The 125,278-nt window shown below is 40.1% G+C and overlaps 13 protein-coding genes and 1 pseudogene across 18 annotated transcripts; 8 read left to right on the top strand and 6 right to left on the bottom strand.

Annotated features, from left to right (window-relative positions):
• Positions 1-8,065: 8,065 nt before the first annotated feature.
• LOC115682654 (uncharacterized) lies at positions 8,066-14,687 on the top strand. Of its 2 annotated transcripts, none has more exons than XM_030606943.2 (12): positions 8,066-8,321; positions 9,660-9,770; positions 10,484-10,567; positions 11,104-11,157; positions 11,325-11,470; positions 11,623-11,773; positions 11,841-11,978; positions 12,608-12,700; positions 12,782-12,855; positions 12,955-13,096; positions 14,031-14,109; positions 14,489-14,687. In XM_030606943.2, exons 1-12 carry the CDS (start codon positions 8,166-8,168, stop codon positions 14,587-14,589), a joined length of 1,329 nt encoding a protein of 442 aa, XP_030462803.1. In that variant the 5' UTR covers positions 8,066-8,165; the 3' UTR covers positions 14,590-14,687. The 2 variants fall into 2 exon arrangements, with proteins under 2 accessions (XP_030462803.1, XP_030462804.1); XM_030606944.2 differs by having other exon boundaries at positions 8,068-8,321; positions 12,629-12,700.
• A 6,003-nt stretch (positions 14,688-20,690) lies between these two features.
• Positions 20,691-30,418, bottom strand: LOC115682651 (uncharacterized). The gene is made up of 12 exons (XM_030606940.2): positions 30,286-30,418; positions 28,312-29,712; positions 27,187-27,194; positions 26,512-26,687; positions 25,095-25,155; positions 24,888-24,986; positions 24,334-24,428; positions 23,960-24,073; positions 22,983-23,050; positions 22,198-22,308; positions 21,537-21,768; positions 20,691-21,059 (listed from the first exon to the last, which is right to left on the bottom strand). Exons 2-12 carry the CDS (start codon positions 29,655-29,657, stop codon positions 20,949-20,951), a joined length of 2,421 nt encoding a protein of 806 aa, XP_030462800.1. The 5' UTR covers positions 29,658-29,712; positions 30,286-30,418; the 3' UTR covers positions 20,691-20,948.
• A 3,056-nt stretch (positions 30,419-33,474) lies between these two features.
• On the top strand, positions 33,475-36,850 carry LOC115682652 (ribosomal lysine N-methyltransferase 3). The gene is made up of 5 exons (XM_030606942.2): positions 33,475-33,542; positions 33,639-34,011; positions 34,404-34,600; positions 35,294-35,546; positions 36,002-36,850. The coding sequence occupies exons 1-5, from the start codon at positions 33,532-33,534 to the stop codon at positions 36,662-36,664; spliced, it is 1,497 nt and encodes a 498-aa protein (XP_030462802.1). The 5' UTR covers positions 33,475-33,531; the 3' UTR covers positions 36,665-36,850.
• A 1,348-nt stretch (positions 36,851-38,198) lies between these two features.
• On the top strand, positions 38,199-40,622 carry LOC115682641 (extradiol ring-cleavage dioxygenase). The gene is made up of 3 exons (XM_030606920.2): positions 38,199-38,490; positions 39,232-39,602; positions 40,339-40,622. Exons 1-3 carry the CDS (start codon positions 38,251-38,253, stop codon positions 40,529-40,531), a joined length of 804 nt encoding a protein of 267 aa, XP_030462780.2. The 5' UTR covers positions 38,199-38,250; the 3' UTR covers positions 40,532-40,622.
• Positions 40,623-42,654: 2,032 nt separating this feature from the next.
• Positions 42,655-43,725, top strand: LOC115682642 (zinc-finger homeodomain protein 1-like). The gene has a single exon (XM_030606921.2). The coding sequence runs from the start codon at positions 42,809-42,811 to the stop codon at positions 43,454-43,456; it is 648 nt and encodes a 215-aa protein (XP_030462781.1). The 5' UTR covers positions 42,655-42,808; the 3' UTR covers positions 43,457-43,725.
• Positions 43,726-47,715: 3,990 nt separating this feature from the next.
• LOC115682650 (uncharacterized) lies at positions 47,716-51,470 on the bottom strand. Its single transcript, XM_030606939.2, has 6 exons — positions 51,107-51,470; positions 50,520-50,573; positions 49,611-49,684; positions 48,942-49,059; positions 48,778-48,836; positions 47,716-48,048 (listed from the first exon to the last, which is right to left on the bottom strand). The coding sequence occupies exons 1-6, from the start codon at positions 51,254-51,256 to the stop codon at positions 47,970-47,972; spliced, it is 534 nt and encodes a 177-aa protein (XP_030462799.1). The 5' UTR covers positions 51,257-51,470; the 3' UTR covers positions 47,716-47,969.
• A 1,421-nt stretch (positions 51,471-52,891) lies between these two features.
• Positions 52,892-55,155, bottom strand: LOC115682656 (peroxidase 47). Its single transcript, XM_030606948.2, has 4 exons — positions 54,791-55,155; positions 54,429-54,617; positions 54,166-54,328; positions 52,892-53,584 (listed from the first exon to the last, which is right to left on the bottom strand). The coding sequence occupies exons 1-4, from the start codon at positions 55,034-55,036 to the stop codon at positions 53,205-53,207; spliced, it is 978 nt and encodes a 325-aa protein (XP_030462808.1). The 5' UTR covers positions 55,037-55,155; the 3' UTR covers positions 52,892-53,204.
• Positions 55,156-57,523: 2,368 nt separating this feature from the next.
• Positions 57,524-62,420, bottom strand: LOC115682622 (PHD finger protein At1g33420-like). Its single transcript, XM_030606897.2, has 5 exons — positions 61,606-62,420; positions 60,741-60,867; positions 60,418-60,633; positions 59,095-59,712; positions 57,524-58,834 (listed from the first exon to the last, which is right to left on the bottom strand). Exons 1-5 carry the CDS (start codon positions 61,973-61,975, stop codon positions 58,003-58,005), a joined length of 2,163 nt encoding a protein of 720 aa, XP_030462757.1. The 5' UTR covers positions 61,976-62,420; the 3' UTR covers positions 57,524-58,002.
• Positions 62,421-78,920: 16,500 nt separating this feature from the next.
• On the top strand, positions 78,921-80,168 carry LOC115682629 (uncharacterized; annotated as a pseudogene).
• Positions 80,169-80,495: 327 nt separating this feature from the next.
• On the top strand, positions 80,496-94,274 carry LOC115682628 (uncharacterized). Its single transcript, XM_030606909.2, has 4 exons — positions 80,496-80,924; positions 81,009-81,240; positions 81,328-81,397; positions 93,950-94,274. Exons 1-4 carry the CDS (start codon positions 80,496-80,498, stop codon positions 94,272-94,274), a joined length of 1,056 nt encoding a protein of 351 aa, XP_030462769.2.
• Positions 94,275-99,502: 5,228 nt separating this feature from the next.
• On the bottom strand, positions 99,503-105,878 carry LOC115682599 (uncharacterized). The gene is made up of 12 exons (XM_030606862.2): positions 105,523-105,878; positions 105,266-105,412; positions 105,042-105,156; positions 104,858-104,952; positions 104,590-104,681; positions 103,625-103,662; positions 102,644-102,879; positions 102,464-102,557; positions 102,158-102,348; positions 101,707-101,926; positions 100,461-100,628; positions 99,503-100,150 (listed from the first exon to the last, which is right to left on the bottom strand). The coding sequence occupies exons 1-12, from the start codon at positions 105,751-105,753 to the stop codon at positions 99,999-100,001; spliced, it is 1,779 nt and encodes a 592-aa protein (XP_030462722.1). The 5' UTR covers positions 105,754-105,878; the 3' UTR covers positions 99,503-99,998.
• Positions 105,879-113,888: 8,010 nt separating this feature from the next.
• On the top strand, positions 113,889-121,674 carry LOC115682597 (putative pentatricopeptide repeat-containing protein At5g08490). Of its 5 annotated transcripts, none has more exons than XM_056303201.1 (7): positions 113,890-116,933; positions 117,143-117,246; positions 117,341-117,405; positions 118,621-119,059; positions 119,480-120,505; positions 120,626-121,452; positions 121,530-121,674. In XM_056303201.1, the coding sequence occupies exon 1, from the start codon at positions 114,241-114,243 to the stop codon at positions 116,890-116,892; it is 2,652 nt and encodes an 883-aa protein (XP_056159176.1). In that variant the 5' UTR covers positions 113,890-114,240; the 3' UTR covers positions 116,893-116,933; positions 117,143-117,246; positions 117,341-117,405; positions 118,621-119,059; positions 119,480-120,505; positions 120,626-121,452; positions 121,530-121,674. The 5 variants fall into 5 exon arrangements, with proteins under 5 accessions (XP_030462720.1, XP_030462721.1, XP_056159176.1 ...); XM_030606858.2 differs by adding an exon at positions 118,307-118,348 and having other exon boundaries at positions 119,480-121,452; XM_030606860.2 differs by lacking the exon at positions 117,143-117,246 and adding an exon at positions 118,307-118,348 and having other exon boundaries at positions 113,889-116,933; positions 119,480-121,452.
• LOC115682600 (VQ motif-containing protein 31) lies at positions 118,434-118,986 on the bottom strand. The gene has a single exon (XM_030606865.2). The coding sequence runs from the start codon at positions 118,984-118,986 to the stop codon at positions 118,447-118,449; it is 540 nt and encodes a 179-aa protein (XP_030462725.1). The 3' UTR covers positions 118,434-118,446.
• LOC115682601 (uncharacterized) lies at positions 121,148-123,047 on the top strand. The gene is made up of 3 exons (XM_030606866.2): positions 121,148-121,393; positions 121,530-121,673; positions 122,769-123,047. Exons 1-3 carry the CDS (start codon positions 121,148-121,150, stop codon positions 122,910-122,912), a joined length of 534 nt encoding a protein of 177 aa, XP_030462726.1. The 3' UTR covers positions 122,913-123,047.
• Positions 123,048-125,278: the final 2,231 nt, after the last annotated feature.

Here is a 125,278-nt window from a genome sequence, read left to right as displayed (position 1 = left end):
AGGGTATTATTTTTTGTGGCAAAAATTTCGCCGGTCCCACCGTACCACGTGGTCCGTCGTCGAGGACCATGCCGTCCAAGCCAGGATCACTTAATATTTTCTCAGTGGTTGCCGGCTGGTCTTTTTGGGCGGTAAGTGGGACTGGGACCGGGGAGGGGTGGGGTCCCATCGTAATCAAGAGGAGACATTTATTGGTTCGGCTTTCCTTGACTGAACCCTGCAACATGCTTCTGTATAAAAGCCGAGCGGCATAATGACACAATTTCGGAGGTGGTTGGGTTGCTGGTGTTGGTCCGTTTTTTAGGGGGGGGGGGGGGGGGGTGGGCCCCATCGTAATCAAGAGGAGACATTTATTGGTTAGGCTTTCCCTCGACTGAAACCATAAAATATATTAGGGATAATGACACAAATAGTCTATGAACTTTGATTAAATGTATAATTTGATCTTTGAACTTTTAATTTGTTCAATGTGGTCCTTGAACTTTAGCATAATGTTCGATGTGGTCCCTGAACTTTTAATTTATTCAATATGATCCTTAAACTTTCGGTACATGTTCAATTTAGTTCATGAACTATATAAAAAATGCACAATACAGTCCCTGAACTTGAATTAATGGAAGGACTACATTGAATATTTTTATAAAGTTCAGAGACTATATTGAACATATACCAAAAGTCCAAGGACTACATTGAACAAATTAAAAATTCATGGATCAAATTGCACATTGAGTCAAAGTTTAGGGACTGTTTGTATCATTTTCCCAATATACTGCTGTTTAAAAGCCGAGCGAAATAATTGCAAGAATAGTCCCTGAAGTTTGGCTAGATGTACAATATGATCTCCGAAGGCCCTGAACTTTAGCCTGATGTTCAATGTGACCCCCGGAATTTTAATTTATTCAATGTGGTTCCTGGACTTTTGGTACATGTTCAATGTAGTCCCTGAACTTGATTTAATGGAAGGATTGCATTAAACATTTTTATATAGTTCGGGGACTAAAATGAACATACATCAAAATTCAGAGACAACATTGAACAAATTAAAATTTCAGAGACCACATTGCACATTGGATTAAAGTTCAGGGATCACATTAAACAAATTAATAGTTTATGGACGACATTGCACAATGAGCCGAAATTCAGAGACTGTTTATATCATTTCCCCAAGTTGAGCTCATCTCTTTTTCTTACGCCAAAGAAGTTTATCAGACTCGCATAATTAACGATTGAGATGAAACTATTCACGTCGTTTATGAACTATAATATTGAAGTAGTCGTTTGCTCCCGTGTGCCTTAGCTAGCAATGTCGATTAGATGTCGAAATTCCCTTCCTTTTTTTTCGGATCGAAAATAAATTGAACATTGAGATGCTTTTTACGCTCGTGTGTTAGCAATAATGTTATCCTCTATGCGAAAATTCAATATCGAAGAATCTTAAATTTTCATGATTTATTCACAACAAGATGGATGAAGACACGTACATTAATTAATCTATAGCAATTCCGACTACTCTCCCTTAACTCACTCTTTCTTAATGTATTTTATTTGATCAGGATTGGATACAACTTTCGTTGTATGTGGGGGGGAAGAGGACTGAACTTTTTATATAGGCCGTCAATAGGTATCTTTAATAAGTGTCTTCCATTAAAGCACATAAAATATTCTATCTTAATAAAAGTTGCAACTTCTCATATTCTGTTTTCGTAAAAGTTGCAACTTTTCAAAGTCCATACATTTTTAACATTTAAATAATTATTAAACCATTAATAATATCACGTGAGTTGCAATAATTCTTACATCATCCATTGAGAGTAACCAAAGTAGACTCGCATGCAAGTGTCACAGGTCGGCAGTTCCTTGGCAGCGGAATAGACCGTGCGGCGCCTGGCGCATTGTTCACACCAAGCCAGCCCTCATTCACTAGTTCTTCCAGAGAACAATACGGCGAATATGTACTTTCTATTGGATCGTATCCAGTTAAACTCATGCGTCTAGTCCATCGAGTGAGAAACACACATCTATTTAGGTACGACAATTTGTTTCGTCTTGCCATGGCCTCATTAGGAGAGCGGCATCAGCTCCCGACTAGTTTGTATACGGGAGACCAACCCTGCCTTTAAAGCTCCTAAGGGTATATTTTTTCTATCCTAAAACTCCTAGCACCAACCGTCTTGACACCACTTCCACGACCTAGTTGTATTTCATCCCTTATGTATTCTCACTCTTCACTAAATAACTCCAAGCAGCACTCACAATGGTATAGGAGTACGAGAAAAGGATGGTCTGTGACACAAGGCCATCTCTACGTTTCGCCTAAGAATGATTCTTTAGGAAATTTGTTAACTGTTGAATCGCAAATCCATATGTCTCGAGCGTCAGTTAAATTTTTTCATACTCATGTTGCGACGCGCTTCGTATGATAATTGCCCCCAATTTGCGTGACAACAACGGTGGATGGATCTCTCGAGAGACCATAAAAGCCCTTAAACTTGCAAAAAATATCATTTGATAAATGCGATATACCTCAAAATACTCTCAAAACCATGGACACACGATGTCTTAAATTAGGAAGAGATCCAGCTATGCACATTATCGATTTTGAGGCGCCTTGTATTTGTGCGCAACCGACAATGACAAAGCTTCATAAGTCAAACTCGAACAACTTGCTCATGCATGAATTCCCGTATCTATTTAAGGACATGCTCGGGTCCAGAATTCCCATATCTATTTAAAGCAAAAATAATGCCAACTCACACTACGTATTCGTTCTATTGCTACTAATGGTAATGGACGAGACCAAGGTTTGGTTTTCAATCCAAGGAAGTTAACCTTCGAAGAAACCAATTAGATACTCCTATGTAGACGTGGTGTGTTCTCAATCAGATAGAAAATTGATCGGACCGCCCTCCTTCCCCTCTCCATTCAGGGTGAATAATAGGTAACTAGTAGTGTAGTTAGTGAGCGCGCTATACAGCTTTAACAGTTTCCGCTAAGTCAATGGAGAACGGGAATCGGTGTCCAAACATCAGCTCAATTGAATGCATTCCCGAGAAGAGTTTGCTCATTGGGAACTGCGAAACTTTCCGTACAGAGTCGTTTTCAAACAATGATGCGATATTTTACAAGGCTCACGCAATTTTTTCTTTTTTAAAAAAAATTTTGTATTAATTACTCAAATTGATACATAAGAAATATGGGAAAATTCTTATTAAGGACCCCAAGTTGGGTCTTTTTCTCAAAAGAGGACCCCAAGTTAACATAATATCAAATAAGTGCAAGTGCTATCAGTCTCAGTAAGGGCTGGTTGCCGCCGGCAGCACGATTTCGTTCGGCGACGGAAAAGGCGTTCGTCCTTTTCTTTTTTTTTTGTTTTTTCTGTTTTTTTTCCTTTCCTTTTCCTTTTCTGTTTTTTTTCTTCTCTTTCCCAATGGTCGACGACCTCAGGCAGAGCCCGCCCTCGCCGGCGTCGGGCGAGGGCCACCCTCACCTGGGCTGGGCGGGCGAGGGCGACCCTCGCCGGCGTCGGGCGAGGGCCGCCCTTGCCTGGGCTGGGCGGGCAAGGGCGACCCTCTCCAGGATCTCGGTGAGGGCGGCCCTCGGACTGGGCTAGGTGGGCGAGGGCGACCCTCGCCCGCCCCGCCCAGCCCAGTCGAGGGCCACCCTCGCCGGCGTCGAGCGAGGGCGACCCTCGCCCTTGCCGGATTTGGCAAGGGTCGCCCTCGCCCGCCCAGCCCAGCCCAGGCGAGGGCGGCCCTCGCCCGACGCCGGGCGAGGAGGGCTCACCTTGAGGCCGACCGACTACCACGGCCCGGCTATGGCTATGGCGGCGGAGGTCGCCGGCCATTAGGGAAGAGAAGAAAAAAAACAGAAAAGGAAAAGGAAAGGAAAAAAACAGAAAAAAGCAAAAAGAAAAAGAAAAAGACGAAACTGCCCTTTTCTGGTCGCCGGAATAGTAACCGTGCTCACCGGCCGGCGACCCAGGCCCTTACTTGAGACTAATTGGGCACTTCGGGCTCTTATTTGAGACTGATTGGGCACTTCAGGCCCTTATTTAACACTATGTTAACTTGGGGTCCTCTTTTGAAAAAATGACCCTACTTGGGGTCCTTAATCAAAATTTTCCCGACTTTCATGGTAAAGAAAATCGAAGCAGAGCAAATCTTAGAATACAACAAAACAAAAGCAAAATCCAGAAACAAGGAGGATTAACAGAGCATCAGCAGAGTTAAACACATGCAAATTCCATAAAAATAGATTTGTCAACATGCTCATTTCATGAGAAGTACAGTGACATTCATGGCAAAGAAAATCGAAGCAGAACAAATCTCAGAATACGACAAAACAAAGCAAAATCCAAAAAAAACAAGGAGAATTAACAGAGCCCTGGCAGAGTTAGGTACATGAGAAGTATAGTGACTTTCATGGCAAATAAAATCGAAGCAGAGTAAATCTCAAATTACGACAAAACAAGGCCAAATCTAGAAAAATAAGGAGGATTAATAGAGCATCTGCAGAGTTAAGTACATACTCATTTCGTAAAAATGGATCTGTCAAGCAAAATAATTAGTGGTCGATATTGGACCTCGTATCATCATTAGTGTTGAGCACTTGCCGGAAAGTCCTTCTCCAATAACTACAGCATTTTTTTTTGGCAGTGCACACCTAGGTTCGGCTTCCTCTATAGACAACCAAAACGGGTTGAAAAAGCACAAATCTAATCTTCGTGGTTCAGCGAGATGCCAAAGCTCCTACGATTATCAATGAAACTGGAGGCATAGGACCTATACACGGACAGATCACAAGATATCGAATATTCGAAAATATTATTAAACTCTCAAATCTAAATCGATAGAGAAAATCTCATAAATCTAAAATTAAATTAGGAGAGTTCAAACTCTCAGATCTAGAATTAGACCGGAAGAAAAGAGGTCTTGAATTTAGATCGGGAGAGAAGAAAAAATCAAAAAAATAATAAAAAGACTCGAACAAAATCAACGGAAGGGGAGGGAGAAGATAGAGAGAAAAACTTTTCGGCTTCTAAGGCTCACGCTATTTACACCTCTCAAACGCACCTCCTTTCCGGTTGTGCGTAAGCAAGAAGGACAATTGAAGGTAAAAAAAGACAGCCTATTTTTGGGTGCATTAAATGATTTGGAAACGACCCCAAATGGACTTGCTTTTCGACCACCTACCATTGAACCTTTCGTAGCAAGAAGTGGGTTAACAGATGTAGACAATTTTAGTTTTCGAATGCTTTTAATGTTAGTTCTTCGTTTTCATACCCCACCCAAGATTGACTTGGATTTTTCGACCGTGAAGGCATGGGAGAGTTTAGAAGAGGTTGGTGTCAGGCCATCTATAACTTTGCTTTTTAGCAGTTAGACTTAGGTCGGGTCTACCGGAATTTTGGGACCTACCCGATCGGGTTCGGTTGGACCTGAGGTCGGGCCCAAGGTGTCGTGCCTAGACCTTGCCGTGACAGTCGAGCCGAGATGCTCGCCCGAATTATATCTCGTGGTTACAAGTCTGATAAGCAAAAACTTTTGCCCAAGGCCGCCGACTAGCGCGGGGCGTCTCTCCGACCCATCCATATCACCCGGAAACATAACGAAGGGCCGGAACTCCGGTGGGTGAAGATAAGTATGAAACTTTTTTCCAAAAAAATAAATAAAAAGTAAACATCTACGAAAGACAATAGGATATGACATAAGTAAGAAGGAAGCTCTCCTATTCGAGGTTTGCTTGGCTCTCAAGAAAATCCTTGGTAGAGCGCCGTGAAAAGGGCTTGTGGACGATCACAATTGGTTTCGTTTTCAATCTCAATCGAACACGAAAGAGACTCTTAGAGAAAATGACATTAATCGTTCATCGCATAATCGTTTGAATTTGTAGCACGACTGGTCCACTTGCTATTCTTTAGGCAAATAACTTCCTTTTTTCTATCTAAGGAATATAGAACTTTATAATTTTCATTCTACTAGAGTACCGATTTTATTTTTTAGAAACTCTTCTTGTTTTTTTTATTCGTTCTCTTTCTCATACTGTTTTTGCTCGCGATTCTAAGCATGTTTAGTCTGACTCGATATCATGTAACATCTAGGCCGAATAATATGGAAAACATTTTTCAAAAAACAATCGCTTGTGTCGCTTGAAATAATTAGCTGATGAAGGATGTTTTCATTATCGATAACAGTTTATGTCTAAACACATCCGTGGGAGATGAAAATATTTTTCGTCCGTTCATTTTTGTAAGTAAATCAGACGATCAATTTTTAAAAAATATTTTCTAAATCTTTCATTTTCCGCGAAACAAACGTACCCTCAAATTTCAAATTGCTCGAATAATTAGTTAAGTAGATCCTGGGCAAGAGCGGGCCCTGATAATTCGTGCTCTTATGTAGTAATCGTGCCATATCAAAATCACGGGCCATCATTCGACCAAAATATTTCATGGGCCTGACCAAAAAAATCCATGGGCCAAACTTCAAATGCGTCGTGGGCCATTTTTAGCCTCGAAAATCTACTGTTTTTTTGTGGATTATTTGGGGTCATATTTTCAGTTTCATACCACATTTTTTTTTCTCATTTTAATAGTTTAATCGATATTAAGTTCGATCGAAGAATTCAACATCTTTTCTATTTTGGAATGAAGAATATATCATGCTTATTTTGTTAAAGCTATAAAACTATGAAAATTTTGGGGCTGGACCATCTGATGCTTCATCACGTGGAGCTCGAAATTCTTGCTTGGCCCGGACTTTGAAATGTAAAATCCGCTTGAGGACTGGACCGACCATTTCGAGTCGCTTCTCCGGGCTTTCGTGTTGATTTTTAATTTGCACCCTTAGTCCCTAAACCGCTCGTGGATTACCTTAAGATATCATCGATCTGTATATATATATCCAATTTATATATATATATATCCAATAGGGCTTGGCCCTTTGTCCTTCTCGCCCCCGCGAGAGCTGGGCAGGCCCGGCCGGTCGCCCGCTCGTCGATCAGGTCTATCGCCCCGGGAATAAGAGGTTGAGGGTAATGGTCGAACATATGAGTATGAGCCAGATAGAAATGGTCAACGCATAGGTCCTCATCCCGGACTCGTTACCTCTTACAGTATGCTTGTTCACATCAATGGTTATTGCGTCGCCATGGATATAATAGCCAAAACCGTGATAGCTAGCCATCGCAACCGAGTTGTGGTAAGTGTTCTCAAAATACTCCAATCCTCGTTCCTTTTAAGCTTATATTAATTAGTTTAAAGCGATATTTTTATGTAATTTCTCGCGACTCGATGTAATAGCTATCGCACTGCTTGTTTCTTTTTTTCGTTCCGCATCGTCCCTAATCGGTTCTCGTACGATATTTGAGGACCATAGTCTAAGTAAGTAAAAGATTTCTATTTGTGAATTTGAAAAAACCTAGCCAAAAATCCATAGGAAAATTTGTGAATTCACGATCTTATATGTTTGAAAGATTGAAAATTTTCCGAAACTAAAGAATCTTCTCTTCTTTTTTTTTTGGCTCTTTAATCAATGAAATGGATAATTACGCGAATCGTTCATGACCTTCAGCTCGGTGTGTAATGTCATCCCCGAACTTTTATTTTGCTTAATACGGTCCCTGAACTTTTGGTATATACTTAATCTAGTCTCTGAACTATATTAAAATGTACAATGTTATCATTGACCTCGAATTAATGAATTGAATATTTTAATATAGTCCAGGGACCGGATCGAGCACGTACCAACCGTTTCGAACAAATTGAAAGTTCATGGATAGAATTGCACACCGGGCTAAATCTTAAGGGATCACATCGAGCAATAGATTAAAAGTTCAGGGACCACGTTGCAACGCCCCGATCAAAGTTCAGGGACCATTTGCGTCGTTCTTCCGAACCGAGAACGGAAGTCGGAAAAGGGACTCTAGAAAAGGGGCCGTCGGCCCAAGCTGCCTGTCTCCCCCTCTGGCGAATCGAACCCCGCACCACCACCGCCGGCCAATCGCTCTCCGAAAGAGTAAAAGACTCGGGTCGCCTCCGAGTGTGGCCAGTCCACTCTCTTCCCCGGCACGACACCAACAGATCTCTCCATCTCCGTCTCTCTGCAGCTGCGAGCGTCGCCCCCATCGAAGGAGGAAGGAGGAAGGAGAGATTGGAGGCGCCGACGATGATCGGGATCGTGAACGGCGAGGACTCGTACAAGCTCCTGAAGCTGCTCAAGCACGACTCCCGCCCGCTCCGCGACGTCCTCGCCGACTTCGACGCCGCATTCCCCCGCTCCCTCCGCTTCCCTCTCTGCACCTCTCTCTATCTCATCCTCCAGGTAAAACCCCCCCTCTCCTCCTCCTCCTCGTCCTCATCGCTTCCTTTCCCCCCTCCGCCGTCCCGCGCGAGCCGCGAGGGCCGGTCGGCCGGCCGCTCCCTCCTTTTGTGTGGGGGGGTAGGTTTTCTTTGCGCGTCTTTTGGTGTCCGCCGCGTAGGTTTGCGGCGTTTCGGTCCGTGCGCCGGTGGAGTCCGTCCTTGAGCTATTCCGGTGAAGGTATACGGTGGCTAGGGTTTTTTTTTTTTGGGGGGGGGGGGGGGGGTGGGGCCTTTAGTCTTCGGCTGCGGACGATTCTGGAGAGATTTGGTCATTTGTGCGTGTGATACGGAGTGGTGCGGGAGGTTGGAATTGTTGATCGGAAACTACTCCGGTATCCTGTTCCGTACCATGAATAGGCAAGATGGGTTACATTGAAAAAAATGAAGGGATTGCTCGCTTATTCGATCTTCATTCTTTTGGTGGGATTTCTGTATAATTAAGTGAAGTATGCGAAGGCGTTCAATACAATTTTCAGCTGGCAAATGCTGTTATCTTCATCTCGATTTGAATCGGACCTGTATGCAGTATGTCTACCTTCTATGCCGTCATAAGAAAAGTTGGAGATAAACCTGGCAAGACAATTCTTTTTTTCCTTTTCTAATGGTTTATCCTTGTCCAGCCATATGGATGCTGCTGTTCCATGTGAAATGGAAATGGATGCGGCTCAGTGGCCGCAGAGCAGCGCGTGGGATTTAGAGCAGTAACATGGTGGAAAATTGGACCCACTCAGCTTTCTTTAGGAGCAACCCTAGACTTGCCCAAGTCTGGAGGACCGCATTTTCTTATGTGAAACTTGTGCCTGTAATTAATTTAGGAAATCTGCAAAATTCTTTTTTTCTTTGTCTCCTATGAAGAGTACCTTTTCCTGCTTGATTAGTTGAAATTGAAAATCGATCGTTGTATTGAAGCACTTCATAAGTGGAAGTTTTACTGGATTGGTGATAAATTTGCCTTCCATAGGGAAAATGCATTGAATTGCTCAAAGAGGAGAAAAGCAGCTACCGGACCTTCCATACGGGCAGCTGCAATTTAATATCGTTGATAGACTGTGCCAAAATATTTAGGCTTATGTTTTCGGGGTAGCATGGTTTTAGAAGCCAAGACCTCAGTTGACCCTAGACAATTGCCAAATTGTGTGTCTATGCTCTCAAGAACACCACAGTTAGAAGAGAGGCTAAGCGATTATTCTTGTTGTGGCTGTTAACTTTGGTCTTCCAGTAACTGCAAAAGTGGTTCTTTTTGAGTTCTTACTGCTCTTATGTTTCTTTTTGCTTACCTGTTGACATCATGTCCTGGCAGGACAAGATTATGCTCTCTCCTACCGAACGTTTGGTGGCATTCTCTATTCTGCATCAGACATATGCCTCACACTCTCCTTCTGCAAATCCATTTATATGTTTTCTTGTAATTGTAAGTGCTGCATCCTATTTTTTACTCTGATGCTTCTTGAAAATTGCGGGATCTTCTATATTCTTCGGCTTGCTATTTTGCACTCTGATTCTTGTAGGAAATTCTAGGATTATGTCATTTTATTATCGAGTCAACAATCCTACATTATATTTAACTTGGTGACACTGTGATCATGGATTGATAATTCGGTAATGCAAAGATGCTGGGCCAGTATGTTAATCTCTGGTAAACTTTAAGTGGAGACATGTTAAATAAGCAATCTGCAATGCCTTGGACCTCGGGGTGGGATGGGAGAGAAGTGTGTCCTATATGGGAGCTGGTGGCCCATTGTCTTACGCAGTGAAAAGAATTTGATTTTATAGTATGTGGTTTTAGCATCTGCTGTTATAGTAATTAATGCATGTTTGAGCATGTCAATATTTGATAGATAGTTCAATTGTAAGATGATAATGCCAACCTTGTAAATATGTATATTTATGAAACTGTTTAGATTTAGTGGTCGATATAAAATGTCATATTGAACTATCCGTACTCGCATTATCAAGTGCTGGTGGTACAGCCTTAGACAGATTATTTGGGTTTATATCTCTTTCTATAGTGGATTTACCTTTGATGCTTGATGGGTTCCCATGTCTCATTTGGACCTTGTTTAAGATACTACGAAGATTCTGTGTAATGAAGTCCTGCAATCTGTTGTGTATTATCATGCACAGGCCGCGTGTGATGATGGTGCTGAAAAATTCGAGAGGGCATTTATCGTCCAGTTGTTGGAATCAAGTTCCGGCAGTGCCAAAGAGGTGAAAATATCTGTTCGACATTTCAATCTATAAATAAAAACAAAAAAAAAATGCAGTTCATCCTTACTATCTGTTGGGCGTAGGTTGCGTAATTTAGTGCAACGGTCATTAGTCATCCTGTTCTATTTTTCTGTAGCTGATTCTGTGAATCTGTGGCCGGAGAGACATCTGTGATGTGATATAGGTCTTTGGTTGTTTATATCAGTCCAATGGTTAAAGTCCTTAGACAGTTTGTGCAATGATGAAACTCTTAACAGTTTGGGAACTATTTGTTATGTTTGCGCATCTATAATATTCCTGAAATACCTGCTTAAAATTAGTTTACACTGTTTTCAGTTGGACTATCTCATTGAAGTTTCTCTTTTAGGGAAAACCTATATCTGTAGCAATTTCTTACATGTATTTGTTTTATCTGAGGGCGAGGCGATTAAATCACATACTGAGTTAAGCCCACTAATATTTTAGTCCCTTCATCTTTCGTGGTATGTATGAATTTGTGCTGATTGAGACATCTGACGGCAATGTCTCTGTTGCAGATTTTTAAACAGTCAGCTTCAGATTATGTGAAAGGTTTTGATCCCTCAATGCATGTAAGTCGTGTTCTTGCTTTTCATGTATCTTCTTAGTTGAGACATTGATGAGTATATCTGGATAATCACTGGCTAATTTTTTGCCCCTCTATCAATTTTTTAGATTTGCGGTGGAATTTTCTGCACCTGCTAACAGATTGGGTATTGTCTTTCCTATTAATTGTCAGACTTTCCCAGCACTTGATCAGTTGCAGCAGCAGTATTCTGATGGTGCTCATTCCGAATCGTATAACTGCTTATTCAAGGATACGAAAGTGAAAAATGTGATGCCAGACCCAAATGTTCCATCTGGATGCAACAAAAATTCACCAGAGTATGTCCCTTTTGTCTGAAGAATTTGTGCAGCATCTTTTGTTATCTTGAAAGTTTTAGGTCACAGTTCTTGCGCTGAGAATTAATCGTATTTCTTTTTAAGGAGAACTTTGTTTGCTAGCCTTTGTCTAACAGTTTGAGCTCATGACCTAGGTTTGATCTGCTACCCGGAACCAAACCAAAGCTTGGGTCTGGAGATAGAGATGAAACAATTGCTGGGTTGCTATCTAATATTTCACTAGAAGGATTGGGTCCTCGGTGGATCAGACCTCGGCCTCCAAGGCTTCCAATACAGGATGGGGAGGTAAGACATGGAGGATATGCTATTATTAATTGGAGGACTTGTCATTCACCTGTCAATGCATTTTCAGCTAGTATGGCTAATACCTGACAACAATCACGAGCTTCTTTGGGATTATGGGATGTGTGCCGATACTAGCAGAGGGGCAGCAGTTAGGGATTTAATTGCAAAAGCTGCAAAAGGACCACTTGTGCCTGCACAGCAAGAGGTACTTGTTTATCTTTTCAATACTAGATCAAACAAATACTGAGAGAACGCATCTTTCCTGCATGGTGATTGGCTAGTTTGGACTTACTACTAAGCATGCCTATTTTGCCACTGGAAGTAACTCTTTACATTGCATTTTTGTCGTGGGTTGGGTAATGGGATTTTCTGAATTTTTCCCGCTTCTTAGTGAATGAGTTTTGTTCACCAATTTCCACTTTTGAGGGATGAAATTGAAGGGGTTTCAAGATTCTGGAAAATTGGTTGATTCTGAACACTTGTGTTTATATGTCCACCTTCTGAAAAAATATGATTGTTTAAAGTGGGATCTTTCAAAATCGCAAGTAATCTTGGACTTTATTACATTCCACCTTGTGAACGGATGCTCCTCAGCATTTCTTTCCCGTAGATTGTTAACCGAGGATTTTGGCGGGGAAGCTGCTTTTTAATGGCCCATTTGATATTTGGGAAGAAATTGCTGTTAATGGATCAATTTGTCTTCAAGATTCGTATGATTACTTTTTTAGTGATATCTCCGGTTTTGTGGCTGTTTGACGGTTTGCTCAGAAGCAGTTACACTTGTACCTGAATTGCCATTTATATCTGTGCTTCTTGTCTAATTGATGACCTAAGGCTCAACTTCTAAATGGCCAGAAAGTATTGATGGAGTTGGCCAATGACCCAAAGCTTGTATATCACTGTGGACTGACACCAATGAAGCTACCGGTATGTGATTTTCTGTGGTTTCATTTCTTGGCATTAGTATAAGCAAAAAATTGGATTTTTAGTATCTGGTTTTGTTATCAGGATCTGGTGGAAAATAACCCTCTCATTGCTGTCGAGGTTCTCACCAAGTTGATTAATTCTCCTGAAATTGGAGAGTATGTTAAGCATCTATGCTGTATTTGTTCTTTTACTTGAGCCAGTGAATACTTATAGATGTGTTCCAATTGTCATGCTTAATACGCTTTTGATGTCAGGTATTTTACAGTACTTGTCACAATGGAAATGAGTCTCCACTCTATGGAAGTTGTGAACAGACTTACACAAGCTGTGAAATTGCCATCTGAATTTTTAAGATTGTACATAAGTAACTGTATAGCATCCTGCGAGAACATAAAGGTACCTCATGGGCCTCACCTCACCTTCTTTTCTCCCCTCTCTATTGAGCTAGTTCATTGTTAATACTGAACTTACAACTTGTGGAAACACGTCTCTGGATTCCTTGATGAATGTGTGATGATTGATGGAATGGTAGTGAAGATGAGGATGAGAGTGTTTAGAAGAAGAGGCTATGCATTTCGAGCGGAGTTGCGCTAAATAAAGTACTTGAAAGAATTTTTTGGGGCAGTTATTTTGTCCTCTGGTCAGTTATGGTGAGAGCATGATTTTATCAATCATGGGAAGGTGCATGTGATCGGTAGACCTAAATTAGTTGGTTTACTTAATAAACAATCAAGAATTGCTATCCTTGCTGGATAGTTGTGATGTCATCATCAACGTTGAAGGGAATTGTTTGCGATATGATTCTAGATAGAGTGGTTCGGTTTTAAAGATGAAGCAATACCATTTATCCAAATCGATAATTCTTTTTTGATGATATATAGTGTAGTAGTACACTAGTAGAGGTTCTGGTGTCTAGTAGACAGTGTTGACACTAGATAGAGTGGTTCTGTTTACAGATGAAGCAATGCCATTCGTCCCAATCGCTAGTTCTTTTAATGATATACGATGTAGTAGTACACTAGTATGGTACGGGTGCTGATAGTGTTGATTGGGCTGGTGGAAGCACAGTTGAAGTGGAGGTCCAATAGTCTACCACTGATGTTTTAAATCCTGTAGTATATGTTTTGTGGTTGAGTGACGAAAACTGTATACTTGGAACACAAAAGATGTTACTACGTGGCAATATGCAGGAGTAAGAAATTTTAGGGCAGTCAGCAATCCTATTTGCCCATAAAGCTTGTTGTCTTGTTTCTTTCTCTGCAAATGCTGATAGCTAGATAGCAGTTGTTTTTAACTACTGTCTTTATAGCTCATCTCATCTTTTTGGCAGGACAAATACATGCAGAATAGACTCGTCAGACTTGTATGTGTTTTCTTGCAGAGTTTGATTCGGAACAATCACATCGATGGTAAGTGTTCGCATTTATTCATTTTCTTCGTGCATTGGATTGTCCTTTATTTCTTTTCTTGTTGGGCCTTTGAAGGTGGAATCCCGTGCGTTCTGCGTGCGTTTGCAGAATTTGATATCTGCAGGGATAATGACATCTGAATTTTTTTGGTAATGTGGGTCGAGATTGAGCACTCTGTTTTTCTTTTTCTACAATGAACAAAAAATCCTTGTGACAGAACGAGATCTGCATGCTATTTGTTTTTGAGTATGCTGTCCTGCTATAGCGAAATGAATAACTAGAATATTCAGCGTCGTTTAGAATGATATTGGTGGGGATGATCTGTTTCTTACATGGTTTGTTTTTTTGCCTTCTTCTGTATGTTGATGATTTTGGGCAGTCAAGGAGATCCTGATCGAAGTCCAAGCCTTCTGCATAAACTTTTCACGGATAAGGGAAGCAGCTGGGCTGTTTAGGCTTCTCAAAACCATGGAAGGATAGAATCCTTGTTTACCCATCAAATTCCTAGTTTCTTCCAAAAGTTGCATGTTGTAGATAATGATGGTTTCATTGCGAGATTTGTAGGAGATGTTGGATCTCTCTCTCTCTCTCTCTCTCTCTCTCTCTCTCTCTCTCAGTTGTAACACAAAAAGGAACATTTTGAGGTTCTGTGGCAAACCATCTGATTGGTTCAGCCAAACAAGCCATTCTTGCACTTTGATTGATCACAAACGACGGAGTTATCATGCTAGTGAAATCACGGAAGCTAACAATGTTACTTGCCTTGCGGGTGGCGATTTCGGGGTCATAATGGTTCTATTGTGTCGAATTAAAGCTCATGTTGTTATACATAAGGTCGATCCGGCTATGTGCAAAAACACCCACATTTCACTTCATTAAACAGGCAACTCGAGCCGACATAAAGAACCTGCTTAACTTAATACGTCAACCGGGTGAACCAAGATGCTTTCATTTCATATCCTTTGCCGTTAATGGCACCATTCTACGGGGACCTCGAGCACCTTAGCTTCTGTAACCGATCGCCTGCCCGCCCTTCCATAAATATGTTGGGAGAACGCAATCTTCATGATCAATATGTCCATCGTGTCCGCTTCGTTTTTCAAGACAGTCCCCGTAACAGGACCTAGACCTTCACAGTCATTCTGACCATCACCTCAACTACCCTCAATTCCATCAACCCCCGATGTACCGTCTGTATTTTACATTTTTTTTCTCCACTTCTGTGTTTGAATACATTAAGTAGATTTTGATCGCTTAGATAATTGAGTGGTCTGTGGCTTGAATAAGTAACATTTAGTTGAAATGAGTCATAGTGCATACCGCAATTTTCAAAAAAAAAGAAGAGAAAAATCAGACACATCCTTAACATAGTCATGCATCGTCTAATCTCAAATAATAAAGTATAAGAAATGCACATAGTAGATAACTTAGGCAATGCCCATGGACAAACTAGTGAAAATTACTTAAAAAGTCATAAACCTATTGTACTTGCGTCAATTCAGTCATAAACCTTTTAATTTGATCAATTGAGTCTTAAATTTTTTGACTTTGGCTGAAATTTTTTTGAAAATTTGCCAATATTGTCTATCCGATCAACTTTGACTGAAAATCACTGACATGGATGCTAGCCATTCTACATGGTATGGCCCGTGTTGAATGGACAATTTTTTTAATTTTTTTAATTATTTTTTTTATGAATTTATATATATATTTTTCTTTATTTTTTTCATTCTTTCTCCGCTGATTGCTGAGCCTCGGCGATGGCTAGGGACCAGCCAAAGGAGGCAACCGGCGAAGATCTCTCTTGCTAAATTCGGCGGGGTCGAGCTTTGCCAGAGGCCAACAAGGATTAGCTTCACCAGCGAGGGCTAGCCTTGCTAGCTTTGCCTCGTCTAAGGCTGATGAGGTGACCCTCGCCGGTCGTCGCCTATGGCCGGTCGTTGGCCATCGTCGAGGCCAGACGACTGGCGGAGGAAGAAGAAAAAAAGAAAAAGACAATAAAAATTGCAAAAATTGTCCAAGTTAATATCGACCACGCTACGTAGGACAGTCGACGTCCATGATAGCGATTTCCTGTTAAAATTCGCCGGATGGAATACGTTGGCAAATTGTCAAAATTTTTAGGATTCAATTGACAAAATTGAAAGTTTACGACTGAATTGATATAAATATAATAGTTTTAGGACTTCTAACAAACTATTAGCAAAAGAAGTTAGGCATGAAGAGGCTTTGTTAGGGAGTGTTCAACGAGGAAAATAGGGGTGGAAAATACCCATAATTTTAAATTTTCTCCCCATTTTTATCTCATAAAACTTTTAATTTTTTTCTCGATTTTCCATGCAAATTTTTCTCCCATATATTTTCCTTCACTCTCCCGTTACATCAATTTTCAAAAAGGGTAATGACATAAATAGTCCATGAATTTTACCTCAATATGTAATGTGGTCATTGAATTTTCAGTACATGTTTAATTTAGTCTCTGAACTATATGAAAATGTTTAATGATACATGTATCAAAAGTCTAGAAATCACATTGAATAATTTAAAAGTTTAGGGATGACATTGCACATTACGCTAAAATGGAGGGATCACATTTAAAAAATTAAAAAATTAAAAATCATATTTTATATCGGGTTAAAATTCAAGGATCAATTGTGTCTTTTTTCCTCTTCAAAAACACTAAAAAGTGGCATTATCAAGAGAGAGTCCAGAGTGTTCTCGCCTCGTGTAGCTATCCTACTCGCTAAACGGTTCCAGAGTGTCCACGCCACGTGTAGCTATCCTACTCACTAAATCGTTATATATATAGAGACACTGCTCATAATCATGGATTGGACATTGGAAGATGGTTAAGTTGCTCCACGTTGATTGTTTAAAATCAATAGATGGAAAATACGTCAAACAATGAATTAGACTCACTTGCATAAGGATTCGTACCACAAAAAACCCTTCATTAGTTTCCGTTAAATTTGATTAATACCTCAAAAAATCACAAATTAGTACACCTATGACAAACGGAGAATAAAATCCAAAATTGCTATCTCTATCAACTGCCGCAAGTTGTTTAACAAAGCAATTTAACAGTAAAACTTAATAGAAACTAACGGAGGATAAATTTGTCACGTGTATACTAGTTTAGGATTTTTTGTGATCAAGAAATTAGTTTGGGGTAAAATTATCACAGATGTACCAGTTTGGGATTTTTCGTAGTATTAACTCATTGCAGAAAATGCTATTCCAAACGAACACACTCTCACTATCAAAAGAAAAAAAATTCTAGTATGTCACATCAGACATCAGGATCGAAGCTGAAAAAAACGAAGCGGATGCTGTGGAACGGCTTCGAGGGGGAGGCCAAGCATTGTACTCTCGAACAGAACCGCATCTTAAATCACCTTAACATCGAGTTTTGGACATGCTTCTAAGGTTGCCCCACGTGAGATCTCGCGATCCTGGCCGTCGTCGTGAGAGGCGGAGGTGAAATTGCCGTAGGTCTGCGTCGATTTCGAACAAAGGCATTGGTCAAGATTTTAGTTGGACATTTTAATATTCTCTTTTGCACAATTTAATATTCTCAAATGAGCGTAAGACTTTGTGGGAAAGAGATTTTTGGTTGGACATTTTTTTTTGGGTTGGGAAAAGGACAGAGCCCGAAAATTATATGTTACTTTCCTATTAAAATATGATCCAATCTGATCCCATGACAACAAAAAAAGTAAACTTATTTGTAGCCTATCTAACACATAATTATTAACCGCATTGTTGGGTTGGATAATCCAATTTGCTAACCAATCTGCACATGCATTTCCTCCTTAAAATTATGAAGAATCTTGACATGTTGAAAATACTTGAGCAATTTGAGAAATGAGTACATCACCAAAATGAAGCGATGAAGTTGATTTTTGAGGTAGAGAAATGGTTGCCGAGTCCGCCTTCATGATAATTTTGGTTGGACATTTTATTATTCTCTTTAGGACATTCTAATATTCTCTTTCTTTTCATTCCCAAATGAGGGTAAGATTTTTTGGGAATTTTTCTTGATAAGGTTCTTTCTCTATCAGGATATTAATTCGGATGTTTGGATTTTTTTAAACACCCGACCCATCTTCAAATAACAGTATAACTATTCCTCCGTCCCCTCTCCTGCTTTATAAAATCCCTGCGTTTGATAACCCGAATAGGACAATTTATTATCTTATCCGGTGTTTGGAAAAGGTCCTCCGAACCGGATAAATGGGGATACATTCGAATAAAGTGATGGATAAGATGGGGTAGGCAGCGGGATAAATCTGGATTGAATAAGATAAATTTTAAAAATATTTAAGGATATGTGCAATTGAAGTCTTAAAACTTGTCACGAAGGTGCAATTAAGTCTTAAAACTTGTCAAATTCATTCAATCAAATTCTTCTATTAACTCCGTCCAACTTGACTATTGAAAAATGTTGACATGTCTTATTTTTTCTTAAGACACGTGACGATGATATGATGCCCACTAAATGCCATGTTAGAAATAATATTTAAAAAATAAAAAAATATAAACTAAATTAGATTGAAAAATAAAAAGTCTAAAGTTAAAAAAAAAAAAAACAAACAAACAAACTCAAGTCCTCACCAGTGGCCGCCGCCACAGCTGCCTGGAAGGGCCGACGGAGGTCGCTTGGGCCTTCCAAAAGCCCAGCGACCCTTGTTGGCCCCAAGTGAGGCCTTGGCGGCCCCCAGCAAGGGTTTGCTGGCTCATATCTGGAGTAGGACGCGACCCTCGCCCTAGATATGAGCAAGGGTTGCCGTCAAGCCTAGCCAGGGTCGGGGGTAATTTTTTTTTAATATTAAAAATATTTCAATTTTAATATTTTTTTTTTAAAAATATTTTTGCTATTTTTTCCCTTTTTTTTTTGTCTTTCTTCTTCCTTTTGCCAATGGCCAGCCGCAGGCGAGGGTCACCGTCGCCCGCCAAAGGCAAGGCCTAGCCTTAGAGAGGGCGTGCCTCGCCAGATCTAGCCTGGGCAGGGGCAATTCCCAACAAGGGAGCCCTCATCGAGGCTCGCCCTCGCCCAGGTGAGGCTAGCTTGCCCTGCTATGACCGGTGACCGGTCACCGACCAAAGGAAGAAGAAAGGAAAAAAATAAAGAAAAAATATTAAAAATATTAAAATATTATTAAAAATTGTCCATGTCAATGCCGCTTGTGACGGTTGGCGTCCACATCAGCCATTTCCGACCAAAATTGGCCGGACAAACTCAACTGGAAAAATGTGAAAATATTTAGTATTCAATTAGCAAAATTGAAAAGTTTATGATTAAATTGGCAAAAATGCAATAGGTTCGGGATTTTAAGGACAATATTCTCACCTTTGGTGACGGAGGCTTCTTGATGGGCCGCAATGAGATCACCTTGAGCTTGGCGATGAGATCACCATAAGAGATAAAGCGTCACCAGTGGCTATGCGGCGGCCGCCACCCAATTCTTTGTCCCTTACCCTTTGCAACTATCCCCTCTAATTCCTTCTTCCAACATGTTTTATTATTTTTTTCAAGGATTACAATTTTTGTTTTCTAATTTCCATTTTTTTATTTAATTGAATTTTTTTATTTATTTTTCAATCTTATATTAGGTATACCAAACACTTGATAGGATAAGATATGTCTATATTTACTATCCGGAAGATTTTTTTATCCTACTTTATTTTATCATATCCTGATCTTCTCTTGACGACCAATGTGAGCTAATAAATTCCGAAAATGCACAGTTCCCCTCCAACATGGCTTCTCCAGTCCGGGGGAAACTTGCATGTGAGGTTCTAGCCGAAGACTCGGTATATTGTACTAAAATGTGTACATCTCCATAATTCGAGTGAGATTGTCATGGCGTAAGAGCAGATATGGTCCCGTATCCCCTAGTTTTTTTGTAGTGGTTATGATAATAATTTCTCATCTTCTAAGCCAATAAATATTAGCGACCAAAAAAAAAAGCCAATAAATATTGAGTTAAGATCGACACTCAACTCTAATAGCCTTGCAATTACAAGAACAAGTCCCCAAATTTGATATAAATGCGAATTTTGTCACTTGTAGAATAAGAATTCCTATATATTGCCTGAATTTAAATGGAGAAATTTTGCATACAAAATACTGGGTGAAAGTGAAACAGGAGTGCTTGTTGGAAATGTGATTCACACTCATCTCAGCGGCCTTACAGGTGAGAATTTAATGGTGACCCAGCTTCATCATTTGTTTGGGACTTCTCCCAATTTACTATTGAGGAATGCAGGATTCCATGAAAGTGTCAATCACCAATTTGTCTAACTAAGAGGATTTCGATTTCGATTCGCAAGTTTTGTCGTGGGGTCGGCATGGAATGATCCATAATGTCCAAAACTTTCTGATGTTTATCAGTTAAATCCACGAGAAACCAAGGCTATAGCACCAGACAGAGAACTGGCGTAGCAGACGATGTGAAGTGGTTTTTCAATATTACATTCCAAAAGATGTAAATTTAAACATAAGTGAGCCTGAAACCAAAATTGATTAGATTAAAAAGATGCACTCGCGCCAACATTCTGCTGAATGATACAGAACTCCAAGACACGAAAACTGAATTACATATCAATTTATCAAACAAATGGTTTACATAACAAGCCAAACCTACATGACTCCAGGATATTGCATATTTACAGGGCTAATTTGTGGTCAGGGCTAGCTTTTCTAGTGATGTTATCCACAAAATAACTCAAGATAAAGACCAATACACTCGCTAGTTAATTTAAATCAATATGCACCCGGAATCTCCACAGGAAGTGTATGAAATAAGGACAGAGAAATAAAACAGTCACAACCAGGGCTAATTCAATGACAGAAAATGCACCCGAGCAAATGAGTATTCTTTTCCAGCTATCCAAGCCCCAGTTTGTGACCACTGCACATCCTCCCAGTCCAGATTCTCCTCCAATACCTATTCAAGAAAGGTAGACACATCAATGTTAAAGTTTGGGTTTCTATCATTCTTTTCTCCTCGGAAAAGAGAAATTTACTTTATTTCCTGTGAGTATACTCTGCTGCATACTTATATCACCAATTTGACCGGCATCTGAATTAAGAAACATGAACAAGAACCATGCACATGCGTAGACTACAGCTAGCAAGACTCTATGCTCAAAGTGAAACATGTAGTTTTAGCAAAATGTTACACAAACCAGTGAAAAATGACATGAAGCGACTTAGTGAGGAATTCACTTTATGTGACAGCTACATAGTGAGGGAAGAAGAGCATGTGATTTCTCTAAGCTTACTGTAACAAGGTGGGATACGTCCTGGAATGTTGAAATTGGTAAAAAAAATATTAGGAATCTTCCAAGTCCAAGAAATGCAAAGCACACATGCAACATCCAAAGGAAGGAAACTATAATGATCATAATAATAGTAATAATACCTCCAGATAGTCAGGGGGCAGAGGAATTCCGACTGACCGCATAACTTTCTGGGGAAGAGGCTTCTTACATCGAGACCACCGAAACACATCGATCACAGTATTTTCAGTGTCATTTCTCTCTCCATTCATGGAATGTGAGTGGTGATTTTGGGATTTCTCTGTTTCAGCTTCATGCATTTGAGAAGCTGTAGTAGCTTTGACCATCTTTTCTCCAGTGAAACAGAGCTCGTATCTTTAATAAGGCAACAACAGAAAAAAGTCACTCAAAAGTAGCATCTCTAACAAATAATCCAGGTGAAACTATGCTTTGTGTCTGAGCGTTTGAGTCACTCCTATATATTTCTACAATTTGTAGTTAAAAGTGAAGCCAACCATAGATGCAATGAACATTCTGAGAAATAAAGGTCTCCAACAGAATCGGCAACACAGTCTTGGCACTAAGGTTTAAATTTCAGTAGACAAGTCCCTGTATACCACACAACAAGGCTGCTCCATACTCTCACTTATCAGACCAAGGACAGCAGAAAATATATGCAGTACCAATCACGTGAAACAAACTCCATGTAACAAGGTTTTTATAGACAATCCTCACGTGTATAATCAATTTTCAACAAACATCTATGAACGATGCTAAGTAAATACTCTGCAAAAAATCTGATACCTGCAGGAATGTGTCTCCAGATACAGCACTTCTCCTTTTTTCAGACGTGCAGATGTATATAGGGGCTTTTTCAGGCCCTTGTCCGCGACAATGCTCAAGCTATACTTAATCCTAAATAAAAAGCCCTTGTCATCAATCAGAGCACCACTAATCAAATGAACAAAATCTAAGCAAGCAAGATAGAGGCACATGACTTGGACTTGACCAGTTAATAACCTAAGCATGCGCAACTAAGACAAAATACATAACAGGCCCTCGTCCTACAAACTACAACCAATCAAGCATGTTAGCCTTAACTTTTCATTAATGGGTATGTTGGTGACTTTAAGTATGTTGGCGATTCTAAGCATGGCAAGGTTGATTCTTTAGGTGCACTTTTAGCCATTGACTAAATTTGATACATGTAATGTGGTATACTTCCCACAAACCGCTGTATCTTTTGCACAATTTTCCGCATGTAGTTGCATGAACGCAGGGAGATTGGTATGGACTATTCCCATCCTTTTAGGAATGTGATTGGTGGTAACAACACAAAAAACATGTCGTTCAAAAGGTCAAGGGGTTCCATCCAAAATAGCTCCAAAAGTGAGAGTGAAGAGGCTATTCAAGCAAACGCAGAAATTGACAGTATACATATGTACTTGTGCATAAAATTGACAAGGCAGCTTCCTCCGACATGCTAAACCAAAACGGAAGGTATACATTTCAAAGATTATGGTGCTTGAAAGGCTCAACTCTCTAGAAGATAGACTGCTGGAAATAACAGATGGAAAACTAAAACTTACCAAGGTTCATTGCAGAGATTGTATTGTATTGTAACTTCTCGAACAAATCTTTGTTGCCGCAGTGCATTCTAAAGGACAAAACCAATTTTAACAGATTACCTATTTTGCATGCATATAGAGAATAATGTGATATGATACAGAATTGAATTCAATGATAATCATGAAATTGAATTCGCAATTCCCAACAGCTGACAACAATTGCTAAAGCCTTTTACGAACAAGTAGATCCCTACATAGTTTCCGCTGGCATAACCCAAGGCCTCATTTACCTTTCTCAATACAGTCCCATCAAAATGTACATCTTCTGGCAAAAAAATCTCAAGGTCATTTTTTCACTTGTCCAAACCACTTTAACAAGCTTATATTGGCTTGTTATCCTTGATTAACCATCACCAATTCCGGGATATTCCTTTTTACTGTATCGCTTATTATATGCCAAAAGCTGTTAACAATTTCCCAGGTTATGTATATATATTGCGAGAGTTCGATCTCCTTCTACCATAATGGACAGCGAATGCGAGAGAAAAGAAAGATTCCATAATTGCTAATCCACGTGCATCCAAAGTAAAACAAAATGAGTGGAGATCTAACAATTAAACATATAGGCCATTCACCAGGTCAATCCATTCTCCTCCAGCGGCCTCTCTCCTCCCAAAAGATTATCAAATCTCAACAATTAGTCAGACAAAGGAATCAAGCACAATCCAATATGCTTTGAAAATTTATCAGCAGGGAACATAGTCAGAAGATGTGATTTCCACTTGACCTGCTCCAACACTTACTTCTTAACACAAACGATCTTTGTACAAACATCAGAAAGAGAAACAAATTTAATCTAATTTCGATATATTGTCTCATAAGACAAAATTCTAGACCCTAAAATACCACCTTGCAGAGGAAAGGTATGTTTCAATAGGATCAGCACCCAACAACTATTAAATCAAACAACTGAATTGAGAAATTATGCTGGTTCATACCGATGCTGCTGCTCGTGTAGTCATGGTCCGCTCAACAGCAACAGGAGCAAGCGTCGGCTCCACTGTCGATGTATGCGTTATGCAAGGCTCAAGATCAATCGTCCCACCTCCTTTCTGAATACAACATTATTAAAACATAGCAACTATTGAGAAAGAGTAAAACAAGAACTAAGAGGACAGCTGAAGTATCTCATAAAGTTTTCTATCTGACCACTCCAGAATTTTTAATCTACAGACCATGAAAACATCAAAGAATTATAGGCAACAAAGGAGCTTGGCATCTCCAATGGTTGAACAAATAAATTATATGTCGATCTCATCATACTCTCAGTTTGAGAAGAACGAAAACTAAGATGATGAAGAAATAGTTTCACCTTCACAATGCAGCAATGGTCAACGCGATAACTGCAACCAATTGCAGCACCCCAAGCACGGGAGCGCACATTGTTTCTCAAAGTAGAAATGTAACCTAAAAGATCAATCAGAATCAGATAGGCAGAGCTTGATCTGGCACGAGTTTAGTGGTCAAAGCAATAAAATAGCTAGAGCTTTTACCAAAATAACACATATGTAATGATAATTTCAAATTAAATCTCCTAATTTGAGTATAAAAAAGCATGATACTACCTAAGTACATGGAAGTTGGAGAACTAAATCTTTTAATGTAGAAAGAAAAGTACAAGAGGAATAATGTTATGGCAATACAAACAAACAAAGACTGTAGCCATTTCCAGGGCCACAACTATATATTCTGGAATGTACCAGTTACAAGTTCACAACATATGGTTCTCTAACCGCCACTCAATCTATTCAAATCTGTGATCAAGCCAAAAACGAAAAAAATAGATTAAATCTGCGCATGCTAATATCTTCTCAGATTAAAACAGCACCTAATTACAAAAGCACCATATGGCTCAAATGAACTTACAATCTAGAGGAGGCAGCACTCTGATAGTAGCACGCAATTCTTGGATCGCAGAAGGTGGGGGAGAAGCCGTGGGGCGGCAGTAACCTGTGTGCATTAGAACTAGAAACAACATTCCATGTTAATCCTACTTTCCCCATGGAATATAATATTATCCGTATTATAGTTTTCTAGGCACAGAAACTTAAATTGATCTTGATGACCTCATACCAGCAACTAGATCAGAGTCATATGTATATGTGTCAGTCCCCCATAGTTGGCCACCTCTAACCTACATGATATGAAAAGAAGCTGAGAGAGAAACATGACATAACCATAATCACAACCTCAGAAGGCCAATAGATGATTCGAAAGGAGCATTTTATGCTGGAAGTAAATAAACCTGGTTGAAGAACACTCAAGAAGGCAATAGAAATTTACAAATACTGGAGGGCCAATTGAACAAATTATTTAGTAGAAAAAGGCCATTGCAAATGGCAAGCTTCGAAAGTTAGTGTACACAGAGATTCTAGCAAAGCAGAACTTGATATTGAAGAAGCTTATAATCCATGCAATTGATTGTGACACAGCTTTTTGAGGGAACTGGTGGCTGAAGAATAGTCTTGGGGCAACTTGGCAAGTGTCTACTCTATAAAGAGGTTCCCATGGATGAGTCAGGAGATGGCTCAAGATAGGGTGGTCGAATTTCCTCTACTGTTAGTCGAATACAGACACAAGTCCTTGTTACGCATACCCATCCTGCTTATTATGACTTGTCTAGACCTTAGACACTAGATCCAGGACGAGAATGAGTGAACAAACACATAAAAGTTGGACATTAGCAAATGAAATCAATTAAAATAGACACTTGTGACATCTTATTAACACTGGACTTTCAAAATAACATTGATTGCAGTAGAAAAATAATTGCTTGGTGAGGCTCCTCTATATCAACTTCACAACGCACTAGCTATAAATATGAAAACTGCTGTCAACTTGTCTTTCTTTGCCTTTGAAGAAAGGTAAATGTCTTTTTTGAATGTTTGAAATTGGGCATCAGAGGCATTTTCTACTTTCTCTAACTTAAGTGGCTACCCAACTCCCCAGCAAAAAAAAAAAAAAAAAACAAGAAGAAGAAACAAAAAGTAGCTAGCCAACTCTGCAACTGTTTGGAAAATTAAATCTCCTTTCATACAATTTATACTGCAAATTCGTTTCAAGTACCAAACGAAATGATTTTCCTCTGGTTGAACATACACGATTTTTGAAACACATTAGTTATTTAAATTATGCATCGAAGTTAAATGGGGCCAACATTATGTCGTCTGTTTAAAACAGAAAGGTATGTGGTCTACTGGCAACCAATTTCTCATCATATACGGGAAAAAAAGAAAATTCCACAAACTGGTTTAGCATCAGTAAAGCTTAGATTGAATAAAAGGTAGTGGGAGAACAATGCATAATAGAAAGAGAGACGCTAGCCTTAACATAAATACTGACACAATGATTGCAACACATGATTTATCACACGTGTAAGGGTCTTGGGTTGCAAGATGAATTGACGAGGAAAGAGACGTACATGACACAGTTCACCAATTGGAAACATTACACGACCCAAAGAGATCAACACACAGCATATTGATCTTACTTGGCGATTTGTAGCAGTTACATGTTCTGCTGGAATTCTAATTTCAAGAGTGGGACCATTAGGTGAGGTAACAGCATCTTTATCTTCTTGAGATGATTCATATTCCTTCCATAGCTTTATCAGTTCTTGCATGGATTCACCAACTTTATATATGACAGAGGAAACTTCAGACTTTCCTGAAACAACAACAGCCAAAATTTAAATCACAACAGTAACAAAAGAAATACATCCCACTAGGCCCACCGCAAATTCAATGACAAGTCACAGTCTGCAAGTACACAACGAAAGGCAATTTAACAGAGACCAGACACACAAAGAAATTTTAACCGCAACAAAATAAGTTACCCAATCATTGCCCTACTTCCTTCGAGCTACTAAACACATTCATGCACCAAAAATGGCATATCAAATTTACAGACACATAAATCCTAAGGATATATGATTTGCCACAGAATAGATAAGCAAATAAATTGCCTTTCATGCACGCAAATTAATCAAGCCTAGCAGACACCAGATTCAGAATTCAGAGTACCAAAACATAAACAATGTAACAGCGAACTCTACTGATTATCCACTGCAAGAGAAGTATTTGAGCTGATCATATTTTCTAGTTCCACTTTGGAACCGCTCACCATAAACTCTTCAAGCTCAATATAATTTATTGCGATGTCTTACCTTGAGACCTGCGCAAAAGAGAAGGGAAGAGTGTTAGAATGCAATATTTATCAACAAAACACGCATCAGTTTCATGATCTTCAATATTCTTATCATGCTAAAGTAAAAAGTTGCAATTACAATATCCAAAAGGCCTCTTATAGTCTTATTAGGTATGGGTGTGAAAGCAAGACAGACAATGTCAGTAATATCCATCACAAAGAACTAAATCTAGACTGGCAGCTGATGCAAATGATGCGTGTCAGCAAGTTTTCAAAGATATGAATATTAAAAGAGAGGGAAAAGACAAACAGGAACTTCTGATAAAAAAGAAGGAATATTTGCTTAAGGAAAAAAATGAAGCCTTTGTTTCAATTTATTCAAGGACATGGTAACTAAAGTGAAGGTCAATTTAGTTGATCACCAGATCAAGCGCTTCATTCCAGATCCTATTATTATGCAATGCCTACAGGTTGACCATCCGCTCTAAGGCTCCTCCACACACGTGTGGGCGAAGAGAGAGAGAGAGAGAGGTGAGATTGTCTAGGCAGAGCACTTTTCCTCTGAGATTCATTTGAAAAAGGTTTGCTGCCCCTGGAGCTTCACTTAGAAAGGCACTTCTAGGAAAGGATGAGCGTACATCGTTAACATTTCTTTCTATGAAGAGAGAAGGAAAAAGGCAGAGCTTCCGAATTGTAAGTGGGAAAAGAGCTAATAAGCTAATCAGCATCCATGAATGCTGGACCATACAGAAGTAACCCAAACAGAAAAGCTTGTTCGTCTGTCTACTCCGATTTCCCACTCAACATCATTCTAGGAAATTCTTGAACTAAACAATAGCGAATAGCCTGATAAAAGAATGAGCAGTTCGAATTTAAAGATTAAATCTCATTTATTGATGAGACACTTATATAACTTGGCCAAGATAATTTTGACCCTTTTAGTGGTTTACCACATGATAAGCAACTTGAATCTCATAGTAACAATTCAATTTGGCAGGAAATGGTTTTGGATTAACTGAAGTCATGCAGAAGGATAATCAAGGATAACTTTTGCAATTATATTTGTACAACTAGTTGCAGAATAAATTTTTATGCTGAATAACAATGCTTTAAAATCAGGAGGAGTAATAGTAATAAGACCTACCCTTCATTATCCTGAGTACGGGACCTAAACCGAGGGTCACCTCTTGACAATTGAGGGCTACCCCTAGGTCGAAGCATTCTCTTTCGCTGCTGAACTCCATCATAATTAAACACTTCCCTTTCCCTTTCCATCCCTTCAGCATCTGCACATCCATCTTCTGATTCTTTCTCATATCCTCTACCACGCTTTTCAGTTCTATCGACTTCCATATTTGTGTCTCGCTCTTTCTTTCTTTCTCTAGCATCCTTGTCAACATTTTTCCAGACATCAAAATCTTTATGTTTTTTCAAGTCAGATACCGAAGTTTCCTGCTCTGTTGTTTTCACAGGCAGATCTGCAGTGTCCTTCTCAGAGGACACTCCCTCTTTCTCCAGCCCATTCCAAGTTTCTCTCTTTGGATGGTCCTTTTCTCTTTCCTTCAATCTTTCCTTGTCCTTTGCCGGATCCTTCCTGTCCTTCTCCAACTTCTCTGCTTCTCTTTCTTCTCTCGCAGGGTCTTTGAAATCGGCAGCGCTATTGTTTAGAGGCATACTGCTCCTACGATCAATTCTATCTTTGTCTCTTTCACCCCATTCTCGGTGCTTCACATCCTTCCTTTTCCTATCCTTATCTTTCAGCTTATCATCAATTTTTGTGTCAATTTTGTTCTCGCCAACAGCCTCGTGAGTTTCTATGTGACCCCGCTCTTCAGTTGTGGAATCTTCCTTGGCCGACTCAAATTGTCCTGGTGGATTATTGCGCTGAATATGCCATGGGTCCATGCTTCCGCTTGGTGTTTCAGAATACCTTTTGCCTCTGTGGTACTCTTTTGATTCTTTCCAATTCAAGTGACTGCTCCCAGCACCATAGCTTTCCTTTTCCACCTTTCCATCGACCTTAGGATCACTGTAACTATCCCTTTCATACTTCAATTTCTTACTGTCATCGCCTCTGATTTCAACTTTCCCCTCCCTTTCACTTCTCATATGCTGAGAATCCCTCTTCGTCTCATACGACTCCCTTATCTCGGGCTTGGGATCCCGGTTATCAACCCTGAAATCTCTGCCATCCTTTGCATCCCTAGCTTCCAACCTGCTTTCGGAAGAAGCGGCATGATCTAAATGTGGGTCATCCAGCGAGGAGGACGGCATCCGAAAGACCGAATGCATGGGCGATCTTCTATCTGAATCTCGAGACTCAGTCCTGGGGATCTTCGCCATTCGACTTTCTTGACCCGTGTCGTGGGACAGATGATATTCACTAGACACTGCAGACATCAGCCTAGGATATGGGGTAAGATCTTCATGGGTGTACTTTGAAGAGGAATGACCACTCTCCTCGTGAGATCTTTTAGGAGCTCCACTCATAATTAGCGGCAAACAATAAGCAAAGGCTACCGTGATTCAGTGCTTTGACTCCAACCTGCAAAATGACAGTAAGAGCAAAATCAAAACAATATGCACCGTAGTGTTTCTAAGAGCAAAAGAACAGAAATGAGAAAGACACGTTAACACAAGAGTGCAAAGGGGCACACTGCAGATAATTCGAAATCATCCAGCAAGGTCACACGAAAGAGCCGTGCTCGACTTAAATTAAACCACAAACAGCGAAATTCACACATTCCCCGCAAATACCCTCAATTGGAGCCAAGAAATGCCGGAAGCAACGAAATTTACAGCGCAAGCAAGGGGTTCAGAAGGCGCAATGCCAATGCTCGAAACAGATTATCGAGCATCCACTCTCTCCATCGACTCCCTCATCCAAGCAGCTAAGAGCACAAAAATCGAGGACGAACGAACGAATTCGGATAAAGGGTAACCTAAAAACACGCGAAATTTCGAAATTGACGATGCTTCTCGGATCGCTGGAACCGTCGGTACAAGACACGCCGAGGTCTCTCACAGCGACGACGCCGCAGCCGCGAACACCAAAAATGGAAAGCAGCGACGAGCGAATTGACAGAGAGAGAGAGAAAGAGAGGGGGGAATGGCTTACCTTCGCCTTCACATTCGCGCACGCTATTGCGCAGAGAAATGGAGTTGAGGAAGAAGAAGAAGAGGAAGAGGAAGAGGAAGAGGAAGGCCAGAAGAAGAAGACAAAGCTCAACACCACACGAGAAAGACCCACGCAGCAGAGACGCTATAAGGCACTGCGCTCACGCTTATATCTCTCCCCCCGTTTCCGAACAAAGCTCTCGTCACGTGGCGGCCATTGGTTTTTCAGTGGAATTAAATTAATTTGACAATTCCATAGGAGTAATAGGGAATTAAAAAAAACCTAACGTGTAATTAAAAAGGGTGAAATTAATTTATTGGTTTCGGAAAAGGAGAAAAAAAAATGAAGGTCAAACAGTGGCAAAAGACACGATTTAATTCCTAGAATTATTATAACTTAATTTACAAATAGAAAAGGATTAAGATAATAAGGGGAGGGAAAAATTCCGGATGGGTACATTCCCATTTCACTTGTAGTCCAAGCTGAGTATCGGTTTCCCGATTTGAAAATAGCAAATTCCATTCCCATTCTTTCCGTTATGAATCTTATTTGGAACTTGGCTTTTTGCCCCTATTAAACGAATGACCAGAGGGTAATAAATATGCTCTTCGGGTTGTCAGATATGGTCTGTTGATCACGTCGTGACTTCGTCTTACGTGTGTGCAGCGGTGTATACGTCTGGTGTAGTTGTTTGATGGGCTTTGAACTCCACTAATTAATCGAAACTATAAGTTTAATCGTATCAAAACCCGAGAAAACAAAATAGAAATTTAATTTTGAGTCTATGGACTAACAAACGAAAACGATTATGAAAATTCGTGAAGCTCGAGATAATCCTTACTACAACTTTTCATCCGACCTTAAATTCTTTCTTGAGGGCATGGTCTCTACACCCTTTTTCCACCATAATCACGGGCAAACAAGAGCCGATGATGGAATACAAAGGCGTTTTGATGATAACTTCGAGTGAAAAGACAATGGATAGAAAATTGTGCACCGTGATTTACTTGGGTGCACAAGTGACATGGCCTCTTGGAACACTTAAGAAGGTCTTGAGAAGAAAGGAGCATATGTTTTGTATGCGCCAAACAATGTCTTTGAGGCATCTTTAAGGGGTAAAAGGCATAAAATTATGGGTTAATACCACGACAAATTTCAAATAAATATATCTGTGACAAATTTATTTTAAATTAATTTTTTAATCACAAAAAACCCTAAATTGGTACACTTGTGATAAATTTATCAAAAACTAATTTTTTTACTACCAAAAACCCAAAACTAGTATACTTATAACAAATTTACTTTCCGTTAAATTGGATTAATACAAAAAAGAAAATCACAAATCCGTACACCTGCAACAAACGGACGGTAAAATCTTAAACTGGTACATCCGTCAACTGCCGCATGTCATTTAACTCAGTAATTTAACAGTAAAATTTAACGAAAACTAATGGAGAGTAAATTTGTCACAGGTGTATCAATTTGAGATTTTTTGTGGTCAAAAAATTATTTTGGGGTAAGTTTGTTATAGGTATACCAGTTTGGAGTTTTTCGTAATATTAATCCTAAAATTATTCTAACAAGAGAAAGTTCACAATCCATGCTCAAGCTTTTAAGGACGCGCTATTTTCACCTTTCCACCCTATTTTCATTAAAAAGTCAAAATTGCCCATTAATCATTCAATTACAATTTTAAAGTGTAGGGCTCAAATTTATTTTTCCATTTTTTTTCTTTGTCCATTTCTATGTAGGATCTAGTTATTACAATTAAGTATCTCACATGTTTAGTTTTTGTTTATCACATGTATTGCATTTATATTAAATGTACTTTTTCATAGTTAGGTTTTACTTCCAAATTAGCTTTGTCAAAAAGAGAAATATCTAGAAAACCCAGATTCCGTTTGTTTTGCGAAAAATGAATGATTCGGAAAATATTTTCCTAAAAATGATCACTTTTATCGCTTGGAATAATTAGCCAATAAAATATGTTTCATTAAAGATAACAATTTATATCTAAACACTTTCATGGATGATAAAAATATTTTTCGTTCAAACCATTTTTGTGAATAATGAAAAGATTTTTCATTCATTTATTTTTTGTAAGCGATGGAAGCAATAAGTTGTAAAAAAATATTTTTCAAATCATTTATTTTTCGTGAAACAAACGAAGCCTTAGTCATTTTCTAGGTTGTCAAGCAAATTTATGGATAATTTGTTAAGTAGAATCTCGAAAAAATTTGGACATATACAATTTTTTTTAAACAATCATTCACTTTTGTTGTGCATATCTCCATCAAACACTTCTTATCGATTTTATTTTATATACATATAAATAAGATGATTAGATCAAAAAACTTTTGAAGATTTTCCAAAATAAAAACGCAATTACGTTCTCCAAAGTGCAAATATTTAAAGATGAAATTTAATTAAATCAAAATATCGCATAGGATAAGAAGTTTTTTCAAACTCCCAATGAAATCTCATTATTTTGGATTGACAAAAATTAATAACCTCCCTTAAGTATTTATGAAAACATATTAAGATGACTCGTTGTGGATAATGTTTTGAGTGTATTCTAGATATTCCTATTTGGCCAATAGTAACGATTTAATATAGTAAGTAAAGAGATTGGATATATATTTTAGGAAATTCCAAATAAGAGCCCGAAGTGCCTTTATTTTTCTCAAATAAGAGCCTGAAGTAAACCTTGTGTCAAAAAAAGCTCGCTGTTGGTTTACTTAAAAGTTCGAGACAGAATTAAGACTATTAAATTTTATTAATATGTTTATCAATTTATGATTTTTCGTGGTATTAATCCAATTTAACGGAAGGTAAATTTATCACGGATGTACCGGTTTGAGATTTTTAGTGGTCAAAAAACTAGTTCAGGTAAATTTATCACAAATGTATCAGTTTAGGGTTTTTTCGTGCTCTTAACCCAAAGTTCTTTTACGGAAGATTGGCACACGGTATAAATAAAAGTTTTCGCATAGGCGACTCGAGTAATGATAGACTTACTAAGACTGATTGACAAAATCGAATTACAAAATCGATAAAAAGCTTGGGTCATTTTTCACAAAACCAAACCAATAGCATTTTGGATCATGTTGAAAAAACATTATTGAAGAAGAACAAAGGCATATAAATGACAAATCCCACCATGGCTGGAAAATTCAGGGTAAACCCAAACCCTCCCGTCGGCCTCCCCTCCCCTCCCCAAAAGCTTCCGCTTCCGCTTCCTCTCCCATGGCTTCCAGGTACTCTCTCTCTCTCTCTCCCTGTCTCTCTCTCGCTCTCTGCGCGCACGTAGACGCGCGCAGGCTTAATGGGTATCTCCGTTCCTCCGTGGGCAGGCGGCTGAGGGCGTTCAAGAGGTGGATGAAGTCTCAGTCCATCGACTCCGGCGACGCCCTCCGCTTCACCGACGATCCCTCCCTGGGGATCGCCGTCAGGGCGCTGCGCGACCTCAGGGAAGGTGACGTCGTCGCCGCCATCCCCAAGGCGGCTTGCCTCACCGTCAGGACCGGCGGGGCGAGCTCGCTGGTCGAGGCGGCCGGCCTGGAGGGGAGCTTGGGGCTGTCCGTGGCCCTCATGTACGAGAGGAGCCTGGGCGCGAGCTCGCCCTGGGCTGGTTACCTCCAGCTCTTGCCCGAGGAGGAGTGCTTGCCTATGGTCTGGACTCTCGACGAAGTCGATGGGCTGCTCCGTGGGACTGAGCTCCACAAGGTACGGACTTTGTGGTTTTTCATGTCTCCATTGCTAACATGTCAATTGCTTTGCTTTTCTGTATTGGAATCTGGTGAATCTGTGTGGAATTTCTAGTCAAGGACTGGCGTGATTCCTTTAGTGTGGAATGGTCGGCTCGGGTAGTTTAATCGCCTTATGAGATGATAGAAACTGAAAATGCTTGTACTTGCTGATTCGATTCTAAATGGGAATTCGGATGGGAATTCTGGGGCGATGCCATGGTTCTTTTCTGGTTTTCTTGTTGGAAAGTTTTAGTTCCTTTTTCATGTTCAGTGTAGTTCATCCTCGCTTGACATTGTGGCAGTAATGAGCAATCGAGAGCGACATGTGCCTTGGCTACAGCTAACTATTTCCTTGGTGATTGTAGGCAGACTGTGAGAGAAGACAAAGCTCTTATTTATGATGACTGGAAAGAGTCCATTTTGCCCCTTCTAGATTCCGGGCCATTAAAGCTCAAACCGGAGTTTTTTGGCCCTGAACAATACTTTGCGGCAAGAAGTCTCGTCGCTTCTCGGTCGTTTGAGATAGACGAATACCATGGATCTGGCATGGTTCCTTTGGCTGATCTGTGAGTACTTGTTTCTTGCTACTTTTATTGCGTCTGACTTGGGATGTTGCTGGGGCCTTCTGCTATTGATTCAATCCTCTTAATTGTTTCCATGGAATCTGTCAGTTACTGCTAGTCAGCTCAATCATTTTCTTCACAAAGCAATGTTCTATGATCTGTATGTAGATAATCATCCATGCATTTTAATTGTGTATTTGGGTACTGATAGGGTTGTTTATGTTTATGCTTTCAAGGCCCGTGACTATGAAGAAGAAATTAGGTTGTTACTCTTCACAATGCCAAGATTCGAAAGTATGCTACAACTTGTAAAAGCCCACTAGGGCCACTACATAGATGAAGGAAGATGACTGACGAGTGGTTTGGAGAAATACAGATACACAACCTTTTTTCAATGGCACTGTAAACATATTGTGAGATCAATGGCTACTTTCCTGAATGATCATTCTTTTAGATTAAGTCTGGTTTAGTGGTTAATTATAATTAGAACTCTACAAAAACACAATATATAGCTGCGAAACCAGAACTTCAAGTACTTAGATAGATCTGCAAGTGTTCACGACTATGTTGTTCCTTATTTTGCCTTCATGTAGTAACAAACCAACCTTGCTTATTTCCCTCTACACATGTTTCTTTGTATGAACTGGAATTGGATTACCTGTATCATCAGTCGCCTCCTTGATGCTCTGAATCCAGGTTTAACCACAAGACAGGAGCCGAGGATGTACACTTCACTAATGTATCTTCTCATGGTGAATCGGATGATGACTCCGATTATGGCGATGACTATCCTGATGCTGACATTACTGAGGATGGGAATGGACAGTTAATTCAAGATTTGGATACGAATTCTCATGGAAACATGGACATGGAGTGCCCTCCAGTGTCAAAAGAGGACCCCGCTGTTTTGGAAATGATTCTATTAAAAGATGTCAAAGCTGGAGATGAGGTTAGTTTCATGCTCCATCTTTTCAACATCTGGAATTTGGCATCAATTTTGTGTCATCGTTGGTTTAGTAGGATGGCATTATGTCCTTGAGCATTTTAGTGTGAAATATTACCTGGTTCATAGATATTAGTTGACAGCTTGGGATAACAACTCGAGCAATGTTTTTCCTTTTTAACCCATGCCTTTATAGATAGGGATGTGAAATGTGACACATACATACGCATGTCCTGTTACTTTTAATTGCCAAAGGTGATAGGAAACAAACATTATTGTTTCAGTCTTTCTTTAGCACATGCTTCCTGGCCTATGAAAGCCTTTTATCCAAGTCGAAAATTTAGTAATCTAGGAAGAGTTGATTCTAGGTTGAATGTTTCCTACTTTGTTGATCGTGAGGAACTTGGAGTGTGCGGACATTTATGTTCCAAATTTAGCTAAATGTATTTTAACTTTTTTAGGTATATAATACATATGGGACTTTGGGTAATGCGGCTTTGCTTCACAGATATGGATTTACGGAGGAAAATAATCCATATGACATAGTCAACATTGACATAGAACTGGTGTTGGAATGGAGTAATTCTCTGTTTTCTAATCGCCACAGTAGAGCGAGGGTTGCCATGTGGAGAAAATTAAATTACTCTGGATGCGTCAGCCAAGACTCGGAATATTTTGAGATCTCGTACAAAGGGGAGCCCCAGCTGGAGCTGATGATATTGTTGTACATGATGTTGTTACCGGATGATGCGTATAATATTTTGGATCTCGCAGTATCTACCGAACAGGACTACAACTTGGATATGCTTTTATCAGAAAAAGACGAATTGCGAGAGGCACCAACATCAGAACTTAGCAAGGATCTGCTGGTCACTGAAGGTGTTTGTAAAGCCCTTCTGGAACTTGCCAACATCCGGGAAGGGCTTTACGGTCCAAATTCAATCAGAGATGACATTGAAGCGTTAAATATGTGCCGTTGCAGTGAAGATCGGAAGCTGTATTACACATTGATATTGCGTGTTTGTGAGAGGAAAATCCTGGAGAAACTCAGAAGATATGCTTCCTTCAAAGTCGAAGCGTTTGGGCGTAAAAAAGGATTCACAAGGAGGGATATAAGGAAATAAATGCAGGGCGGGGCTGGTGAGGTTTTTTGGTAGGTTGATTTTCTGTAAGGTAGAGAGTGCAATTGTTTCTGGAATGGTGAGTTTAGAGGAGTAGGTGAAGCAACTACCTTGGCGAGTGTCTTAACAATTAGATGAGTTTTTGGCAATGCAAATGCAGGGGGGGATTCCCTCAACTTCATTTAACAACTTGTTCCATCTCTCTCTCTCTCTCTCTCTCTCTCTCTCTCTCTCTCTCTCTTTCTCGCTTTTGACCCGAGAATTCTATCTAGATAATTCCATTGACAACTTGTTCTTCTGTACACTTCTTTAAGATCAAATATGGTCAACATTCAACCCAAGTTATTACCTTTTGCGGTCCTGCAAAACTCTTCTAAGTGGGTACTTGGAGTTTGTTCAACTTAAGCCTCTTTTTAATCTTTCACTTTTAGTATTTGGAATCTAACTCTATTTAACTGGGAACGCCATTAGATATTCGATTCAGGAACATGCAATTACTGACAATCATAGGGTCATTTAGGATGTTCTTTTTAATAATTTCTTAGTAGTGTAAACATGTTTCGATGCGAAAGCCAAAAATGTGCTTTAATTGGGTGCCTCAAGGCCAAAGGAGGTGTCCCCCTTTCCCTAAAAAGTAGCTTAATCCATCCATACGCCATGCCTCGTAAGAAGACAATTTGTAATCCAGTCTTGATTCAAAGTCTCGAAGCACAGGGAGTGGTTGGTTTGTCCTAGTCCTCGACCAACAAATGACATAATTGCTGACTAAATGACGCCGGCCATATCTCATTTACTTATTCCTAAGGCTGAATAGGACTAGCCCTTTCTCTTCTGGTCAATGATTAGGAGGATGGTTGCTGACTCTTCTTCTTGCTCTCACCTGCTAACTTTCTTTTTTTATTATATGTTGGTCTCCTCCACTGGGTGTTTGACGTATGGGGTTGAGAGCCTTAGAGAAATTCTTCTGTGGACAAGAATATAAGACCCGATATAATCATAATCATTGATCGTGTATGACTCGCGCATGAAACGCAAACGATGATTGATTGGTCAAGACAAATCCTGAGCTCGAGGGTTTATAGATATATAATTGAGCTGAGTCATGCTTGACTCAGCTTTGCTCATAAACCTGGTGCTCGAAATCCGACTTGAGCTCGATCGAGTATCGACATTCATGCTCGAGCTCGTGCTCGAATGTAAATAAGTCTCGAATTCTATATAATTTCAATAATTTCTCACGTTCGTTTATACATATGTTAAATATCCACTAAAAGTTAATACAAACGTAATTGGACTCAATTAGGCTTACGAGCTTACTAGATCAGGCGATCCTGAGCTCGGTTCGATACGTTCTGTGCGCAGTTCAAACTCGAGACCGACTCGAAATAAGCGAGCCAATCGTGAGTAGACATAGAACCCCAGTTAGCTTATGACCAAAGCACGTTCCGACCAACGTGACGAGACGTCACATCACGTTCCGTTGGTTCCTGTGGTTTTTCTTGTCGTATAAATATGGAGGACGTGACGGTTTCGCCTTCCCACTCATTCGAAGAAGAAGAAGAAGAAGAAGAAGAAGAAGGAATCGGTCAATGGATCAAGCAATGAAGAGCGCGTTCTTCATATCGCACGGATCGCCGATGATGTCGATCGACGAGTCGATTCCGGCGAGGCACTTCCTGTCGTCGTGGAAAGACACGGTGTTGCCTCAGCGGCCCAAGGCCATCCTCATAATCTCCGGCCACTGGGACACCAAGGAGCCCTCCGTCAACGTCGTCGATCGCAACGACACCATCTACGACTTCTACAACTTCCCCAAGCCCATGTACCAGGTTCCCTCATCATAAGCTCTCCTCTCTTTTCTTGACTTCTATCTGGTCCTTTGGCTCTGTTTTCTCGCCGGTGATTTCTCATCGCACGTATTGCTACTGGGTGGATTTGTTTCTTGATCTTCTTGGCTTTGGTTTTGGTCCCTGATGTCGTCGCGTTGATTCTCCGGAATGTTTGAAACTGGGAATCGGGCTTCCATGTCCATCGTTGACTGTTTGTTTGAACTACTTGCCCCCCGTATTTTTGATGATTTGGTTCTACACCTACCACCACCCACCATTTAAAGAACTTTGCCGCGGCTGACTATCGCCTTTGACACGTTCTTGCTTTGCTTTCCTTATATGCCTGCGGTTGCATGTTGTGGTGTTAGGTTGCACATTGCACCCTCCCTGGTTTATGAAACAAACAACAACAGTTCTGAGAGTTTATTGTCCAAGAAAGGCCAGACCCTTTTTTGTTTTGTTTTGCTTTTGCATTCAGAATGCATGTATAGGGAAAAGATAGCTATAGATGTAACCAATCACCTCATGGGAAAACTAGCCTCGGTATGCTCATTCACTTAGAAAATTCACTTTTAGAATCCCAGTGCCATTGAAGAGAGGATTATCCTAAGCAGCATCCGATAAAACATGCATTGGGGACCTGATTTAGATTGAGCATTGACAGAGTGCCGCCATATCTCATTCGTGAAGTAAAAGCAAGGAAGTTGGTTGGTCTATCTAACCAATTGTACTGATTGTCAGCTCAAATATCCTGCACCTGGTGCTCCTGAATTGGCAAAGAGGGTGAAGGAACTGCTCCTGGCATCTGGGTTCAAGCGCGTCAATGAAGACACCAAACGTGGGCTTGACCATGGTGCTTGGGTTCCACTGATGTTCATGTATCCGGAGGCTGATGTTCCAGTGTGTCAACTCTCCATTCAGTCTAATAGAGATGGTACATATCACTATAACTTGGGAAAGGCATTGGCACCTCTCAAGGAGGAAGGCGTTCTAATTCTTGGTTCTGGAAGTACTACTCACAACTTGAGAGACATTCATTTTGGCAATGCTCCTGTTCCTTCTTGGGCTTCAGAATTTGACACCTGGCTCAAGGATGCTCTTCTTGAAGGAAGGTAATTGTTAGAGCAAACTTTTTGTTTACTTGGATGGTTTACTATACTGTGTTGGAGCTGATTTAACTCTAGAACAATAATCGTCATCATCAGGGATGGTTTGTTATCATGATAGCTGTAAATTTTTTGCACTTTTAAGAATGACTACTTCATTAACATTTCGTATAAATACATTTTGGGAACAAACTGTTGTTGCCATTATTCGCTTTGCACTGATTAATTTTGGTTCAGATTGCACTGTGACACTTTGCCAAAACTTTTTCCGCAAGAGATGTTGAGTGCTGCAAATTTTGTTCAGAGAAGAAGCTTTTGCAGTTGATGCAATTTTTACTTTGAAAGATTTCAAGCAAATTAAGGCTTTCAAAATTTTCATCAATGAGCGAAACTATAAGTTTGCCTTTTTGTGATTGCCATGCTGCTTATGCAAGTCTGTAGTTGCATAGCAGTTTTCTTCTGCATGGCCATTCCTTGGTTATTTCTCAGTGCAATAAGTTTTTTGCTCAACTGGGATTGGTTTTTCAATTGGGTGAGTCCATTTGTTGATGCTGAGTTCTGTCACGTTTTACTTGTTTATATTTCTCATACATCTTGACTGATTCTTACTATGTCGAATGGCATTCTGGAATATGTTACTAAATCATCTCTCCATGTATGTCACAGGCTTGAAATTCAGGAATTGTTTTCTTTTGGCTTACGAAGTAACTCATTGCCAGAATATGTTTCTTTATTATGGCAGATATGAAGATGTCAACCATTATGACGAGAGGGCACCCCACGCCAAAAAGGCTCACCCATGGCCAGATCACTTTTACCCATTGCATGTCGCGATGGGCGCTGCCGGTGTCAACGCCAAGGCAAAACTCATCCACCATAGCTGGAGTAACGGAACCCTTTCTTATTCCTCTTATGAATTCACCAAGGACAGCTGATCAATTTATTGTAAAATATGCAATCTTGTGTATTGCTGTTGTGCTCTCAAGTCCTGCCTTATAAACATTCCTGAACTTATATGTTTGCTAATCTCTGTCTCCTTTTAATTTGTTTCAGTCAATAAGAATACGAGAGTGTTTGTGGAGTTTCAGCTGCATCCTGCTTCTCATGTTTCTTGATGCACCGTGACTTTGGGGGAATAGATTTATTGTGGTCGATCACCCCTTGCTTTCTACAGTCTGGCTGTACCTCACACTCACTGTGTTAGAAGCTTGAGGAATTCGAAATATTGCACATTTGTTTCACCCGAGTCCAAAGCACCAACTCAAAGTTAAAAAGAGAAGTCACTTTCGGCATTTCCAATTGACTTTGAGACAGCATTTGATAGAAAACAGCATGATGGGTTACAAGCTGTTAATATGATGGAAATATGCGGTTCCCTAATGATCAGCGTGTGTAAGAAATTCTCACTTGTTACTCGCACTGAAAAAGATCATATACTTCGTTCTATCAAAACTGAGAAACCGATCCTACATATGCATGTGCACGTTTGTGTGTGTGGTGTGAGCATGAGCAGCAAGTCTAACACAAGGACGGTGTTGGTTCAGTCGAATTTCCTGATCTGAGGCAACAAATTTTAGCAAAATCTTGAATACCTACCTTCTTACCTGATTCAACGGTGCATTTGATCTTAAATTGAGAGTTTCTTATGCAGTATTAATCGCCATAGCTTTAACTCTGAAATAAGGAGACAACAACTTTGCCGCCTCTCTCTCTTTCAAGTTGCTTATTGGTGGAATAATGTCACTATAGTCTGATTTAACGAACGATTGGAGTCATTTCCCTTCGGTAGATGGAATGCGCAATCTTAACCTATTTAGTTCGAATGGTCCCCAAAAGAAAAAAACCTACCTAAACCAACCACGATCATAGAGAAATCTCAAAAACACAGTCCAAGTCTAGAAACAACAACCATATTGGGACTATGGGTAGTAGGATGCTGATTAGATACTTAAAAGTAAAGTTAAAGCTTCGAAAGTTGGGTTGGCCATTGAGTACGGATGGGCACATGACATTACTTTATTGACCCAAAGACACAATTGTATTTAACTCCAACTAAATCATAGAAATTCACGGCAAGGCGAAGGGATTACATGATAAATTAATGGGAAGAGGAGCTATCGATCCCAACAGCTACCTTAATCTATCTAATAATTCCCTTCCTTCAAAGCAACCTCAAAAGAACCTTAATTTTATGAAACCTGATTAAGCTTCTTGTCCCATTCTAGGCTCTTGCGCGCTTACTTTAGTCTCCTGTCCATTGAATTTGATTACTTCAATTAACAGACTGTTGAACCTATCTACAATCATGAGTTTTAGAGTGGATTCACTGGAATTATCGAGTCACCATCTCTTTGATTTGAGTACGATTTCCACGTAGCATATGAAAGTAAATGAACCATCGTCCTCATCATCACACGGTGTTTCGCTTGCCTAAACAATCCATATACCAATGTTGGTCGTAGAGTATTTTGCAGGAGGAGAAAAGGAGAAAGTCCAGTAAAACTGTGATTTTGCAGTAGAAATGCTCAATATATAATACAAAGGAAACTAGGAGTTATCTAAGGAATTAGTATTCGCTTAACATAAGAGCCTGGATGCATTGCAGGGCAGGCTCTCTGACAGTACAAGTAGAACAAAGTTTTCACCAACCAGCTACTTGAATTCTTGGACACAAATGTTCATTTTTATCAGTGCCTGCTGAATTGAAATGTTTACGCAGTCCCTTTTCTGTATACTGGTATAAAAACAAAAAACTCCCACCTCCCTCTTCCATTGATATCCATAGCATGCATATTATTCATACATTATCTGATATATTCACTAATGATAGCTTTCCTTACAAATTCACCATCAATGGTCTTCTTACACCTTCTTAGTATACATAGCATGGTTTTTTTTAATAACAAAATCGATTACCTTGTTGGTGCTGCTGTGAAAGTATGCGGAGAATGTCAAAAGATGTGGGAATATGACATCCCTTGAACACCTACTCATCTGCCGGCAGACACTATATATAGTGTAGCTTTCCATGTTATGGAAAAAGCACCTCTTTCTTTGCTTCCATTTCACTTCCACCGCCTTGAAAAGTGCTGTCTTTTTATTCTTCATTAATAAAGAAAGGAGTTCTATCTAATGCGGTTAGCTCTAATTTATTTCGAACGATTTGGAAATCCATTGCCCAGTGAGGGGGAGAAAGAGAGAAATTGACGGGTATGAGCCAAGCAGGCGACAAGCTGCTGCCATCGTCAAGAAGCAGCAGTGATGATATTGATGGTCAAGTTCTGCCTCGTTCGCCACCGCCTTATATTCAACAACGAGAAGATCACAACAGAGGACCTTCTCTGAATGGTGGTGAAGGGTCAGGTGTCGCAAAATATGGAGAATGCCAGAAGAATCATGCAGCTGCAATTGGTGGGAATGCAAGGGACGGGTGCGGCGAGTTCATGCCTAGTGGAGAAGAAGGAACGCTCAATGCCCTCAAATGCTCGGCCTGCAATTGCCATCGTAATTTCCACAGGAGGGAAATCCTAGCAGTACACCCTTCAATTGTAGATGCTTCAAGAGGCTTGACATTGCATTTGCTACAGTCAGATCCTCTTAATAGTCCTACAGATAATGGTGGAGATGAAACTCACAAGGTGGAGATTGTTGAGAAGAAGAAGAGGAGGTACAGGACCAAGTTCACTGCACAGCAGAAGGAGAAGCTGTTGGCCTTCGCAATGAAAGCCGGATGGAGAATGCAGAAGCTGGATGAACATGCAGTGGAGCAATTCTGCGAAGAGCTTGGGATCGAGAAGAGAGTTCTTAAGGTTTGGATGCACAACAACAAGCATAATTATCTCCCCAGCAAACGTTTATAATGCCACCTTTTCTCCTGGGTTCACGTAATCCACCTCATTCATGTACTCAACCTTTCATTCATGTACTTTCTCTATTCCGTGGCCATCACTTTCTCTAATTAGACAATGATCATGCTGCAGTCGATCATTCAAGTTAGCGCTGTTTCAATCTGTATCTCTAATCCTGTTTAGTCTGCTTGTTAAAGAGTCATATAATTCCCACATTCCCGCATTACTGACGTAACAATCATAGTGTTGACATAATTGGTCCTACTGTCTTCTTTTATCAAGTTTTTGGCAATATGCGTGTCTTCTTCAATGAATGCTTGAGGATGCGAAAGCAGATAGCTTCTCAATTAACAGTGAGCTCCTGACAAAAAGAACCCAAATTTTCCCCAACCTTGGAGAATTTTTAATGAGGAGAGTTCCCCTCTGTTCCGATAAACCGTAGAAATGCATGTGCAAAGGACCTTTACAGTGGAAGGCTGGAAAGCTTGACAGCTAGCAATCCGAAGATCGGACAGAAAGAGTAAACACCATATCTTTTGGAAAAATTCAAAGAGAAAATGGACAAAAGAAAGTGAATTGAGGATCAGAAGAAGACATACGAACTTTCCAATAAAAGCATTCTGAGTATAAATATAGCTCATTAGAGAGTCTAGACCACAGTGGCTACTGAAACTTGGGGCCTAATATTGCCCTCTGGTCTGATAGTAAGCATCTCATGCTCAGACAGCCCGGTCAAGAATGCTAAACGAGAAAATATTTCCCTGTCAAAATCACGTTCAGTCTCTCACATATTGATGAAGTGCTTATATGTAGAATTTGGCTAGGACTATAATTACCACCATGGGGAAACTCTTCTTTTTTTTTTTTTTGGTAAAGTGGGGAAACTCTTCTTTATTTCTTCTTTCTCCCAAGAAGTTTGATCAAGTATCAGGAGAGACTATGGTGCCTCACCAAAAGTTGGTTTTTCTGCTCAGAATCATTTCCTGTTCTCCATCTCGACGTGGTTAAATTTCAACAGTCACTCTTCTAAGTACATGGAAATTTTGCTTTACCCGTCCTTCTGATCGGTTTCATATCGAAAGGCTGATTCTAGAGTTTTGGCTTAAACCGGATATTGTCCTCAATTTGCATGACAATTTGACTTTTACGATTACAGAAAATCTATGCGTTTTATTCCGTAGTTACAGCCGAAGTTATGCTTAGTTTCAGGTAAAACCGAATGTCTCTCATTTTTTGTCAGGAAAATGCCATTCGCTGCGAGATTAGGTCTGGATCGAACATTTTCAAAAGGTTTAGACCTCATTTGACCAAATTTGATCGTTTTGGACTTGATTAACCAAGGGATAAACATACAGGACTTGTTCTATGCATTTGTAGCTTGGATGGAAACGACTACGAATGGTATGTGCTTGCATCCACTGCTGCGTAGAATGCCAAAGTTGAAAGGAGGAATTGATGGGACTCCAGCTAGGGTGAAATGATGAGTGGATATATATGGAGGAAATTTGAAATCACAATATAAGATAATCATGATGAGGAGATTTGCCTCTGCACTCAATTGAGTTGCCATTATTTTCTTAACTAATCAACAAGCAAGCATCAGGATTAAGCCTAGGATACCCGAATACGATAAAGAAAATGCAAAGAAAGGCTAATCTAGATTAAGAGGTTTAATTATGAGGATCAATAGGCAGTAATCGATGACCCACTATCTTTGTATTTGTCAAAAGTGATGGCAATAAACTCTCATAATCTCTTTTGTTTAATATAAGCGGCTGCTTGCGAAAGAGAGTGTGTCACTAGATGGTCTAAGCAGCTAATTCTTGTTTATTTGGGCCCTCCAGGATATAACTAAAGTTAAAAACTCGCTTATCAGCAAATTTTCTTCAGCACAAGTTGTTTTCCTTTTCGTCCATGCAATATAATCCCTAGCTTTAAGATCCCTCAATGTTGCATTGTTTCATAAGCATCTAATGTTCAAACAACCCAAGGCCGTCTCTTGAATTACTTCGTTCTTCGATTAACAATAGTTATAAAGCATTTTGACTAGTCATAGCTTCTCTTCATGTGGTACTTGACAATACATTCCTGTGAAAGTTAACCATTTACCTCTTTCTCTAAGATTAGCATAATAATCAATATTCAGACCCGCGCTACCGCAGGACTTCACCGTGTCTTACTAAAACATCCTTTAAACTTGAATATTCCATTGAAGCCACTCTGCAACATCTTGCAATTTCTAACCATTTCCGCTCCACAAATAAGGGCGTGCATGATAACGCAATTTCATTTTTCTACTTCCGAAACAAATTTTTAGTCCAGAAATAATTTTGGAATAGAAATGAGAAATAAATTTTTTTTACTTTTACAAAAAAAGAAATAAAAACTCTTTTCATCGCTCATCCTTGTGATCGTTGCCCGTCGATGAATGGAAAAAAGCGTAAGAAGGAGAAATTTTGTGTCATTATCAAACGAATTTCTGTTCCCGAAAGAAAAATTTAGTGTCGTTATCAAATACATATTTTTGTTTAGAAACTCGTTAAGGGAACAGAAATAGAAAAATCGGCAAAAATACACCACAAGTGTCATAATTTGTGTACGGCGATCACTTTGGTGCCATAACTTTTTTTCGGATCACTTTGGTGTCAAGTCGGAGGAAAAGAGATCACTTTAATGTCAATTTGGCCGGAAATCCGACGTGGCATTTTTTATTAATTTTTGACGCCGACGTGGCTCGCCGGAGGCTGAGTCAGCGTGTATAGTCAGCATTTTTTATTTTAAATAATTTTTTTCAGCATGTACAGTCAGCATTTTTAATTTTAAATATTTTTTTCCTTTTTTTTTTCTTTTTTTCTTTTCTTTTTTTTCTTTTCTCCCCTCGCCGGCCGGTCGGCCACCGGCGAAGCCCGGGAAGGGCTGGGCGAGGGCGGCCTTGCCCATGGCCGGCGAGGGGCGGCCGACCTCGCCGGCGACAGGCGAGGCCAGCCCAGGCGAGGGCTGCCCTCGCCCGACGCCGGCGAGGGAAGCCCTCGCTTGGGCGGGCGAGGGTCGCCCTCGCCTGAGTTGGGCGTGGGCGACCCTCGCCCGCCCGTGCGAGAGCTTCCTTCGCCCGGGCCGAGCTTCCTTCGCCCGGGCCGGCGAGGGGGCGACCTCGCCCGGGCCGGCGAGGGCCGGCCTCGCCTGTTGCCGGCGAGGGTCGGCCGCCCCTCGCAGCCATGGGCAAGGCCGCCCTCGCCCGGCCCTTCCGGGCTTCGCCGGTGGCCGGCCGGCCACCGGCAACCGGCCGGCGAGGGGAGAAAAGAAAAAAAAGAAAAGAAAAGAAAAAGGAAAAAAGAGGAAAAAAAATATTTAAAATTAAAAATGCTGACTGTACACGTTAAAAAATTATTTAAAATTAAAAATGCTAACTGTACACGCTGATTCAGCCTCCGGCGAGCCACGTCGGCCTAAAAAATTAATAAAAAATGCCACGTCGGATTTCCGACCAAATTGGCACTAAAGTGATCTCTTTTTTTCTGACTTGGCACCAAAGTGATCCGAAAAAAAGTTATGGCACCAAAGTGATCGCCGTACACAAGTTATGGCACTTGTGGTGTACTTTTGCCTAAAAAAATCTATTTCCGGCCAGAAATCTATTCTAGAAACAGAATAATTATCATTTGCGCCCTAAATGTGTCATATATATGTCAAACCTTTTCGGTTACTGAGTTTCACAAAATGAATGGTGCGTTCAGTAAAAGTTATGTTTTATGCTCAAAGGAGTCTCAATTCTTCAAATCTTGGTTCAAAATAGAGAAAGTATCACCTTTAAAAATCCCATCAACTTACACTAGAATCCATTAGGCATCAATAGGTTCATGTCCCAAATAAGTCATCAACATCCATCATCGTTCTTTATCACTACGACAATATCATCAATTTTCTTAGGAGTCTGATCATGTACCAAACCAACTTCTTAGATTACCACACATGTTCCGTGCTCTTATGATGGATATTCGTCGCTAATGGACAAGCACGTATATTTGAACTTGGTCAAGTGTTGAGCAGAGAGATTAGTTTGCTGAACTCCAAGAGTTATTCCCACTAATAGGCAGCTTAGGAGAGACAAACAGAAAAATCTTTCTGGGCCAATTAAATGGAATCATTGGCAGCTACAAAATTTTTGGACAAAGGACATATCAGAGTAACTTGAGATCTCAAGTCTCAAGTCCATAAGTGAAAATTCCAAAGTCAGCATTTCTAGCAGTGACAAATCATAAAGAACGATATGATTAATGAATTGACTCTCTACATGATTATGAATAATCCAAAGCCCCAACTATTCCCTTTAATTACAGATAAGGCTCTTAAGGGGTAAAAGTAAAGACACATCAAAGAAATACATTCATTCCACTTTCCACGTTTCACCTTCAGCACGAACCACTAAATTGACTAACCTCCAATCACAGCCAATGCAGAATGGTTCCCTGGATGCTTTTCAGAGCGACTGTGCTTAGTATGCACAACTTTTCCGATTTACATCTATCTAAAACTCCGTGTCAAAACAAGATAACATGACTTTTGACACCATAGATCTTGCAAAAGGGACATAGCTCAAGCTATACCTGTAGAAATGGGAAATACGTTAGTGGACAAAGTAACCAATGATGATGTGCATTTTATCTGAAAAACAGCATCAAAGAAGAAGAGAGAAGAAACAAAGCAACAAAAAAAGAATTCAAAGATCCCCAGCCTTTCAGGTCCTATAGCAATGTAAATAGAAGATTCCACAGTCCAATTTTTATTTTTTGTTAAGTTATAAACTAGCAATAGTTCCTAAAGAATCAGTGAGACTAGCTTGTAGGATCAAGGGACAGAAGTGAAGTGCATAGAGAGGCTCAAGGCACGCCAAAAAGGGGAGGTCTAGATGGCCTCACTTTCTGCGGAACCAGGCACATATATCCATAAAGTTGATTAAGCCATTTAGATAAGTTATCTCTAGTACTCAATGCACCAAATCTTTTGGTTGATTTAGTTGTGAACACTGGTCAATGGCATATCTATATTTACCTTCTTAATCATAAAATATCCACAAGAAATTTCAATTATAAATAAGTCATACCTCAGCTACATAGCCTTCCTCGGCATTTCATCAGATCAAAAAGCGGTACCCAAGAAGCATGACAAAAAAAGAAAAGAAGCATACGACTTTCTCCAATTTTGCTTTTACTTGGGAATCCATCGATTTCGATAGTTGCATTTCATGGGTCCAAAACCCAATATGAAGGATCAAATTAAAGAAAAGCATGATTTGATCAGGTGAAATTGGTATAGATGTACTACTCCATACACACCAGATAAGGGCACCAAATTCCAAAATGATAGCCAAGAGCGTTAACAGCTTGTTACGAACCTGCACAAGAATATCAAGGGACAAAATCAGCGAGATTTCAGTTTTTTCTCATATAAAGAAAAGGTCTAATACACTATTAGTGAATAAGCAACGGTTTTAACTTACATAGAGGGCGCAAAACAAGGCCACTATGATACTTGCTAGATATATGGCTGTTGCATAGATACGAACGGGATCAAGCATCATATTCACCTGCCTTTTTGGGCCTATCAGGAATGCCGTGCTGTTAATCAGAAAGAAACTTGAACTCAGGGACTTAGCATGAAGACCAATCAATAATGATACTCCAACGTAGAATTTCAAACCAACTCAGGGCTTGTTTGATTATAATTAAGTATAAAGTACTATCTTTCTTTCCTGCCACAAAGTAAAATATCCTCCAAATTTCAAATAATTATGAAAAATATATATGTGAGTTTCCATGTCAACATTTGTAAACTGTGAAAATTTCAAGCGTATAGAGTTAAGAAAAAAGTCAAAGGGCGTCCGCCACAAGATTTAGATTAAGCAGGACATAAAAAGTAAAAGTCTGTCAAGATACGCCCTTAAGCTTATCAAATAGCATGACCAGTAAACATGTCGGAGATAATGGAGGAGAACTAGTTAATAACCAAGTTACAACTGAAAACTCAATTTCTGATATTTCAGTAAGAAATTGAGGAACAAATTGCAGAAATGCACAAAGCACATGCACAGCAAATGACTACAAACCAAAAGCAGAATTAAGTTATCTAGGTAAGAAAACAAAAGGCAGTATTTAGTCCAAGCACAAACCTCCCAAGAGCAAGCAGATTGCCAAAAGTGAATGTGATACCAAATTTCATTGGATGGAAGAAAACAAGCATAGACTGCCAAGGCAAAAAATGATATCAGAACTAATAAGACCATGGAAATACATACCACAGGAATGATACAAGAACTACTCTTTTTCTCATGAAAATCACATTAATATACAATCGGGAAAATATATATGCTTGGTGCCCAGTGCTTGGTCCCAGCCATGGATAGAAAAATCTCTCTTTGTTCTTTTTCCTTAAGAATCCCCAACAATGTACAAATATCTTGAATAGTATCCGCTCCAAGATACAATCACTTCTTTTTCTCTGCTTTTTCCTTTTCCCTGAATTCGCTTTTTCTTCCATATGGCATTGAATGTTTGGACCTTTTAAAGCACCCAATTAGTCCCACCAGGTCCTAGCAGTCCCCAAAATCCACCCAAACTTATAATTTACCAACGTAGGAGGCCCGAGAGGTGAGCCTGACGGATCGCCATTGAAACTTGCATGTGACCAGGCTTCCAGATGCTCAGCCTCAACCAACTCTATTAAACCCTCAGGGAATTTCACATCAGCAAAAAGTATTTCAGTAAGAGGCACCAAACGGAACAACCCATCAGGCATTTAGGTTCTTCAGTTCTATATAATGATCGTCTAGGTAATTAAAGAATCCCCTAGCCTCAAATTCGTGAGCTCTCATGCAAAAGTATGTTCATTTGCCTACCTTCTAATATAGCATGGACGTTCTACATATCAAGTTCTGTACCACATCGAGAAAGCAATAAAAAATTGTCAGTTAGATTCTTTGTAATTGGAATTCATGTGTTTTCCGTAGGTCATCGTAAGCAAGCACACCAAAAGCATAGATCACACTAAATCTGAAACTCAGTTACTTGTTTGGACTTACCAACAGCGTGCAAGTTAACCCAGCAGCCAAACATATGGCAAAGCCATAGAACCTCTGTCCAATTGGAGAAGATAAACGAGGTTAAGTCAAGAGACTAATGGGGAATGTTTTTCATAGGCTAGAGTCTTGCAATCAAGAAAAAGAATAATATAAAGTAGTCAAATGTCAATTGTGCATCCTTCTCTACTTCACGAGGCAAATTATCAGAATTATCTGCAGTAGATTACTAACAAAGAGATCAAATTGTTAATGTAGGCGGATTACCATACTTAGAACAAATGTCTTCAGATATACAATTGAAGAATTGATCAAATCCAGCTATCAATCTCACTAACACAACACCACCACCAACAACAAGAAGTTAAGTGGAGTCGAAATGCTTGCGCTGAGCAGATCCTGCTTAACACCATCTCACAGATGAAGCTAATCCAACACGGCGTTGGAGAAACCCTAACAACGACAACCTCCGAGCAGCTCAAAATCCACGGGACTCGACAACGAGGAGGACTACGATCATCACCGTCGGCAGCGCAAGCGCGACAAAAGGAAAGAGACGGAGGGAGGAGGAGGAGGAGGAGGAGGGGGACCTGCTTGGTGGTGAGAGTGCACTGGCGATTGAACTCGTCCATGAAGGAATCGCCGGCGGCGGAGGCGGACGGGGCGGCCGCTTCTTCTTCGTCCACCTCCATGCCGACCAGCATCTTGACCTTCTCGTACGCCTGGTTCATCCTCTCCATCGCTCCCGGTTCCTCCGCCGGATCCGCGAGCCCAGATCCCACTCCGATCTCTGAGCCGAGTTCGATCGGAGCAGCTCGGATCTCGGCGACTTTCTATCGGGTTGAAATCGGGAGGCGGAATGCGACGTCACTCCCAACGTCAGATGTTGGATTCCGACATGGCAACGGAAGACAGAGGCGAGAACCCGCTGGCGCCGGGGTCTATTATGTTTTTTGTTTTGTTTTGTTTTTTGCAAAATTGAAAATGAAGATGGTTAATATCACGAAAAATTTCAAACTGATATATATGTGATAAATTTATCTAAAAATTAATTTTTTGATCACCAAAAATCTCAAAATTAATACAACAAATTTATCATCCATTAGTTTCCGTTAAATTTTACTGTCAAATTGCTAAGTTGGATGACATGTGGCAGTTGACGGGCACCGGTTTGGAGTTTTACCCTCCGTTTGTCACAGATGTACCAATTTAATGGAAACTATCGGATGTTGAGGTTTTTGCTGGTCAACAATTAGTTTAGGGTAAATTTGTCATAGGTATACATGTTTGGGGTTTTTCGTGGTAAAAAAATTAGTTTTTGGTAAATTTGTCATAGATATACTAGTTTGGGGTTTTTCGTGGTATTAATTCAATTGAAAATAAATATGATTTGTTTTGGAAAAAATGAATAATTTTAAAAATATTTTCTTAAAAATGATTGGTTGTATCCCTTTAAATAATTAATTAATGAAAAAATACATTCATTGATCGAAAAAAATTTATGTCTAAATATTTTCGAGGATGATGAAAATAGATTTCATTCATTTATTTTTATGAGCAGTATAAATAATTATTTTTTAGAAAATGTTTTTCGAATCATCCATTTTTTGCGAAAACGCATTAACTCGATTTGGTTGGATTTTTTTTTTTGGTCGGGACTCGATTTGGTTGGATTGATTAGGACGAAAAGGAATGGATTTAAATAAATTTTTTTCACAAAAGAAGAGAAGGTATTTAAAGGAATTGAGTCATAAATACGATTTTTATGTACTTACAAATTTATATGTGAAATATAATAGTGCAACCGGGAAAAAAAGAAAAAAAATTCTTAAGTAATAAACAAAGCTTTTCAAATCCCTTTGAAATCCTCCATATTTTGGAGAGATTAAAAGACAATTAAAAATATACATAGAAATTGACTGGACTGATCCTTCTTAATATCTGCTAATCCCTTCTAATCTTTTTACCCCAGCAAAACACGATCATTTATGTTCCCTTCTAATCTCTAAGGCTGCACATATTCAACACGATTAGTTTATACGAAACAAGACAAAACATGAAAAATAGAGATAATTTGAATATGATACCAGCATGATGCGTGAAATGCATTACGTATTAATAGCAGTTCAATGATTTAGTTTATTAGTTATAAACTATGATGTCTCAATGCAAAGACAAAATTGTTTGCACACAATTTATAGGATTCAAACAGGCGACCTCCAGTTCCCGAGCTAGAAATTCCCCGACGCTCCAATCAATTACGCCGGCTCTGGAGCTTAGATTTAGAGATTTCTCTTACCCGATCCACCTTCTCACACAAAATCCATTTCAAAAAAGCTTATTTTTTCAACTTTAGACAAATTAACTTATCCGTATTAAAAAAATTAATCTGTCAATCAGTACGATATCATTGAAATATGACACATGGATGCAATTTACAAGCACCCATAATCATAATCTCATCTCACACTAGACATCATTTTATTTCATTAATTACACAAAAATCAAACTAACAAGCACCCGTGTTCGTAACATTTGGGACAACACAACAATACATGATCTTACAAAAAGTTACAGCCATGGATCGGGCAGCATGAACTACACTAGATGCTACATAGGATGAGCAAGTCGTGTCCGTCTTCCATGTCTCCGGGCAAAATCAAAGCCTCACAAGGAACGGGGAATGGATCAGTTGATTTTGCGACAGTTGAGACGGACCTCGCCGTTGGAACCATCCTTGACGTCGAGCAGGCTCATCTTGCGCATGGCCTGCTGGAAGTCGAAGAAGAACATGGCCTGGTTCATGGCGTACCTGCTCACCGTCCCTCTGGTCTGGGTGCTGGCGAACAGGGTCTGGTCCGACGTCAGCACGCCTGCCCTGTTGGCAAGGGCGAAGTAGTAGGCGTTGTCAAAGGTGTTCCGGGTGGCGTCGAAGGGCTGCTCCGTGGTGTCCCCTGCACTGCACGTCTTGGACAGCGTCCGGGCAAAGCCGGGGTCGAGGGTCGGGTCTGAGTTGCTCAGCCTTTGCTTGAACGATGAGCACCTCGCCACTCCCAACGTGTGTGCACCTATCAGACCCATTGATTGCGATTAACCTAAGTCATGATCCGCTCCATGATTTGATTTTACATGTTTCGATCACTTTATGGCAGCAGCGTGTGACAAATTGTTTGATTGTAAAGGGGAGGTGATCCTAGATCAAAGATTTGTACGACCCACCACTCAAAAAACAAGACGAATTAGTTTGTCGACAACTTTCTTCTCTACCAAACCAATTATAATAAGATCGACACTTGATTCATACATTCAATAAGCTTCTGTGGGTCATGCATCTATAATCTAGAGAGTCGGTCGCTCCGTGGCTCTCTATATCAAACCTTACATTGGCTTGAATAGCATTTGATGCTCAGGAGATGATGTACAACTTAGACCATGATGTCTTCGTCGATTCTAAAATATGTTGATCCAATAATGATTGCAAGAGCTCTCTTTTTTAAAAGAAAATGAGAAAGATTTTGCATGCAATGATTAATTTGGATGGACGGCAAGGTTCCTTGCTATGTAAGACCATTTAAAGATATCTTTTGAATATAGACGTTTGTTAGGCATCGGATGACTCGGCCGAGAAAAAAGGGAAGCAATCGAATACCGGACAAAGCGACCATCTCCTGGGCGGAGAAGCCGTGCTGTCCGAACATGCGGATGAGTTCAGAGGCGTTGAAGGTGGGGGCGGGGAGGTTTCTGGTGTCCTCTATCCTTGATCTCGTTCCGTCCTTCCGCCCTTTTGGTATGTCGTATCTTGGACCTCCCGCCTGTAATTCATGTTCTCACAGTAATGAAGGTTGAAAGAGGAGAGTGAGGGGGGAGTGACTGAGCCTTGCACTCGTGAATGATGTAGGCAGAAGAGATTACCCAAAACACTGCATCTCTGGCGGCAATGGCCAAGATATCGGCGCAGGAGACAACACCCGGGCATTGCTGTTCGATCTGCTCTTTCGCATCGTCGATCACTTTGTACCCTCTCAAGCTCAAATTCGCAGGCGAGTCTTTCTCCGCGGTGTTGTCCTTGGTCGAATCTAGCAACACTGACCCATCACATCCCTGCACACGCACATATATTCCATGTTCAGGTTCAGCAAGCAGCACAGAAAGGCAGTGTATAGATATGGATCCATGTGATGAACTTGTTTTGTATATAGTTGAGCTTTGAGCTCGCATCGCTTGTCAATATGTATATGCATACATGCAGTAACTGAAGGGTTATAGTGGAGGACCTGAATGAAGCAGTCATGGAAATGCATGCGGAGGAGGCCAGCTGCTAGAGTAGGGTCGGACTGAAGGGCGGAGGTGACGGTGTTCATGACGATCTGCTCGGCGAAGGGGCAGGTCATGAAATAGTAGTCCATCCCCAGCGCATCGGCTCCTATCCCAAACCTGAACAACCCGCTCAACCCCATCATCTCCATCAACAACATCGTCCACATCACATCCGCCACCGCTCTCCTCTTTGCCCTTGCCATCACTACTGCCACCGGCACCTGAGATTCGGATATATCGGAATTCTAAGGAAATGGCTATCTTGAAGAGCGATGTCCAGCTACTTCAAAAGTAAGTCCCTAGTGTTCTTTCTTATATAGATAAACAATATGAACAGAAAAACGCATGATTGCAATGGTTTACCTTCCATATATGTTGCTTAGATTAGACTAAATAATTTAAAGCTGTAAACAACCAAAACACACTCCCTCACACACATGGGAAAAGTTGAAGATAGTGGGGTCTATCTCCTCCTCCACGATGTGATAATATGTGCATGACCACCTTTGACAAATTAATCACTTTCTTTTTGTTTTGATTGATCCCCCCTGAACGGTTTTCTTGGACACAAGTCACCACTGAATCATGCAATAGCCTTGATGCTCATTGGCTTCATGCACCCATTATTCAGCAATATGCACAGTTGACTTTAAAAAGCAGGTTTGGTTTTAGACTGATAAGATTTCTAAGATATCCTATGTGTCAGCATATTAATTACCATTACTTTCTCTGCTACACAGTGAATTAACTTAGTGATAACATTTTCAGATCAATCATTTAGCTTGATGCAACACATCACAACACGAGTCATAACATTACGATGATTCAGCCCAAAGTCCAGCTCCATACTTACAATATATATGGCCATATCCTCTCTCTACTCCTCCCAAAGGTGATATCTTGTTTGAATCGAGTGTCAAAACGTTTGTTCTTAATTGTTAGACAATGATGAGACTATATCTCATGCTCTCGACTTGCGCGGCATGTAAAGGATGGTAGGACATGAAGAAAGCTTACAACAGGCTCGACCCTATATATTATTACAACAGTCATATATATATATATATGTATATATATGTATGTGAGTTGTGTTTCGGCTTTCAAGTCATGTTTGGTCTTGCCAAGGCAATCATTCATTCAAACATCGCTTTTTTCGGGTCTCGTGAACATCCAAAAGCGTAGTTTACTAATCAAACCTTACGCATAATTTAGCAATAATAACTTTAACAGTTGTAGCGATTACGAGTCTAGTAAAAGAACTCTGCAAAAGTCGGGGTTTCTTGAAGCTTGCTGATCACTGTTTTAAACCCTACAAAAGGTGGTAATGTATACAGCAGAAACTTACAGGGCGATGATCAGAATGCTGTTAGACGAAGGGTCATTGATGTTCCTCAACAGTGAGTAGCATAACATGTAGATAAGATTTCACAGAAGAATAATGTTGGGTAAGCAAATGATAACCACATGTATCCATTCATGCATGGCGGCTGCTCAATTGGACCATGTGGGTATGGAGGGAATGTAAGTCAAAAGTGCGTAAAACACTAATATATATTTGCAGCTGTTCTCCAATATGTCGAGACATCAGATCAGATGAGTGAGAGAAAAGCAAATATACCTACTCCTGTTATGATGTGGGAGTGGGAGAAGCTGATAGTGCCTTGGAAAAAGTTGGAAAAAATTGCGCGTGTGATGGTACAATCGTCTGTCCCCGTGAGTGCCCCTCACACGCATTCTCGATTGATTGACATTAGAATATTATTGTTTTTTTTTTGGTAATCCGGGAACCCTCCGCACGGCCGACAGCCGAGGAGGTAAATCCGGGGTGACGCTAGCACAGGATCCACCACCACGACGTCACGCTTAAGAATCCCTAACGCCAGCGCTGGGATTCGAACTCCTAGCTTTCGTGGGGGGAGGGGAGTCCGAAGCCAGCACAGCCGGTGGTAACATTAGAATATTATTGTTTCTCTCTTCTTCATCCATAATGTTTTGAGGAACTGCTGCTGTTCATGATTTTTTTTTTTTGGTCATAGCTGCTGTTCACGATTGAGATGTGGCTTTTGCACCATCCAGTGACACCAAATAGGGTGTGAGGTTCACCCCTTTCACTTCACATAAAAGCTTTGCATGTGTGTGCGCAACGTGGCGGTGCCGAAAGCTATAACTCACCTCTTGCTCACAAAAACTACCCTTTATGATTCTACTTAGCACACACCTATGGTTCCATACTATGTGGCGTGGCTGGTGCCTGGTGAAACATTTTCCAAAATCTCTCTCCTCCTTTATAAAGCCAAACTTGTTTTAGATTACATTTATTGACCTATACATTAGCCTCTACCACAATCATTTCGACATATCACCGCCACCACCACAAGCGTAAATCGATGAGGAGCACGTTCTTCGTCAACCCAAAAAAAGGGAGGAAAAAGACCTATCTTAATTTTTCACGAAACAAATGAAATCGAAAACGATAATTACCTTCTCCCCTCCCCTCTCTCCGCGCCGCCACAAGTTATACCGTAAAAATAATTGTCAAATCAATAAAAAGAAAAAGTAGAAAGAGCACTTAAGTCATCCACCAAAGAGGTCCAGTGTTATGTGCGCATGCAGCTCCTTGAGCCTTTAAATTAGGTCCACAGCCCCAGACAAAAGATTTCATATAAAAGGGACAAGCAAACATAATGAGCTCCTTCAAAACTAACCCATCTTTCGATCTTTTCTGGACATTCGGTTTTGTGCCTTTTTTCTTGATTGTTCCAGCAAGAAGACAGCTTCTAGCATAGACACAATGCAACTAATGCACATGTTTCAGTACATGTCTGAGAGAGAGAAAAGCCCCTATGCTCTTTCAGAGAAATGACACGGAATCTCGTCAAAGTGAAAACATGCATTCAAGCAGAGATGTGCATCAAGGTGCCTCAACCACGCTATCCAGCAAAGCAATTCAAACATCACACGAGAGAGAGCTTCTATAACCGAGCTAACCTTTTCCTTTCCACTTTTCCATTCGGAGAGACAGACACAAAACATTTACAAGTTCGAAGAAAACATGGCGCAAAATTAAGCCTTAAAGCATCTTCTGTCCAACTGTGTCATTTATGTACAACTTCCCAAGCGGTCCTCCTAAGGGTCAACTTCACTAGCATAATTTAAGTGTAGAGGGCATTTACAACATAAAAAGACCGTCGGTTAGCATCTGATTAACGCGGATATCGACGAAGGACGGTTTCGCCTCATCCTCGCCATCCTCACTAGCCTTGAGCATCTTGCCTGAGCTCCTGCACCTACTGCAAATGAACCTCGCAGGAACCGACTCCGAGTCGTTTATGCCTGAGCACCTTGTATGCTGCCACACGCCGCACACATCGCATGCTAACATTCTCTCCCCATCATCGTCCTTGGCTCCACACTTGCAATCCACCGTCCAGTTTTCGAGGCCTCTCTCCAGTCTGTACTTGCTAACCCCATTTTTCACGAAGCATCTTCCCCGAACACGAACTAAGTTAGTCAAACCCGTTAGATACTTGACCTGGGTGGAATCATCAACACCTCTATAGTCAAGTAGGTCATCCGCTTGAAATCTTCTACACATCAGATATACATCTTGAAAAGCTCTCGCCACTTCGTGCTTAAGGTCAGAAACTGTAGCATTTGGCGACAAAATTATTAATTCTGGAGGAGGACATGTTGTACTTGACATTGCGTGATCTGCCAGTTCCACCTGACACACGAGAGAGATTGAAAATGGGTTGGCAGTTGATGGCACTTCTTCTGCCCTGTAGTCTTTCATGAACTGCTTGCAATCAAGGAGTCTCTGGGCTGCCTCCACATAATCCGTTGTGTGAGTTCCTTCGTTCAACATTTTATGAGGATGAAGGATAGAGTCATACAGATATCTCAAATCTCGTATGAGATTATCCTCTGATGGACGACTGATGAAGGAAGACTTTTTGCCGGACGCATTGTTCCCAGTGGATGCAGTGCCTCCAGGCTCAAGCCTGAGATATAGGTTAAGTGCTTTGAGAAACAGAGACTTGACATACACAAATAATACAACACTAACGGTGAGGGAAGAGGCGTGAAGCAAGCTCTAAGGAGAAGAATGTTGGAAAGAATATGACATCTGTGGACTTTGGAAATCTAAAAAGGACTGGTTTAACTAAATGGACAATGGTTGTCAATACCGAGTCAAATGGTCATCGTTTGTCTGAAAGTATCTATCATATAAAGAAGAACCTAGAAGCAACTGAGAACTGACCTGTATTCAAAATCATCAGAATCAGGATTCCACCGAGAGCTAATGACCATTGCACTAGAGACGGATTTATCCCTGAGCTCCCGAAGACAGTGATCAAGAAGTTCTGCAGATGCTACTCTGTAAGCAGCACCCCTAAGTGCACGCCTACTCACCCAATTAGAACTGGAGACAGCCCGTAACACCCTCACTATTGCTTCTTCCACTCGTTCAACCTCACTTCTTGTCCAAGATCCCAAGGCCCCACAATCACGGGACCTAACCTTGTTAAAGATGGCATCACCATCTCTCGACGAGGATTTCCGAGCTCCATGGACCAAACTCAATAAAAAACAAAAGAGATCCCTTATATTTACAAGCTCGTGCTTGGACAAGGATTGGTAGAATGAGATAATGTCAGGCAAGTGAGAAGAAGGGTTCCATCCTTGAGAGAGGAAGGTTGACAGAGGCAGGCTGGAGAGGCTTTCCACGGACCTATTATAGACATCCCGTGTGATACCGAAGCTACCAGTGCCAAATTCATAACCCCACTCACCATACCATGGGTGTCCCTTGGTGACAGCATGCAGCAGTCGATATTCCAACCCAAACTTTTTCGATACGTCCATAACACTAACCTTTCTGCTCATGCATGAAAAAGAGAAATGTCCAAGTTTAGCAGACAGCTCGTCCAGAAAATATAAAGTGCCACTTATAAAATCAGTAAACTGACATTGGAACCAAGAAACAAATACACGAAACACCAGAGAGATTTGATGGATGGAAGTGACAACTAATCTCATGCCGTTATGGTGACTTAACCGGTGCACGTGTGTGGTGGCTAGCACGTGTCGCCCCCAGGGTTTACCTCCCGGCTGTCGGCCGTGCGGGGGTTCCCTAGGTTACCAAAAATAAAAAATAAAAAAATCTCATGCCGTTATTCTTGCAATAAGATGATATCTCACCCTAGCTTCTACTTCTGCACGTTTCATTTCAGATGTCTAGAATTGGTAGTTGCCTGTGTATCTCCTTTTCTTCATCTTTTTCCTCATCTGCTATTGCTTACTAGCTTCTCTTCTCGTTTAATAAAATGTTCAGCTCTTTTTATCGGAGGATCAGGAGGAGGAGCAGAGGAAAGGCAAGATCTAATCTACATTGAATCCTTTCCTCTGGAGAGGACTGGGAATCAGCGAGTATATCGAAACTATAAGTTAGGACAAGCATAAGGTAGCATTATATGCTAATCCTACCCTAATCCAACACAAGATAAAGGAAAGAGCATTTTCTTCTAACTTGATGCAAGTCCATTTTTCGGGGTATAATAAAATGAATTGAGAGAATGCTAACCTCACTCCAAGCGTTTTACAAAGGCGATCCCAGAAATCCATGATGTGACAGCCGGAAAGGAACCTGGAACCCCCTTCCCGGCCGTTGACTCTGAGCAGATGGCCGAACCCATTGGAGTGGACCACAGCGTGCAAAAGGTGGGTAGTGTTCTCCAACTGGTGAAACACCCAGTCCTCCACATCGTCCTCGGTCATCACATGGTTGCAAGACTTGCACCTGTAAAAGAGCAAGAAAACCCAACAAAAGCGGTCACGATGGCGAAACACGCGACCGACGATCAAATGGGCAGGAAGGGGGGGAAAAGAGGGGAAGGAGGGAATCACCTCGACTCGGAGAAGTGCAAGAGATCACCACAGCAGATGCAGGGCTTGTGGTGTCCGCCGATGGAACTCCCGTCGGCCTTGATTATGAAATGGTACCGCTTCCCGCACACCGGATGCCCGCTCCACCCTTCAAAATTCAAGAATTCAAGATCAAGATCGTGACGATAGAAATCATCATTCTGCTGCCTCAGAAACCCAACGAATCAAGTCAAAGGAATTGTATGAACAATGAATCCTAGACCAAGAAACACCAGGACCGGTAACAGTAAATCAACATCTTCACTCGATCATCCGGCAATGAAAATCAAGAAAAAAAGAAAGAAAGAAAAAGAAACGATTTTCATCCATCCAGGAATCCAATTCAAGAACGCATGACGGGATCGTTGTCGCGGACCAATCGTGACGTGGCAAGGCAATTCGCTGAGCTGTCCGTGTTGGTAATGATCTTCGGATAAAGTCAAGCCAATAATGATATGTCGATGGACCACAGCTGTCCGGTGGGGGTGGTGGGCCAGTGCCAGCTCACCATCGCTTCATCAGCATGGTGCCACGTGCACACTTGACCAACTGCCCCTCTCTTCTTTTTTCCCAATTTATTTATTTATTTAACAAAATAAAAAAGAAGCAATTTTTCCATCACTAATCCAACTAGTTCGCGGGGTCCAGTTGATCCTGACCGTTCCTTAGTCCAACCAAAGCCACAACACTCCACCAACATCAATATCTCGTATCGCGAGATGTTCGGTTCGAATCGGCACGATACATTGGAACCACCGGCCCGCCCGCCTCGCATCTTTTCGCGAGGAGGGTCGTCGACCAAACCAAAACCATCACGGAATTGAACAAAACAACGAGCGGAACTCACCGACGACTCGGCACTGGTCGCAGTACACGGATCTGGATCTGGACACCTCCTCCTCCACCACGTCCAGGCACACCGTCGCCGGCGACGGGTCGGGGCCCCCACCCGTCACCACGTCCCCCACCCGGAACAGCACCGGCCACGTCGTCAGGTGGGGGAACAGCGAGGACGGCGGCGGCGGCGGCACCGCGTGCCTGGACAGGAACTCCTTCACCCTCGCCCTGAACGGGCCCGCTCCCCCGGCTCCTCGACCGCCGCCGGCGGCGGCGGCGGTGGAGGAGGAGGAGGAGGAGGAGGGGAAGGTGAGGAAGTCGGAGAGGTCGGCCGTGACCCGCCTCTTCATGCGCTTCATCGGCCTCCCGGAGACTACCATGGCGGTCCCGACGGCTGCTATGGTGGCGCGTGGGGAGGGTAGGTCAGATCTCGCCCGCGGGGGGTCGCGGATCTGGAGGGGCGGAGATCGGAAGGTGGGGAGGTGGGAAGGAGGTGCGGAGGTTGAAGGATCTGCGATCTGCGATAGAGAGAGAGAGAAAGAGAGAGTGAGGGGGAAGGACGGAAAGGGGGTGTGGTGTGTTTCAGGTTGCGAGATTCGATTGGGGGTGTGGGCGAGCGAGAGTACAAATCAATCTGTTGCTTCTTCTTCTTCTTCTTCTTCTGCTTCTTCGTTGCAGCTTATTCGACGATTTCCATGGCGAGGCATAAACTTAAAAAATTAAATTAAAATTAAGTTTTCTTTTCTGGGTTTTCCTTTTATAATTGAAAAGAAAGGAAATCGCGAGAAATCTGTTCTTCTTTGAGTCGGTTTGAGAGAGAGAGAGAGAGAGAGAGAGAGAAGGGTGGATGAGGAATGAGGGGAAGGACTTCGGATTGATATTAACTGCTTTTGGAGGGACCGGAAAACAATGCGACAACTTTTTCTTTTTGTTTTTGTTTTATTTCAATCGCTTGTTTGTTATTTTATTATATTTAGGAGGGCCGGCTTCGGGTGGGCGGAATTACGAGAGTGCCCTTCGCGGGAAGTTTCTGGGAAACCGAGCCGGGCTTTTGCCATCCCGGGGGCTGGAGAAAATATTCAGCGGTATGTGCTCGCCACGTCATAGGCTGATGTGGCGCGCATTTATCTAGTTGGATCTATTCATCATTTAACACGTGTCAATTGACTTAAAATTAAATAAAAGCAAAATTTCTGACCACCTGCCGGATCATTAACGGGGAGCAACTTTTTAGGAAAATTTTAAACACCCGCCCAAAACCTGTCTTCAACCTTCATTCACAACTTCAGAAGAAACCTTCATTTTTACTTTCTGTCGGATCTTATGTTTCAGACCAGAAAAAACCTTCTTTCCTTTTTTTTTTTTTTTCAGCTCTTACGTTGCAGACCGCCGCTCAACCCCGCGCTTAGATGACCTCCATTTTCGCTTTGAAGGTCGCTGCTTCTATGACCTCCATTTTCGCTTCGAAGACCGCCGCTCGACCACCACGCTTCGAAGACCTCCATTTTCACTTAGAAGACCGCTGCCTCGAAGATCTCCATTTTTGCTTCGAAGCCCGATGCTCAACCACCACGCTTCGAAGACCTCCATTTTCGCTTTGAAGACCGCCGCACTTCAAAGACCTCCATAACTTTGAGATTGCAGAATGTCGAGCGGGGTGAGCTCGATCCCACTCGACATTGAGCTCCGATGCGCCTTTCACTCTGTGGCTTGGAATTAGTTTGACTGGATTATAGTGATGCGCATGTAATACAGTCTCACATTTGTTTGGTACCTAGAATTTTTTTTGTTCAATGCTAGAAAATTTTGTTTGAATATTCATTGGTGATTGAGATTAGAACCCATCAATCGAGTTGGTTTTCCAAATAACACGCGCTGAATATAATAACAACTATGAAAAAGTCGGTGTCCAAACACCAACGACTTTGTTGTTCCATTAAATTTCCCTAGATCGTAATTTCTCTCTTTCCTTTATGTACTTTGCGTAATGAGATTTTTAGAGTTTTCCTTTTGTAATTTATCTAATTGCATTTCACGGAAGAGAGCCAGTTGGATCTCCCAAATATGGTAATGGATAAGTAAACATGTTGATTCTCTCTTCTTTTCCTTTTGCCTAATCTTGCACAGAGCATACTGAGAAATTCCAACAGCTACTATGGATTAGTGGCGTTTGAGAAGAGCAGGTATATTGTAAGAGGGTTGGTAATAAATGAACAGCAACAGGTTGATTGGTCGTTGAAAACAAAGTTGCATAGTGAGCACCAAGCTACTAGAGTCCTAGACTAGAGGTCACGAATCTCGAAACCAAACACTCCATGGTGAACTTTCCCAGCAATTTTAGTAAGATGTCACCTGTTTGGTATAAGTTCTGAGACACTATAGACAAAAAAACACATTCTTCCCGAAATCAACATACAAGTAACCTGCTCATGAGATATTTCTTCAGCCTTCCAAAGCTCCAAATTAAGATGAAGCATTTTCTATTAGGGGTACATGATAGTCGGCCAAGAACAGCCATTCAATTGTCTTGAGAACCATTGTCTTCTTGGCCGTAACAAATTTGCTCTCGACCATGAGTTTAAATAAATAAACAAATAAACAAATAAGTAGAACAAACTCAGCTTGGACTGGGAACAAAACTCGGTTCTTCCAAGTGAAAATGGAGGAGAGAAATGGAGAGATAAGGAGCTAAGTTAGGGTTCGAAGAGCTGTGGTGGAAGCCATTTTTCTCTTTAGGCTACCCTGTATCCAAAAGTCCTAAGCGGCGTTGGCGACCTTCAAAGCGAAAATGGAGGTCTTCGAAGCATGGTGGTCGAGCATCGGGCTTCGAAGCAAAAATGGAGATCTTCGAGGCAGCGGTCTTCTAAGTGAAAATGGAGGTCTTCGAAGCGTGGTGGTCGAGCGGCAGTCTTCGAAGCGAAAATGGAGGTCATAGAAGCAGCGACCTTCAAAGCGAAAATGGAGGTCATCTAAGCGCGGGGTTGAGCGGCGGTCTGCAACGTAAGAGCTGAAAAAAAAAAAAAAAAGGAAAGAAGGTTTTTTCTGGTCTGAAATGTAAGATCCGACAGAAAGTAAAAATGAAGGTTTCTTCTGAAGTTGTGAATGAAGGTTGAAGACAGGTTTTGGGCGGGTGTTTAAAATTTTCCTAAAAAGTTGCTCCCCATTAATGATCCGGCAGGTGGTCAGAAATTTTGCTTTTATTTAATTTTAACTCAATTGACACGTGTTAAATGGTGAATGGATCCAACTAGATAAATGCGCGCCACATCAGCCTATGACGCGGCGAGCACGTACCACTGAATATTTTCTCCGGGGGCTGGGGCTGCTGATGAGTCATCGCTTGCCGTTGCGACGTCGTTTCGCGGTTGTGGGGGGGGGGGGGGCGGGGGGGTGGGTGGGTGTGGGAGCGGGGGAGACGTTGCGCGCGTCGCCAACGCGAGCGATGGCACAGCACTCGCCGTCAGCGGTCAGCACCTTGGAAAGACCGTCCAACTAAATGCGTCGTAATTACCCTTTTGACCTCTCTAAACAACAAGAGGAAACAATTATGAGAGTGGATATTTCCTCAGTTTTGCAGCGACTTATTTGAGTGAACATTTATGATTCATCTTCCTCTACTGGTTTTTATGATGAGACTTATCCACTTAGGAACACAAAAAAAACTACCCTTTTTCTTTTCTTTTTAGGCTACTCTCGATCTATTTTTTTTTCTTCTTTTATATATATTTCACTTGTAACTTAGATGGGGTTGGGGTTGGGCAAAATATTTTGTCCACTCTTGTCTATGATATTTAGGGTTAATACTATAAAAAATCTTAAATTGGTGCATTTAAATTTACTCCAAACTAATTTTTTGAACACTAAAAACCACAAACCGGTACACTAGTAACAAATTTACCCCAAATTAATTTTTTGGACGCCAAAAATCTCAAACCGGTATACTAGTAATAAATTTATCCTAAACTAATATTTTGACCGCCAAAAATCTCAAACCGGTACACTTATGATAAATTACCTTCCATTAAATTGGATTAATACCACGAAAAATTACAAATTGATAAATTCGTGACAAGTAGAGCAAACACCCGTCAACTGGCACGTGTCATTTAATTCAGCAATTTGACGATAAAATTTAACTGAATCTAAAATAAGATAGATTTGTTACAAGTGTACCAGTTTGGGATTTTTGGTGGTCAAAAAATTAGTTTGGGATAAATTTATCACAAGAGTACCGATTTAGAGTTTTTCGTAATATCAATCCTGATAATTACAAAGCAAACTTTTCGAAACGGTATCCACTCCATATTTACAAAAATGTCCTTGATTTTCTCTTCCTCTAATATTTCAGTTGAAATCCATTATTGTGAATCAAACTCCTATCATCTTTGTAGATTGATTGATGGATAAATGGAGCAAATTAGTGGACGAAGTGAAATCGAGAATTTCGATTGGTAACCATCTTATTTCGTGATGACATTTTTTTTTTAATAACTTTTCAATTCTAATTTAATCCTTATAAGAATTTTCACAATCAACGCGTTACTTAATATGATTGCGAAAATTTTCACTTATAAATGTAACAGTTATTCCACTTTTTGGCTTAAAGATTTACCGTCAATACAAAATCAAGAATAATTGATTATTGGTCTCACCGGAATAATTATTTCATGTAAGTAAGAATACCTTAAGTTTGTTACTCCATAATTGAACCTTATATATACGCACATTGCAATACCAATTATCAATTATATTCAAATACGATTGACAAAAGTACAAATCACAGTTATTATCTAAGCTGTCATATTTTTTTTGTTGCTAAAATCTAAGCTGTCATAGTTATTTATGTAAAACTACAGATATATTTATCTCTAAATGACTTTTATCTATTATTATTATTATTATAGTAGTAGTAAATCGGAGACTTTACTTTTATGCTTATATTTATATCTACCGAAATAATTAGAATCCATAACATGAAATGGTAATAATTAAGCTAAATATTGTCATGACAATAGTAGGGGAGATGCAGATTTATCTTTGTATAGATGAAAACTAACATAAGGCATTGTGATGCTATTACCGAAGAATTGGACAAGGTGATCTTTACTATTATTTCTTACATGCATTTATAGCATAAGATAGATAATAACTTATGGAAAGACATTAGTCAGAACCAATGCAATAATATAACCTTCCTGAGCTACTACTGCGTCTATATGAGGGAATATAAAATTCTCTACACAAGGAAAGATATAAAATGAATTTGTCAATTTCAGAAACTCTTGCTGCACTTACCAAGAATGCAATAATTGCTTGACTGGTACTGATCTTAATCTGATTGAGAGTAAATTCTAGAATTGCTTGGTTGTCAACGTATAATTTCTCCGATCGATACACCTCCGCAAGAGAGGCATTCCATCGTGAATGCCGATCTTAGACTATAAATGAATAAATCGTTGTCGTGCAAGAGGGTTTGTTAGCGTATCTGTGAGTGGATCGTGAGTGGACACATGGCATACTTGCAACAGACCTTTGTCAACCATGTCGCGAACAAAGTGATAATCCAGGACAATGTGTTTTTAATTTTGGAGTGAAAAATAGGATTAGCACATGCATAAGTAGCACTAATGTTATCACAATAAATGCTAAGTGTGGATGAAGAAGACACTCCAAGTTCATGCAAGAAAGATTGAATCCATGCGAGCTCAGAAGGTGTCGCGGCAGTAGGGTGACACTTGACTTTAATGAATGAATGAGCCATGGATCATTGTTTTCGAAAGCGCCATGGTATAGGATTTTGTCCGACATATACAATGTTGGCAGTTGTTATAGACTTATGATCATCCGGATTGCATGCCCAATCAGCATCATAAAAATGCATGAAGCGGTAAAGAGGCACTACATTGTAAGTGCGTGCCAAGATCGACTCCAATGATGCGTATCGATTATGTGGGAGAAGGCATGGAAATGGCCCTTGCCCAGGTAAGCTAGGAGCGCGCTTTGGATGTAGTCAATTTGGCCATCAAGTGAAAGATTGCCCGCGTCGGCTAGTTGGACCGCCGATGCAACCACAACAACCCCAAATGGGACAATAAGTGGGGAATGCTCCTCAGAACAATCTGAATCGACCACAAGCACAAGGAAGGGTATATGCTGTAGCAAGGAAGGAAGCAGAGGATGCGCCGGCGTGATCACAGGTACGGTCTCTTTATGTGATCATGCTGCTTATGCATTGTTTGATCCGGGGGCTTCGCATTTGTTTGTGTCGATCTCTTTATGTGATCATGCTGCTTATGCATTTGTTTGAGTCTGAGCAGTTTGTCAAGTTAACCGTGATTAAATCGAAACCTTTGGAAGTGATTCTTTGTGTTGCCACCCCCCTAAAGAATGAAGTGTTAGTTTCGATAGGATGCCCAGGTTGTAGGATAGTTGTTGGTGGTAGGGAAGAAATGATTGATTTAGTGGTCTTGGCGATGTATGACTTTAATGTCATCATCGGGATGGATTGGCTCGTGAAGCAAAGAGTGTGATGGATATGATCTAATTTAATCCGATTGGTCATTCTAAATATGAATTTATGGAAAACAGAGGAGAAACCTCGATCCTTTCGATTTCGTCGCTTGAGGTAACTAAGCTGTTGGATGAAGGATGCCAAGGTTACCTAGTGATTGTGGTCAACTTGTTGATGGAAAAACTGAGGCTAGAGGACATAGCCGTGGTATGCGATTTTCCCAATAACTTTCCTAAGGAATTGTCAGGATTGCCACTTGAAAGAGAAGTAGAGTTTGTGATTGAGTTGGTCCCTAGGACGGAGCCAATTTCTAGGGCACCCTACAGAATGGCGTTATCAGAATTAAAGGTACAGATGCAAGAGTTGTTAGATAAATGGTTTATTCACCCTAGTGCATCGCCTTGGGGAGCGCCGGTGTTATTCGTAAGGAAGAAAGATGGTTCGTTGCGTTTGTGCATCAACTATCGGCAGTTGAATCAAGTGACCATCAAGAACAAGTATCCGTTGCCAAGGATGGATGACTTGTTTGATCAACTACAAGGGGCTTCGATATTATCCAAGATAGATCTAAGGACGGGCTATCATCATTTAAGGATTAAGAAGGAGGATATACCGAAAACGGCATTCCGTACGCGATATGGTCATTACAAGTTTACCTTGATGCCGTTTGGACTAATTAATAACCCAGTTGCTTTCATGGATTTGATGAATCGAGTATTCAAAGAGCTTCTAGATCAGTTCGTCATTGTATTTATTGGCGACATACTGGTGTACTCGAAGAATCCTGAAGAGCATCATCAACATCTAAGGATAGTGTTGCTAACCTTAAGAGAACGCGCACTTTACGTCAAGTTTAGTAAATGCGAGTTCTAGCTCAATCAAGTAGCGTTTCTTGATCATGTGATCTCTAAGGATGGAATCTCAGTTGATCCGGCCAAGATTGAGGCAATCACGAACTGGCCGAGATCGACAATAGTGACTGAGATCAGAAGTTTCCTAGGCCTAGCAGGCTATTATAGACGATTCGTGGAAAGGTTTTCCGCGATAGCTACTCCTTTGACGCGCCTACTAAATAAGGAAATAAAGTTTGAATGGACGGATAAGTGCGAGAGGAATTTCCAAGAACTCAAGCACAAGTTGACTACCACTATAGTGTTGACGATATCATCTGGTCCTGGAGGGTACAAGATTTACAGTGATGCGTCGCTTAAGGGATTAGGATGCGTTTTAATGCAATATGGAAGAGTGGTTGCATACACATCCCGACAGTTAAGACCTCATGAGTTAAACTACTATGCTCTTGATTTGGAATTAGTGGCGATCATCTTTGCCCTAAAAATTTGGAGGCACTACTTGTGTGAAGAAAAGTTTCAGATTTACATAAATCATAAGTCTGAAGTATTTATTTTCCCAAAAGGAGTTGAACATGAGACAGCGCCAATGGATGGAACTTCTCAAGGACTACGACTACGACATCCTATATCACCCTAGAAAGACTAACAAGGTAGCGGATGCGCTTAGTCGAAAGTCAACCATCGCGAAAATGATGATTAATGAATGGACTCTACTTGAGGGAGTAAGAGATTCGGATTTCAAGTTTGAGGTAGGTTACCTCTCAAGTTTGTTGGCTACCTTAAGGATCGAGCCAGAGGTTTAGGCTAGGATTAAGGCATTGCAAACTACAGACCCTACAATTCAGAAGATTCTGCAAAGAGATGCAGATAACAGAAAGCCTGATTTCCAAGTGATTGAGGATGGAACGTTGAGGTTTCGCAAGAGACTGTGCCTACCTGACAATGTAGGACTCAAGGACGAGATTCTGTCAGAAGCACATCGCAACAAGTATAGCATCTATTCAGGTAGCACTAAGATGTATTAAAACTTGCGTCAACATTACTGGTGGAATGGCATAAAAGTGGATGTAGCTAAACACGTAGCCAAGTACTTGACATGCCAACAAGTAAAAGCGCAACATTGCAAGCCAAGTGGATTGCTACGACCACTCGAGATCTCAGAATGGAAATGGGAACACATCACAATGGATTTCGTGATAGGTCTACCAAGGAGTTAGAGAGATAATGACTCTATTTGGGTCATAGTTGATAGACTGACTAAGTCGGCTCATTTCATCGCCGTACGAAAGGATTTCGCCATGGATAGATATGCGGAATTGTACGTGCGCCATATAGTTCGTCTTCATGGAGTACCGGTGACGATCACATCGGATCGTGATCCCAAGTTCACCGCTACATTTTGGAAAAGCCTTCAAGGTGCTATGGGAACAACGCTGCAGTACAGCACAGCTTATCACCCGCAGACAGATGATCAATATGAGAGAACGATTCAAACTCTCGAGGACATGCTGCGAGCTTGCGTTTTGGATTTCAAAGGCAGTTGGGGAGGAATAATTGCATCTCGTTGAGTTTGTTTATAATAATAACTATCAACAGAGTATTAGGATGGCACCATTTGAAGCGTTATACGGTAGAGCTTGCGGAACTCCGATATATTGGGACGAGGTTTGTGAAAGGAGAATTACGGGTCCAGAGTTAGTACAACAATCCATTGAGGCAGTTAATGTCATTAGAGAAAGACTTAAGACCGCCCAGAGCCGTCAGAAGAGCTATGCAGACAAACGACGTAAACCTTTGGAATTTCAAGTAAGTGATCACGTCTTCCTCAAAGTGTCACCTATGCGAGGAACGTTTCAACAAGAAAGGAAAGCTAAGCTCAAGATATGTTAGACCGTTTGAGATTTTGGAGCGAATTGGAATCTTAGCTTATCGTTTAACCTTGCCGCCGAAACTGGCTCAAGTGAACAATGTCTTTCATGTGTCCATGCTAAGGAAGTATGAACCTGATCCGACCTACATGCTGAATTATGAAGAAATAGACATGGACGACAATGTGTCGTACGTGGAAAGACCGGTGCGGATAGAGGATAGGAAAGAGCAAGTGTTGCGAAACAAGACAATCCCTTTGGTTAAGGTGATCTGACAACATCATGGAACAAAAAGAGTTGTGACATTCTGAAATTCGACCCTTTTTCAGGATATATGAAATGATTATTTCATCGATGCACTGTTAGTTAAATCTCGCTCTGAATTAACCACTCATGAAATAACTAACCATTAGGGAAAGGCTATTGAGGAATTAAGTACGCATGACCTGAGAACTCGACCATGGATTGACAATTCGATCATAAGGATTGACGAGGGATAATATTGAGCCATTATAGACCGATCAAGGGATGGTTATGGAATGATTCGCCAATAGTATACAATTAAATCGCGGGGGGTTCCGCTTGACCATTGTATGGATTGCGAACGACCCGAAATCAATTCCAAACGATCGTGTACTTCAGAACTAGCGATTGACCCTCGCAAATACATGACAACCGAGGTCACCCATGGCTTGAGTAAGCTTAAACGTGACTTGATATTGAATCAACCACGGGTCGAATACGCGTAACTCCTAAAAGTCGTCCGTTAGTTTGAGATACATTAAAGTTGCAATTGATTGATTTTGGCCATGAATCAGAATTCAAAATTGGGTATCAAACTTTCAAGGGTTCCACGACTAAATTATTAGACGTCGCCTCATTAAGCCTGTAACATCCTCAATTTAAGTCCTTGGGAAATGGCTATGGTTTAAGTTTTGTGGTTTTCCAAACGAACCCAATTTTACTCTTGTTCTAGAAAACCCAGATTTGGATCCTCTGTACCTCTTTCGTTTTGTTATTTTTGTGGAGACTTTTATGATTCGAATTTCCAAACATTTCCTTCTGAAAAGTTTATCCAAACATCTTGAAGTTTTACATACTTTAATTTCAAAATTTTAGGGCTTACCATGAGTAGTACGATAGCCTAATTTCGGACCGTGTAAAACTGCCCAAAATGGGTATTTCTATGATGTTCACACTTTCTCGATTTTCTACAAACTTTTCTGGGCCGATTCTGAACAAACTTCCTTCACCAAAATTTGTTTAGAACTTCTTTCTCTATAACATATATAAATTTAGGAATTTTTAGAGATGATTTGGATTCTGAAAAGAGCTTAATTTTAGAAGCAAGAATTCTGTTCCAGCGAATTATTTTTAGTATGTGTTTGAGCTATTAAAATTTATGTTTACAGAACGATTCAGATTTCTTGTTCTGCATTGGAAAATGTTTTTTAAGGTCTTGTTTATGACATATTAAAATTTGGGAATTTTCGGAGTTCATTTACTATGTTTTTAAGCCCGATTTCTAGAACAGTGCAAAAACTGCTGGTTTTGCCAGATTTCGAAGATTCATCATTTTCTATATGAGAACGTTGGAATTTTGACTTGATGTCTTTTAGTGATTTAATGTGTACATTCTGAGCTTTCAAATGATATATTTTACACTTTTATTGGAGGTCATATGATGGGCAAAAACAAGACTATCATCCACGCCCAACTTATGGGCTCACGGACAAAAGGAGGACAAAAGAGGGTTCTAGAAAGCAAGAATTTGGTGAGCAAGTTGGTCAAAACTTGGGGAGCAAAAACTTGATGAACAAGTTGAAGATGGGCCTATAAATAGAGGCACCCTTCTCTTTTCCTCACAACACACACACACCTCCTCTTCCTCTCTCATTTCTCATTCTCACGCCTCTCTCTCATCTCTCACCCTCACGCCAAACACTTCTCTCTCTCTCGCCATTTGCCGCTGCTAACTGCCGTAGACGTTTTCTTATGATTATAGGTGATTATAGGTGAGTGAATTCCCTAACACTTGGATAGGGAGTGTGTTATATGGTTGGAACGCGGCATGTAAATGGATTCCCTAATCTCGTGATAGGAAGTTATGATGCGTTGTTAGCCTGAGTTCTCACCCGAGCATTTGTTAGACTTGCATGTTGTTGTTTGTCTCAATGTTGCACGTATCGCTTGTTACCATGCTTGATGTTCTCATCCATGCTTGTTGATTTATAAGAAGATAGAATGTGGTGTTACGAGTTTGGCTTGAGTAGTGACCGTGTCTATAATGCTCGATGTTCGCATGAGTGCTTATTGTTTGTACGAGTCGCGAAACGATGTGTCGTATGGTCTTGTACTCATGTTGTGGCGTCATAGGACGAGTTTGGCTTGGTGCGGGTTTATATTGAGGTGTGTAGATCTAGACCAAGTTCGGCTCCGAGCCGACGCTCGGCATGGTGGACCGAACCACGTGCCCTCAACCGCGACCCGCATGTTAGGTGAATATTCTAGATATCATGATTACACAAGCACGGCACGCCTTTGGGCTTGATTGCATGGACTAATGAAATCAAGATATTAAATCGGCTTGTGTGACCCATGATGTGTGATCATTAGATGAAAGAAGAAGACCATCGTCACATAGCGTTGACGGCAATGCCTCGGTAAACTAGTGCCGGGATGCCCTAGTTGAGTTAGAATGCCTGGGTTGAGCCCGGATGCCTCGGTAAACTAATGCTGAGATGCCCTAGTTGAGCTAAGATGCCTTGGTTGAGCCTAGATGCCTCGAGTGAGCTAGCCTCGGGATGCTTCAGTTTAGCCAGGATGCCCTGGTTGAGCTAGGATGCCTAGCATGAAGCTGGATGCCCTAGTTGAGCCAGGATGACAATACATGAATCTTATATGTGTGCCGGTATGCGATAAATGAATTATATATATGTGGCGGTATGTGTGTTTATTGATAAGCCGAATTTATGTGACCGGATATTCCATGTGAATATAGCAAGGGCAAGGTAAAAGTTTTTGCTATTGATTTGCCATCGATATAAGGCAGGGAAAGTATTTGTATACGTTAGTACGATGGCGAGGCATCATCCTGCACGAGTATTAGTGAATTTACTCATTGAGTCTCCCTGACTCATCCCCCGTTGTTTTTCCTTTTCAGGTTCGTAAGATGGAGGATGACATAGAGGAGCTAGGACTAACCTCGGCCTTCGCTTGTGATATGATTTGTACGTAGGAGTGGCCCGTGGAAAAAGGGCTTGTAAAATATGTTTAAGTAAAATGGCAATTATGTGTCTTGCATGTTATGCTTTCCCTTGTTTCCAAAGGTAAGATAAGGATGTTACATATTAATACAAGGTTTGCTCATGATGCTTGTCATAACCCCGTTGTTTGTTCTGATTATGATTGTCCCGAATTAATTGCTTCCGCATGTGCTTAGTCAAAGATAATAATGCACGGGACGTCGCATTAATAACTCCCAGGTGGGGGTGTTACAAAGCCTATCTATTTGTCAGTTCGCTCGGAATTCTTGGATTAAGTGAAATTCGGGATGGTTTTAGAAAAGACATTTTTACCCCTAAGTCTTTTTTGAATTTCTTTGTTTAATGGAAGGGCATTTCGGTCTTTTCGCCCCTCCATTATTGGCCGGTTATCAAAGGGTGCAAAATGACCCATTTGCCTCTCTCATCTTTTCTCATTTACAATTTTGCCCCCTAGATATTTTTGTGGCTTGTTTTGGAAGATTGATTCTTGACCCTTGGATCTTGGCTTGTTGAGCAAGATGCAATCCTAGCCTTCCATTATGGATAAGTGTTGTTAGACCAATTTCTTTCTCTCACTTTTGGCTTGAACACTCTTGGTCTCTCTCTCTTCCTCTCCTCTTGTTTCGGTCAGCCACCACCCTCACCGATCACCACCATCACGCTACCGACCAGTCACCACTAGCCATCGTCCACCACCGTGACCGCCACCACCATTCGCCGTCACCGCCATCATCACCGCCGCTTTTCTTTCCCTCTTTCAGTCCCTTGGTTCGGTCACCAGCCATCACTGCCACCCTCACGCCACCATCACCGTGGTTGTCCTCAACCGTGAGTCCCCTTCACCGCACTTGTTGCTGCCGTAGCTATGAGCCACTCCGCCTTTGCACGCGTGATCGCCGCTTGTGCCGCCGCTCGCCGCTTGCTGTGATCGCCCCTTTTTGTTGCTTAGTTTGCTTGGCTTAAGTGTAAGTAAATCTCTAAACCTTGATTAGGGCATTAGGTTGTTAATAGATTAGGATTAGGGGCTGATTAGAGTAATTAATAGGTGGATTAGACTATGGCTTATCTTGATTGGTGATAGCTTATCATGTAGGTTGGTGATAGCTTATCATGCACTTTTGTCTTATATGGCGATAAGTTATCATGTGATATGGTTGAATTTGTACATGTTTTTATGAAATTAGAAGCTTGTTATGCCATGTTAATGATTGTCCAAATTTACAAACCTTGGTGACTAATTTCAAAGAAAGGTCTTATGGGAATGAATTTGGTAGTTCACGAGAAGCTGCGATTGGTCGCCATGTTTTATGTGCCGTATGGGGCAGGGATGCTTTAAAACGAGAATGTACAAAGTTTGACAGTTCAATTATATGTGTTCGATCACGTGTGATTATTTTTATGGCATTTCTACATATGAAAGTCGTGATATTTTGATGGACGAGCACGGATCATGTTTGCATTGGCTAATTGAGAAAGATAAGAATTGAGACTTGAGTGAATGCTGTGTGTGCATGGTCACCTACAATTCCATTTATGCCCGGTTTCACCGGAAGACCGCCAACCCTTGGGGTTGTGCCGTGGCCTTAAAGGTCGTGCCCAATTTTGATAATTGGATGCCGTCGTAGGGGCAGGGTGAGATGAAATCGTTCGCGAATCGGATTCAGGACAAACCCATTTATGGGATTCCGTCATTGAGGTTGGTGAGACAATGCCGTCACCGGGGTGGTGCGGGACGATGCCTGGCATGCTGGAAGACCGTCATCCGTGGGATGTGCCGTGACCTGAGGGGTCGTTAATAACCTGGATTATCACGAGTGCGATTTGCATCGATGAGTACTATGTGCCTAAGGTTGATGATTGAGCATATTTGGATTATTAAGTTGTTGGTGTGCATGTTTGTGCCATAATATGTGTTGTTATAATTCTGTTATGTGCTCGTGGGAGCGATTGCATATTTAGGGCATTCTAGAGGCAATGTATTCTCCTAAGCAAGGTTTAGGGAGTTTACTTGCTGAGTTATTTCATTGTTATTTGTTAAATATTTTCAGACCCCCGAGTATGAACCATCCGCCCACACGCTTTGGAGTGCCCATGGATATGGGCACAGTCATATCTGAGTATCCGGTTGGACCGAATAGGGCGTACCAGAAGCACGCAACCACCATCTGGGTGGATGAGGGCTTGGCATTGTGGAAGCCTCATGAGTTTGTAGCTTGGTTTCTGAGGGATGGAGATGGGTTGTTCGGACCCATTAAGGGTTTTGATGGACCACCTAATGGTGGAATAGGAGACGAGGTGTGGGGTCCCATGGATCTCGACCCTCCGGATGGGGTCGTTATAGATTCGGAGTCTGACTCGGATTACTTAGGTACCGCATGATAACCATTCTGGTTCTGTCCAGAACTGGTTTTTTGTTCCCAAAATCAGTTTTGGACCAGAAACCCGTTTGGTAACGCAATTTCATTTTTCTATTTCTGGGACAAGTTTTTGTTCCAGAACCGATTCTGAACCAGAAATCAGAACAAAAAAAAAAGTAGGTTTTTCATTTCTTGAACAAAAGTCAGAATCATTTCTGAGGAACTCGTTCTCTTCAAAAAACACATCTGTCTCTCGTCTCCTCTCGTCTCCACTCATCTCTCTAATCTGGAAGCCCGTCTCTCTCTGTACTCTCTCTCTGTCGCCGTCGAGAGGAAGCCAGGGCCGCTCGCTCGCTCGCTCCGGCCGGAGGAAGCCAGGGCCACTCGTTCGCTCTCTCCTGCTCCACGTAAGCTCTGATCCTGCGCTGGATCTCCTCTCATCTCTCTCTTTTCTGGATTTGGAAGTCGCCGTGATCGGGGGGTCAGCTTCGACCTCGCCATGGCCGCCGGTCGACGATCTGGGCGACGGCGAGGTCGACCGCCGGCATTTCACCATTTCCATGGAGGTTTTTTCCCCCTTTTTTTTTTGTTCGTTGAATTTCGAAATCCTTAATTTTTACGGAATGGGTGCGTGCAAACGAGGTTGACGTCTCGAAAAGTCGCCGGCTTTGTACGTTGTGGGTTTTTGCTCGCGCGCAGGGCCTTCATATCTCCTGCAGGAAGAAAGATCGTGAAAGAGATAGTCGCCACCCCTACAAGGTTGTCGAGATCACCCCTCCTCCCAGGAGTCTCGGCGTCCGTTGCTTTCCCTCGGTAAGTTTGGGGAAAATTCGGTTGTTTTTAGTGTTTGATTCGGGGGCTGATGCTGTCGTGATTGCTTTGCATGTGTCCCCTGTTTTTTCAGTTGATTGAATTGCTGTCGTGGGATTTTAGAGTGTAACATGATCTGTTGGGCGTTCGCAAGTCAAGGCGATCGAAGCGAACTTTGTATGAAAAATTCGATATTTTAGAGTTATCTCTTCCTTCGGCCATGGCGAGGCCGCTCGGCCTCCCCCAGATCATGTTCAGCGGCAGAGGCAGTTTGGTGATAATCACAAACACTCATGGGAGCTTATTGTTTTGCTACTTGCATGCATGAAACAGGCAACTAAACTACAACATGAGGGCTATTTGACATGATATTGGATAAATAGACACATAGGGCCTAATTGCGATTATTTAGTTGCAATTCTCTGAACTGTCTTGCCCCATGGATGGATCGGATGACGTTGCAAATCCTAAATGCTGGTTTTCCTTTGAAATTTGGTGTGATTTTCAACGATCGGTTTTCTTGTTTATCCCCTTTGTTGCAGTTGCTGCACTAGTAGCAACTTGCTGTCTACGCTTCATCGTTTACAAGGACATCCAAGTCTTTTACCGGTGGATTCCGTTTTACTTATCTTATAGAAAATATAAACAAGAAGAAAAAGTTGGCTTTATGTGCAGAAGTTATTACTAGCTGCCATTGCAGAACTCTATTTGCCGCTGTAACTTTCATATGGTGCTGTTCTTATGGCATGTGAACCTTACTGAATTTCAAGAATGCTGAAATATGATTGATGACTAGTATTATGCCATTTTCTCTCTTATACTTTTCTGCGATAGTGCAACTGTAGCTTCATACTATAATTAAGCACAACAGGGGAGAGGAAAAAAGCAAACTTCATTTCTTGATCAGATACAAAAACTGATAGCTTTGACCCTTTAATTTGGCTATTGCCTATATTTTCACCCAGAGAGATTTTACATGTATCTTCAGTATTTTAGAGAGCCATCTAGTTATTTAAGGGTGTGGTTAGATAGGCTTATATTTTTTACCATTTGCTTAATCTAAATCTTACGGCGGACGCAATTTGACTTTATCTTGGCTCCTTGAAACTTTTGCAATATACAAATGCTGACACATACATTTATTTATAATTATTTATAATTTCTTTAAAATTTGTATAGTATTTACGTTTTTGCTTGAAAATAAAAAGTTGCTACTTACTTTTAAAAAAACATAAACAAATAGGCCTTAAGTCTAAAGATAATTCTTTCCAGTGATTATTGTTATTAATGAGCTATATACTTATCCCTTTTCATATACTATCCGGTTTCTTTGTGCAAATATTTTTATTTCTTCCCCCCTTTTGGACATTACTGGCAATCATTATGATGCTAATCATGTTGCTCTTGTGGAAAACCATTGACAGTGGTCACTATTTGGTTTTCTGGTTTCCTATCATTCTGTTCCGGTCCTGTACTTTCAGTTTTGAGTTCGTCGAGATTAGTTGCCTGTTTGAAACTCTAACTAAATATTTTTTTCACGTACAAGCTGCTGCACCTGTAAGTAAAGGAGAACTCATGAGGGCCACCTGGACTTTTCTTCACACTCTAGCTGCTCAGGTCTTCTTAGTAAATAAAGCGTGGCTTTTTACTTTCCTTTTCGTTTTCCATTTACGAAGTTTTGCCTGAATATATCAGTATACTCCTACATCATTTGCATTTCTGCTGAGTTCTTCTGAATTTCTCAAACAATAAAGTTAGCGCTAATTATCTATCAGAACACTCAACATTAAAGCACATGTACATCGAACGGTTCAAATTGTAGATGATATGGCTCTTTACATCAAATCTTCTGCATTTGAATTGGTACACCATATGATGTGCTTCATTTGATGTTCAACCAGTTAAGGGTAAATGGCATCTCAAAAAGAGGCATTTGTGGCAAAGTGGACTGAGCCTTTAACCAATTTGCTTGTAAGCTTAATGGTAGAAGAGGTAAAAAGAGGAAATCGCACCACTACTACCTACAACAAAGTAGGGTGGAATAACATAGTTACGAGTTCAATAAACAAACAACACTCCAGTTTACTATAGTTCAGTTGAAGAACAGGACAAACAAATTGAGGAGACAGTATGGGAGTTATAAGAAGCTTCTTTCACAATCTGGATTTGGATGGGATCATGTTAACAAAACGGTTATTGTGGAGGATCCAAGTGTATAGGATGATCACATCAAGGTATCAGTTTACTTGGGTAATTTAGTTCTTATTGTGGATGTATGTTTCGATTATGTTGCTGACGTATATCACTATTTTTGAAATTGCAGGATAACATCGAATGGGCTAAATTCCGAAAGGATGGGTTTCCTCAATATCCCGATCTGTGTATCGTGTTTGGCGATACATATGCTACTGGGGATTACGCAGTAGGAAATGCAGAATACTTGGTGGTGTCGGAGGGGGAAGACAATGGTAGTGGTGGTGACAATGGTGGTGCTGCTTTGGTAGGTGATCCAAACGAACTTAGTGATGGAGTCTTCATACCTGACGTGAGTGCCACGCAAGTTCGTGAGAATCACAAGTTGGATAGGACTCCAAATTCCAAGATGAGGAGAAAGAGTAGCACATATGATATTGCTGGCACCTGCAAAGCCATTCAAGATATGATCAAGTCCAAGGCGGGTCAATCAACAAGTGGCTCTGTCACCTCAATGCCCCCCCACCTGAGAACCCTTACTCCATGGGAGCCGTGGTTGCCATCTTAAATGACATGCCTGACTTAAAGTAGAATCTTTACAACAAAGCTATGAACCAAGCATGCCTTAATGCCAACTGGAGAGAGGGTTTCGTCCTATCTTTACCTGAAAGGAGATGCGGTCTTCTTGAATCTCTTTGAATAGATGTTGAGAACTACGATGACTTTTTCATGTTTGCTTTATTTTCACTTAATGACTTGTGTCCTTGAGATACTTTGGTTTGTTTTTATTTATGGAACTATGATGACTTTGGTTTGTTTTTAATTATGCAACTATGATGACGTGGCTATTGTTAATTATGGAACTATGATGACGTTGTGGCTATTGTTGATTCCTGACTTATTTGTTGTGTTTGTGTTCTTCGTACGAGAGCATAAGTAATATGGGGGGGTGAAAGTAGCAGCAATAATGGTCCAATAGCATCAGTTGAACCAATTGAACAGGTCTTCAATGATTTTGAACTTAATATACTGAAAGCATAGATGGGTACTGTTTCGTTGAACATGTCTATGCACACGAGAGAACCTATTAGGGACAGTAAATTGTCAGGGCCTGAATGGATAAGAGAGATTCTTTATGGACATTCAGATAGGGTATATGAAGCTTTTCGAATGGAGATGCATGTTTTTCTCAACCTTTGTGATTTAATGAAGGCAAGGGGTTGGTTGGTAGATAGTCGATATATTAGGGTAGACGAACAAGTTGGGATATTTTTATCTATGATTTCTCACAAGAACTCGAATAGAGATTTATGTGAGAGATTCCAACATTCGGGACAAACTATCAGCAAGTACTTTGCTAAAGTGTTGCAAGCAGTTCTGAATCTGGCAAGAGAAATTATCGTACCACCTTCATTTGATGTTGTCCCAGAAGAAATTCTTATCAATCCTAAATATAACCCTTACTTCAAGGTAGGATTTTCATACATTCCTTTACACCGTCATTTACATTTTGTTGATAATCTTGTATAATGCTAGTCTTTGCTGAAATGACAGGACTACATAGGCGCTATTGATGGCACTCACATTCATGCTTCTGTACCAGTGTCGAAACAGATCCCATTTAGAGGCAGGAAAGGAATTACCACTCAGAATGTGATGTGTGTTTGTTCATTTGATATGAAATTTACATTTGTGTATGCTGGTTGGGAAGGCTCTGTCAACGATTGTCGGGTGATCTCGGCAGCACTCGAGACACATCGCTTACAATTTCCTCGACCTCCACCAGGTATTTGCTTGTTTTTCATGGGATAATTTTCTTTATAACTGTATTGCATTTGCGAATCATGATCAATATATGAATACCTTGTGATAGGCAAATACTACGTGGTAGATTCTGGTTATGCTGCAGCTCCGGGATTTTTGACTCCTTTCAAAGGGGAACGGTATCATATTAATGATTTTAGGGGTAGAGTGAGGCAGGCAACAACAGCAAGAGAATTATTCAACCATAGGCATTCTTCACTAAGGAATGTTATTGAGAGATCATTTGCGGTGTTAAAGAATCGCTTTTTCATTTTGAGACATATGCCTTCATTTTCAATTCAAAAGCAGTCATGTATTATAATTGCATGTTGTGCTATTCATAATTACATCCGTGATCAAGACAAGATGGATAAGAACTTTTCCCAATATGGTGATTCAGAGTACCCGTTTGGAAGTGCACAAGATGAGGTTATCGACGATACATCGACTGAGGAGGATATCGAGATCAACATGCTTAAGAAAAGAATTGCCAATCAATTGGCAATTGATAATAATATGGCGGAGATTCCATGAAAATGTGTTTCCGACTTTTCTAATGTATTTCCATTATTTTGTATTTGAGGATTTTTTTATGTTGGCTCTTGTATTGTGACGTGGTATTTTGGGATCTCCTATATTGGCTCTTGTAATGTGACGTGCTTGGTTTACTTTTCTCCATAAGCATTTGGGATATTAAGAGGAACAATGCATACTCACAAATATTGAGAGCAAATATCGAGAGCGATGGTGGTTGAATGCTGAAGACCCGTTCCAGTGCTTGGCCATTTGCATTAATTTGATTGGAATTTGTGTGTGGGCATACGTAACGTTACGAATCCAACATAAAATTTAATTTCAAAACTTCACAGAATGGCTTAGAATACCTGTGGCCACTCGCTTTGAGCGAAATTTAATTTTTTTTAGGTGTCGAAAAAAAATAAAAAATGAAAAATTTCAAAACTTCACAGAATGGCTTAGAATACTTGTGGCCACCCATTTCGAGAGAAATTTAATTTTTTTGAGATTCCCCAAAAAAATCAAAAAAATCAAAAATTTCAAAACTTCATAGAATGGCTTAGAATACATGCGGCCACCCACTTTGAGCAAAATTTAAATTTTTTTAGCTGCCGAAAAAAAAATAAAAAAATAAAAAATTTCAAAACTTCGCAGAATGGCTTAGAATACCTGTGACCACCCACTTTGAATGAAATTTAATGTTTTTTTAGGTGACGAAATAAAAATTAAAAAATCAAAAAATCAAAAATACCATTTGGGCACCTCAAAAATTTTAAATTTCACTCAAAGTGAGTGGCTAGAAGTATTCTAAGCCATTATGTGAAGTTTTGAAATTTTGATTTTTTATATTTTTTTTTTGCACCTAAAAAAATTTAAATTTCGTTCAAAGTGGGTGGCCACAGGTATTCTAAGCCATTCTGTGAAGTTTTGAAATTTTTTATTTTTTTATTTTTTGATTTTTTTTGGCACCTACAAAAATTTAAATTTCGCTTAAAGCGGGTGGCCACAGGTATTCTATAAGACATTTTGTGAAGTTTTGAAATTTTTCACTTTTTGATTTTTTTTTCGGCACCTAAAAAAAATTTAAATTTCGCTCAAAGTGGGTGGCCACAGGTATTCTATAAGCCATTCTATGAAGTTTTGAAATTTCTAATTTTTTCATTTTTTTTGGAAATCTCAAAAAAATTAAATTTCTCTCGAAATGGTTGGCCACGGGTATTCTAACCCATTCTGTGAAGTTTTGAAATTTTTAATTTTTTTTGGGCTTCTCAAAAAAATTAAAATTTACTCAAAAAGTGGGTGGCCACAGGTATTTCTAAGCCATTTTGTGAAATTTTGAAATTTTTTATTTTGTTTTTATTTTTTTATTTTTTTGGGCACCTCAGAAAATTTAAATTTTACTCAAAGTGGATGGCTACAGGTATTCTAAGCAATTCTGTGAAGTTTTGAAATTTTTTATTTCTTGATTTTTGTTTGAAAAAATTCAACAAATTTCCTATTTTCCTGAAATCTGAATTTTTTTATTTTCTCGACATTTTGATGATTTTTTCTGGAATTTTTCAATTTTTTTGGATTTTCTGAATTTTTTTTTAGATTTTTATGAATTTTTTGAATTTTTGAATTATTTTTATTCCATTTCTAAAAAAATTGATTTCTGTTCCTGAAAATAGAATTTTCTGTTGTTTATCAAACGGGTTTTTGTTTTAGGAAATAGAAATTTTGTACTGTTATCAAACGGGTTTCTGTTCTAGAAATAGAAATTTTTGGTCGTTATCAAGCGGGTTTTTTTCCTCAGAAACTCATCCTGGAACCAGAAATAGAAAAATCTATTTCTGTTTCAAGAACTCATTCCGGAACAGAATGGTTATCATTCGCTACCTTAGTATCTGAGCCAAATGGCATAGAGTCGGATCCAAAGACACCGCCTGGGTATCACCGGGTTTGATGATGGGTTTGAATATCCCATCTTTTTTGTCGCCCCTTTTTGATAGCGAAGCTAGGTTAACCCAACCATTCGCATCCCTTTTTGTATATTTGGTCTTTAGGAAGTAGCATCGTGATAGGCTTGTACGTATGTATCTTCCTAGGGTTAACATTATGTTTAAAAAATGGCTTCGTTGGTTTTCTTCATAAAATGTTTTCCTTGCTATCCCGTTTTATCGATTGTTGATTGGATGATTTAGTTCGCTTCCGCATGAGTTCATTTGAGCGATGTTAACAGTTGGGTCGACAATGTGTCCTGGGGCATTACAATTACACAATCATTGGTGGGATGTTAACGCGCTCAAGGGTCGGGGCGTGACAGGAGTTCTCCAAGAAATGTTCCCATCCTTTATGGAAAAATCTAGAATTTTATGTCCGACTCCCTTTAAAAAAAAATGAGGATATAAATCCTACTAAGGCAAGTCATTCAGGAATGAATCTAGAGCATTTAGCTCTTGCTCAAAAGGAGTGCTTAGAATTATTGCAACAAGAACTCATTGAAACTTCGAGTTCCCAATGGGTCTGCGAAGCATTATATGTTAACAAACAAGCTGAGCAAAATAGAGGTAAAATGCGACTAGTCATCAATTACTAGCCTATTAACCTCTTCCTCCAAGATGATAAATTCCCCTTGCCTTCTCGAAATTCCCTTTTTGCGACAATCACCAAAGCCCAAATTTACTCCAAATTTGATCTCAAAATTGGGTTTTTGGCAACTTGGCATCCATCTTGATAATAGACCCAAAACAGGATTCTACATCCCAAACCAGCATTTCCAGTGGAAAGTCCCTCCGTTTGGCCTCAAATTTGCTCATTCCTTATTCAGAAGGCCATGTGTCGCATCTTGCAGCCAATTCTGTCTAGTGCTGCTGTTTACATTGATGACATATTACTTTACAGTCCAAATGAAGAATCCCACTACCAACTTCTTGAGCAGTTCACCGAAATTGTAAAGAAGTATGGCATTATGCTTTCTCAAAGAAGATGATCATTGCCCAGACGAAAGTCAAATTCCTAGGTATGCACCTTAATAAAGGCACATATTATCCAGGGCTACATATTGCCAAGGAATTGCTAAAGTTTCCTGAGAAGAATTTTATAACTAAGCAAATTCAACAATTTCTCGAGATAATTAACTATCTTAGAGATTTTGTTCCGAATACTGCAAAGTTGTTACTTCCTTTGCAGTTGATGTTAAAAAAACATCATGAACCATGGGGAAAGGCACAAACCAAAGCAGTTGCAGAACTGAAAGAAATAATGCAAGATCTTTCTCCATTACAAATCTCATCTATAAGAAAGAGAATCCTGCATACTGATGTTGGCGATTAATATTGGGCAGCCATACTATTCGAAGAACTTGATGGTAAGCGACATCTTTATGCTTACAAAAGTAGCAAGTTTTCCCAGGCAGAAATGCATTAATTTTACTTTCAAGGAAATCTTGGCACTTAAGAATGGAATTAAGAACTTTGAGTTCCATCTTATTGGCCATCATTTTCTAGTGGAATTGGACATGGCATCCTTTTCTAAGATGACCAAATTTAAACAGAAGCAGATTCCTCATCCTCAGCTGCTCCGATAGGCTAAATGGTTTTCAAAGTATTCATTTGAAACCAAACACATTGCAGAAAAAAAGAATGTGCTTGCACACTTTCTCTCCAGACCAAAAGCACCAACAAAAATCAACATGTATATTCTCAGGCATTCTTTCCCATTCCAACCAGACAAATACAAAATCGAAAGATTTCGAGAATGGCCAAACTGAGAATATCCCCAAGAAATTGTTGAGCAAATCCAAAATGATAAGCTCATCGAAAATTTTGAGAATCTTATGTGACAATGCTCTTGACACCTGATTTTTAACTCATTTTTTTCATATTTTCAAAAATCTCAAAATTAGGACTAGAAATCTTGGCCAAGCCTATAAACCTATTTCTAAACCAAAAAAAATATTTTTTTTATCATTTTCCTGCATTTTTCCTTAATTTCTTTTAGTCAAAATAAATGAGAAAATCAAGAAAAATAGCAAATGGAATCAGAAAATTCCATAAAAATAGTCATTAGTCTTATTTTAAATCCAATTTCATTAATAATTCATCAATTTTGAAAAATCTCAATCGGGTATATTTTTCCCAAAATTGGGCAAAATTAAACCCGAATTGAACCAAAAATGCAATTAAATTTTTTCTAGTCATTTTTAAGTCATAGTGTCTTCACAAAAAATGATTCTGGGACCTTGAATTACATAATGGTCGGTCCAATTGCACAATTTCTCATAGAAATCAGAAAACCCCAAAATTTAATTGAAAATTAAGAATTTTGAGCCCAAATTGGGAATCGTGCCCAATATGAAATTGTCGAACCATGAGACCATCATTTCGAGGGTTTAATCAGATGTGGGTAATTCAATTTTGGCATCAATTTTCCTAATCAAGTCATTAGGACACCAAATTGAACAAAACCCTATTAACCCGAATACAAAAATGTAAAAATCTTGGACACAATCATAACAAAAATTGGGGGAAATCACATATTTGGGTTCGGAATGTGATGAGGAATTCAATCTTGGGGTTTAATTTTGAAAATTGGGTCAAAATTGAACTTAATCGGCGAATTTAGACTAACCCGGGTCGACCGGGTCAACCCGACCCGACCCGGGTCGATCACCTTCTTCGCCCGACTCACCAGACCGCATTAAACCCAGGAAAAAATGTTTCAAGCCCGCCACTTCGCCAATCTTCTCCGGTCAAATAGACACGTGTTTGACCTGAACGACAGCCGGAGAATCTCCAGCTGTCGTCGGAGATCGGTTATAACCGATCGGAAGTTGGTTCTAATGATGTGGAGGCGGGAAAAATGAATGAACAAAAAGCGAAAAAAAACTAAACGAAGGAGAGGGGGTGTTCAGTGAAATGCCAGAGAGAGAGAAAGAGAGAAAAGGGGCGAAACCAAAGAGGAAAAGTTAGAGAAAGAGGGTCTGAGGTTCCCACCTGAGCGTCTGGCGCCGCCCTAGACGGCGGAGCACCGGCGAATCGAGGTTTGGCTGTAACTTCCCCTCCATTGTTCCAGTCGGATCGGCTGGTCCTGAAGGTCTGAAACCGAGTCTTTTTCAGTCAATCCAGAGCTCTTCCGGCGAGGTCAAGACCACCATGTGGAAGTTCAAGTGTCAAGGAACAACCCTATAGGCGCGGATTAGTTCGACAATTTCTTCTGATCATCGAACGAAGAAGGTAAACATCGCTCGTGATCATTTTTTTTCATAATTCTAGAAAAGCATTTTCACTTTAAAATGCATGTTCATGCAATTTTCTTTGAGATTTTGATTTTCCGGAGGTTTAGAATACGTTTCTGAGCATATTTATGTTGTTTGATTGCATTTTGTGTCATTGAATCAACAAAACCGAATCAGTCACCATTGATTGAATCTCGCCAGAGCATTTTCCACCCGCCGGAGCATTACCAACGGTCGATGGCTGATCAAGTTAGTGTCTCTGATTCCTTGTGAATGTTTTGAATGATGAATGAACGCTAGAAATGGCTAGGGCGTTCTGTGTGATGATCTGAAGGTTAGGTTAGTTAGTTTAGAACAGTTGCGAATTAGTTTTTTTTTTACCGATTTTTCGCCGGCCGGCGGACTTCCGCCGGTGTTCTGAGTAGGCTAGATTAAAAATAGAACATATGAACATTATAATAGTGCAATCGGAATGGTGAGATAGTCGCCGGAAGGTCGTCGACGACGAGCCCAAACCGGTGGCCTCGAAAACGTTTAACACGGAATTACGCACACCACATGTTCGATCAAATGCCCCAATGAAAAACATCCAAAACGGTGCCGTTTCGGGGTTGGGCTGGCCAGAGAAGTTTAGATTCTTCGGAAATAATGACTATGTCATTGTTACTGAAGAAAGAGATGTACCACTTTCTAATTCTTTTGCTTCAATACAACTTTTAAATAAGGATTCCATAAAGAAACATTCCCAGAAATGGAATTACATGCATATAGGTTTGGTACAAGTCGGCGCAAAACCCCTTACCAAAGAAGGATTAGATACTTCCTTGCTTCTTGTTTTGAGAGATGCAAGACTTTTAAAATATGATGAATCCATTCTTGGAGCCGTAGAAACAAGTCTATGCAGTGGACCTATTCATTTTGATAGTCATCCCGGTCTTACCATTTCCCTTAAAGATAAAAACATTTTAAAATCTCTCACCCTTCAAATAAAGACCCACAATTATTCCATAGCTGAAGGTTCTATTCCAATAGCCCTCATTTACAGAGTCTATTACAAAGTGATGAATTCTGCTTTCGGTAGCAAAGCTTTTAAATTAAATTCCAATAGAGAAACCCTTCTATTACAAAGAGATATTTCAAAGGCAAATGTTACCATTCCTAGGACCATTCCTTGGAATCAAATAACCCTTCTTGATCAATGGGAATTAGAAAACAGGATTCCCCAGCCAATCGTTCATAATTCTGATCCTACCAATATTATTCAACATCCTGAAGGAAGAGTAACTATTCAATTCTCCAGAAGATCTGTTGATATTCCTAGGAGATTTTGTGATATTAGGTCAATTCCTTCTTGGCATTCCACTTCTTCTCGAAGGTCAGTAGATACTATTCCTAATATTCCTTTGAGTATCCCTTTGAATAATCCTGAAGAAGCATCTGCAAGTGCTCCTCCTCTTCCAAACATCAGTGGTATTGATAATAGATCTGGAATTTCCAGACCAGTTTACCAAAATATTCCTGATTTCCCTGATCCAACTCCTTCTGAAATGGAAGATCCTGAGATCAATGTTCTAGAATTAGCATTTGAACCTAACAGGATCATTTTGAATAAAGAATTCAATTCTCTTGAAAATAAACATATCAGAGAATGGTTCTTTGCTAATTTTCAAAAACAAGCATTTGAAATCAAAAGAGAATATTATGATTACATGTACCAACATGAAATCGAAGTATTCTTTTTTGATTGGTTTGAAAACATATTCCTAAAAGAAAAACAGGTTTTTGTTTTGGATCAATTTTATAAGTGGAAATTAGACGATGGTCACATCATCGAGTCTAGTCATCCTCCTCTTAGAAAAATCAAAATTGAACATCGAGAAACTGAAATAATAGCTTCTCCTTTCAAAACTGCCTCTAAAATAGATGGCATAGGAATCAAAAAAATTGTTGAACAAAATAATTTTTCAAATCAACATTTACATACTATTGGAAAACAGTTAGACCGGATAGAAATTTCTGTCCAAAATAGTTTTCCATCTTTTTCAATATCCACTTCAAAAAGAGACCTAAAACCCCCTCTTTTTAAAAATTTTGAGATTCCAAAAAATCCCAGTCTTGAATTTGCTAAAGCCTTGGAAGATAGGAAAAAACTCCTTAAAGGAAAAGCAGTTTTAATTCCTAAAAATCCTATAATTTTGGATACTCCTTTAATACAGAACTTGAGTGTCAAAGATACTCCTGATCATATTGAACCTTCCAATCAGATCAATCTTTTGGATAAATCTGATACTGAATCCATTCCTGAGGTAAATCGTATCACCTGAAGGATCCCCAAAAATTATATTATTCTCGTGCCACTCCTCCCGATATTCTTACAGAAGAAACGTTTTCAAAAGTACAAAATAAATATTCTTTTGATGTTATTTATGAATGGAACATAGATGGTGTTTCTGAGCAAAACCTCATAAACATTTTAACCCAAATGGTTATGCTTGCTAACACTTATAAAACCATTCCTGACACTTCCAATCACTCTGTTGCATATCTTTTAATAGCCGGATTTATAGGCCAACTCAAAGGATGGTGGGATAACTACCTGAATGAAGAAAAAAGATCTAAAATTTTAAATGCCTATAAACTCGACCCTTTTGGTCAAAATATTCTTGACGAAGATAATCAACCCATCCAAGATGCTGTTAATACTTTGATATTCTCTATATCCCAACATTTTCTAGGAGATTCTTCTCATATCCTTGATAAAAACCAAGATCTTTTATCCAATATGAAATGTAGGTCTTTAGGAGAATTCCGAGAATATAAAGAAATATTTTTGCAAAGAGTTTTCTAAAGGGCAGACTGCAACCAGTCTTTTTGGAAAGAAAAATTTCTTGCTGATTTACCAAAACTCATAGGGGAACAAGTTCGTGGTAAGATAAGAGAAGAATATGGAAATCAAATTCCATATGACCATCTTTCTTATGGAGAACTAACCTCTTATGTTTATAAAATAGGAACACAATTGTGCGCTAATATTCGTCTCCAAAAACAAATCAAGAAAGAACAAAAACTTTCTAAAAAAGGATTAGGAGATTTTTGTGCCCAATATGATCCATCTTTTGAATCTTTTGAAAAACCCAAATGTTCAGGAAAATGTCTTTCTAAACAAAAGGATCAAAAGAAATTTTATAAGAAACCTTACAAGAAGAAATTTGATAAAAAGCATTCTAAAAGGAAAGAAAATGATAGTTTTGATAAAACCAAAAAACCTAAAAGAAATTTTAAAAATATCACTTGCTATAATTGTGGTAAGAAAGGCCACATTTCTCGATTTTGTAAAATTAGTAAAAAGATTAATGAGTTAGATCTAGATGAAGAAACTATCAATCAGCTCAACCAATTAATGGCTGAAGCTGACAGTAGTTCTTCTGATGAGTCTAGCTTTGAAAAGGGATTGCAGATTTGTGATTTAGAAACCTCTTCATCATCAACTTCAGATAGTGAAGGTGAAGACGTTACCAGTTTTGAAATAAATGTTTTGACAAAAGAAGAAGAAATTCTTTTGCAAACGATTGATCAGATCACTGATCCTGAAACAAAAATAAAATATTTGAATAGTTTCCAAAACCCCAAGCCAATTTCTAAATCTACTCTCCAAACTGACAATCCTTATAATATTTCTACTATTCTTGGCAAGGCTAAGAATACTAGTTTCAAACCCATTTCTATAAGTGATCTTACTCACGAAATCAATAAACAAAAAGAAGAAATACAAAATCTCAAAGCTACCCAGATAATTATGCAAAAAGACATTTTAGTTATTAAAATGAAAAATTTAAAAGGCAAACAAAAGGAAGAAGATTTTGAAGAAAATAATGTTCCTCAACTCACTTCTTCTTCTTATACAAACTTCCTTTTGATGCTTTCTGAAATAACTACCAAAAAATGGATTATCAATATTTCCATAAGAATCCAAAATGAAATTGTTTTAGAAACAACGGCCCTTTTTGATACTGGTGCAGACCTTAATTGTATAAAGGAAGGTCATATACCAACCAAATATTTTGAGAAAACTTCCCAATCTCTCAAATTAGCATCCGGAGATAAGCTAATTATAAATTACAAGATTCCTGAAGCTGAAATTGTGAGAACTCCATTTCTTCTTGTTAGAAATATCAAACAAAATGTTATTTTAGGATCACCTTTTATCAATTTACTCCAGCCGTTTAAAGTTTCTGAAAAGGGAATCGAAACAGAAACCTTAGGCAAAAGAATATATTTTAATTTCATTTCAAAACCCCAAACCAGAAATTTGAATACTCTTCAAGAACATTCCATCTCTGAGATTAATTGTATAATCCAAGACAAAGAGACTCGTCTTCAGTTTCTTAAAGAAGATCTTGAATACAAAAGGATTGACAAAAATCTTTCTGAAACAAGTCTTCAGAAAAAGATTTCTAATCTTGAAAATCAAATCAAAGATTCCATATGTTCTAATATTCCCAATACTTTCTGGTCGCGTAAGTGTCACATAGTTGACCTGCCATATGAACCAGGTTTTTTAGAAAAAGACATTCCTACTAAAGCTAGACCTTCTCAAATGAATCACGAAGTTCTAAATTTTTGTCAAAAAGAAATATAGGAACTTTTTGAGAAAAAGCTTATTAGGAAAAGCCAATCACCTTGGAATTGCTCTGCTTTCTATGTCAACAAAAATGCTGAACTAGAAAGAGGAGTTCCAAGATTGGTAATAAATTATAAACCTTTGAATACAGCTTTAAAATGGATAAGATATCCAATTCCTAACAAAAAGGATTTGTTAAATAGACTTTATGATGCAAAAATCTTTTCAAATTTTGATATGAAGTCGGGCTTCTGGCAAATTCAAATTAGCGAAAAGGATAGGTACAAAACAGCTTTTACCGTTCCTTTTGGCCAATATGAATGGAATGTCATGCCTTTTAGTTTGAAAAATGCCCCTTCTGAATTCCAAAGGATTATGAATGATATTTTTAACCATTGTACTGATTACATTATAGTCTACATAGATGATGTTCTAATATTTTCTACATCCATAGAAAAACATTTTAGACACATTAGTCATTTTATTAATATTGTGAAAAAGAATGGTTTAGTAGTTTCACCTACTAAAATATCCCTTTTTAAAACAAAAATCCGTTTTCTAGGACACTACATTCATCATGGAACTATCATACCTATTGAAAGATCAATAACATTTTCTGAAAAATTTCCTGATGAAATCAGAGACAAAAATCAATTGCAAAGATTTCTAGGAAGTTTAAATTATATTATTGAATTCTTCCCTCGCATCAATATAATTTGCAAACCACTCCATCAGAGGCTCAAGAAAGATCCTCCACCATGGACTCAGATTCATACTGATATTGTAAAACAGATCAAGCGGACTGTCAAGGAAATTCCTTGTTTACATCTTGCTGATCCTTTTGCCTTCAAAATTGTTGAAACTGATGCTTCTGATATTGGATATGGAGGAATTCTTAAACAATCCAAAGACAATAAAGAACAAATTGTTCAATTTGTCTCCAAGCACTAGAATGATTGTCAAAAGAATTACTCCACCATTAAGAAAGAAATTCTTGCTATTGTACTTTCTATTTCTAAATTTCAAGGAGATCTTTTGAATCAAAAATTCTTATTACGAATTGATTGCAAATCTGCAAAAGATGTTTTGCAGAAAGACGTTCAAAATATTGCTTCCAAACAGATTTTCGCCAGATGGCAAGCCATTTTATCTGTCTTTGATTTTGATATAGAATTTATAAATGGTTCTTCAAATTCTCTCTCAGATTTTCTCACACGAGAATTTTTACAGGGAAAATGCCTCCCAAGCCACCCAACAAACCAACAAGAAGAGATAAAGGCAAAGAAATTGCCGAAGCATCCTCAGAGAAAAAATCCTCATCTCCTGGCTTAACCAACATAAGAACCTGGCTGCAGGCAACTACCTTTAAATACCACTATAATTTCTACCCAGGCTAAACCAGATCTTGAATTATCATTAAGACCCCCTTTTTATATTACTAAAATTTCTCATGAAGAAGCTTTACAGCTCCTCCAAAAGGCCTTCAATAGTCAGACACAACCATCAATAGCACTAGTAAGTCCTGACCCTTCTCCCATTGCTAATCAAAAGCAAATGGGAAAAAGAATTTCTAGTGAGGTGGTTATTCAACCTACTCAGACAACCCCTCCTGAACCTAAATCAAAATTTTTTCCTAAAACAAATTATGATAACAATTGTAATATTGAAAACGGTTTTTATGATGAAAACCTTTATGTCTTTGCCAAAAACATGTTTTCAGAAAAAAAAATTATATACTCCTTATGACATTTACAAAACTGTTGAATTTTATGAGAGAATTTTGACAGAAACAGAATCTGTCTCTTTTAAACATTTCTCAGACAAAGGACATATAAATTACTCTAAAGCCATATTACACAAGGTCATCCACCCTCGAGACTGGAAATCCAGTCCACTGGCTATGAGAAAATTTAATGTCAAAATGGCTGACTCCCTTCCATACAGATCATCCTTTTCATATTTTGACTACCGACAAGCATGGTGGAGTACCTTCTGGAGACAAAATCCCAATAACTCCCATACTTGGCTTTTCTACTTTGAAAATCTTGATATCAAAGGAATCCCTTATTGGTTCTTTAAATGGTGGGAACAACTCGGACCCACTGATGAAATCCTTCATACTAGAGTTCAACCCAGTTACGAACTCTTCCTCAGCAAATTCAATCCACACCCCTTTGAAGAAATCTTTCCTAGACTCATGCTCTTTTTCTACTTCTTCGGAGTATCTTGGGTTCTTGGATGGACTCTTGATTATAGGAAAGCACCCGTAACAGGCATCCCTATTTTAATACGACGATTCAAAGTCAAATGGTGGGATGGTTTCAAATTCTTTGATAGAGTTTCTATGAATGCCGTCAACAAATGGCTCATTGCTAGACAATCTCCTCCCGGTTGTCCTCCTCCTCCTGGGGAAATCACCCCTTTCCTGCATGACAAAGGTTTCGTTCTTTCTAAATTAGCCTCAGCTCAATCACACCAGCAACTAGACGGAATATTGAAGCAGGCTCTTTCTGAAATTGAAGACTTTGGATCTTCTCACTCTCATCACAGTGGGAATTCCAATGAAGATGGCTGCTATAGAATCCTCCCAAGAATCCAATGTGGAGACGTAGCAGAACAGGAAGAAGAAGACGAAGAGGCAGAAGATTTGTCCAAACCATGATATCCGGTGCCGAAAGACTCCTACCATTTTCATCATTTCTAAGCCGAAAGGAGCCTGCCAGTCTTTTCCTTTTTCAAAACTTTCATAATTATGTCAGAATACTGTTCACTGTAAACACTGTGCACTTCTACTATTTGATACAGTACTACCCGTGAACTATTTCTATAGGAACTCAGATTGCTTATAAAATCGGACCTCACTCATTTGAAGAGCACACCTTTCGGAATCCCTTTAGAACCTCTTCGGGCCTTTTCTCAAAAAACCATCTCCAGTATTTCTAATTCTCTCCAAACCTTCTTCGAAGGAATAAGAGATCATTCATCTCAAAACCTTTATATAACTTTCCATACCTAGTAAGTTTCTGATCCCTGTAAAGATCTTGTCCCATATTTTCAAGATCTTTCAAAACCTTTTCTAGTTCTTATAGCGTAGAAAATCTTATCGTTCTAGACTACCAATAGTCTAAGTAACGGAAGAATTTCTACCAAAGAAATTTTCTTACTTCTGCACTTATACTTCAATATCTACATTCTGTAACCTTACAATACCGTTGTTGTAATCTTTCCATTATATAACAATTATCTTCTTCCAATTCCTTTCATACATTTACATACCCCACAAACGGCAGGTCGAACCGCCTGTGGATGGTTTGTATTTTACTTTAAAAGCAATTGTCTGCATTTGTTATATATCCTTACTTCTTCTTACCGTTTTGCCCTTTTCATTCCTGCTTAACAATACCACCTACATGGTTGGTTTAGACGTTCTAGCAATTCTTCTTCTCGTTATATATATTGCTTACGGCTTCTTTATTATTTTTAATGCTTGTGCTTTTATTTAATTTTATTTATTTAATAATTTTCTGTGCAGAAATCTGCATTTTTATATTAGAATACATTTTCGCTGTTGCTAGATCTAGAGACATATCCGAAATCCCTTATCTATTTTCTCAATATATTGAATATTTTGAATATCTAGAACATCATTTAAAAATTACATATGTCATTATTGCTCTTATCTTTTTATTACAATTTCCCATCTTCCTTTCTAATAAACGTAAAAGAACCAATTAGATATAATATATATATATATATATATATATATATATGTGTGTGTGTGTGTGTGTGTAAACGAGAGACTATCATTTTTCCCTTCTCTCTCTATAGCCGGCCACCACCCCTCACATCATTACCATACTTTTCTTCCATTTTTACCCCTCAAGTGTGCATGAATGGTGTCAAAGTGCCTGCAAAGATATGGTAGAAACCCAATTTGAAAAGCAAACCCTCATTTCTCTCCCCCTCTCGCTCTCAGCCGAACTCTCTCTCTCCCTCTTCCTCAAATTTTCTTCTCATTTTTTTCCTCTCAAACTCAAGCAAGATTTCGACCCAAAAAAAAAAAACTCAAGCAAGATTGAAGCTTTTTGCTTCGTTTTCAAGGCTAGGCAAGTGAAATTTCTAAAAGCTACTCTATGTGATCTTCTCATTACTTGGTTTAGACATGGTTTTAGACTTGTGGCTTGTGAATTTCGGCTCTTGTAGGCGAGATAGACTAAGTGTGTTCTTGGTTTTGTGGCTTGTGATTTGAGTAAGCGCGGCCCATGCATGTGTAGTTTTCAGCTTGCTCGTGTAGAGAAGATGGTGTCGCACATTGGTAATGTCTTTCTAGTTCAAATTTGTAATTGCATGTTGAATTAGAGAAAATACGAGCTGAAAATTTCTTAGACATGTTGAAATCTTCAATATGCGTGCTGAAGGTTGCGGTATTGGCAAAGCTATATGCTGGAAATTTCATTGTATGTTGCAATTGTTAGATAATAAGCTGGAATTGAGTTACATGAGCTGAAATTGATAGTATGTCCGCTAGAAGTTGAGGTTTCGGTGAGATAGTGTGCTGGAAATTGCTGTTTTGAGCTGTATGTTGCTGTTTCATGCTGTAATTGGTCAAATGCTTGCTGGAATTGCGGTTTTTAGTAAGAAAGCATGCTGGAATTTTCGGTTCTATGCTGTATTTAGTGGTTAGTGAGTTAATATTGATTGAAACATGTTGCAATGAAGTGTATGCTTGCTTGAAGTTTTGGTTTAGGGGTAAATTGCATGCTGGAAATGACTGCAAAGTGATGAAAATATCGAAATGGCTTACTGTATTTTCTGTCGTGCATGGAAATTGAATGATGGCATGTCGAGACACTATGTAATATGTTGGAAAAGGTAGTGATTGATCAAATACTTGTTACAAGTGATTGTAGTCCACTGCAATGTTGAGATTGTTGATGTCATGTAGCATATTGCATAAGAACATGCCTGCAAGTGTGTGAAATTAAGAGATGTGAAAAGATGTCTATCGATCAGTGGATCGATAATGCCCCGGGTGTTTGGGATGCCCCTGCTGTGTGGTCATGGATGCCTTGGTCAAAGAACCGAGATGCCTTAGGAGTTGAAATGCCCAAGTAAATAAATCTTGGAAGTCCGGTAAGTGGACCGAAAGTGACCCGTGCGGGCTGGGCAGAGAACCGGCGGATACCGCGATGTCGAGGTGGAAAAGATTGAGAATAACTAATGAAACAAGGCTGCGTGAGAACGTGTGATTGCATGGCATACCTTGTTTGCAAGTTGCATCTATATCTTTTAAATGCTTGACTCATATATGTTATAGTCTTTACTTGTTTGTCTGGATGCATTGTCTAACCTTGTAGGGATAACTATTAGTGTTCTTGAGTTATTGTTAATCATATGTGTCTAGTATATAAATGCGATTGCATTGTTAGAACCGTTATTAGAAGTTGTTTGTCTTGAACATACCTTTTTTTATCAAGAAGTGAGTGGATCGTGTAGTGTAGAGTTTAGATGTTTCTTTTGCTGGGCATTACTCACTCTTGTTTTTCGGATTCTTAGCATGGATATCCCGCTGCTAGCTCGCCATGGAGCACCCGTTCATTTCGAGAGTTCGCTACAAGATGTGACATTTCCGGGATCGACCATGCTTTATACTCTTTATATGTCTACTTTGTGGATTAATGTGGGGCGTATGCCGTTGGTGCCATATCACTTTGTAACTTGGTATATTAACCGTAATGGAGAGTTGTTGGGACCTTTGCGTTTTGTGGATGACACCAGTAGTGATGATAGCGATCCGGAGGAGTGTAGCGACTCAGAGGAGTAGATGGCATGGCCGTGTTGATGAATATATATGTATATAGTGTCTATATATAATTAGACATGTTTTTGGTTATGGTATGCCAGCACATAAAAGGGTTAGACAACTTTTTGGACCCCCTCCCAAGCGTAAGTGGTGTTGCCCTTTGATGTATGTAATGTAGTCTTCTGGCGTACGGGATGTTGGTGATCTAAGATGCATATATGTGTAAATAACTCATATATATGGTTTCTAGCCAAAAAATCTTATATATATGGTTATGAAAAGAAGGTGGTATGCTTATGTGTATGAATTTCGCGTATTCGCCTTTGATATATTCGTTTTGTGTCTTGAAATAACTTCTGCATGCGCCAATTAAGATCGTAAAGAAGATTAAAGAAACACGAGTTAGGAAGTAGCGCGCCTAGGATATGTGAGCACAAGGACGTGACTTTCATGATTTCCCATTTCTTTGCCTCTTGAGAGAGAATAGAGTTCGACAAAAAAAAAAGAGAGAAGAAATAAAAGAAAGAAGATTAAGGAAAGTGAATGTGAGACCTACAAGAAAAGAAATCGGAAGTTAATATAAAAAAATGGACAAAGGGATGCTAAAAAGTAGTACCTACAAAGGGCAATATTATCATAACGCTGTGTTAAAGAGTGTTTTAGCCGTGAAGAGAGTGGAAAAAGTGTGATCCCTTTACTTTATTTTAATTTTCCTTTGTGTTTATATTCGAATGTGGCGGGGCATTATAATCCTTTCACGGGATAGAAACGACAGGCATCTAGACCATCTAATGATTATCGACAACGATGAATTCATAATATAAGCCATTAAACATTTAACAAATCAAATAAATATAAAATTATCGAATCAATCCTAATCTATAGTATAGATATCAATTTAATTTTAAAATTTTTAATTATGTCAGCTTAGTCTAATAATTTGGCGTGAAATTTCAATATAGTCTTTCTGGCCAGTTCTAGCAAGCAATCAAACAAGTACAATTATACTCAAAGCAATTTATTTTGCATTTTTTTTCGTTTTTCTACTTTTCTTTTCCTTTCCTTTGTTTTTCCCCTTTTTTTTAATGTTCATCATCTTCTTCACCAGACAATTCTGAAGGCCTTCGAGATCTTGGCCAAAATTAACGACCTTGCGGCATCGAGCTCAAGAGCCACCGCGGCATCGAGCTCCCGCCCTAGATCTAGCAACTCGAGCTGCGCCGCAGCATGTAGAGATGATTGCTCTAACCCCATGGATTCACTCGTAACATTGGCCAAGACGCTGGCATTAATTGAAGAGGTGAAAGTTTGGTACCTGGCCTTCTCGACTCACAATCGCACCCCCTTGGAGAGCTTCGGTTTGCTTCTTTTTCTAAATTTGTAGTTGCTTTCACATTTTTCTCATTGCCATAAGTTGAGAACATGCAGTGCCGGATATGATGAGAATGTCACGGATTTTGAGGAGCTCCGAGCTCAAAGTTGGTGGATCACAACGAGCCCAGTCAAGCCAATTTTGCCGCTGCCGGAGCCAAATTGGGTGGAGGCGCAAGAAAACGAGGCGAACAGCCACTCCTGCTCCACGGCCGTCGGGCTTGTAGCCATCATGATCTTGACGAACTCAATGGCCATGGCCACACTGCCATATCTAGAGATTCAGCGGCTCACCATCAAGAATAGATCTGGATTGGTTGCCATTGACAACCCTACGGTCACCGTGATCACCGGCAACCTCAGAAGAAGATTGAGCCGCCTTGGACGATGAAGAGGAGCTCTCTAGGGAAGAAGATGAACAGTAGTGTGGAAAAAGACAATCGGAATACTTCATACCAAACATATTAAGTCCCCTCGTACCAAAGATAATTGTATTCCAGTTGCCACGAGTCAATGGCCTCCAGGGGCAAGGGAAAGGCATAGTGTGGAACAATACCGTGGGAAAAACATGTCAAGTCGAGCCTCCCAATAAAAGGGTTGGTCCAAAATCATAGAGCAGAAATACTGGCAAAAGCTAGCAACTGCTAAACAAAGGTCAGTCTCAATCAAGGACGACTCCCACTCCTCGATATGAGAGGAACGTGGTACATTTGCACTTAGACATTAAGGCAATCTTTCTTCTCTGAAACAACTAACTAGCAAAAATGTATGGTTACAATAATAAGATCACATTAACGTGTGAGTTCAAACTGTAAACTGCCAAAAAAAACAAAACTCAAACCAAACAATAATCAAGAAAAGGACCAAGCAGTCTATCTAAACATTTTCTTAAGGAATGTAGAGCCGCCATTGAAGAATAAAAGCCAATTCATATCACGGTCATGGACATGGTGTGCAAGAAGAAACTGCAAAGCTCCTTAAAAAGCTCAGCTCCATGCATATGCCGCTAGGCCCCGCTATTCTGGAGGATGCTACCCTGCCTACAACCCTTCCTTAAATATGTATATATAGCCTACAAATGCTAAACAAGCCAAAATTTGTCGAAGTTAATAAATGTAAACAAAAGAAAAATGGGAAGCAAGCGAGACACACTCCCGATCTTAGCTGCACATCCTGTGCCACGTGCATTGTCTCAAATGGATCAATGGCGGCTCAGTTTGTTTTCTTATCGCCTTCCGTTGAGGAAGCCACCTCTGTACCCTGGGATGCTTGAACATCTTCAGCCGCGAATCCATATTCATTGACGCGCGTCTTGTCTACAGGGTATTTCCATCTTTGGTACAGATATATCAGGAAAATGATGTCTGCACAATACCACCACGTAACAAATATGAGAATTGCTTATAATAACCAGACAAAAGGACTAAAACAGCATATTCAAACCACCGTAGAGAATAATCCAGCACAATATAGTAGATCAGACGACAAATTTAATTGTGACTATTTTAACAAGACAGAGGAAAAGGGCCATAACTTAAGTGCGCTCGTGTGTCAATGACAATAAACCTCTACATATAAAATTTACTCAGTTTGGTAGTCATTGGGAGATTAGCCACCAAGTCTAGATGCAAAGATCAAGCAAGAAGATAAGCTAGCTACAAATGATTAGATTACCATCGCGAAAGACAGAAAGCCGATGAAGTGTTGGCATTTTTATGACGAAGGCAAAGAGATCGTCAATGATGGTGTTCAGAAATTTGTAGGTCATCTGTCTCCAGGGTAGATGTGCCACTGACTTCAGTTTATAGTTAATAAATAACTGAGGGCACATTGTGATGAACCCTGCAACCACAGAGTGACAGGAAATTTAGAAACAAGAGCAACATGATGACAATCTATATTCTCGGTGACAATGGCAGTTAATCCAAACTTAAGGGCAGTTCTACTCTCCGTCATTTGATAAGAGAGACCACTATCATGAATAACGAAAGTAGAACAAGAGAGACAGACAGCCTTCACAAGGACTTAGAAAATAAAACTGAAAGAACAAAAACAAAAGCAAAACAAAGTAATAGATACCTTTGAAGAATTTCAGGGCAAGAAGGTTTAGCATCAATACTTCAAAATTCCGAAAGGATCACTGACAAACATGTATTATACTTGGCCAAATAACTATGTCTGAACTTAATCAACCATAGTAAACGACCAAGAAAACGAGCATATGAATCCATTACCCAAAGTCTAGATTCAACTGTAAAGTTGGAAGAATTTGCATGAAGTATGCTCAATAATCAAATCAATTCAATTATTAGTGCATAACAACAGTGATTCTTTTCCAAGTAAAAGTTTAACTCCCAAGAGAATTATAACAAGAAAAATGTTAGGCAAGGAAATCGTGATAGAGCAGTACGAAGCATATATCTAGGGGACAGCAAAGAGAGACTTCAAGAAATGCTAAATACACATTCTGCTACTCATGTTTCCTTTTGATTGGTATGGAAAAAAGTTTCGCAAGTGTTTGGTGTGGCTTCAGGCTCCGTCTTAAAAGTATCAGACTTTTACTTAATGTTGAACACCTCATAATTTTAAAAAGCATATAAAAAGTACTATTTCAAGTCACCATAACTTTTTTTTCTTTATATTTCAGAAAGTTCAATGTATTTTTTTTTATTTTCTTAGTATATTGAGTGGATTAGTACATAGTCAAAGTAGTGGTTGTGACCATGTGATAAAATTCAGCAGCTCGAGAATGTCATAGTATCGTGGCAAATTGAACTAAAATACAGCAGAAGCAGCATAAAGACAGAGGCCAGAAAACAAAGGTAGCAGAAGACACTCGATAGAAATGCCCAACCACTTTTTTTACTTGCTCCTATTTTCCATATCCTTATATGAGTGGAGTGTAGGGGAGATGACTTACCAAACATGTAAACACAGCTTGTGAGTGAAGAGAGAATCCATGAATACCAGCTCTTGTGGCGCTCATACATAAGGGAGTAAACTGAAGAGCATGCTACAAGGAGGAAAAGAACATAGGAGAGATACTTCATAGCAAGATCATCATATTCTTTCGTTTTGTTCCCTGCATATGATTCCCGATCACGAAACTTCAACATGGGTATCTTGCCACTCCTATCAATCTAGAGAGGAAAGAGAAGAGTTAAGGCACTGGGAAAATTGGAAAATTGAGAAGTATTAATGCAACCGCAGAGCATAATATCATTTTGTTACTAATGGACAAATTTCTCCTCATGTTAGATTCACAAAGTAAACTTAAGAAATTCACAAGAGTGGGCACATGCTTACTCTTGTGCAGCCCTACACACAGAGATGCCTACGAGAAAAGCTCATGCATGCTTTCTTAACATTACCTCTATGTGCATTGCCTTCCCAATCTTCCAGAACTCTATGCAGCAACCAATTCCAGAACTTGCGAGTATCATCCATGATGTGTCATTGTCAAGAAGATACAGGAATACAACGAGCTGACATATGAAGTTCACCACAACAGACTTTGCAGAAAGACCCTCCATAGACTTGTTTTTGTTCCAAAATTGGATATCTACAGAGAAATCAAATGGATATTTATTAGCCATCATCCTGTCCAAGAAGTGAGACTCCTCGGATATCAATGCCTACTTAATTTGTAGGGAAGAGTGCTATTGGAGATAATATACCATTCTTGAATGCCAGGAAGTCAAACACTGAATGAAGCAATGAAACAACCATTGTGATCCCCAGGAGATAAGGATTTCCTTCCAAGAATACCCTCTGGAATTTAAATAAGAGATCAAAATTGTAAAACCAAGAAAACATGGCAAGAAATAGAGAGTGAAGAGCACACATGAAAGGAGTACCTTAAGTTCATCAGACTCCCCCTCAAGCATGCTTCCATAGCTGCGATGGACTTGAAATGATTGATCAATTTGTAAAAATAATTGCCACTTGGTCATGCTGATTGGACCCACATCCAGATTTAGTGGCACTTCATCCACCGTCTCATTAATGGGTATCAACTTATCTCTAAGCAACCAAAATTCGTTGAAGTAGATAGTTGGATAATAACTTCCTGTACTAGGTTCAACATTCAAGTCTGGATATAAAAAGTTAAGAAGATTAACGTTTAGCATTATTGATTCCTTCAAGATAGTAGGAAAGTTAGTTTATCCCAAAAGCAAGATACTATATGATTAGGAGATAAAAATGAAAGTCTCCGTATATATCTCTACGAAAAATTGATTGTTCCATTATGACATGTGAAAAAATCACAAACAGAAAAAGTAAATCATATAGTGCAATCTTTGAAGAAATTTCTTCCATTTTGGAGCTTGAGAAGCATGTGGATCAAAGAATTCATCTACCAACCCGGCTAAAGTAACTTTGAGAAAAATCAATAAATACCAAATGACAACATAGAGATATTTAGAGAAGTCCATCAGAACTCAGAATGGACTTCAGAAGGCATTACTACAAAACGTTTATGAATTCATGATGGATACAGTCAAATAACAACGAAAACAGTCTAAACCTTCTTTATTTTATAATAGGCAATAGCGTCAACATAATCTCATCCTTTAAGGCCCATTCTGCACCATGACAATAATAAACATCTCCATTATCAGAATATCAACCAAATTCTTAAAAGTTGATAGAGAAGCACTTCATAACATTCCACATAGGTATGGTGCATGCACAAGTGCTGTTTCTCCATATATGGTGTACAAACACAGCTTTAGATGTCCAATGAACACATGATGAAAACCCAACGAAAATCATGGCAGCTGACTGCATTTTTATCAAGAATTGAAAGGTAAAAGCACGGAAATTATCAAGGATACAAGGAGCAATATTTGGCGGTACAGCGTTGCGAGGATACCTGCCAATAGATCACCAACAATAAGTTTTAAGGGCTAAATAAGATGCTAAGGAAAGCAACACAGGTAAAACAAGAAGTAGATGAAGACACAGAGATTGATGACATTATGACTTCTTCCTAATACTGAAGAAGTATTTGATAACGAGAGCAATTGATTGATAGGAAAGATTAGAGAATAAAATTGTCAGGGACAAAACTTTAAATGGTTCGGACCATTCACTTCTACTATATCGTTTGTTCTTCTTCTTTAGAAAAGAACTAGTATATTTTTACAATCTAAAGCTAACTAGGGATTGCAATGCCCAACAAACACCACACAATGAAGCAAAGTTGTCAGTAAGGATTTGGAAAAGGGGAACAATCTGAGAACACTCTTGTATTCATATAGCTTCCAGAACGAAATCAAATTACCACTCACATGGCAGATGACAATAGACGAGAGTAGCTCATTGGTTTTACAAGTTAAAAAGATATAGAACCACCTCAAACTCATGAGGCAGCAAACAAATATATGCAAGTAAAATGACAAGCTCCAATTAACTAATTGCTGAAGTTGTAAAGGTGGAAGAGGGCCTACAAAAGCGTCTTTATCAATTAGCTATTTGGCGAAACATGCGTTCAATACCTATATAGAGTGGACAAGACATACTAAAACATAGTTACCTTATCATATCATCGCAAAGTACCAACTATGATGACGCAAAATTGCGCCCATACATGTGCAGAGCCACAGACACACAGACAAATACCTCAAAATGATAGGTTTCACACTTTAATCAAGAAAAGTGGAATCAAATTCGATGGACCCTTCGCAGCAAACATCACCACAGAACTAGTGGCATAAAGCTTGTTAACATGCCAACTAGAACAAAAATGCAGTTATTTATTCCATTACTTGATTGATAAACATAACAAAGACATCATTACCGTGTGAAGTCCTCAACGAGATTAATTGTGACATTGGGCTTCCAATATGGAATCCATTCAATAGGGCCCTCATCCTTATCTTCTTCAGTATCCTGGACCCAAAACATAAGTTGATAAACAAAGAAGCTCTCAAAAGGGTGAAATCATTAAGCCATGGAAGTGGCGTAGGCTATAGCCACACAGCGAACAGTAAATTTCTGGTAGGATACATAGTACATACTACTAAACCAATAATTGCACATATACAAAAAAGAGAGGGCAGGGAAACCTCAGAGACGCTTCCAGCTCCATCAGATTCTTCTTGACCTCCCAACAAGCGCTTTCTTTTATCTGCCCTTGACTTGGGTAAGTGTGTCACAACAGCTGAAAGATCAAAGAGAGGAAATTTCTTGAAATAACTAGCCATGTAGCTCAAGCAACAAGAAGAGAAACGCAAAGCGAAAGCAACGTACGGTGTGTCTTCCCAAAAGCGGAAAGCGGCTGGTACTCGGGATCGCTCGGATCAGGAGGGAACCCAGATCGCGCAAAGAAGACATGAGCGTAGAGGCTCCCATTGTTCTTCAAAGCCTGCAATGAATGTTCCCCCCACAACGTCACTACGCGCGCACTCATATAAATAACCAAAAAATCAGGCCCTGAAGATGGCAAAAGCAGATGGCAAATGAATTCGCGTTACCTCGGAAGGATGGTAGGTCAGGGAAAGGAAGCGAGTGCTGTGCGGTCCCCAATCAGCGTAGGGAATGTTGGCCTCGTGCCAAACGAGCGCGCCTTCACTACCAAAGTCGTTGAATTTCTCCTGCTCGGAGAGGTACACCCACATATCCTGCGAGAGAAAAAATTGCGCAGAAAATTGAGCGAGCGAGCGAGCGGGGTAGGTTGGGAGGGGGGCAGCCGCGCAATCGAATCGGAGCACGGCGGCGGAGGCGGACTTACCAGGGATTCGCCCTTCTGGAAGAGGTTGGACATGAGCATGGCGGGATCGGAGGGCTTCTTGGGGGAGAAGAACTTGGAGGCGAAGTACCAGAAGACGGCTATCCGGATGATTCCGGTGAGACTGAACCCGCCCTGCTCCCGCCGCTGCGGCTGCTGCTCGCCGCCTCCTCCTCCTGCTCCTCCTGCCGCCGCCGCCCCGCCGCCGCCTCCCGCGGCCGCCGGCGGTGCCATCTTCTCCTTCGGTGGTGGCGGACGAGCGATCGACGGCGAGGTAGAGAGAGAGCAAGAGAGAGATCTGAAGCGGGGACGGAGAGGAGAGAAGGGTGGGGGGGGGATGATGCGATCGAGATTCGAGACCTAAATAGCGCACGATTCGATTTTTATATGTTGGGATTGCATTGGAGGTCGAAATTTTCGAATTATATTTATTTAATTTTAATTCGGGATTTTTTTAAAAAGGAAAAAAAGGTATGCAATGATGCGACAGCGCAAGTGGGACACGTGAGGACGCGCGAATATATTTCAGGAACAAATATCTGATCAAAATGGTATTTTAATACAGAATAGCAAAAGTAAAAGGTAAAAAAAAAGTCAAAAAAATGGTTAATAATATGAAAAATCCCAAACTAGAATATTTATATCAAAATTACCCTAAATTAATTTTTTGACCATAAAAAATAGTAAATTGGTACACTTGTAATAAATTTTACCCCAAACTAGTGCATTTGTGACAAATTTACCCCAATTAGTTTCCATTAAATTATATTAATATCACGAAAGATCATAAACTGGTAAATCTGTAACAAATAAAGCCTCAAATTGGTACACCCGTCAACTGTTACGTGTCCTCCAACTCTGCAATTTGACGGTAAAATCTAACGGAAACTAACGGAGGGTAAATTTATCATAAGTGTACAGGTTTGAGATTTTTTGTAGTTAAAAAATTAGTTCAGGATAAATTTGTTACAAGTATAACAGCTTAGGTGTTTTTCGTGGTGTTAACAAAAAAAACCCCAAATTATGCCCAGGCTAATTTAAAAAAAAAGGCACCAACTTAAAATTAGAATTTTCTACATTTGTTGATATTTCTTAAAATATCAAGATAATGAATATATAACTTCAACTTTGGATGATATTAGTGAAATCACAACTTTACCACTGAATCTGTCATGCTCAAAAAATAAGAAAAGATTAATTTCATGGTGTGACTTCGTTGAGGCTTATATAGTTCACGAGGAATCAAAATTCAAGGACATAAATTAGAAATACTGATTTATTAATTTCAACATGCTTAAATTGATATATAATATATATTATATATAGGTTGATTATAGAGAGTGAGGGTGAAAAACATATGGACATAGTATTTGTTGGCGGAGACGGGTATACTCCGACATACTTATCGGATAATTATCAAAGTTCAAATTTACCGAGTTGCGATTTTCCTGGCATTCTACAGATATTGCTAATAATTATAGTTCCTTGTTTATTTACCGAAATTTTATATATCCTCAAAGAATTGCCAAATACCTCCATTTTTTTTCCACCCAAAAGTAAGCTATTTGGTTAAACACACCTACTTAATCTTTCACCTCAAGTTCTAAGCCCCAACTCCATCGTGGATGATATAATGTCTTGAATGAAAAACATGAGTTACATGTTTTCCTATTTCTTCTCCATTTGGAGGAGAGTTTCCCATCTCTTCATAGCCATGTTCAGATTTGCTCTGGGCCACGACAAGCCAAAAAAGCTTGAATTTAACCGGCTCGCGGGGCTTTGGTGTCAGCAGGTATGCATGGTGCTTTATGGATCTCCAGATTTTTTGCACTCGTAGCTTGAGCTATAAAAGAATAAATTTTTTTGTGTAATTTTGTATAATGCAAACAAGATAGACACTGTGAAGATACGTGTTTTATGACCCAAAAAAAAGATACGTGTTTCATATTTTCAGTGTTTCTCGTTCTGAAAAAAAACAAAAAAAGACTCTGGAGGTTACGTTTACGTTTGTCAGCCGAATTGGTTGGTGCATGTGATTTATGCATAATTATTTAAGTAACCTAAGGCTCCGTTCGTTTCGCGGAAAATGTTATGTTTGTGGAAAATATTTTTCCGAAAGTCATTTTCCTGGAAATGACACAATTTCCCGGTGTTTGGCTGAAATCTGAAAAAGTTTCGGAAAATAAATTTTAATTTTCCCCAAAGTCATTGAAAATAGTTTTCTTTTTTCTTTTTTTTTTCCTTCTTCTTCTTCTTCCTTAGCCGGTCGCCGGTGACCAGCTCGAGCCTTGTCACAGGCTGGTGAGGCTCGAGCTCGCCGGCCTGTGGCGAGGCTCTAGCTCGCCTAATCTAGCGCGAGTGAGCTTGCCCAAGGCTGGTCGGGCAAGCTCGGGCCTCGCCAGATCCGGCGAGCTAGGCGAGGCTCGCCCGAGGTTGCCAAACGTCGACGAGGCTCTAGCGACCTCGGGCGAGCCTCGCCCAACTCGCCGAATCTAGCAAGGCTTAAGCTCAAGTGAGGTCGACAGATCTAGCGAGCTAGGCAAGGCTCGGCAAGGCTCGGCGAGGCTCGAGCCTCGCCCAGCTCGCCCACGCCAGATCAGGCGAGCCGGAGCCTCGCTACAGGCCGGCAAGGCTAGACCTCGCCGGAATTTGACAAGAGCTCGAGCCTCACCGGCCTGTAGTGAGGCTCGAGCTGGCCAATCACCGATCGTCGCTGTGGCCGACGACCGGCTGAGGAAGAAGAAGGAAAAAAAAAAGAAAATATTGAAAATAAATGGTGAAAGAAGAAGAAAAAGAAGGAAAATGATTTCCTCTTTCTCAAAAGAGGAAATTATTTTCCTCAAAAGTGAAGGCATTTTGTCCACATGAAGGAAAATGTTTTCCGTGGGGAGTTATTTTCCGTGAAACGAACACCGAAAAATCCGGAAAATGATTTCCCAGAAGTTATTTTCCGTGAAACGAACAGAGCCTAAGGTAAGATCTTAAACTGCTTCGTCCGAGGCTCATGCAGACATAAGTATCCTTAAAATAAGGAATGCAATCTTGTCAGACCGCCAGGTGTATAGACTTAAACAGGCAGGACGGCCCTAGTAAGAAGCGAAAGCTTCCCCTGCTTTAGTGAGGGTCGAAAAAGAGGGGAAGCAAACTTTCCTACGGGGGCCTCCACGGCCTGTCCGTTCGCATGCAAGGACGACGCATTCCACAGATGTGTTCCTTATTTTAACATGCCGGTGCCTACACACCTCGCACCTCTAATTAAGGAATAGTTTTATCTTCCCTCATCCTAGGGAATACCCCCGTGTTTTAATATCTCAGAGTTTAGACGAAACCTTTTAAGATCTTGCTTATGACAAGTAACCTTGAGTCATCAAAGAGTAAGTTTTTTTTTGTGTAATCTTGTATAATGCAAACAAAATACATTGAAAAAAAACAACAAAATAGACACTGTGAAGATAAATGTTTCATATTTTTAGCGGTTCTCATTCTGAAAAAACAATATATAACATGTAATATACACATGAGGGACAGAAGGTGAGAAAAAATTAAAAAACAATTTGTGGGACAGAGGGAAACTTGAAAATTTTGGTGTGTTTTAGGTGCATTTTCTTCACCTAGCTTGCTCCCAACCATTGAGACTGAGGTCATACCTAAGAAATGGATGATTGTCCAGGAGGAATTCTACAGAATATAATATCTGTGCTTCCCTCTCTACGGGAGATCTTCCTTTTTAAACGCCCCACTGAAGCTTCTTGGAAGCTTCCTAAGCTGGAGTGAGGGAGTATCCGGAAGAGATGTTTATAATTTCTCTTTTGGCACGAGAAGACATAACTTTAGTTTATATGGTTTAGAAGATAAGATAAGTAGAGAATATCGGCTGCAACGTTATCTGATTGATTGATTGATTGGTGCATCTGCCTTAATTAATGATGATTATTTTTAAAAGGGTTGCTCATGAAATTAATCCGTCATTGCAACAAATTTTATAGGTTCCGTGCGACGATTAGAGAGATGTGTGGTCATGCAAAGAGAGGTTAAGGCGTGATGTCAGATTAGCTCTTACAAGAGAAAATAACACAAATGGTCCATGAACTTTGAACTAATATGTAATGTGGTTCATGGATTTTTGGTACATATTCAATTTAGTCTCTGAATTATATGAAAATGTTCAATGTTATCCTTGTACTTGAATTAATAGAAGGACAACATTGAACATTTTCATATAGTTCGGGGACTAAGTTGAACGTGTACCAAAAATTCAAGGACCGCATTGCACATTTTGATTAAAATTCAGGGACCATATTGAACAAATTAAAAGTTCGTGGACCATATTGTATATTTGATCGAGATTTAGGGACCATTTGTGTCATTATCCATTCTTTCAAAGTAGAAACCATAATTTCAAACTTTAAGGCTTTGTATCTTGAAAAAGAAGATGGTTTAGTTCAATCCAATGCTAACTTCGGCCTTGGGCGTGACTTGTGGTTTTTCCTTTGTTTCTCCACAGTACAAACCACCACCACCACCACCACTCATGTCTGTTGAGGAGATTCGACATGTCTTTGCCAACAGGAAGGAACCTGAGCAACTTGAAAATGTTAGGTTGAGATGTAGCAACCAAAGATGGGGTGACTCGGTAAAATCGTAGCCAAATAGAGATTTTTGCGACCCTTTTCGTGGAAGTGCTTAGGTTAAAATTTCTACAGGTGTGGACTTTGTAATTTCTGCAAATAATTGTGCGGGCGTAACAACGAAGGGGATCTGTGCAAGCAATAACAAAGAGAAAGATGGCAGTAGAGAAATATCAAGACGGGATTTATAGCGGTTCGCGCTTTGCCTGTGCCCCTTCCAGTCTCTTAGCTTTATCAAAACCGAGCAAGCCGTATCTACTAATATCAACATGCATGCGTTGCAAACTGCTTGCGAGGAGAACTTGTTTCTCCTGCAGTTTCTTTTTGTCGATGCCCTTACATCAGAACTAGAGTTCTTTCGTCCTCTGCCAGTCCTACGATGGATTTACGAATCCCTTTGTCAAACACCTTTCGCAATCTTTTGCATATGCAGGAATGTGTGTTCACAAGTGTGTTCAAATGAATCAAGTGTTCAGAGAAGATTTGCAAATGAACTCCGAGCTCCAAAAGCGAGACTCAGCAAAAGAATATGTGTTCACAAGTCCGCGCTTATGCAACAATGCACTGCTATCATCGCCGCTTCGCTTCTCGTATTTATAGATCTTCAAATCTGAACGTCGAAGCATAAATTAATAGTCGTCGCATCAATCTTGGGACATCTTCCAATAAGGCTGCATTTGACGAGTCTTTGCAAAAGCAGCTTTGGAGTCTCTTATCTTGACTTACTTTCAAAACCCTCCGCGCAAAATCTTGTTACGCAAATGCCAGAAATTCAAGGGAAAAACCTTCTTTAAATTAGCATAATAGACAAAGAGATAGGATGGTGGCAGCCGTGCCCCACCACGCTCCTGCAAATCTCATTTGGGTCGTGCGACTGGGGGCCCTACCTGCTAGGGCGGTTCACCTTGGGGTCGCATCTACCTTGACTTGCTCGACTCGAGCACCATCTTGTCTGGGTCATGTTGTCCTGACAATGCCTTGCCTGGGGTCGCACGATCCCTGCGAAGCTTTGACAATGTTGTTGTCGGCTAAGTTCGTATACCATAAATTGAAATCAAACGTCAAGAAAACTAACCTGAAAGCAGTACAAACAAATAAGCAGAATGTTGATCCGAGCCCAACGAAGTAACGTTGTGTCCTTAAGAGGAATTTGGCCCCTCAACCGGTACCCGAGGATTTGGACAATCGTCTCCCAGGATAGAACGGATCTCGTTCCTCCGAAGCGGTACGTATTCGGAGGACCCCTTCGAACGCAATTTCGCAGAATAATCGCACGAAATGATGAAGTGAAAAATGTCTAGAGTGTGTCGGGTGCGGCGGGAAAAATGTCTCGCGGGAATACGAATGCTACGAAGTGTCACTACATTCCGAACTAAACTGTTCGGTCATATATTGAAGTGACGAAAATGAAGAGTTGCGAGTAATGAAGACTCGCTTTCGTGAATAGTAGCGAAGGTTCACTTGAATCGGTTCGGTTCGTGAACAGTCGCGAAGGGCTTCGGTTTTCGTTCGGGCGAACCGAACCTCACGAACAGACATGTTTGTTTGTCCAAAAAATAAATAATTAATTAATTTCTAACACCGGCCGGACAGCGGCGGCGCGCGGGGGGAAACTGACCTAGCTTGGCGTAGGTCCTCTCCCTTCCACAAAAGTGGGATACCCCTTGGGGCCCAAACCCATTTGTGAGGCTCAACTATTTGAACCAATCTCCCATCTCTCTTCTATTCAATGTGAGACACTTTCATCCACACACTTTTCATACAATTCTATGGGATTTGGATACCAAAATCCCAACAAATGTCGGTACAAGTGCAATCCGATGGCCTGGTGCAATGCTTCACACCTCTGCTCGGGTGGCTTGCCTTGGGCCGTGCCACCCCAACGGGGTCGCATCTACCTTGGCTTGCTCGACTCGAGCACCATCTTGTCTGGGTCATGTTGCCCCGACAATGCCTTGCCTGGGGTCACACAATCCCCGCGAAGCCTTGACAACGTTGCTACAAGTGCAGTCCGATGGCCTCATGCAATGCTTCACACATCTGCTTCCTCTTCTCTCTCTTATTTTTTGTAAAAAAGAATGTGCTTATTTTTAAAAAGGCTTCTCAAAATGTTCCAAATACCTATTACGAAACACTATTCATCTTAGAAGAAATTGAAAATACATTGGTTTAAGTAACTTTACCTAAATGCGGGAAATTTACTGCAAAATCTATAAACTTATTGCACTTTTCACAATTCATTCATAAACCTTTTTAATTGTGCTATTTGAGTTCTAAACTATTCATTTTTTGCCAATTGAGTTCATCTGATCAATTATTAAAAAAAATTCGAAAAAGAGAAGCAAAGAAAAAAAGGAAAAAAGAAAAGAAAATTATAAAAAAAAAGATGGAAAAGAAGCAAAGGAAAAAAGAAAAGAAAATTATGGAAAAAATATTTAAAAAATATTAAAAAAATAAAAAAAATTGTCCACGTTACATAGGACGCCCAGCACATGTCAAAAATTTCCAACCAAAATTGGCAAAATGAACCCAATTGGCAAAATGTGAAAATGTTTAGCATTCAATTCAATTGAATGGTTTAGGACTGGGCAAAAGTACAATAATAGGTTTAAGATTTTTGTGATAATTTTCTCCCTAAAGGCAAAAGCGATCTAGCCCTAAATTGATTAGCCTGTAAATAATCTTCTAAATATGAAAATGTACCTTGCCATCTTTGATCAACAATCAAGCATATAAATCACAAATTATCTTGCCAAACTTGGGTGTGCTACAATATACGAAGGGATAATATCACGAAAAATCCCAAACTGGTACATCTGTGATAAATTTACCCAAAACTAATTTTTTGACCACTAAAAACCCCAAACCGGTACACCTATGACAATTTTATTCTCAGTTTGTTTCCGTTAAATTTTATTGTCAAATTGCTTTGTTAAATGACATGGGGTAATTGACTAATGTATCGGTTTTATGTTTACCCTCCGTTTGTCATAGGTGTACCGGTTTTTTGTTTTTTGTGGTATTAATCCAATTTAACGGAAACTAACGGAAGGTAAATTTATCATAAGTGTACCAGTTTGGGATTTTTGGTGGTAAAAAATTAGTTTAGAATAAAATTGTCATATGTATATTAATTTGAGATTTTTTCGTAGTATTAACCCATATATGAAATAGAAAAATGATATCGGTGAGCTGGCTCTTCATTATCTGAAACTTTTAATATTATTGAAGTCATGTTGTATCCAAGTGTATTTCTTCCATTCTTCAATAATCATAAGATGAATATAACAATTATAGTGGAAATATCTCCATTTAACATCTTCATAGATTCGAATCGCCTCAAATAGATCAGACTCTTGAAGATCTTCAATCTGCGATACTTCTTCTGCATTCACTCTAAGAACTCATCGAATACTCTTCTAAGATTTTGCCATCATCGAGATAATTGAAGGGATTTCAATATTGGTTTTCAAATTATCCAATAGAGTGAAAGACAACATTGCACAATATGTAAAGATTGAGGATTACATCGCATAAATAATCGATTAGAAAGTTAAGGATGCGTTTGATAACCTCGATAAATGCTGAAAAATAGTATTTTCAGCACTTATATCAATAAATGCGCTTGAAAAATAGTATTCGATCAGTCGATAAATTCAACACATCATTTGATAAATTAATTTTGTAAATCGATTTAATAAGAGTAATTATAACTTACACTTGGTGGTAGAAAAAGTAATTTCCGACAAGCAGCCTTTTCATCCTCAACAAAATCGAACGCAATCGAATGATCTCTGAGCTCCCTGCGAGCTCGCTCTCGGCAGTTCCAGCGTCAAAAGAGTTGTGCAGGGGAGACCGAGAGGGGGTGGCTTCGTTGTTCTTCCACCTTCTCTCAGCGCCAAACGGCATTCCTTGTGGCAGTCATGGCAACCCACTATTGCAGTGAATCCAAATTTGCCTTCTCATCATCAGTTCAATGCTGGGCCCACCGCCCATAACCTGTTTGTCGAAATGCCGCTGAAGCAGTCTCCATGTGGGTAGGTGCCATGTGTATTGCCTTCGAAAACGCTTGAGTACCCACTTCTTCCCCGGCATGCACGAACCGGATTTCAAAGCATGGGGCGACGTGATCAGGGACTATTGCACCAACGCCCGGCACAAGGAAGCCGTTTCCTTTTTCCTTCAAAAGGTCCGGTCTTCCTCGGTTTTCAAACCCAGTTACCAAGTCCTTTCATCTGTTCTCAAGTCCTGTGCCGCCCTCTCGGCCCTCCACTTGGGAAAGACTCTTCATGGGCATTCGTTAAAGCTTGGCCATCTTTCTTGCTTGTGTATATCGAAAGCGCTGCTCAACTTGTATGCGAAGTCCGGAGCTTTGGATGACTGCCAAAAGTTGTTTGGTCAGATCCATAGCCCCGATATTGTCCTCTGGAACATTGTATTGTCTGGGTTTGCTGGGTCCAAAGGGCTTGAGGCTGAGACAATGAGGATGTTCAATAATTTGCATCTTGTCCAGGACCCCAAGATGAGCTCTGTCACCGTTTGCATCGTCCTTCCTTTGTGCGCTCGATTAAGCAATCTGGATGCGGGGAAGAGGGCGCATTCGTTTGTCATTAAATCCGGCTTGGATACACACACCCTCGTGGGAAATGCACTAATCTCAATGTACGCAAAATGTGGGCGAGTTACGACTGATGCTTATGCTGCATTCACCTGCATCCCTGACAAGGATGTGGTTTCATGGAATGCAATCATTGCTGGGTTTGCAGAGAATAAGCTGATAAATGATGCCTTCAGAATGTTTTGCCGGATGCTGAAAGGATCAACAGCACCCAATTATGCGACGATCGCAAATGTTTTGCCTGTTTGTGGTTCTCTGGAAAAGAGCACTGCTTACTGCATTGGAAGACAGATACATTCTTTTGTGTTTCAACGAACGGAGCTTGCGGCAGAGATCTCTGTCTGCAATGCACTTATGACATTCTACTTAAGGATTGGACTGGTAGAAGAGGCTGAGACCTTATTTAGACAGATGAAAGTGAGAGATTTAGTTTCGTGGAATTCAGTCGTAGCAGGATATGCATCAAATGATGAATGGTCAAGAGCACTGCAGCTTTTTCACGAACTAGTCTTGACTGAGAGATTTACCTTGGATAGTGTCACTCTTGCTAGTGTTCTCCCTGTTTGTGCACAATTAAGACAGATTCAGTGGGGTAAACAGATCCACGGATATGTACTTCGACACCCTGGCTTATTTGGGGATACAACAGTGAGGAATAACTTGGTTCATTTTTATGCAAAATGCGATGATGTAGAGGCAGCTTTTTTGTCATTTTTGATGATTTCAAGTAGAGATGTGGTATCTTGGAACACGATGCTCGATGCCTTCAGTGAGAGAGGATTTCATAGCCAGTTTCTGGACCTTTTGAGCTGGATGCTCAAAGAAGGAACTAAACCTGACTCTGTCACCATGCTTATCTTAGTAAATTTCTCCATTTCACTCTCGAGAGTACAATTGGTCAAAGAATTACACGGATACATTGTCAGGTCTGGTGTTTTGATAGGGCAGAAAGTGTCCACTATTGGAAATGCAATGCTTGATGCATATGGTAAATGCGGTGATGTTGATGGCGCCTCGAAGATTTTTAATAGTTTATTGAACAAACAATATTTAGTCTCATACAACTCAATGGTGTCTGGACATGTGAACCATGGATCACATGATGATGCGTATAAGATATCAAACAGGATATTTGAAACAGATCTCATCGCTTGGAATTCAATGATTCGAGTTTATGCTGAAAATGAATGCTTTGATGAAGCTCTAACTCTCTTTTATCAGTTACAAGCTCGAGGAACGAAGCCCGATGAGCTGACAGTCATGAGCCTCCTCCCTGTATGTGCTCAGATTGCCTCCATTCATTTGTTGAGGCAGTGTCATGGATATACAGTCAGAACTTGCTTTGAGGATGTTAGACTAAACGCTGCTCTTTTAGATGTGTATGCAAAATGTGGAAGCATAGTGTATGCTTATAATATTTTCCAGTTGAGCCCACATAAGGATCTGGTGATGTTCACCGCAATGGTTGGTGGCTTCGCTATGCATGGTATGGGGGAAGAAGCACTTAAAATTTTCTATCACATGATTTCATTAGGTATAAAACCGGATCATGTTGTCATCACTTGTGTGTTGTCTGCCTGTAGTCATGCTGGCCTCATAAATGAAGGATTAGAGATATTTGACTCCATACAAAACGTTCACAGAATGACGCCAACTACGGAACAGTATGCTTGCCTAGTTGATCTCCTCGCTCGAGGAGGTCGAGTGAATGATGCGTACTCTTTCGTGACTCAGATGCCCATTAAAGCTAGTGCAAATATTTGGGCGACCTTATTGGGTGCATGTAGGACTCACCATGAGGTGGAATTAGGTCGAGCAGTGGCGCACCATCTTTTTAAAACCGAAGCCAATGACGTGGGGAACTACATCGTGATGTCAAATCTTTATGCTGCAGATGCCAGGTGGGATGGTGTTTTGGAGATGAGAAAGCTAATGAAAACAAGAGATCTAAGAAAGCCTGCTGGATGCAGCTGGATTGAAGTGGATAGGAGAAAAAATGTGTTTATAGCTGGAGACTACTCTCATCCGGAAAGAAGCATTATATTCAGCATTTTAAGTACCATGGATCAACAAATCAAGGAGAGGCTTGCTGGCTCCTCTGTTGACATGCTACTCAATCCCACTTAATGCCTAACATTGCCGAGCAGACTTAATTTGCACGCCTTGATGTAAGATATCCTTGTCTTGCTTGGGTGTTGCAGATGTATGATTTGATTGAGTTTTTCCTTCTCTAGTAGCCTTTAATTTGCAACTCATTAACCATGCACACTTTGTTGTGACTATCTGCATATATAATGTTTAATCTTCAAACTGAAACACATTTCCGAGTTTGCAACTTGAGAGTATTTGATTGTACTGCTCTATGTTCCTTTTGTAGGTAAATTTGAATCTTCAAGGACACTTCATGCCATTTATTTCTCTTGGCTAATTTGGTCACTCCGTTGTTCCTCTGCTCCCACTGGATAAAAGGAATTGTCTTGGGTAGACCCATCAGAGTTCCTTAACTCCTGTTCTATTTTTCTTACTAGTACATTTTTGTACCGTTAAGGCTAATTTATAATTTCAATTCTTGCAGTGACAATTGATTCTCAACAATGCGTTTATTGGATGTTGAGAATACAAGTGCTCCCAGGTTGACAGGTAAATTTTCTACTTATTTTTTCTTTTATCCTCAGGTCCATGTGTCCAATATAGTTGTCTTCAGTTGAATAACTTAAATTCAAGTTGGACAACTGCCATGTCATTGGCAGACTGGCACTTAGGTGACCACAGTTATGGCCATGTCGACACACAAGTATTGACCTTCTCTCTCTCTCTCTCTCTCTCTCTCTCTCTCTCTCTCTCTCTCGTGTGCGTGCATGTGCAACATAAAATGAGATGAAATATATGATGTTGCCCACATACTTCCTACTTTAATTTGTGAAAATGTAACTAATGTGGCTTGAAGTCTTAAATTAGCTGTATAAATATGTCACATATATGTTTTGGGGGATTAAATGTAAGAAGCAGAAAATATGGTTTTTTGTGTTATTGCGCAGCTTTCATCATGTTTTGTTGGCTGTGAGCTTTTCTGCTTTTTGGAACCGCATCGTAAAGACTTTTGCATGAGTGGAAGCAATCCTATAAAAAGTGCGTCTCAATTTTTCATCATTTTAATTTATTTGCCATATACACTTTTGAAGACCTTACATAGATTTAAGGTGCATGGATGGACTTTTACTTTTTACTTTTGGCTTAATCTAAAACTTGTGACAGACGCACTTTCGCTTTTCTTTAACTTGCATCATCTGAAGCTTTCACGATATACAAATGATGACATGGAAATTCACACATAATTTTTCCAGACCTTTCTGAGATTTTGATAATATTTTCAATTTTGGCGGGAAAGCAAAAAGGTGGGCTTTTGCTTCTTAAAAACTACAAACAAACAGGCCCTCAGTCTTAAAATAGGGAAGCAGAAAATGCTTATCTGAAGAAGCTTGGACAGTCTTGAAGTCCCTTGTGTTTGTGGACTGAAACTCATATTCAATACAAATTGCAGGTATACAACATTTTGGGCATGTCATGGCCTGAAAATGAGATGGTAAAGATTTTTTTTTCTTTTGGGGGGGTGTTTAGGGGGTTTGCACACATGCACTACTGACTGGAGTTACAAATCAAGAGCACGGTTTACTGCTGAAGTTATGATCCTTCACTTGTCTGAGGAGAAGTTAAAGGGAATAAATTTAATAACTCTGGTTCAGTAAACCCTGGCTTAGAACGGGGAGACGGATGCAGATAGAATCTCCTTTCTCTTATGGCTCTTTCTTCTTCTTGATTATTTAACTGCGGAGATGTGTGTTCCATGTTTTGTAGCTCAATAATGGAAAGCTTCGAGAAATTTGAAGTAGGGGTTCCCAGCGGACTTAAGATGGCATCAGAATTGCTGATTGATTTGGAGAGTGAGGAATGTTGGTCAGTTGATGAACCAGGTTTGAAGTGGATGGTGGGTTTAACTATCTGAAGCTTCTGCCTTGGGCACTGCCTTCTCTCGTGCAGTGAAACTGTTGGCCTCTTCATCTTCATGCTCCCAATTCTGTCGAGAGAGCCTTCCTGTGATGCATCAGTTTCTGATGGACCTGTTAAGCGCTGTACAATCTCTCGGAAAGTGTTTGTGTCGGTTTGTACAAATGTGGTTGTAGGCCTAGAAACAGCTGCACCTTGTGTCGCTGGCTTCTCCATGGATGTTCAATTCTGGAATGAAGACAGAAGACTTTTCTCTGTCCCCAGTTGAGGCTTTTTCACCTTGCTAAGGGTATGGTCTTCAGCCTGCAATCAAATTCAGAGTTCATCCTAATGAAATCAGTAAAATGGCGTCAAGTTGCGACTCTCAATTCGCACTATTACATTTACTCATGAATAGAAGAGTCAACCTCGTGTTATCCTTTGCCTTACATAACAAGATAACAATCAAGAAAAAGAAATGCCAAATGCCCCTGATAGATGGTCAGCAAGTAGTAAGAGGAATGGTTATGCTAATACGTGGTCTAGTATATTGCATACTGGTAGTTTTATGTGTAGTAAGGTCAGTGAACTTTAAAAGTACTTATGAAAATTCTTGTTATGACTCTATCAGAATGTTAGTGTGTGAAAAACATGCTGTTTGTTTCTCTATTAATAGTTTATAAGCATGACATGTATTCTAATGGCCTTTTGTTTGGAATCTTTATACCAGGAGCAACGGCAAAAACTTAATGGGAAAGCCTAAAAAGATGGCATGGTGCTGGTTACCCACAAAAAAGGTGTGGAAACTATCATTCTGAAGTCAAGCACCTTTCTGGTAGGCATAGGGAGGGAGAAACGAAGAATCGAGTAAAGGAGGCTTTGTTTTTCATATTTTTGCCCCTACTGTTTTCAGTATCTGTCAAGTGTCATATGCAGATTGGGTGGTGTTGAAAGCGGGTAAAAAGACCTCAAACATGCAGGAATGCATTGCTCTATTACCAGTATAATCTCTGCTCTTGTGATTGGCTACGATCAAGATCAGATTGGGGCAATTGACTTAGGATTATAGTGGAGTTAGTATTTCTTGACTTTACCGGCATCTGAAAAGTGGGATTAACATAAAAGGCCATGAACTAGCACATGGAATTAGGCAGAGAGCAAAATTCGAAATCATTTCGGTTAAATTAGTGGCACGAAGGTAGGCTTACTAAGATAATGGAGGTTGGCATTGAGAATGCAGGAGGAGAAACATGAGTTGTGCAGATGAAAGAAAGAGCATATTGGGGAAACATTCTGGGCAGACAAACTCTGGTGACATTTTGCTCCTGTTGATCATAATTAGCATCTCTAGCATCCCAGTTGGTGATGCATAGAGACCCTGCATTTCTTCCATCAACTGGGCAATCATGAAGTATTGATGGCCTACGGCAATGCAACTCATGGACGGCGTTTAATGCGAAATGATACGCCGAAGACAAACGGAAAATAGAAGCGAACAGATCGTACCTTGGGAGGGACTTTGAAGATTGATGAATGCCTTGGCGTCTGAAGGGCATGCGGTCGTGCATCCATTCAATCATGTGTGAATGCCTTAGCCCACAGGAAAGAAGAGGGAGTGATGATGGTTTGGTCTTTTGTAACTAAAAATTGAAGAGGTCTTTGGCGTACACTCAAAAGCCAGTTAGGACAGACCAAATGTAACCCTCCATTACACAAAAAGGCAAAACCACCTTAACTTCCCCCATCTCTCTCCTAGGTTGGCATCATTGGTTGAATGATACTAGAGTCAAACTTTACAGTTCACATGCCTCTTTCAATTCAACCCATCCAAAAAAAGGCAAAATCACTTATCCTTTTTCATACGGTTATTGAACAGGACATTATTCTAGAAAGAGTGCAAACATCGCCACCCCATCGGTATCCGACCTAATACCACGACATTATCGCCACATCGGGTGCCCGTGTCATGGCGCTCCTTCGATTCCGTCTTTGGTTGGGCTCTGGTGGAGGCAGGGATCGCTTCTTGCCGCAACCGGCCGCAAGATGAGGACGACAAGGGGGTTTTTCCTCTTGGTTATTGAGAAAAAAACATCTCGATTTCTTAACAAATATGCAACCAACCTCAACAGACAACTTCATCGGATACCAAGTAGGGAACCGTGTGAATACATTAGATCTCAAAGTCATCTTTGACTCCTACTTCAAACCTATTGAAAATAGAATCAAATCATTAATTTTTTAATCTAAAGTTTTTGTCTTTGTTCAATGATCTTATTGTGGCATGGTTCATGTCAATCTTATAAATTACATATTTTAATTGAGGGTAGAGCCTAATTTTGCATATTAACTCTTATTCATTTCAATACTGTTCTATTTGTATCCATTTGGATCACAGTTCATGAGAATCAAGAATCTAAGAAGCATATCAAAGGCTTCATCTTTCCCCATAGAAAGGGAGAGAGTTGAATTGGGTGAGAAAATGGAGGATCAGGTGAGAAGATACTTGGAGAAGGCCGCCGGTGGAGAGGGAGACGACAAGCTGCCTCCGAAGCTCTTCGAGAGCCTCGTCTTGTCGGGCCTCCGCGTCGACCTCGTCGAGCCCGGTCGCATCGTGTGCTCCATGAACGTGCCCCCTCGATTGCTGGTAACCTCTCCCCCTCCCCCTCCCCCTCCCCCTCACCTCTGCTTCCGTTGCTCATCTGGGTATGCTGGATCGTCCCTATTCGGTGCTTCGTCTGGGGTTTCTTGGGGAATGTCTGTCGTGATATCTTTGGTTGCAGAACGCGGGCAACTTCTTGCACGGCGGAGCAACGGGGATGCTGGTGGACGTGGTGGGTTCTGCCGTCATGTTCACCGTCGGAGCCCCCCTCACGGGTGTCTCCGTCGAGATTAACGTCTCCTACTTGGATGCTGCTTTTCTGGATGTGAGCCCCTCTCTCTCTCTGTTTCCCTCACCTGCCTCTTACTCGCAAATGCATCTCTTAGAGCATCCGGTCACAGCTACTGAGCATTGATGCGCGTATTCCATTTTGGGTTGACTCAATCTGATATAAGAAGCAAGAATAGGCACAGCACTTGAGAATCTGATGACAGATGTAAGCGGAAACGAGTGGTTCTTCAAAGTCCATTTGGGTTTCTGTCAAATGATAGGTAAGAGATGGAACCCGATATCCAAATGGGAGCATTCATCGTAAAATCACATCATCATTTCGTGTCTCATAAGCAAGACCCTCATGCGGATGTCTTTAGTATTCGTACCTTTTTCCCTTTGCAAAGAGTACCCACATAGAAACTAGGTTCACCATACTGCTTTTTGAAAATTTAGCTTGCCAAGCAACAAATAACCGAAATACAAACTCCAATTAAGAACTGAGGGTATTACAACATCTGAAAAAGTCTTCAGCTAATAGTCTCAGGCTGGTGCCGCCTCACTAATTTACTTTAAGATTTGGGGACCAAAAGGTCGGTTCTACATTTTACTTCTCCCAGGAAAATGAAACTGATTAATCTGGATAACCCTGAGTGCTGGATTTCTTACTTGCCGATGGTTTACTTATTTCTACAGAAGCACAAGGAAAACAAGCTTGATCGACATTGTACCTGCACAAATTAGTTTGCCAAGCCACAGATAGACAAATAAAACCACTTAACTAGCATGAACCTGGATGCTGCAAAGTTCAGCAAACATTTGAGCTATTCTTTATACTCTAGAAAGCAAATTTTGTTGGATGAACTGAGCTGTTGGCATACCATAAAGGGATGGACTGTTTATTGGTGAAATGGTGGTTTTAAATGGACAGTTTTATCTGATATTCTAAATTCTCTAGTTAGGATAAATGTTTTCCCCCAGGGCATTGCATATACCATCATGTCTCTTAAATTCGTCAGGTCACGGTAGAACGAAATGCTGCAACACATGGTTCGGTTTTACTTCGTGTTATCATGTATGCTGTGTTGTGAGCTTTTTTGGGTACTGTGGGTGCTGATTAGACATAAAAAATTGCTCTGACTTTATTCAGGAGGAAATTGAGATTGAGGCGAAGGTTTTGCGTGTTGGGAAGGCTGTTGGTGTCACAAGCGTAGAGTTCAGAAAGAAAAAGAGTGGGAAAATTATTGCTCAGGGTCGTCATACTAAGTATCTTGCTGTGCCTAGTAAAATGTGAGCAGTTTCATAACATGCAGAACATGTCCATTATTCGTCAATGGTTCTTATTGGAAATTTATACTTTTGTGTCATTTGATTGGAGTACTGGCAGATAATGTATATAATGAAAGATTTCAGAAGCTTATTCTCTTTAGCATGGTTTTAATTTTGTCTATACATGAAAGACGAGATAAGTGTGAAGTAAGTGGCTTTCTAAAGTGTGCCTGAGCAGATGATCAATCACAATTTGAAATCCAGGATACCGCTACTGCCCAGGGACAACTACGTGCAATCATGAATGTAGCTTATTGATAATCATAGTACGTCGAGGAAAGTTTTATGCAGTATTTCTGCCTATCTCAGCTGAAAAGGATAGCGAAATGGTCTAAGCATTTCATTTAATCTGCTAGTGTTTTCAGTTCAATCAGCTTTTGGTGGTTTAGGCCGACTTTGGAGAACACCAATGTGCAGGATTGGTTGTCTGCTTATCTGCTTCATGCTTTTCGTTGTTGTTGTTGTTGTTTAAGGACACTAGCACTTGCAGCTTTCTATTGAGGCCCTTATGAATAACAATGCGAACATCTTTTTTCATAAAGACTTACTAGTTGGGAAAACCAGTCTTTACTGAGGGCCTTTCATGTCAGCTTGCTCATCTCCATCGGGATATGTTCACTTTAACTGGGGTTGGAACTTGAAGCTGGATTCTGTGGGGATGAACTTGGGGTAGAGTAGAGTTTAATTCCCAACAGAGTTGGATGTTGAAGATTGCTCATATACATTCAGTGAAACTCGGGTATCATGCAGCCAAACAATTGGATTGTGTGTCTATCTAGGAGATGGTAGTCATGTTCTAATTGTGTGCAGCAAAGATTTGTTGACCGTTTCAGATAAATGAACAGCTTCCTGGATTAACTCAACCATACTTGCCAGTTCAGTCCATCCTTTTAGCTGTGGGAATGGGACTGATGTTGGATCCGTGTTTCTTGCGGTAGTTTCAGTTCCTGCGTGGTATGAAATGATTCAAGTGATTCGATTCTTGTTTGAAGTTGTAAAAATGCCATCTGCACACTCTTCGTTTTCAAAGAACGAAGGAGTAGTTTGCTCCCTCCAAGTCTATTTGACCTTTTGTTTGTTACCTTTCTGAACATGCTGTAGAATGATTGATTGCCTAGGAGCTTATTGATTAGATGTGCTAATGTTTCGATACAGATTAGGAGACATTGTCGTTTCCTCATGTGTTTATGTAAAATCCGGAGCCGTGTAGGACATTGGGTGGTTCTTTCTGCTGGGTGCGTCGCGGAAGTTCGTCGGCTGTCAAATTAGCTTTAGCAGTGTATTTTGCGGATAATCTTTAGCACATTTTAACATTACTCCTACTATTTACACAGCTGTGTATGTATAGTGAGAGAGGGAGAGAGAGTTGAACAGCAAAAGGAAGAGGATTGCAGAGTAGTAACACAAGCACATGTGCACGATGGGGTTCCTTCGTAGTCACTATCTGAACGGAACACGGCATGTACCGTTGAATGCTTCATTCGACGGTACCGGTACCCTGATCCTACTGTATAAGCCCTACGACACATCATCGTTCTTAAGCGTAAATACGAACGCAGTACGTTACGACGTCATGGTGATCTGACCGGTCATAACTAAGTATAGAAAAAGCTGTTAAATAACCGGCGATACGATACGCTGAGCGTATTTTTAATTTCCAAATATCGCTAGATTCGCTCAAGTGGGAGAAAGGCTCTTAAACTCATGACCACACGAATGTGATCGACAAAGCATAACAGCCCATTAAAGAAATCGTTGCTTCCGTGCCAGAAAGACCGTTGCTTGTTAGGAAATACAATCGACGCAATCAATGGCGCGATCAAGACGAGCTGAGAGAGCACAACTTCACACCTCAGCTCAACCCCGGCTCTCCGGCTGTTCCTAATTTCACTCCCGGAGTCGAGGCTCGGTCGTTCTCGATCTCTCAAACCCGAGCCCGTTCGGTTCGGTTCAATTAAAACTTTCCGGCAATTAGCTCGAGCTCGATCAATTATCGAGGAACTCCCGTAACCATAGTCAAGCTAACGCATGAATGTTTTGAAAATTCTCATAAAAAATATATATCAACATTGTTTTTTTTTCTTCATTATGATAATTTCGTAGACACGTAATTGGAATACATAAAAAATAAAATAATAAATAAATAATCCAACGGCCGGGATTAGGGAGGGATGGCGAATCAAGGGATTCCGAGGGGCACTGCCGAAAAAAAGCAAAATGGGGTTTTTCCTTTTTCTGGCTTTTTCCCGGATAATTTATTTCCGTATTCGCTTCTCCTAATTCAGATCCCCTTTATCTATACGCTACATTTTATTCACATTCAAATAATAC

Source organism: Syzygium oleosum, unplaced genomic scaffold, assembly GCF_021117445.2.
Source record: "Syzygium oleosum isolate NSW1041296 unplaced genomic scaffold, Sole_v2.1 Sole_v2.26, whole genome shotgun sequence".
In the NCBI taxonomy this organism is placed as follows: Eukaryota; Viridiplantae; Streptophyta; class Magnoliopsida; order Myrtales; family Myrtaceae; genus Syzygium; species Syzygium oleosum.
This window is presented reverse-complemented; position numbering and strand designations above follow the sequence as displayed.

Excerpts from the sequence above, each read along its gene's own strand:
- LOC115682600 (XM_030606865.2), bottom strand. The coding sequence starts at position 118,986 with ATGGAGAAGCCAGCGACACAAGGTGCAGCTGTTTCTAGGCCTACAACC.
- LOC115682654 (XM_030606943.2), top strand. The coding sequence starts at position 8,166 with ATGATCGGGATCGTGAACGGCGAGGACTCGTACAAGCTCCTGAAGCTG. Across the intron at positions 8,322-9,659 it reads CTCTCTATCTCATCCTCCAG|GACAAGATTATGCTCTCTCC; the intron begins GTAAAACCCCCC and ends ATGTCCTGGCAG. Across the intron at positions 11,471-11,622 it reads TGCAACAAAAATTCACCAGA|GTTTGATCTGCTACCCGGAA; the intron begins GTATGTCCCTTT and ends CTCATGACCTAG.
- LOC115682622 (XM_030606897.2), bottom strand. The coding sequence starts at position 61,975 with ATGGTAGTCTCCGGGAGGCCGATGAAGCGCATGAAGAGGCGGGTCACG. Across the intron at positions 60,868-61,605 it reads CGACCAGTGCCGAGTCGTCG|GGTGGAGCGGGCATCCGGTG; the intron begins GTGAGTTCCGCT and ends TGAATTTTGAAG. Across the intron at positions 58,835-59,094 it reads TCTGATGATTTTGAATACAG|GCTTGAGCCTGGAGGCACTG; the intron begins GTCAGTTCTCAG and ends CCTATATCTCAG.
- LOC115682656 (XM_030606948.2), bottom strand. The coding sequence starts at position 55,036 with ATGGCAAGGGCAAAGAGGAGAGCGGTGGCGGATGTGATGTGGACGATG. Across the intron at positions 54,618-54,790 it reads TCCATGACTGCTTCATTCAG|GGATGTGATGGGTCAGTGTT; the intron begins GTCCTCCACTAT and ends GTGCGTGTGCAG. Across the intron at positions 54,329-54,428 it reads CCAGAGATGCAGTGTTTTGG|GCGGGAGGTCCAAGATACGA; the intron begins GTAATCTCTTCT and ends CATGAATTACAG.
- LOC115682651 (XM_030606940.2), bottom strand. The coding sequence starts at position 29,657 with ATGAGTGGAGCTCCTAAAAGATCTCACGAGGAGAGTGGTCATTCCTCT. Across the intron at positions 25,156-26,511 it reads TAACTGCTACAAATCGCCAA|GTTAGAGGTGGCCAACTATG; the intron begins GTAAGATCAATA and ends CATATCATGTAG. Across the intron at positions 23,051-23,959 it reads CTACACGAGCAGCAGCATCG|AATGCACTGCGGCAACAAAG; the intron begins GTATGAACCAGC and ends TTTGTCCTTTAG.
- LOC115682642 (XM_030606921.2), top strand. The coding sequence starts at position 42,809 with ATGAGCCAAGCAGGCGACAAGCTGCTGCCATCGTCAAGAAGCAGCAGT.
- LOC115682597 (XM_030606861.2), top strand. The coding sequence starts at position 114,241 with ATGCACGAACCGGATTTCAAAGCATGGGGCGACGTGATCAGGGACTAT.
- LOC115682599 (XM_030606862.2), bottom strand. The coding sequence starts at position 105,753 with ATGGCACCGCCGGCGGCCGCGGGAGGCGGCGGCGGGGCGGCGGCGGCA. Across the intron at positions 105,413-105,522 it reads TCCAGAAGGGCGAATCCCTG|GATATGTGGGTGTACCTCTC; the intron begins GTAAGTCCGCCT and ends TTTCTCTCGCAG. Across the intron at positions 102,558-102,643 it reads GGGAGTCTGATGAACTTAAG|AGGGTATTCTTGGAAGGAAA; the intron begins GTACTCCTTTCA and ends TTTAAATTCCAG.
- LOC115682652 (XM_030606942.2), top strand. Across the intron at positions 34,601-35,293 it reads ATGGTTCCTTTGGCTGATCT|GTTTAACCACAAGACAGGAG; the intron begins GTGAGTACTTGT and ends CTCTGAATCCAG. Across the intron at positions 35,547-36,001 it reads ATGTCAAAGCTGGAGATGAG|GTATATAATACATATGGGAC; the intron begins GTTAGTTTCATG and ends TAACTTTTTTAG.
- LOC115682601 (XM_030606866.2), top strand. The coding sequence starts at position 121,148 with ATGAGAATCAAGAATCTAAGAAGCATATCAAAGGCTTCATCTTTCCCC. Across the intron at positions 121,394-121,529 it reads ACGTGCCCCCTCGATTGCTG|AACGCGGGCAACTTCTTGCA; the intron begins GTAACCTCTCCC and ends CTTTGGTTGCAG. Across the intron at positions 121,674-122,768 it reads TGGATGCTGCTTTTCTGGAT|GAGGAAATTGAGATTGAGGC; the intron begins GTGAGCCCCTCT and ends GACTTTATTCAG.
- LOC115682641 (XM_030606920.2), top strand. The coding sequence starts at position 38,251 with ATGGATCAAGCAATGAAGAGCGCGTTCTTCATATCGCACGGATCGCCG. Across the intron at positions 38,491-39,231 it reads TCCCCAAGCCCATGTACCAG|CTCAAATATCCTGCACCTGG; the intron begins GTTCCCTCATCA and ends ACTGATTGTCAG. Across the intron at positions 39,603-40,338 it reads GATGCTCTTCTTGAAGGAAG|ATATGAAGATGTCAACCATT; the intron begins GTAATTGTTAGA and ends TTATTATGGCAG.
- LOC115682628 (XM_030606909.2), top strand. The coding sequence starts at position 80,496 with ATGGGTACTGTTTCGTTGAACATGTCTATGCACACGAGAGAACCTATT. Across the intron at positions 81,241-81,327 it reads ATTTCCTCGACCTCCACCAG|GCAAATACTACGTGGTAGAT; the intron begins GTATTTGCTTGT and ends ACCTTGTGATAG. Across the intron at positions 81,398-93,949 it reads ACTCCTTTCAAAGGGGAACG|AGTTTCTATGAATGCCGTCA; the intron begins GTATCATATTAA and ends ATTCTTTGATAG.
- LOC115682650 (XM_030606939.2), bottom strand. The coding sequence starts at position 51,256 with ATGGAGAGGATGAACCAGGCGTACGAGAAGGTCAAGATGCTGGTCGGC. Across the intron at positions 49,685-50,519 it reads GGTTAACTTGCACGCTGTTG|TCTATGCTTGTTTTCTTCCA; the intron begins GTAAGTCCAAAC and ends TTGCCTTGGCAG. Across the intron at positions 49,060-49,610 it reads AATCTGCTTGCTCTTGGGAG|CACGGCATTCCTGATAGGCC; the intron begins GTTTGTGCTTGG and ends TCTGATTAACAG.